Source organism: Chrysemys picta, chromosome 2 (assembly GCF_011386835.1).
Source record: "Chrysemys picta bellii isolate R12L10 chromosome 2, ASM1138683v2, whole genome shotgun sequence".
Classification (NCBI taxonomy): Eukaryota; Metazoa; Chordata; order Testudines; family Emydidae; genus Chrysemys; species Chrysemys picta.
In genome coordinates, this window is record NC_088792.1 from 54,912,751 (window position 1) to 55,056,929 (window position 144,179).

The following is a 144,179-nucleotide window of genomic DNA, read 5'->3' on the forward strand; positions in this document are numbered from 1 at the left end:
GGAGCAGGTGTCTTTGTTCAGCTGTTGTCCACAATGATGCCTATGTCATTTAATTGGCAGCAGGTTTAAAACAAATTAAAAGGAAGTTCTTCTTCACACAGCGCACAGTCAACTCGTGGAACTCCTTGCCTGAGGAGGTTGTGAAGGCTAGGAGTATAACAGTCTTTAAAAGAGAACTGGATAAATTCATGGAGGTTAAGTCCATTAATGGCTATTAGCCAGGATGGGTAAGGAATGGTGTCCCTAGCCTCTGTTTGTCAGAGGGTGGAGATGGATGGCAGGAGAGAGATCATTACCTGTTAGGTTCACACCCTCTGGGGCACCTGGCATTGGCCACTGGCAGTAGACAGGATACTGGGCTAGATGGACCTTTGGTCTGACCCAATACGGCCCTTCTTATGTTCTTATATTTTCCCAAAGGGGTCACAACTAATTCAGAAGCCATCTACATGTACAAGACTAAAGGCACACAACTTCTGCCTCTGCAGATTGGGGGCAAGTGGGTCAGAGGGATTCATGGGCATTACCTTATACTAACTCGGGAGGGTCCCAAGCCTCTCCCCGTTAAGAGGGCGTATTCTTCAAGAAGCAGGTTTCAATTAAATGTATCTAACGCTTACATCCACCACATCATGGATTAAACCAGATTCAGTGTCTTACTCAGTGAAACTCTAAACATTGCACGTCTCCTTGTCTCTTTCCCGCTAACTTCCTCCTTTCATTGCACTTCCTGCTAGATACATGCAGTGGCCACAAGATGGCACTATGCCATAACATGCTTAGCAGGAAAGTATAAGCAGAACCTTGCAGGGATTTTTTTCTACCCTTCTAGTCCATTCCTGCTCTATGGAAGGGAGCAATGTATCACAGGACTTTACATCTCAGAATTTTGTTAGCAAATTTCCAGATTAGTCTTTAGCAGGGGACTATATTGACAGCAAGTTGGAAGTCTAAATAAATTATATCCACATTTTCCTCTTTAAGTATTTTATTGGTTCTTAGAATTCTCTATAGACTCATAGCATATGATTTACATTTACAAGAGTCATGCCGGTTTATTCCCTATCTTACCTACTTTCATGATTTTGGCAGTTGTGCCTAATGGTCAGAGCAGGTCTAGTGATTACAACAGGAGTCAGTAACAAGGACTCAAAGCCAGTGTCAGAAGCCAGATCCAAGGGAGTAGGAAGTCTTGAATCTGAGCCAAGGGTCAGATCTAGGTTATCTGAAGTGGGACAAGGCAGGAGCAGAGCTGGGGCCAAGCAGGCCCAGGAGATATCACAGCCATGGGTAAATGCTTTGAGCAACTACTAAACTTCTTCTTTATGGTGAAGCAGACTCACCTACTGAGTCTATAACCACCACCTATTATGTTCCTCATACATTCATGCCACTACACTCTTACCCTGCTCTGTGTCATTTAAAAAAAATAGTAGAGCTTAGCCACTGAACAACTGCTGCTGCTGGGCTTAAGAGCCAATCTGATGGCTCTTCCAACCAATCAGGCAATATGACCAATCAGGCAGCCCACAACATGCATATGATAGGTTGCCTGGCCACTGGCTCTGCTGCAAGCCTGGATTCTTGACACCTACAGTAAATCTTTAATGGTTTTTCAACTAGTTTTCCCAGTACTAAAATACAATTTTCAGATTCACATTCATTATATTTTTTTAAAGTTGGGAACAATGTTTTGCTCATTCCAGTTCTCTGGTACAATGACTAATTTTAATGATAAATACAGATTTGAGAACATGATCTGTGATCATCAATTTGTATATTCCTTTAGCTTTTTCCTATGGGCCCCGTTCAGCAAAGCAATGTTGTGTTCTTAAGCATGTAGCTTATGCACATGCTTAAACGTAAGCATGTCTTCAGTTCTTTGCTAAACTGGGGCCTGAGTAAGAATTAATTGCTTAAAAAGTACTAATTTATACCTCCTGGGAAGGGAACCGGAGGATTGGTATCTTTAAAAAGTTGGTAACTTTTACCATTCTTTTTATAGTTCTAAATTACTTTGACACTTTTAAATTTCTTTGCATGAAATCAGAAATTATTTAAAAGATGTGGGTAATGATATGTAGTATCATATCTACAGTATTTTAGGAATTGCTTGTATAGACTGGATAATTATGATTATTCCAAGATAATTTCATTTAGAGGAATTAAATATTTTGAGTCTCATAATTTGTTCAAGGAAGTAGCTGTCTCATAATAAATAACCTCTCTGTTGTAATTTATTGCTTAACAAAGAACATTAAAATGCATAATAAGCACTGTCATCTGGGTTTGTAATTAAAATGGTCAGGACTATACAAGAAAAGTTTTTTGTCTACTTGGTGAGGAGATAATATTGGCTCAGCAGTGTCACTCTATATACATTACAGAATGTCATACAAATGTGAAATACTGTCTAGGTCATATATGGTGAAGTTAGCTTTTTGCAAGGACTAGCATCTCTTATGTTCATACCTCAACCTGCTGAGGCCTAATGTGGGACATGTTATATGTGACAAAGTGAGGAACACAAAAAATTACTCATGCAGAGGAGACTTTACATGCTATGGGCTTACTTTCTTAAGTGTAAATTACCCTATTACCTCAGTTCTATAATTCTTTATTACTGATGTAAATAATCTTCATAATAAAAGTGAGGGAGACACCACATTTGTGTGGGATGTAGGTAAGTTTGGTGCCTAAGGGGCTTGATGCTATACCATTCAAGTCAGTGAGAGGTTTTTCCATTGACTTGAATGGGAGCAGGATCGAGCATTAAATGATTGATGGTGCTCAAAATGAGAGGTACTTGAGTGGTATGCATAAAACACTTTCAAGCCCTCAAAATTATCATCATCATCACTATGGAAAATCCCAAAGCCACATGGCCTCCTTGCAAATCAAGTACCACCCAGATCAATAAGGCATTCTCGGGGGATATTCATTTTATGTCCATCACTAACAATCTTATCATGCCCCACTATGGAGTGGCATTCCTTGGTACACACACTTTTGAAGCCATCAAAATAGGGCACCTTAAGTGGCATGTAGGCCTTGTACTGGCTCCCTGCACAAGCTTTTTTTATTAAATAGCCAAAATTAGGTTCTAAAAGTATGTGACTGACAAATTGTGACCTGAGGTGCCTAGGGTAGCCCACAATGAATGCCAAGGTCAGGGCAGGCTGTAAAAAGGAGAGCAGATTCTCCCAAAATTGGTGGTTAACACTGTAATTAGATTCACCAACCAGTCATAAACTGTGCTCCTGACCCTCCACACTGGTGTGTGAGGGACATGATACAAAAGAAGTTAAATTATATTGTCCAATGGTAACATGGCATTTTGGGGGATAAACATAGGAATTGCCATCCTGTTCCTGCAAATGGCTAGCACCAGATTCTTTAGAGGAAGGTACAAGAAGTGGTGGACAGGACTAATCTGTTCAGAGAGATTCCTTCTTACCACCCTTCAGTTAGTAATTGGCTTATGTTCTGAAGTGTAAGAGCTTATATCCCATTTTTTTATCCTACCTAATGTAACTGTATCTCATCCAGATAAATTTTAAATCTAATATTTCTTTGAATCCTCTGAAGCTCTTGGCTTCAATGCTATATTGTTGCAGTGAGTTACACAGGTCACCTATATATTATTTTTAATGTATTTGTTTTTATAAATTTTGATTTAGTTGGCTTTCAGCTTCCTTCAATATCACTTTGTCCAATTCACTTTTGCTATGCCTGTTGTTTTGGAGTGGAGAAAATATCTGCCAATATTAGGCAGGACTGTACAGTAACAAAATTAAGTAGATACCTTTGGGCATTATTGCACTTGTATTTGAAACAGTAATGCCTTAAAAACAACAAGGAGTCCAGTGGCACCTTAAAGACTAACAGATTTATTTGGGCATAAGCTTTCATGGGTAAAAAAACCACTTCTTCAGATGCATAATGAGTAATCCCTTAATCAGCTTGAAAGCTACTTAGAATCATAGGACTGGAAGGGACCTCAGGTCATCTGGTCCAGTCCCCTGCATTCATGGCAGGACTAAGTATTATCTACTTCCAATGTATTAAGGAAAAGCAAATAAATATACAACCTTGTTCAAAAGATGTACTGTAAAGAGACCATACCTTACAAAGAAACCTCAGCTTGATAAAAATTTTAAGAGGTTTAGAATAAGTCTGGCATGCAATCAAGCTTCAACGTGGTAACATTCCAGAAAAAGTATTGGAAAAAAATATTTTTTCTCAAAAGGCTTTGGAGGCCAGATTAGTGATTTCAGCATGGTAAAGTTGAGGGGCATTACAGCAGTTCAGAACAAATATAAATGCTGCTGTGACAGGATCGACTACCCTGTCCTGGACTACCTGATACCCCCTGTTGGAGGCCTTGTGGCCCTGCCACGCCCCACCCCAGAAAAGGGCAGTAGAGAGGTCCCCCCAAGCTGCCTAGAGCAGCTGTGTGGGAAGCAACCACTCAGAGCCCAGCAGGCTAGTATAAGAAAAGCTGCAAGGCTAGACTGAGATCAGTTCCTTGCTAGAGTTGAAGGAGATTGGATGATTCTCTGGTCTGGCTGCTGGGACTCTATCAGGACAAAGCCCTGAGATAAGTATGAAGAATGTGCTGGAGCAAAGCACATCCACTATTTCCCACACATTGCTCAGAATCACAGCCCTTCTTGGCAGGATGCAATTATTGACCCTGCATTGCATGACCGCAACCCCAACAGTGGACTTCCCAACTCCAAACTGATTTGCAACTGACCACTAGCAGTCTGGAATTGCCAGCTTCCCCACAGCACTTGCCACACGCTTCTCCGCTGAGAGGGCAGCTCTCATTTTGGTGTCCTTGCACCAGAGGGCAGGGCTGAGCTCCGCGCACAGTTCTATGAAGGTGTTTTTTGCGCATCCAGAAGTTCTGCAGCCACTGCTCATCATCCCATACCTGCAAAATAATGTAATCTCACCACTCAGTGCTTGTTTCCCAAACCCAATAGCAACAGTCCACGATGTGCAGCTGCTCTGCGAATGCCAAAAGCAATCTGAAATTGTTTCTTTCCATGGCACACAGCAGGGCAGGCACTATAGATTCATTTTCAGATTCAAAGCACATGAAATTCTGCATGATGACTGCATTGTGTTCACAACGCTTATCAAAAAACTGGAGAGCGGTGCAGGATCCATGCTTTCAGACAGAGATGGTGGGCGCACAGTTTATAGGGGCTGCTGAAAAACGGCACGCAATGTAGTTGGAAGCCCATCGAACAACAGGACCGAGAACTGCATCATGGGACAGTGAGCCTGCACCCAACATGCACTGTGATCCATTCCCAGAACTCCTAGTGGCCGAAGGTGATGAGGTGCACGTAGGATAGCACAGGTGCAATTCTCTCTCTGTTTTTGCTATAACACCAACTGTAGACACACTCCCCTGACACCAGGAGCATTGTGTGAAGATGCACAAGCAATGTAATTATAGTTGTTTATGATAGCGTAACTTGAGTCGACTTAACTCTGTAGTGTAGATATGGCCTTGGGGCCCAATCCTGCTATCACTAGGCATGACTTACTATTGCCTTAAACACTGTGTAGTCATTTATACCTGTGCAAACTGAGTGTAAAATACTACAGAATCAGAATTTTCCACTCTCTTATATTGGGAAAGTATTTTACACCTATTTTGTAGAGCGGGAAGGCTCCTATCCTGTGATTGACTAAACACAAGCAGGTCACTCTGACCAGATGGAGTCAGTGGTAAGATCTGGACCTAAATAACTACATAACGTGCAAAACATTGCAGAATCAAACTCAGAGATGAGTGAATGGGAGTTTTGCCACTTTTAGTGGAAGCAAGATTAGGGCCTTAACACTTTAATAACATGAAGACTCAACTACAACACATGGTGGATTTCAATTTCTGCTGCTACTCCAATATATTTTTACTACACAATTACATTTTATTTTACACATATTTTGCTATTTCAATTTCTAAAATATAACGTGTAGGCTCTGAAAGGAAAAATGAATTATAATTGCCAGAAATTTGTCAAAAGCATATTTTCTTTTAAATTCCCTGGCGTGACTGCTGGGAAGTGCTCTGGGAACCAAACGATAAGTGTAATTTTGAGCATGACACCATTACTCTTTCATCGAAACATAGCAGGTCAGTGACCCAAGGCCCAGATTCTCTCCCTATACCTAAGTAAGGACCTAATTGAGTTAAGCTTATGCTCAATTTTGACTTCACTGGTTCTAAAGTATGTAATAAGTTAAGCATCTCAGTAGGGATGGTTTCCTGAATCAGGGCCTAATTGGGAGTTAATGAGCCTGATTCTCATTTACAATAAAGCCCTTTTTATACTGTTCCAAAATATGCCTTAATGTGGGCATAGACAGGCCACTTTACACTACAAGAGTTGTATAAAGGGGCCTTAGTGTAAATGAGAATCAAGCCTATTGGAGTTACATGGCTGTAAATATAGTGGAAGTAGAAAGGAATCAAGCCCTAGGTCTCAACTCCTATTATTGTTTGTAGTATCACAGTGCATAGGAGCCCCCCTCATAGACCAGGACCCCATTGTGCTAGGTGCTGTACAAACAGAACAAAAGGATATAGTCCAGTAACGTACATAGATTTATTAATATAGCATTTAATAAACCAAAGTCTTTCACTTAGCTTATTGCTCTCAGAATAAGTTTAAATGTTAATAAATCTTAAACAGAATGTAGCATATCCTTGCAGTGTGAAGAACAGCTCCTACTGGAGCAATGAGGATGTCAGGGAGCAGGCTATAAGCAACAGTTCCACAGTATTGTTTGAAACATGCATGTATAATCAGCTTTTCTAATCTCTCTTTTTCCAAAAGGCCACCTGGACTATTTGGCCTTATGACATGGAGGCCCATTGGTGCCAATTGGCAAAGGTTCACTGTTCTTTACAAGCAGCTTCTGTCTGAGACCTGACAAACTCACAACACCTAATACACCACTTCCTTGGTATTTATATAGGTTGTATGTGGGGTCTCTGCTGAAAGCTTGTAATATATTGATACTTGTAATTGTTGTGATGTGTGTATGGGTGATATATAAGGAATAATGTAACTATACTGGAAATTATGTCCATATAGTCTTGGAGTGAAAGTGAGCCACCAGGGAATAATATATGTCTTGGTGATGGCCTTTTCAAGGGGGAGGGAATTATCATCCCTCCCTGGCAAGCTGATTACATAATGTATTGGTAGTCATGCTGTCTGGAGTGGCTCACAACTATGAGTCCCTACCTCAAGAGAGAGACCCCAAATTGATGGTGTGTTCTATAATTAGATTTCACCAAGCCAGGGACAAATGTGAACTCCTGGATCACCATACCAGTCTCACCATGGACTCACACACAATCCCTTTAGACTCTCCAGTCTATCTTGCCACCCACACAAACTGGATTTTGTGATAAAAGGTCACAAACCAAAAATCATATCGCATTTAGGTTGCTCCCAGCCTCAAGAGACCACTTACCCCAAATCAATTGGTACTTTAGATCTTACACCAAAGACAACCGTGGTAGCCAATTCTATAGTAAACTAACTAAAGGTTTACTAGCTATGAAAAGAAAATGAGTTATTGAGATGTTAAAGTGGGTAAAATATATGCACAGATGAGTCACAGTTTATAATTCCAAATGGTGGCAGTGATGTAATAAACTGCTAGTTTCCCCAAAAATAAACTCTTTTCAAGGCTCCCAGATGGAGACCCCCAGAGTCAATCTTCTTGTTCAGTTATTCTACCCTGTTAGAATCCAAACAGTCCAGAGATGGAGACCTTTCCTAGAATCCATACTTATAGCTTCTTCTCACAGAAAACAATTTGACAGTGTCATTACCCACGTGGGCTTTTCCTTTGATGACAAAGTGAGGAATGCATTTTGAGTCTTTGACCTCCCGTCATACAAAATGACCACTTGCTTTGAAATTAGCTCTTTCCTGTTAGAGTTCTTCATCTGCATTCCACAAGGCTTCTTTCTCATTTGATGGATTATTTAGTTACAGAGTATACACAATGTAAATGTTTGCTACTACATTATAACAGGATACAGATAAGTGAATACAATGCAAGTAACATCCCATTAGTTTTCATGAAGTTTAAACACCAAATACACACTTATACATTTAACAAATCACTTTGAGCTATACTGTACTAATACAAATGTGAATTGGCCTGGGGCTTCAGTATGAGCTGGCACCTGGTTTGCCAGCATCACATTGGCCAACTGTTCACCTTTGCACCAACCAGGAAAAGTCAATGGAAAACTATCAAAGACATGATAACCAATGAAACCCACTTTGAAGTGAAAAGGAACAATATGTCAGCGAGGGGATTGCCCTGTCGGTGAATAAAGACAAAAAAACCTGATTCTGTATATCACAGGGTGGAGAAAGACATGCTGTATCCATTTACTGAAGAGGTACCTTGATGAGAGGGGTGCTTCATGAAAGATTGGGTCCTCGTTCCTTTGGGCTAGCGAACACTGCAAAAGCCTGAACTTTGGGGTGAGAATCCACTTTATTAACTAGGAAAGGTGACTATTGATAAGTGTACACCCTAGTTTGCATTTTATTATTTTGTAGTAACCATTTGTTTCCATTACTCACACTTGTTTTGATTTCCATCTCTATTCTTAAAATTTCCTTTGTTTCATTATAATTGAACTCAAGGGCTAGGTTTGGGGTGTGACACAGGTGCAGTGATCTAAGGTAAAACTGGTAAAGTGGAGTACACTGGTCCTTTGGGAATAGAGTATCTGGGATTTCTGTGGGTATCCAGAGATCACGGGCTGGACACTGCATGGGGACACTTTGAAGGGAATTGGGGTTTAGGGCAGGGGCGGCAAGTTATATACACTCGTTGTGCCTGGGCTCCACCAATATTCAGGGCCCAGCTCCACCAATGTTTGGGGCCGGGTCTCTCCCCCAACCACGCCTGCCACCCCCATGTGCCTCCCCCAAGTGTCCCCCGGCCCCTACTTGCTGTCCCCGCTCACCTCAACTCTGCTCTGCCAGCTCCTGGCGTCAATTGCTGCCGCAGGGTCCTAGTGCCCCCCATTCACTAATGGCAAGGCAGGCTGCCCTTATCCTGCCCTTCCGCCCTAGCCCTGAGCCTCTCCAACGCCCCAAACCCCTCAGCCCCAGCCAGAGCCCTCATCCCCCCGCACCCTAATCCTCTGCCCCAGCCCTGAGCCCCCTCCTGCATCATGAACCCCACACCCCCATAGCCCTCACCCCACACCCCAACCCTCTGCCCTAGCCCTGAGCCCCCCTCCACACCCCAAACCCCTCATCCTCAGACCCACAGCCCTCATCCCTGCCCCCACTCCTGCCCCCAAACTCCCTCCCAGAGCCTGCACCCGCTCCCCCTTCACACACACACCCTTCTGCCCACAAACTCCCAGAGCCTGCACCCCTCACCCCCTCCTACACTCCCACCCCTTGCCCCAGCCCAGAGCCTACACCCAAACTTCATCCCAGAGCCTGCACCCCAGACCCCCTCCCACACCCAAACTCCTTCCCAGAGCCTTAGGCAGGTGGGGGCGGAGTTTGGGGTACAGAGTTTTTGGGGGGAGGGTTCTGGGCACCACCAAAGTTTCTACAAACCTGCCACCCACGGTTTAGGGGGCATCTATCGCCAACCTGCAGGGAAAGGCAGGGCTGGTGTAGCCCAGAGGAGAAGGGTTGAGTGACTGACAGGCAGGTCATATCAGGAAGCTAACACCCAACTGGCACAGGCAGGAATCTTGTGCTGAAGATAGATGGCACCAAGGTGACTCTTGCCTTGGGTGCCCGGAGAAGTGTCATGCCCGGAGAAGTGTCATACCCTTCTCGGGGAGGGGCAGGGCCCTGTGCAGAGGTGACCCATAATTGCTGATAGTGAGGGGCACAATTGAAAGGTTCTGGTTATATGCAGCGAGATTCAGAGCAGGTACTCAAGAGACAAAGGTGTTTTGATTTCTAGACATATTTTTTGATGTCACGTTTTACGATACTATAATAGCAGATGGAGACAGTTCTAAAAAGAGAGCTACACATTAGAAAACTGTGGTCATATGATTCATACGTGCATTAAAAATCTTAACAAGAAAGTTGCCTTAATATACAGTTAAACGTTAAGGCCAATTTGTATGCGGGTGGCTTTAACACTGGAGTTTTTTTTTTTTAAAAAGCACTCCCAGAAATTCTTATACATTCTATCATTTGCTTCTTTGATGTGCTACCTTAGGATAAAATGTCAGAATTAATCTTGTGAATAAATATAATCCCAACACAATTACATGCAGCTTTATTATTACAACCAAACCAAGTGAGGTTTTGATTAAAAATCATCTATATTTTAATAAAAAACATTGTTTGGGGTGAAGTAATGGTGTTTGCAGAATAACATTTTTTCCCCATACTTAAAAAAACCCAATACATGTTTTGTGGAGAGGTTGGCACGAGTACGTGTTGGGTTTTAATTACCCAAATCTCTCTGGTAGAAATTATTAGATAAACAACTTTAGATAACATAACAACAATGCAGTTGTTACTGTGCATCGCTGGCAAGTGTAATTTAAACATTAAATTACACTTGCAATGTTTAAAACAAACATTAAACAACAACAAAAACCACAGCGCAACAACAGCACCACAGTATTATTGAGATGACTAGCTGGTGTTCTTAATCAGAAAGGAAACAGGGCAACTTTATGCCACCTTGTGGCTTCCAATATGGAATGTTTTAACAAAAATATGCCCTAAACCTATGATCTTTATTTTTGATAGTGGTGTATCCAAGAAATGACTGAAATTTAAACCATCAACAATTTTTTTTAAAATTATTATTGTTACCAAACAGGACCCAAATCTGGGTATTTTTCACAGCGGGTATTGTTCTCCTGACTGTCTATCCATGCATGACTATACCTTTTGTAACAACTAACTGTTAAGCAATAACAAATGTAAATGCTGCAAAAAATAATGACTTTACCTTGTCAAAAGAATTGTAGGTGTTGGTCCTTTCTGCTTGTGAACCTCGTAATAACATCCAATATGTTAACAGCTTGTCCTCCTTCAATCTGCAGTATTGCCAGGTTAGAATCACGAGCATCTGTCATTGTATTCCTCAGGTAAGTTTTAAGTTGCCACAAGAAAGAAAAGCTTCTCTCAGCCGATGCTGTAATCACTGGGATAGTTAAGTAAAGCATGTAGCGTTTTGACAGATGTGGAAGGACATCACGCAGTGCTATTTCACAAAAGAATTGCCATCTTTTTTCAAGCTGGGTGGGCTCCTCTTCTTCATTACACTCGTCAGTATTGCTAATTTTGAACATGTGGGAAAAAATTGTGATTTCAGTGTTCAGATCATCTTGATACTGTAAGTGGTGGGAATAGCACCTACACTTTCATCTGATGGGTTTTCAGGTGAGAGACTGTCTGCAAGGGACTTGAAAATGAACAGATAATTCTTGGAAAATCAGTCTTCTACCTCCTTAATAAGGGATCCAGAGTTCTGTACAATATTTCACTCCTATAATAGGCCTCAGGTTTCTCAAAGAGGACTTTTCCCCTCTTCCCAGTTTTGGAGAAATAACCCCTTTGTGAGGCACACCAGGGCCAGGATAACCATTTTCCTGCCACAGTTGATTAACATGATTAAAGGTTTGGGATGCAAAACCATCACCAAGTGGTTTGTTTCCATTAGCACTTTCCACATAAAAAACATCCAGTACAGAAAAGTGAAGTCTTGCACATTTCTGAGAAGTAGAGAAGCTTCAGCTGTCGAACTCCCACCTGCGATTTCATTCAGAGCTTCAATCTTTTCATCAAAAATTTCCCAAACAGCTGATAGTCTCAACATGACAGTTGCAATGAGTGTCACTGAGTGATTTAAGAGTAGATGCCCCCCTCCCCGAAAAAATATTTTCTGACATTTTTTCAAAGACAGCATGTTGCTTTGAGTTTACTTCAATGAAATTTTGTGGAGCGTGAATTCCGAAAGCATTTTGGACAACTGGAATGCAGGAAACCATGTCCGCTACATACAGATTTAATATATGAGTGGAGCAATGAACATAGTAAGCTAGAGGATTTTCATTAAGTATCTGTGTGGCCACACCTTCATAAGACACTCCCATCCTGGTGGCTCCATTATAGCATTGACCTCTTAGAGCTGAAACATCAAGTCCCAAGGCTGATGGTGTACTCTTGATCAGGGTGGCAAGTGAAGCACCATCCACTTGCAGTGTCTTGTAGAAGACAATAAACCGCTTTTGTATTTCAAATGACTGGTTTACGTAATGCACTAGGAGAGCAACTTGTTCATGTGTTGACAGATCCATTGTTTCATCTGCAATGATGGAAAACACTCCAGCTTCTTTGACTTCAGTTATGATTGAATCTAGCACTTGTGAAGCCATAATCTCAATTATTTCATTTGATACGAGCTTTGTAGGTAGGTGAAGTACTTCTGTTGGTTAGCCATAAATTATTGAATCAGTTACTACGCAGTTTAATCAATTCTTGCAAATTGCCTTGATCTGTGGAATCCAATTCCTCATCATGTTCCCTTAAAAGTATACCCTGGCGAGCGCAAAATAAAGTACTATTATAGTTTCTAAATATGCTTGGTTGTCCTCCACTGGTTGTTTTTTGTTTGTTTGTTTTTGGACTGTCAAGCTCGGATGCAACACTCCATGTTTTCCAGGTTTGCAGCCTATCCTTCCATTTAGCAACAGCTTCTAGAGGAGATTCACACTCTGAATGTTCACAAAATCTTTCATTTGCTTTCTTCCATGTTTTAAAACCAGTAATTTGAAATGCCAGTTCACTGTTTCGCCCATTGCCAAATGCTCAACAATAAAAACAGAAAGCTTTGTCATCACAGACACTGTATTCAAGCCATTTAGGCCTGGTCCCCACTAAGTCCCCACTTCGGACTAAGGTACGCAAATTCAGCTACGTTAATAATGTAGCTGAATTCGAAGTACTTTAATCCAAACTTACCGCGGGTCCAGACGCGGCAGGGAGGCTCCCCCGTCGATGCCGCGTACTCCTCTCGCCGAGCTGGAGTACCGGCGTCGACGGCGAGCACTTCCGGGATCGATCCCAGAACATCGATTGCCTGCCGCCGGACCCTCCGGTAAGTGAAGACGTACCCTTATACTCAGTATACCACTCTTGCCTGAATTTTCTGGTTTTATTCCCACTGGCACTGGCCGGAAAATCAATAATTGGCTGATATGGGCCTTCCTCAATATATTCTAAAGCTGAATCCGGTCCAAAGCAAGGGTCTCTTTTATTGAAAGCTGCACTAGCCTCTGTAAGAGCGTTTGAATTGGAATCCAAAGTATCAGTGTAACTCTCGTTGCTGCTGTTAACATAATTCTGAACTCCAGAAGAGTCAGGTTCAGTTCCTGATGTACTTGGTGTTGGCAATTTAGCTTTCTTCATGTAGAAAAAGTCCAAACTTAATTGTCTTTTCACCTTACAACAGGTACATTATTAAATTAACTCAGTTTAAATGTAGACTGTCCTCAAACCACTTTTCAGAAAAATAAATAAAAAGCATAATAAAATTCCAAGGTCTAATGAACACATTTGTGAATGCCATTGAGGAAGATGACCTCATCACTGAGATCTTCTGAGATTTCTTTGTTGTACCGTTGTTGAAATTGTTCAGCTGCAGAAAGTAGATCTTCATTACTCTGTCTGTTGAACTGCCAAAGAAACCCAAAAAGGTTTAGTTGTGGTGACTCAAATCAATGTGTAAGACCTGATTGAATAGAGTCAATGATGACAAGGAAGACATTGACCCTATAATGCTGCTCGGCCTCAGATTCAGCAGGTAAGTTGCAACTGGTGGAGAACTCAGATGAAATGCCAATATTCTGTACTACTAATTTGGCGTCAGTCAGGATCGCATCCCACTGTTCATGAAACTGTTGAATGTCATCGATAAGACTATCAATGTTATCCCTCTCAACATTAAGTGTAGCATTGTGTTCTTCAATTACCAGATTAGTTTGGTGGATCATTGTAAGTAACTTCATCCACAAAGATGACATCAGAATGCATTCAAATTTGGACATGTGCTTCTGAATAGACTGAAGTTCAGTTTTAGCCTGTGCAGTGAAATTGAGAGATTCAAGCTCATTTAAAGCCTTTCTCACTGAACTCAAATGCTGCGGAACTGGTTGAACACCATCAATCCCTGCAGACCATCTAGTTTTGGACATCCCATGCAGTGAAACAGAAAGATATTGCTTCAGAATTTCCTACCTTTATGTACTACTACTGAAAAGATTGTACATTTGCTGAACAGTTCTAAAGTAAGTGTCTCCTTGCATGATTCAGCACAGTCAACACCTACAAGGTTTAGTGTGTGGTTTCCACAGCTGGAGAAAATACAGTTTGAATTATACTCAAGCAGAACTGCTTGTACACTTTTGTACTTCCCAGACATATTAGATCCATAGGCTTGACCAATGCAGACTTGAAAAATCTGACCTTCTAGAATTGCTAGTACTCGAGCAGCAATTTATTTTCCAGTTTTTCTTGTGAAATTATCAAACAAAATAAACCTTTCTTCAAGTGAAAATTTTGAGCTCTCTACAACCTTAACATATCAAATAACCATAGTAGTATGTTCCCTGTGAGAACAATCTGTAGTGGCATCAACAATGATTGAAAAATACTTAGCATTTCAAATCTCATCAAGAATTGTTGTTTGTAGGAATGATACACATAGCTCAATAAACTCGTTTTGTATGTGTGCGGAGAGTAGATAATGGACTTGCATGTGCTTTTGATTCTCTTGCAATTCTTGAACACGTTTAACATGCTCTGATAAAAGTGGGTCATATTTGAACTATGCCTAGAAAGTTTCCATTTGCACAATCATCAATATGTTGATTGGAACCAAAGAAAGCCAATCCCTGCTCAGAAAAAAAAAAAAAAAAAAAAAGGATGACATTTAGGATGCGCTCAAGAAGTTTCTTCCAGTTATTAGTTTCTATAGAGAGTTCAGTCAAGAGTAAATACTCAACTGAACTTCCAGCTGATGCTGCCCTACTGGCTGATTTCCATGCAACATAGTTTTCTTTGTGTGACATTGAACTCTCATGTGATGGCATTCAGTCTTTCAACTTCCTCCAACCTCTGTTGATGCTCCATCCTGATTGATCAGAGAGAACTGATGCATTTGCAGCACTTTTGTTCAAAATGAAGCAGGGTGCACAGTACAGAGATTGTTTTTCTGTAATCCAACATAACCAGTCTCTTGTAAAGGTCTCACCATTTGGAAGAGCTTTTGTCAGCATATGAGTAGGGAAAGCATAATTATCAGCATCTTATGGAATGTTACTTGTAATTTCAAAACAACTACACCTCTACCCCGATATAACGCTGTCCTCAGGAGCCAAAAAATCTTACCACGTTATAGGTGAAACCGCATTATATCGAACTTGCTTTGATCCACCGGAGTGCGCAGCCCCGCCCCGCCGGAGCACTGCTTTACCGCATTATATCCGAATTCGTGTTATATCGGGACACGTTATATTGGAGTAGAGATGTACTTTGTTGCTTCATGTTACTGCGAGCCGCTTTCTTCACCAGGTCAATTATGGATTTTAACTGCAGTATTTGCAGTCTATCCACATCTTGGCTTTCTAGCCACTTAAGACCAATCTCTAACCCTACAACCGCATCAGCAGCTTTGGGCGGTGGCTCCAAGGGTTCTTTGTCACTATCCTCAGGGTTAGACACATTTTCTGAGGCACCAGGTGGTTTGAGGGGCATCATTATGAATTATATCTACATCTGTAAGTCATTCAATAGGTTGGACACATAGCATCCACCTCCATCCACTCTTGAACATCAGCTATCCCACTTTGAGCCATAAGTTCCCTGTAGACTTGTTCTGCCTCCATGGCCTCTTCTTCCGTAAAACCTTCAAAGTTGTTCTCATCTTCATCTTCTTCCTCATCTTGATTGTCGTCGCTTTCAGTGACAAAAGCACTTTTGAGACACAATGCCAACATTTCTCTATCATCGACGGAGTGATTCCTAGCCAGGCTGTCTCGCAAATTCATCCAGCAAATTCAATTTCTTGATTACATCCGTTATGCTACTGTTGTCCTCAACAATTTTATTTACTAAGGCTTTACGATAGTTCATTTTAAATGTGGCTATAATGCCTTGATCGAGGGGCTGTATTTTGGACGTCGTGTTCTTAGAAAGGTAGCTCACCTTTATCTTCCCATCTTTGCTGGTTAAGGTCTCAACTGGGGAGTGGGCGGGACAGTTGTCAAGTAGGAGCAATGCCTTTGGTTCCAGGTTTTGTCTGCGTAGGTGGCTCCGGACAGCTGGTACAAAATATTTCTTAAACCATTCCTCGAAAATATCCAATGTCATCGAGGCATTTTTTTGAATGGTGATAAATGAATGAAAGCGAATCCATGTTCTTATGGTGGAAAGCCCTAGGTGACCTGGATTTGCCTATGCACAGAGGTTTAAGTTTATGTGAACTGGTTTTATTCACGCAGAAAAGTATTGTCTGTCTCTCTCTTTTTGATTCATAGACTTTAAGGTCAGAAGGGACCATGATGATCATCTACTCTGACCTCCTGCACAATGCAAGCCACAGAATCTCACCCACCCACTCCTGTAACCAACCCCTAACCTATGTCTGAGTTACTGAAGTCCTCAAATTGTGGTTTAAAGACCACAAGGTGCAGGGAATCCTCCAGCAAGTGACCCGTGCCCCACGCTGCAGAGCTTTTATCACCTTAAAACCTTCGGCCTTTTGTTCTTCGGTGCTCGAAGCAAGTGTTGTATCTGGGAGCATACGGTAACATAAGCCGGTTTCATCAGCATTATAGATTTGCTCCGGAGCATTGCCAGCCTCGATGATGATCTCTTGTAACTTTAGCGGGTTTTCATTGCAAGCTTTTATGTCTGCGGAGCGCGTCTCTCATGAAATTGCGACTTGCCAAATACCAAATTCTACAGACCACTTTCCTCAGATCCCACTGAGGAATATACTAAGAAACTGCATCATCTACTCAGGACACTCCCTACACTAACACAGGAACAAATCAATATACCCTTAGAGCCCCGACCAGGGTTATTCTATCTACTACCCAAGATCCACAAACCTGGAAATCCTGGACGCCCCATCATCTCTGGAATTGGCACTCTCACTGAAGGACTGTCCGGATATCTACTCAGACCCTACACCACTAGCACTCCCAGCTATCTCCTTGACACCACTGACTTCCTGAGAAAACTACAACGCATTGGTGATCTTCCAGAAAACACCATCTTAGCCACCATAGATGTGGAGGCTCTCTACACAAACATCCCACACACAGATGGAATACAAGCTGTCAGGAACAGTATCCCTGATGATGCCACACCACAACTTGTTGCTGAGCTCTGTGACTTTATCCTCACGCACAATTATTTCAAATTTGATGACAATATATACCTCCAGACCAGTGGCACTGCTATGGGCACCCGCATGGCCCCACAATATGCCAACATTTTTATGGCTGACCTGGAACAACGCTTCCTCAGCTCTCGTCCACTCACGCCCCTTCTCTACCTATGCTACATTGATGACATCTTCATCATCTGGACCCATGGGAAGGAGACTCTGGAAGAATTCCACCATGATTTCAACAGCTTCCACTCCACCATCAACCTCAGCCTGGACCAATCTACATGGAAGGTCCACTTCCAAGACACCACGGTACAAATAAGTGACGGTCACGTTAACATCACCCTATACCGAAAACTCACCGACCGCTACGCCTACCTTTATGCCTCCAGCTTCCATCTCTGACACAACACACAATCCATCGTCTACAGCCAAGCGCTGAGGTACAACCACATTTGCTCCAACCCCTCAGACAGAGACCAACACCTACAAGATCTTCACCAAGCATTCTCAAAACTACGCTACCCGCACGAGGAAATAAGGAAACAAATTAACAGAGTCAGACATGTACCCAGAAGCCTCCTGCTGCAAGACAAGCCCAAGAAAGAAACCAACAGAACTCCACTGGCCATCATCTACAGTCCTCAGCTAAAACCTCTCCAACGCATCACCAGTGATCTACAAACCACCCTGCACAACGATCCCTTGCTTTCACAGGCCTTGGGAGGCAGGCCAGTCCTTGCCCACAGACAACCCACCAACCTTAAGCATATTCTCACCAGCAACCACACACCGCACCATAGTAACTGTAACTCAGGAACCAATCCATGCAACAAACCTTGATGCCAACTCAGCCCACATATTTACACCAGCGACATCATCACAGGACCTAACCCGATCAGCCACAACATCACCGTTTCATTCAACTGCACATCCACCACTCTAATATACGCCATCACGTGCCAGCAATGCCCCTCTGCTATGTACATCGGCCAAACTGGACAATCCCTACGTAAAAGGATAAATGGACACAAGTCAGATATTAGGAAAGGCAATATACAAAAACCTGTAGGAGAACACTTCGACCTCCCTGGACACACAATAGCAGATTTAAAGGTAGCCATCCTGCAGCAAAAAAAACTTCAGGACCAGACTTCAAAGAGAAACTGCTGAACTTCACTTCATTTGCAAATATGACGCCATCAGCTCAGGATTAAACAAAGACTGTGAATGGCTAGCCAACTACAAAAGCAGTTTCTCCTCCCTTGGTGTTCATACTCAACTGCTAGAATAGGGCCTCATCCTCCCTGATTGAACTAACCTCGTTATCTCTAGACTGATTCTTGCCTGCATATTTATACCTACCTCTGGAAATTTCCATTACAGGCATCTAACGAAGTGGGTATTCACCCACGAAAGTTTATGCTCCAATATGTCTGTTAGTCTATAAGGTGCCACAGGACTCTTTGTTGCTTTTTACAGATCCAGGTTAACACGGCTACCCCTCTGATACTTGCCAAATGCCATGACGTTTTTTAAAATGATTAAGCCAACCACTACTAGCTTTAAATTTGTTACCTTGATGGGCAGAAGCGTCCTCGCCCGAGCGTCTAAAATCGAGATCCTTCTTCAATTTCTCCGCTTGTTTCCTTATAATGTCACCAGAAATTAGTGTGCCGTCAGAGCGTTCTTGGGTAAACCACATAGAGCAGTATTTATCTAGTTGGTTATCCTGGGCAATTTTTAGGTGCTTCCTTTCCAGGCTTTCACTTTCATCCAGTTCAACTAGCATTGATTGTAATTTTGATCCACCCTCTTAATACTGATTCCCCCACACCTAGTTCTTTTGAGACCTTTGCTTGGCTCATTCCTGATTTCAGTCTGGCCAAAGCTTTCCATTTTTCTTTGACTGTCCATGCCTTTCGTTTCCATAGCTGTGAACTACTTGCCATCATGTCAATGATATTTTAATACCGTATTAATGGAAACAATTTTTTTGTTTTGTTTAGAAAGTATCAGCGCACAGTTACAATGTTTACAAAATACAACTAGCGAGACAACTTAAGTTTAGCCAATACTGCACACAATTTAGAAACGAGATTAAAATAGGCGGGAGAGATGAGAACGCCTAATGCATGGGTGGGCAAATTTTTTGGCCCGAGGGCCACATCAGGGTTCAAAATTGTATGGAGGGCCAGGTAGGGAAGGCTGTGCCTCCCTAAACAGCCTGGCTCTGCCCCCTATCTGCCCCCACCTACTTCCCACCCCCTGACTGACCCCTCAGAATCCCGGACCCATTCAACCCCCCTGCTTCTTGTCCCCTGACTACCCCTTCCAGAGACCCCCCCGCCCCAACCACCCCTACCAAGACCCCACCCCCTATCTAAGACCCCTGCTCCTTGTCCCCTGACTGCCCCAACCCCTATCCACACCCCAGCCCCGACAGGCCCCCGTTCCCCATCCCCTGACCGCCCTGCCTCCAGAACCTCCGAACCATCCAACCCCCCTTGCTCCCTGTCCCCTGACCACCCCCCAAGACCTTCTGTCCCTTATCCACCCCTCGGCTCTGGCCCGGCACTCTTAACATGCCGCTCAGAACAGGTGTCAGAACCAGACCCGCTGACAGGCTGATCTGCCAGAGCGTGCTGCCCCACCCCCCCAGAGCGCTGCTTTACCACATTATATGCGAACCCGTGTATATCAGGTCGCGTTATATCAGGGTAGAGGTGTAATTTGAAGAAAAGATTGCATTTGGGCAGCATTGCTCTTGTCAATAATTCCAATGTCAGTCACAGTCAAACCTGTAGTACTCATGAATTGCTCTTGCTGCATAAGATCTACACGTTCCTCTTGAGTTTCTTGATCGTACACAGGATCTTCTGCTGCATCTGTTACTGTTGTCACATTTCCTTCTTGACTACTGGCCTCATGTTCAGGTATTGGCATTGAAATATCACCCATTGCAGTTGCGGAGTTTTATCTAGAGCATTGTTTGTTGGGTAAAATGTGTTTTCCAAGGGTTTGAGAAATGAAGTTATTGGCTTTGAGCTCTTAGCTGCTGCTTCACTCCGGTGTTTTTGCTGTCTCTTGCTTGCACCTGTTTCAAATCTGCTCTTCATAGTGCTCTATCTGAAACATGGAATAAAAATAGAGAACCTCACTAAAAAGTTATCTAAATAAATGCATTCATTTCACTCCTTTTCAATTCTAAATATGTGAACCCACTCAGCTCATAAAAATAATCCGGTGGATTTCAAAATTACGGAACAATGCTTAGTGTTTTATTTTGTTTTGCCCATTATAATAAAATGGTTAAATTGTAAGGTCAAACAACCAGCAAAGGTAGAATCAAAAATGGAAAACAAGATGGTGACGATAATCTTCTTAAGAAAAAACTGAGATTTGGTATTAATGTTTTTTGTACTGTATACAGTTAAATGAATTAGGGAGCTCTGATGATATTCAAGTTATGAAAACGAGTCAGGCAAAACGGAGAAAAAGGTGGAAAGGAGGAACAAGGAGTCTAGAAAAAGTAAATCAGGTTTCCCCGCTCCTCCTCCGGCAGAACAGTGCCGCCAGCCCTGGGAGCGGTAGGTGCCGGTGCCTTTTCCACGCACGTCCCTCTCAGCCCCAACTCCTCCCATATCCACCCCGGCAGAAAGGGGGGGCCAGGAGACCCCATGTGCCACGCCCCACTCGTCACCTCTGGGGGCAGCAGCGGGAGCCCAGCACCCACACTGGTGGCAAGGCGCTACCAGCTGAGCCTAGGTTCTCACCCTGGACTCCGGATACACCTGCCTGGCGCTGCCCGCAGCTTCGCCGCAGAACCTGGCGTGAAGCACAAACAGCGCGCACCGCGTGCCCCCTACCTCGGGACCACGTGGCTGGGCTGGCGCTCGCTATGGGGGGGTCCGCGCTCGCGCAGAGGGCGTGACCCAAGCACAACAGGGTGGAGGAGTTGGCGCAAGGGGGAAAAGAACGCGCCAGAGCCGTTTGAAGCGGGTTGCTAGGAGACTGATGTGGGCCGGGCCAATGGGGGGGCCATTGGCGATGACGTTCCGGGTGTGCGAGCGCGCGGGAAGCCTCAAACCCCTCCCTGCCCCCCTCGGGAGTTGGTGGGTCAGAGGTGGATTTCCGCGCTTCTCCCTGAGGGCGAGGGAGGCGGGGACGGCGGGAGGGGGCAGGGTCCCAGGGAAGGAGGCTAACCGGCCCCCCTCCCTTCCCGTGTTGGGTGTAGCTGCTGGCGACAGAGCGCTGGGTCTCTACGGCTTAAAGGTGCCGTCCCCCGCCCTGGGTGAAGGGCGGTCGCTGCCGACTGGACGGAGATCCGGGGCTCTTGGGGTGCGGGCGGGGCTCCTCCTGCTGGGGCACGTGCCGGGCTATGCAGCAGGGAGGGGTGTTGCTCCATCCACCGCCCACGAGGAGGGCAGGTTGGGGGCGTGGCTACGTTGGAGTTCCGCGGTGACGGACTGGGGGACGTAGTGTGCACTGCGCGCTCTGCCTTGAGGGCATAACGTACAGACCTCTCCTCTGCCCCCGCCCCACACCCGCGTGTGTAAACCCGGGAGGACGGGAACGCGCCGCGGAGGCCCCTGGTGAGTGGCGGATGCCTGCGCCAATGGGAGGCGGCCCTCGCTTTACTCCCCACCCCGCAGCTCCCCGCAGCCAATGAGCGGCGCGCTGCGGGCAGGGGGCGGGGTTTGGTCTGTGCTGGGAGGAGCAGGCTCTGCCTCGGACTCCGGCAGACGCTGAGGAGGCGGCGTTGCGGCGAGTTGGTGGCTGTTGCGGTGCTGGGCGCTCGGGCAGACATGGGGCCGCCAGCGGCGTGAGGTGCGGGCTGCGCTAGCTTCGCCAGCCGGGGGAGGTGCGCGCGCGGGCTCGGGGCATGTGGTGGGGTTGAGCGCGGACCTAGGTCCCCGGCTCCCCTCAGCCTGGGGCGGGGCGGGGCGGCCGGTCAGTCACCGGGGCTAACGCCTCTCTTGTCGTTGGCAGGGTCTGAGCGCGGCGCGCCTGTGAGTGCGGCTCGGCGGCCGAGGGGAGCCCGGCTGTGCCTGTGTCGGCGGCGGCGGCTCGCTGTCCCCCCGCCGCCGGCGATGGGGAATGGGCTCTCGGACCAGACGCCGATCCTCTCCAGCCTGCCCTCCTTCCAGTGCTTCCACATCGTGATCCTGGGGCTCGACTCGGCGGGCAAGACCACTGTGCTCTACAGGCTGCAGTTCAACGAGTTCGTCAACACTGTGCCTACCAAGGGGTTTAACACGGAGAAAATCAAAGTGACGCTGGGCAGCTCGAAAACGGTCACCTTCCACTTCTGGGACGTGGGAGGCCAGGAGAAGCTCAGGCCCCTGTGGAAGTCCTACACCAGGTGCACGGATGGCATCGTGTTTGTGGTGGACTCTGTCGACATCGAAAGAATGGAGGAAGCCAAGACAGAACTTCATAAAATTACTAGGATATCTGAAAATCAAGGCGTGCCTGTCCTTATAGTGGCTAACAAACAGGACCTGAGGAATTCCCTCTCTCTCTCAGAAATCGAGAAGATGTTAGCAATGAGCGAGCTGAGCTCTTCTACCCCCTGGCATCTGCAGCCTACCTGTGCGATCATAGGGGATGGACTTAAAGAGGGACTTGAAAAACTACATGATATGATAATTAAGCGAAGAAAAATGTTGAGACAGCAGAAAAAGAAGAGATGAGTTCTGTTTCCACACTTCTATCTTAGAGTAGTTTCATGGTCAGAATTTGACATAACAGCTTCCAAAGCCTGACCTGCTTGCTTGGATGCTGTTAAAGCTTAGTTATGTTAAACAATCAGTTGCACATCCTTGCCTTGTGGAAGTTGTGCAGACACAGAACCTTTTGAAAAGCAAAAACAGAAAATAGTTTTTCCAAGGTTTCTGGCACTGTATTATTTTGGATGCCCTATAAAGTAATATAAAGCTATCAGGAAAGATATGGGTGGGTAAATGTGACTTGGATATCTAAATAGCCAAATAAAATGAGAGTTTTTTTGCTTGGTGTTTGTATTCATATATTTGAGGGTGCATTTTTACAAGAAATTTGCATTGAAGGCGTTCAGTGTTTTTAAACTTCTTATGCTCGTAAGTGGAGTGTTTTAGGTGAATATATACAGCTTTAAAAATATTGATTTCAACAACGTGTATGGAATTAGTAATCCATTATTTCAGGATGCTGTGAGCCTTGGGGTTTTTTATCTTCTTTGGTAATGATTTCCATGAGAGAGTTTGGCTATATGGTATGTTTTTAATTTGGCACTTTTGAAGTTGAATCACTTTTAGTTCTAATACTTGAAACTTCAGTGCTGTGGATTCTTCAACTGGTAGAGGAAATAAGACTTGTTAGACAAGTACACAACATGCAAGAGCATGGATTAGTTTTCCCAACATGTAGCATGATTTGGTGTGTAGTCTTCTTAGAAATAGCTATGCATTGTTATACAGTGCTAACTGGGTTTAGAATACACTCATGTCATTTGGAGACTTGTTCCAGAAATTTTGTTTGCTGTTCAAAAAATTAAGTTACTCTGACATCCCCAAGTTATCAACACAAAAGTAAATTTGTTGGTGCAGTAAAGGAGGTGCATACAGCGATTTAGGTCTCCCAAGACTTTTAGCAGTGCAGCATTCTGGGCTCTTTAGATGATGATGGCAATAAAACTTGATCATCATGAAATATAAAGAGAGCTAAAGTCAACAGAGCACACTTTTTGTATCTGCAAAAATGCCCAGGTTTGTTACTTATACTGCTAGGTCACTTTCTATATAGCCTTTTTTATTAAAGTTTTTGTAGTGCTTGTGGTTAGGAATGTAAAGAAGCTTTAAACACTTGACACTGGGAAAACAGTTTAAAGATGGCCTGTGTTCTGCTCTAATTATGTTTAAGCTGTTCTTGTTTACAAAGTACGCAAACAGTATTAACTGGGCAGGACAGTATGTCTAATGAGAAGGGAGATTAATTTTTCTTACTGGTACAGAACTTCAAACAGTTGTCTAGACATCTTGATTAGCAAATGAAAAGGGCTAAACTAGAGCCTGAATTTTAAGATTAACTTTAGTGGTGCTGTAAAACACAATGTTAGATCATCTTGAAACTTCCATTAGAAATATCAGTCTTAAAGGAGCAATGCAAGAATCATTTCCTCTTACTCAACCAGCAAAGTTACTGCATTCTTACCTACTGCCATGTATTAAGAGGATAACAGCTGAATGTCAATCAACGTAAAGTATTGATATCTGTATAAAATCAAACTTCATAGCCAGCAGCTGTTTGTCCAGAAGGCAACCAAAAATGCACTTTAGTGTTTTCAATAATTGAAAGTGACAGCTGTTTTTTTTGTTGTTGGTTTTTTTTTTTTTTTATGACACCCTGGTCCTTTTGAAAGAATTGAAGTAGCTTCCAGTGGAGCTTCTGTATGTTGGTTATATATATGTACCTGCACTAGTGACATTGAAAGTCACTTACTCAGTAATGTCTATATTTATAGAAATGTGGATAACTTCTTAAACCTCAATAAACATAACTCAAAACAAGTCTGCAGGGAGAAGGTGTTTGACTTCCTTGAGTTACAGTGAAGTGTTCTTGTTGGCCTCTATGTGCAAATCTCGCTCTCAATAGCAGTAGAACTATCTGCATGAAAATCAAACTCTTATAAATGTGGCGAGATTCGTAAATGTGACAATGTTATAAATCACAGGTATCTCATTAAAGACTTAATATCAATAGCATACTTGTATTATGTTCCATATGTTTGTAACAGAACACTGTTTGCTTCTAGCTATAGCCATTACTCTCCTTGTGCAGTGGTCATGTGTATTGTAAACCTTCCCTTCTCATGAACAGATTTACATGTTACATACAAATTTGCTGGGGCAGCTCTCAAATGCTCAAAGCTCTGAAATCATATACAGTATTAACAGACTACAATGGTAGTATTAAATCCTTTAATCAGCTGAGACTAACATTTTTACTTGGTTTAGCATTTCTTATGCTAGAAAGGTGGGTTTTTTTGACTATGTAGATGAAATATGTTGCATTTTTCATACCTAGACAAGGGTACTTTTTCATTGTAAACAGAAGTAGAATGAAATTTTCAAAGCAGTGCAGAGGATTCAGCCATACTGCTGCTTGATTTTTTTAATGGAGAATGAGTAAATCCCTTGCACTGACTTGGAAATCTCAATGAGAGTATCAATACAAAGTACCCCATAATTGCTGTCAAACACTTGTGTACGCTATACTGATTTCAAGATCATTCAGTTTTGACAGAGAAACACGTAGGGCTACTTTTTTTTTTTTTTTTTTTTTTCAAAATTAGGTGGGTACAGTTGTACAATTGGAAGCATAGAACAGCTCTAAAAAATAAAAAATCCCTCACCTTTGAAGTTTTTGGATGAAACTGTTCCAAATGTAGTGTATCTTTGCCCACCAAAACAGATTCAATATCTTTATGTTGTACCTTTTTATCCCCAAAGGGCTGAGGCCAGTTTGGCTTATACTGGCAAACCTCCAGTTCCCCTCCCCACTCCATGCCCTAATTAGCAGGTTGTACACTACTATTGTACAAAGAGGCATTGAAATGCCAGTCTGTCTTATGGCTCATGAATGAGGGTTGCATGCTGTGGAACATGCTCTGCTTCATCTGAGAGCTTAATAGTTTGTAAAGTAAATTTTGTGGGGAACTGATTGTGCATCTTGCCCCAAAGCCATGTGGACACTCTTCTTTGTTTCCTATCTACCTGACCTTTTCTGAATAAGGATACTATATGATGTTGTCAATGGCAGTTAAGTGTACATTAGCTTGAAAGATCAACCCTATTTCCCTTAACTGTATCAAGAAACACTAGTGTTAATGCACTCCCTGTTGGCTCCCTATTCCTTGGTAACTTTATGAAGAACAGTGGGATGTGGACATGGTTGCACACTATATCTTGAGCCTCATAATGAGTCCAGTAAGATACTTTCTGCAGGAGATCCTGGCTGTTCATAAAGTAGCCTTGTTCATGTACGAATCACTATTCCCCTTATTATAATGTAGTATTACATAATGTTGACTGGGAGCAATGTTATCACTTGACATAAGAAAGCTTCAACCCAGAGCTATGATTTCTACAGTAAGCTGAAGTTGGGATGTGTAAGGAAGTCTTTATTTGAAATAAACTAAAGTTAAAACAAACTTTTGTTTAAATTCTATGTTCAAGTTACTCCACTGTTATAGAAATTAAATGTTTGGTAAATGTCTTTTGTTAATGTAGGTTACTTTATAAACTGGTTTAATAAAGGTAATAGCTATTTCATATAAGGACATTTTAAACACACTAGGAAATACCTAGGAATGTGAAACTGCTTGGAGCAGCTGTGTCAAAGAGAATGAGTTACATCAGTAACTTTACCTACATTATTTGAATCTCCTAGGATAATTATACTTAAATCAACAGTTACTGTGGCGAGGAACAAAGAAAACAAACTCTTTGAGACCCACTCAAAGAAATTGTTAATTTCTTAGGTTTTATCTTCAAAAATGTGGGGTTGCTCAATTGATTAGACGGGCTTGCTCACTTTACATAAACTTTATTTTTCATAGAAGTATATGAATTAATATCTGTTTTAGCTAGCAAATAGTGTTGAGCTGTGATACATTGCAGGTCCTGGCCTTGCATTAAGCTGAGTGTTGCATTGAACATGTATTGGCTATTCAGTTTTTCAGTACTCTGAATTTTAGCCACTATACACGTCAGCAAACCAACACTTAAGAGAGGTTGCAGTTTGGTAACCTAAATCATTCCTCCCCCATCCCCCCAGTAAAATAAAAATCCTTGTATCAACTGAACAACAGCTATATGTATTTATTGCTATCTACACACAATGTCTAAAATGGGCTCTCAAACTGGGGCTCAGGACCCCTCAGGGGGTTGTGAGCTGTCAGCCTCTACCCCAAACCCTGCTTTGCCTCCAGCATTTATAATGGTGTTAAATATATAAAGTGTGTGTGTGTGTATGCCTAGAGAGAGCGAGAGAGAGACTTGCTATGTAAAAGGGGTCACCAGTAAAATAGTTTGAAAACCACTGGTCTAAAAGCCAACACACAGTTCTTATATCTGTCCCTGGTATTTGTATATAGTATTGTAATATAAGAAGTGTGTTTACAGGTTTTATCTGTGTACTGATGTAACAAATCAAGACTCACAATGGGATCCACAAATGTACTTAGGAGCCTAAACCCCAGATTTAAGCACCAGGTCTCCCTCTGTTTCCCCCTTCCCCCTCCACTATGATCCACAAAATTGCTGCTGACCCCTCTCAGTGCCTAAACTCGCTGGCTAAATTTCAGAGGTGCCTATGTTTCAGCCTCTGGGCACATGCACTGCCTCACACATGGTATCTCTTCCTTTTCCCCCCACCCCATCTTCCTGTTTAATCCCCAAAGCTATTCACAAATCAGCGGAAGCCACCTAAAATTGTGGCTGGAGCCCAATCCAGCAGGTGTGCTCAGTCTGCCTATGGGTTTGGCTCCCATTCAAAGTCTGGCCAGAGGAGGAAGAATTGTCACTGCCTACCTTGTAACTCACCTGGCATGTAGGAGACCCAGATTCAATTCACTCCCACCTCCGTGCGCCAGAGGGGGAGAGAATTTGAATAAGGGTCTCCCACCTCTCAAGAGAGAGCTTTAGCCACTGGGCTATGTGATATGCTGATGTCGGACTTCCTCAGTGTCTCCTGTTGAAGTTCTAGTAATTAAGGAGTGATTGGTGCAGAAGGGTTGCATATGGGGTCTCCCACCTCCTAGGTGCTTTCCCTAAACACTGAACTACAGAATCGTTCTCGCACACTCTCAGGCCCCTGGATAGTTCTATCATGGACAAATGCTTAAATTGTCATTGAGCTGGGAATTATTCTTTGGTCCAATGGTTAGGGTACCCACCTGGGAGGTGGAGACCCCGGGTCTAGTTCCCATAGCCCACTTACTCTTTCATTATTCATTAGAAGTGGCACAGCTTCACCAAGAGATATTGAGGGGGGCCCCATCAGAATATTCAACACTGCAGTGATTAAAGCATGTCCGTGGTTAAAGTTTGGTGGAGACTCCTGTTTAAATTCTTTTGCCTCTGCTGCTAGAGAGGGGGGAATTGAACCTCGGTCTCCCACATCCCCCATGAGTACTCTAACCACTGGGCTAAAAGTTAGAAGGTGGCAGTGGTGGCACTACCACACCTCCTCTGGACACTTTGTGTGCCTCAAGGCAAGGCAAGAAAGAGCTTAGGCACTTTAAACTGCCTGACTCCAGGAGAGGGGATCCTACTTGTGGATTGCTAAACAGAGCTCTGGCCCTCCCTGCAGCCCAGATTTAGGTGTCTATCTTTGAGAGGGGGGTGAGGCTTAGCACATGCCTGTCTGGCCAGCATCTCCATTGGCTAGTTTAAGTGGCTCCTGCCACTAGCTGGCTTGTGGGGATCACGTTGATTGTACAGGGAACCTAAACACTTAATTCAGCCTTGTGGATTGCAGTGTCATTCCTGTGATTTTTCTAGTCACCAAGAAATTAGATGCCAGACTGCTCAGCACGGCAATGTCAGTCCCTTGGTGGATCCCACCCTTAAGCTTCACCTCTGAGAGTGGGAGGAAGTAAAAGTATAGGGAAACAGGAGCCTCTCTATGCAATTAACAATTCAGTTGTAGACAGATTAGGTGGTGACAGAGAGGATGGATTAACCACAGTGATGGAAAAACCCTTTTTGTCACTGTAGCAAGCATCTACATGATGGCACTACAGTGGCACAAGTGCAGCACTGTAGCTGTGCTGCCATAATGTCTGTAGTGTAGATAAGCCCTCAGTCTTCTATCTAAAGCAGATGCAAGCTAAAAAGAGAAACACTTGGCCTTAATTAATTTGTAAGGACCTGACTGAAAAACAACCATAAAAAATAATACCTAGAAGTAAATTGGAGATTGGGTGAATTAAGGGGTAGGAAACCCAGCAATGTCATTGTATTTTACAGATCCTTACCTCAGGTAAAATTATATATGAACAATTATCACAGTAACAAAAGATTAGAAAATTGATAAAGGCTATAAACCCTCAACTTCAGGACATAAACCAAGCATTAACTCGCTGTGATCAGGAAGAAATTTCCCTTTCAGGGAGACTATTCTCTAGTTGCCAATCATAGAATATCAGGGTTGGAAGAGACCTCAGGAGGTCATCTAGTCCAACCCCCTGCTCAAAGCAGGACCAATCCCCAACTAAATCATCCCAGCCAGGGCTTTGTCAAACCTGACCTTAAAAACCTCTAAGGAAGGAGATTCCACCACCTCCCTAGGGAACCCATTCCAGTGCTTCACCACTCTCCTAGTGAAAAAGTTTTTCCTAATATCCAACCTAAACCTCCCGCACTGCAACTTGGAACCATTACTCCTTGTTCTGTCATCTGCCACCACTGAGAACAGCCTAGCTCCATCCTCTTTGGAACCCCCTTTCAAGTAGTTGAAAGCAGCTATCAAATCCCTCCTCATTCTTCTCTTCTGCAAACTAAACAATCACAGTTCCCTCAGCCTCTCCTCATAAGTCATGTGCTCCAGCCCTCTAATAATTTTTGTTGCCCTCTACTGGACTCTTTCCAATTTTTCCACAGCCTCTTGTAGTGTGGGGCCCAAAACTGGACACAGTACTCCAGGTGAGGCCTCACTAATGTCGAATAGAGGGGAATGATCACGTCCCTTGATCTGCTGGCAATGCCCCCTACTTATACAGCCCAAAATGCCGTTAGCTTTCTTGGCAACAAAGGCACACTGTTGACTCATATCCAGCTTCTCGTCCACAGTAACCCCTAGGGTGCTTTTCTGCAGAACTGCTGACTAGCCATTCAGTCCCTAGTCTGTAGCAGTGCATGGGATTCTTCCATCCTAAATGCAGGACTCTGCATTTGTCCTTGTTGAATCTCATCAGATTTCTTTTGGCCTAATTCTCTAATTTGTCTAGGTCCCTCTGTATCCTATTCCTACCCTCCAGTGTATCTACCACTCCTCCCAGTTTAGTGTCATCTGCAAACTTGCACCTTCTTTTGAAGCACATATAGAGGTGGCTGCTGGAAAAAGGATATTGGACTAAATGATCTGGTCTGGCAATTCCACTGTTTCTGTAAGTACATTGACTAGTATGTGTTTTATGTTGTATACTGAAGGCAGAGTCCTTAAAATCTTTGCATCAAGTATAAAAATACCCCATCATTCTGATCAAACAAAAATGTATATTTTAAACATGAAAGATAAAAGTGGCCCTTGGTAGCTAAAGGCAGGGTTAGTCAGGGAGAAATCAGATGCCAGAGATTAAAGAAAAAACTCAGTGAGTTAATTACTCTGCAACAGGTATAAATCTTTTATCTTACCTTTAAATATTGTATTGAGTGCGGATTGGCAGGACAGACTATTCTCTACCATGGAATACAGTGTATAGTGTGTTGATAAATGTTTTAGAATGGTGTTACTTTTTTTTTTTTTTTAATTCTAGGAGCAATAGGATTTGAACTTTTGTCCATTTAAATCCTGTGATGCTGTACCCAGAGTTTTAGTAAAGAGGGATAGAAACTATATATAGCTGGAACCATTGATGTGTTACTCTCCTGCAGCATACACTTTGCCATGGGAGGGGAGAAATCCATTCAACTCTGCCCCCTCAGTAGCTTTCCTTTTTATCCATTGTCAGAGAATAACCATTGGGAAAGGAGCAGTTTCTGTCTCTTCACCATTAGCTGATGAAGTAGATGACAGCACTACAACACCTTCTTTTGGGCTGGGCAGATGGTGGCTTAACAATCTGGTTAATGTGAATTTTCAACCAGGGGGGAAAAAGCATGTGCAGATGCCAGGCATTTGTCATCATTTCGCCAACCTGTGGAACCAGTGCTTTGATATGATCAGTCTTGCTGGCTTGATCTAAGAATGCCCCAACTTCTTGGGACCTCTAGAACCTGCAGAAGCTTCTGCCCATTTAAACGAATCCTTCCCGAGGCACTAATGAGGATGCTTTTTCTCATTTGTTGAGTTCAGTTTTTTAAACTTTTGAATCAGCTACTAAAATGTAGCTGCCACACAATTCTTGTAGTAAAATTAGAGCCCAATTATGATGTGTTTTGTCAATTTTTTGACATCAAATTCCTACATTTAGTTTTTAGTAACTATAACATTAATTTTGATCACTTGTTTTTTGACTCATAGTCATATAAATATCCAGGTACCTTTATTCTTGTGGTACCATATCATTTTCACCTCTTTCCCCCCATTCCCCTTTGGCTGCCAAACTTTAATAGGCTTTGACATTCTGGTGAATGGGGCTCAGGTGAAGAGAGTTCACAAGTTAATAGGATCAGGCAGAGGACAGTTTCCACCTTTGCTGCTGTTACTATTTAGCTGGAGACAGTCTTTTGCAAAGCAGGCTTAATGTGAGAGACGAGGGAATCCAAAGCACTTTGGCCTTGTCTACAATAGGGATGTCTTCTAAAAATATCTCACTGTTGCTAGCATCAGTTGAACTCTACCAGTGTTTTACAACATGGGAAGCCCTAGTCTACAGAGGCTGCTGGTATTTATAACATTGACTGGTGTTTAAAATACCTGTAGCAGCTGATAACACATTGACTTTGAGGTCTCCCAATGTGATAATAACATACTTAGCTTGCAGTTCTTAGAGTGGAGGAGTATCACAGACCTGGCAAAATTAAAAAGAAAAGAAAAAAAAGCCAGGTCACTGAGTGCTGCATTTAAAGCACTTGTCTTTGCAAAGCTTCTACTAACAGATTATGATAGATAGATAGACACCCCTCACACACACACACACTTTTTTTAGATCATTTTAAGCACTGTCAATTTGTATGAGCAATGATGGGAAATATTTCTAGTGCGGGACTCTGTTTTTCAATGAAATCTTTGATTTTGTAGAAAACATTAGCGAATATAATGAATGTCTCAGCTAATGCAATGTTCTTCTCAGTGTTTCCCCTCATAATTGTGAATAAAATGCAAATAGGCACTAATTTTAATCAGTTGTTTTGTTTTTAGTATTTTATATTGAATATTTTTTCCCAACCTGGAATGTTAAAAATAAACACTGAAACATTTCTGGAAAAGAGTTTTAAAACTTGAAATCAATTTACAGGTATAATTAATCAAGATAACTGGGGAGTATAAAACTGGCATAAGTTAATAGTCTTCTGCTGCTACATAAGTACTGAGATATTATAATTCCAAAGCAGGAGATTAACAAGGTTATTTTATAATAATTTCCTATCTAAACCCCTAAATATTAAATGTAGATGTTATAATATTACATGATAAATGATATTACTAAAAAGCTGCATTCTGATTGGCTTATAAAACGTATTTCTTCTCTGTTTTAGCCAGACAGAGATACATATCCCTCACTGTATTAAATATACTGTATCTTTATAAATGAGCTGGAGTTTACTCACAGCAGAATTATTGATCTACTAATTGTTATGGAAAGTAGACTTATTGGGCCAAAATCATATCCGATGTAGCCTCAATGAAATCAGCAGAGTTACTCTGGGCCTGCAGGCTGTGCCTACAGTGAATTGTGAAATTCTCCCTCGATTACCACAGCACCAATGCAGCTCCACATACAGTAACAATGGTGGGAGCACTAATGTAATCTAGTCACCAGCATTCATACCTTTGTATCACATGATCCTGCTAAGAGGAGGTCTAGCCAATACACCGATTCAGATGCCTGCAAACAGTTTACAATTCATAGATTCCAAGGCCAGAAGGGACCATTGTGATTGTCTAGTCTGATCTCTAGCCCTTAGAACTTCCCCAAAATAATTCCTACAGCATATCTCTGAGAAATGCATCCAATCTTGAATGAAAAATTGTCAATGATGGAGATTCCACGACTATCCATCCTAAATTGTTCCAATGGTTAATTACTCTCACTGTTAAAAATTTGCACCTTATTTCCAGTCTGAATTTGTCTAGCTTCAACTTCCAGCCATGGGATCATGTTATTCCTTTCTCTGTTAGATTGAAGAACCTGTTATTAAATATGTGTTTCCCATGTATGTACTTAAAGTCTATAATCAAGTCACCCCTTAACCTTTCTTTGTTAGGGTAAATAGACTGAGCTCCTTAAATCCATCACTATAAGTCATTTTCTCTAATCCTTTAGTCACTCTTGTGGTTCTTCTTTGAACTCACTCCAGTTTATTCACATCCTTCTTGAATTGTGGATACCAGAACTGGACACAGTATTCCAGCAGTGGTCATACCAATGCCAAATATACAGTAAAATAACCTCTATACTCCTACTCGAGATTCCCCTGTTTATGCATCCCAGGATCACATTAGGCCTTTTGGCCACAATATAGCTCCTATTGTTACTACAGCAATGATAGGAGATTTGAAGAAAAGGCTCAGTATAGACAAGGCTCCTAGTGTGCTGTAGTAATTAAAAAAACAAAAGCAATCTTCTCCTCCTTCCTTATAGAGCAGAGGACTAGAAGTCAAGACTTGAATTTTATTCTTGGTCCGCCACTGACCTGCTATATTACCCTGTACAAGCCAGATTCAACCTTTGTGCCACACTTGACCCACCTGTAAAATGAGTATCATTGAAATACTTTACTCCCAGCATGCTGTTAAGCTTAAATTCATGTTTGAAAAGTGCTTTGAGATCCCTACATGAAAGATGCTATAGAAATCCAAAGTGGTAGAAATTATTTAATAAAGTTCTGGTTACTAGCTGGTTTGAAGTTTTAGTTTATTTCTATATTGCCAACCACAAGCATTAAAAATCAAAACACATGAGTCAGGGTCCCCAAAATCATGTAATTGGCTTAAAAAGCATGAGATTTAAAAAATCATACATTTTCGATTCTTTTTATTTGCTTCTGTTTTTTGAATCTCGTATGTTCTCCACAACTATGAAGACTAGAAACTTACTCTCGCTTTTATTTTTTAAATGAAAGCTGAGCTTGTCATGTAATCACCTGACTCCAGGAACTAGGGCTACAAAAAGTACACCAAATATTGTGAGAGTTGGCAATGCTGATATACTTTAATTTTGTCAGTGAATAATAATCACCCATTCAGAATGATGACAGTCTGCTGCTAATTCCATCTAGAATTAGGCCACAGATGTTCATTGATAGCAGTTAAAATATGCTTGTCATTATGCATAGTTTTGGATTTAAAGCAAATTGGAATGAATATAAGATCTTCTAGCCCTAGAAAATGAATATTTCTGGGTACTGGTGATCAGCAAAGTTCTTGTGTTAGAACAGCATCTACCCAAAGTTTTTTTTGAAGCAGCTAGTGACAAAAATTGCTCAGTTTGTTTAAAACGAGTGGCTCATTTTGTACAGTACAGGAGAGTGGAGTGTTGTGCAGTACTTTCAAACCTGAGGATTCAGAGGTCCCCCGTTCTCTCTCTTTTGGCTATAATGAAGCAGGCTGCACAGGATGTGGCTGTTAACAGATGATAATGAAAAGTGAAGGGCTGGGCCATGGAAAGCCCCAGGGTGGCTCAGCATGGTGCTAAATTCTCAAGAAGAGCTGATTGCTTTCCAAAAATAAGAGCAGGAACTAGGGCAGATAATGCCCATAAAGGCACTTGCAACTGCTAAACATTCACAAGTAGTGTATTGTTTTCAGAAATATGCATCCTTACACGTTTGATTTTATATACATGTAAACATACCATACACATACATATACACCATAATAGGATTCATTCAAGAATTGCTCCTCTACTAAAATATTATTTGTATTATTATATTTTATTGTTACTAATGTATTTGAAAATATTAATGCATTCATATTTTAAACCATTTAATTCCAAATGTGAATTGCAAATGTCTGACTAACTGAAACAAAAAACATTTGAAATAATGTGCTGTGTTTCAGATTAGCTTTACTTTATTATCAATCGGACAAAGGTTATCCTGATTTTGTATTTACCTTGTTCACACTACACATGAACCAAGCAGTTCTAGTTTAGCTCTAAATTATGATGGCGATATTGCCATTGTTCAGAGTTAGGGTTATGTCAACACTTCTTTTATAAATATAAATGCTTGTTCCAGAAGCTTAATAACCTAATAAACCATGGAATTTCACACTTGCCTTGAAACTTGGCACAGAGGTTCTGTGCTTGTGGGCTAATTTTGAGCTTTTCCACAATTTCTTTTAATTAAATATATTTGTTAGGAATGTAAATACATGAAAAAAGAAGCAGACTGTTTTTTAATGCTTGTTGTACTCCTAAAAGCTTAACAATAGCTTTGTTTATTAAAATGAAAACATATGAGACATGGTTCCTAGTGGAAACCCTTGGGAAATGTTTTTTTAAGTTTGAAATAGCAGCTGCTAATGTTTGCAAATCACTCATTTTCAGGGTGGGTCAGCTTGTAGCCTTATTCCTGAAAGTACTTTCAGGGCAGGTCTACACTGAAAACGTACATCAGCATAGCTACATCTCTCAGGGATGTGGATTTTTCACACTCCTGAGAGATTTAGCCATGCTGGCCTAATCCCCAGTGAAGACAGTGTTAAGTTAATAAAATCACGTTTTACTTATTACTTAACTCAGAGTATGTGTTAATACCTGGGGGAGCAAACAACTGTTCATATCTCTCTATCAGTGTTATACAGGGCGAACAATTTATGAGTTTACCCTGTATAAGCTTTATACAGGGTAAAATGGATTCATTTGGGTTTAGACCCCATTGGCAGTTGGGCATCTGAGTGCTAAAGACAAGCACACTTCTGTGCTGTTTTCAGGTAAACTTGCAACTTTGGGGCAAGTAATTCAGACCCTGGGTCAGGGCCGGCTCCAGAGTTTTGGCCGCCCCAAGCAGCCAAAAAAAAAAAAAAAAAAAAAAAAGCGGTAGTGAGGGACCTTCCCCCGAATTGCCGCCGAATACCTGGATGTGCCGCCCCCCTTCGGAGCAGCCGCCCCAACCACCTGCTTGCCAGGCTGGTGCCTGGAGCTGGCCCTGCCCTGGGTCTGTGTTGGAGCAGATGGGAGTGTCTCGCTCAGCAAGACAGGGTGCTGGAGTCTTGAGCTGGCAGGGAAAACAGGAATAGAAGTAGTCTTGGCACATCAGGTGGCAGCTCCCAAGGGGGTTACTGTGATCCAACCTGTCACACTACCAACTTACTGCCTCTTGGGGAGGTGGATTAACTGCAGTGATGAGAGAACCCCTCCTGTCATTGCAGTCAGTGTCCACTAAAATGCTATCGTGGTGCAGGTACAGCTATGCTGCTGTAGCATTTTGAGTATAAATATACCCTCATTAATTTCAGCAGGACTACTGATGACTACCTTCCTATCGTTTTTTACTAGACATACTGATGCAAAATATAAAACAAATGTAAATGATTGTTTTACTGTGTGAGAAAGCTGACACTGTTGAGATTCCCAGTCTGATTTTTAAAGCAAAGAAATTTGAAGACGAATCTGAAACCAGTGGAAACATAGAACCTTTTGAGGTTTGCTCAGCACTAGTCAACAATAACCTTGAAGTTGTGTGAAAATTTGTATGGTTAGTGTGTGTTCCCCATGCACAAAAGATTTTTTTCCCTTTAAAGGTGCATGTGACATGGAAATCTGCATTAATGACTTACTATTATGGGCCTGTATTTTTTCTGCCTTGCTCCTTGTGCACTCATTTACACCCGTACACAAGGAATTGGAACCTTCCTGTTCTGATTCACTAGCAGTTCACCCCCACTTTCCACTCACTTTAACCCTCCATACAGGACTGCACAAGGAAGCCACTGTATTTCTTTGTGGGGTGAGACAGCATGACGGGTTCTCCCTGAGGTGCCACCTGGAACTGAGGTTCTACTGTACTGCTGTGACAAGCTGCAAAGCCCTCCAACCTGCACTTTCACCAGACTTCATACAAGTAGGGCCACACCCACCTGCAGTTACATGCAGGCTCTCTGACCAGCCCCTGCATAGGAAGGCTACACAGCCAAGGCAACTCCCAGCTCCCCATGCACTGGAGTATAAATCCAAAATTATACCATCTGGCGCTACACAGGGAACTGTACAGGGTAAGCTCATAGAGTTCACCCCCTCCCTCAATGTGGAGAGGAATATGCAACAGCCTTTGCCCCTTGAGCTAAGATTCCCACACACTTCACGCCAACTCACTGGTTTAGATAAAAACAAGTTTATTAACTACAGAAGATAGATTTTAAGTGATTATAAGGGCTAGCAAACACATCAAAGAAGATTACCTAGCAAATAAATAAAAAATGCAAACTAAGCCTAGTATACTAGACAGATTGGATATGAATTAGCAGATTCTCACCCTAAGAGATAATACAAGCAGGTGCAGATTCTTAAGGGACAAGCTGCATTTGCTTTACAGCTTGGAATCCTTAGGTGTTTCATTTACAGGCTAGAAATCCTTTTAGCCTGGGTTCAGTTCAGTCTTTGTTCCCCCAGTTCAGTCTTTGTTCTTCAGGTATTTCCAGGAGTCTTCTTGTGTGGGGAGTAAAGAACCACAGATGATGTCACTCACTGCCTTATATAGCTTTTACATATGGCGGGAATCATTTGTTCCCAAAGCTTGGTTCCCAGACCACTCTGTGAAAAAATACTGACATCCCAAGATGGAGTCCAGAGATATGTGGTCTGGTCACATGTCCTTGTAGAGTCATAGCACCCATTACTTGGAGGCTGTCTGTAGCATTCTCAGGAAGGCTCCCCAGGTGGGATTACCCCAGTGTAACTACATTTGAAATACAGACACTTAGTCAATATACATAACTGCAGATACAAAAATGATTCATGGATACAAACAGGATAATCATATTCAGCAAATCATAACTTTTCCAATGACACCTCACATGACTTATCTTACATGAAATGCATCATAACTATGCTCTAATCATATAATAATATCACTATGAAGAATATGGGGTGCAGTGTCACAGAGAGGCTATAAGAGAAGGGATGTGTTGTGTCGGGCTCCTCCTCCACACTCACCTAGCCCACCCCATTTTATACTCAGCATATGGACTGTACAGCAAACATTCCACATCATCTCTTTTCTCCTACTTTAAAACAGCCTACTCCTGTTCCCTGTGGGATTAGCAAAATTATATTTTCTATGTCACCACCTGCCAACAGACATGTCCATTGACTTCCTTGGGCTTTCAATCTGGCCCAGAGTACCCTTTGAATTCTGTCTGCTGTGTTGTTGTAGCCATGTTACTCTCAGGATATTAGAGAAACAAGATGGGTGAAGTAATATCCTTCACAGGACCATCTTCTGTTGGTGAAGGAGACAAACTTTTGAGCTGACACTACACTCTTCTTCAGATCTGGTCTGAAGAAGAACTGTTTGTAAGTTCCAAAGCTTGTCTCTCTCACCAACAGAAATTGGTCCAATAAAAGATATTACCTCCCCCACCTTGTCTCTTTGAATTCTGGTCTACCGAATCATTCTTCTTTTGTCATTGAACTCCCTAATCAAAACTCATCACCTCTGCGATGCCCACAAGAAATAAATCAATAGCCACAATTTAATATTATTTTAAAAAAGCAACTGAATCATGAAAATGCCTAACCTGAGTCACTGTTATTACACTGTCCTTCCTCACCTTATCCTCTCCTCACTGCTTAATACCTTCATTTGTCACATTGTGTCTACATTTAGAAATGTAAGAAATCTAGGGCAGCGACCATGGGCCAGGTTCTCAGCTGGTGTAAATGGGTGTGATTCTATTGAAATCAATAGGGTTTGTTCCATTTAAAAAAATGTAAATATCTAAATCCTGTTTACATACTGTTATTGAGTCTAGCTTGATAGTCCAGCTACACCTGTGCCTGGTTTTCTCCCAATCCATGGGGTTTAGAGTCCAAAGACCTTGTGAACAACAGGGAGTCAGGTGATTATGGGAGAGCTATACAAGAACATCCTGAGTGTAGCCAAAGAGAGACCTGTGAAAGGCAGATGGAAAACTTGCCAGTTAGCTGTGAAGTACTCAGTTCGGGAGAGTCTGTAGAAACGGTCTAAGACAGGGGTGGCCAACCTCAGTCCGAGAAGGAGCCAGAATTTACCAATGTACATTGCCAAAGAGCCACAGTAATACGTCAGCAGCCCCCCATCAGCTCCCCCCCTCCATTCTCAGCGTCTCCCGCCCACCGGCAGCCCCACCGATCAGTGCCTCCCCCTCCCTCCCCACACCTCCCGATCAGCTGTTTTGTGGCATGCAGGAGGCTCTGGGGGGGAAGGGCAAGGAGTGAGGGCATGGCAGGCTCAGGGGAGGGTGCGGGAAGGCATGGAGTGGGGGCAGGGCCAGGGGTTGAGCAGTGAGCACCCCCCCAGCACGTTGGAAAGTTGCTCCAGCCCCGGAGTCGGTGCCTATACAAGGAGCCACATATTAACCTCTGAAGAGCTGCATGTGGCTCCAGAGTCACAGGCTGGCCACCCCTGGTCTAAGAGAAGGCAGGACACAGACGATCTGGGGAGGGCTAACAAATGAAGGAGGAGGCTATCTACGCAGGATAGGACTGGAGTCCTGGTGTTGGTACCAGTTGTTTGTAGGGGCCCATGTCTGGGCTTTCAGTGGATGATCAAGAAAGCCTCTTTAGATCCTGCATTAGTAGGATAAGGACCATTTGAGTCTTGGAGAAGGGTTGTTTGCTTTTGCTTATCTCTAGAAAGGAAGAACAATTCTGCAGGTGTGGTTAGTGACTCTGTCCGCTAAACCCAACAAAGCTCGAGAAGACAGTCTCACTTACTAGCCTCAGAAAGATAGTCTGTCTAGGTTGGGTGGTGGAGAAACTGAGGCAGTGTTGTGCTGGGTGAAGATCCATTTCACTGTGCTATGGGATCCAGCGCTATTATTTAATGGCAGTTGGTTCTAGTAAGGAAATATTTTTATACACATCTTAGAACAGGTCCCTACAAAATGCATGTTTTCTGATTCTCTGAAAATAGCTGGTTTACTGTATCTATTGCATGGGCTAAACTCTGGGCCATGCTATAGTCCCTTTGCGACACTCTGATGGTGCAAAGGGGCACCTAAGCTGTCCTAAATGGGCAGTTGGGGACTTGCCTGGCATGACAAAATCCATGGCTGGTGCAGAACTGCCATGGCTGTCTACTTCACCTCTACCCGTTTGCCTCCCTCCCTTCCTAAACATAGTGGGCATGTTAAGAAGGGGTTGTCAACTGGTGATTCCCAGGTCTGATGGGAGGCATTACTAATGAAACATAAATTAGAGCAACCCTGAGGCTGCTGAAACATTCACTAGGGCTGAACTGCCTTTGGCAACCCTGCAGAATGGGGGAAAGCAATGTGGGTAGAGAGCCATGTCACTGGGCTGCTGGCCTCCTCAAGGGAAGTCAGCGCCCCATCTATCTATGATGGGTTTCTCTAAGGTGAGTGAGTCTATCTTGGGTCACCTGCATGTAATTAACTGCCTAGGTGGCTGGTTGGCAGCTAATTGACTAATGAACACCTGGACCTGATAAAAGACACCAGGTGGTGATGGAAGGGTGCTTTTAGGGAAAGGAGCCTTATGGTAAAAGGCATTTAGGAAGGTACCTCCTAGATAGCTGCAGGAAGCCTAACGGGTGAGGGGCTGTGTACTGCTGAGAGAAGAGCTTCAGCAGGTAGGAAGGCTCTGCAGGGGCCCTGGCTCTAGGAAAGGAATCCAGGTTGAGAGTGCATTGTGGGTAAAGGGCTTGGATGCGGGATTGAAACTCAGATGGTATCTGCTCCCTGCTAAGAACCCTGGGTGAAGATTCCTTGTGTTTGTGTGGAACTATCACTTAATAAGTGGGAGAGGATGTGTGGTTTTTTAAAAAAATACATAATAGCATTAACTGAGGAAATTAAAGCAGAGTGTATGTGCAGCACCACAACGGGCTAAAAGGGTGCATGTTGGGCTGGTACATGCCTCTGAAAAACCATCTTTGCTCTGGACCCAAGGATTGGCCCATCTGTTCAGCACCTTCTCACCCTAAGAGAGGCTACAGGAGTTGCTATTGTTCTAATAGGATTCTTGGAAGCACCAGTCCCATTTTTAAATATTGTTATAACTTTTTTTACTGTGCTGGAAATCTTATTTCTTTCTACCGTGGCATTATGCATGATGTGGTGGTTATAAATTAAAATGTAGACTAGTGTGACCACAGACTTTAAAAAAAAATAAAAAAAAGAGTACTCCAGAATCTGGTGTACTACAACCATAACAACAGAGGTTAGAAATAATTCTCATGAAAGCAAACTCTTGTTTTTTTTGAAATTGCTCTTGAACACAGATTTAAACATTAGTGGATAGTTGGCAAGTTAAACTAAACTAAAAACGTGAACCGGTTGCTTCTGGTCCTAAGAATTTACCTCATGAACAAAAACTGTTAAAATCAAAGGCCATCTGGTTATTAAGCAGGAAATAGTGCCACATTATTTTTCACAGTTGGGGAATAACTTCTAGTACCTGACGCTTGCTGCTGCACAAGCTGCTTACATCTAGTGCCCTCCAGCAATGCTTAGTAAAGGGCTGCAATAAAAGAGATGGAACTCTGTCCTAAGTACAGAGGGGATTCTTTATTTAACATGCTGGGCACATGCAAGCCTTGATTACACTTGAGGAAAATTCCTACTGTGGGTTCAACTGAATTGGTGGGAGCCTTACTGCAAGTAGGCTCTGGACACTACTTATCTTTTTACTGTTAAACTGATTTAGCTACTGTGCCTCTGGGAAGTCTGCGAAAGTGGCAGGGGCCCAAGCTGCAGTGAGAGGCACTGTGACCAGGTGCATGGATTAGCAACATTGCTCAAATTTGGCCCAGCCTTCCTTCTGTCACTGAGGGACAGCTGGGCCTGAGTCAGTGCGGTTGTGACCTTGTGTGAAGGGTCACAACAACACTACTCAATTTTGGTCTTTCTGCACCTCCATTATGAGGGAGGGATGGCCAGGTAAAGGGAAGGGACTCTGCCATTACACCACCGAACTCTGGTCAGGGCCAAGGAATTTGGGTTCTCAAAAGCATGCATGTGTGGAAAAGATCCCTTTGCACCTGCCTAGGCTCTCATGCTCATGTTTATCTAACAGTCTGGCAAAAATGCCAGAAGCCTAGAGAGTCTTTCCTACACTAGGGCTTCCACCATTTTGAATGCTGGTTAAATTGAATCCATGCTAGCACTGGTGCGGGTTTTGAAGAACCTCCCACAGACTGTCAGGTTCTCCCTCTCTAACTCTGTCTGTTATGCAGTTTCACTCTGTAGGATCGACCTGAATCTTGTCCAGATCAAACAGACTTGTATCTAAATGGATTGCTGACTATACTATATGCTTTTCCACATTTAAAATGTTAAGAGTTAAGTGATTTGACTATTCTATGTTGTCCTGGCTACTCTAAACTAGGAATATACACACACAGGGGGTTTAAAATATCTTAACAGTAGAACAAATAATACTCAAGTGATGGTGTCCAAAGAATCGCTTATTTTATCTCATTGGCCTGTCATCAGGAAGGTCTGTAGTTAAGTCCTTGGGGGTTCAGAAATCATCAGTGTTGCTGTCTGTGGGTCTTCTTGTGGAGAAATGTCATCCTCATCATCATCCTCCTTTTGACTGGCCGCAGGCTGTGTCTGACCTCTGAGGATTCAAATGTGAAGCATTTTGTGTTTGTAGAACTGCCACTCCTGGGGAAGTGATTAAAGTGCCTTGGACATAGGCCACTGCATGACAGTGGGGGTCAAATAGTGTAATCAATTTCCCTTCTTTCCACTGATGGACTAGTGCAGGGTCACTGCTGTTAATATTAAATTGTGATGCTTGACTTTCTTGCTCAGCGTGTTGCTTCTCTTTAAGCCTGTGTCAATGTTATGCAATGATTCTCTATAATTCCAGAGAAACTTGCATAGCATCTATTCTCAGGACCTCCCCTGTATTGTAAGCATAAATATGGCTTGAGGTAGCATTTTCAGGAACTGTTCAGCCTCCATATTTGCCCAGGTCCAATAGGGAGTGACTTCAGTCCCCCAACCCCCTAGGGTAGGAACCCAGAGACTAGGCAAAGCCTGAACTTCTGGCTGAACATCTATATGTACAGCACTGCAGCTATACCAATACAGCTGCACCACTGCGGTGCTTCTGGTGAAGATGTTCTATGCCAACAGGAGAGCTCTCTCCTGTTGGCATAATAAAACCATCTCTGCGAGTGGCAGAAGCTATGTCGGTGGGAGAAGCCCTAAGTGATGAATAACTCAAATGTCCTTTTCCCCCCCTTGTGTTACTCAAAGTCCATTGTCTCTGCCTCAAGACCCAGGAAAGCTTCCTAGGCTGTAGATTCTGTCCCCCAGCGTCATCACCCTTGCTTATTTAGCTAGATGGCTTTGTTTACTTTAGAGGTAAATGTATTTTTGTTGTCCTCTGCCTGTAGCCGAACCAGTCATACATGTTTCTTTGTCTAGGGCAGGCTGAGTTTATGCTCTGCCTCCAAAAATATTGACATATTTCCAGCACTTATTATGCACAACCAGTACCTACATCATCACTGTGTCACCAGTTTATACATGATACTTTAAATGACACCTTTGCTATATATCTATCTAATCTAATCTATCTATCTCTCTCTCTATATATATATATATAATGTGTGTATGTGTGTGTGCTGGGGCAATGAGTGTGTCAGACCTGATGTGAGTTACAGTATAGGGGGCCCTCTTCCAGTCAGCATTGAGGTGCTGCTGGGGTCACAGGGCATTACTCTAGGGAAACAAAAGCCAAAGCAGAGGACAAAATTTTAATAATGACTGTAAACTTGACATCTGCCACCTCACTGGCTGAAAGGTCCAGAATGAATCCTAATTCTTATAAAGGGATCTTTAATTCCTGAATTTGATATGTATATACTTCATCCCCCAAAACAAAGCTCCTATAAGCCCTGTGATAGACTGTATTGATTGCATTTTTCTGGCTAGAATGTAGGGGGTTTCACTTTTCCTGAAACCCTTCATTTTGCAAGCATGAGATCATTCGAGAATCTTCACTGCAGATTGCTCTGGAGGTAACCATGGCCAGTTTCCATAGAACCACTGGGGAAGTCTAAAGAAGTGTAGATTTAAGCATTACCATAGTCTGGACAGCAAGTACAATACAGCTGGAACTTCACTACCTTTAGTCCTGTGTGGATTACTAGGAAGCGGGGAAATGAGTGCAGGAGTTGGTAGCACAGCCAAGGAACTGGAAATTACTCTCCCTACTCCAATCTTGGAATCATAGAAATGTATGCCTGGAGGGGACCTTGATAGGTCATCTAGTCCAGTCCCTGGCAATGAGACAGGACTAAGTATTATCTAGAACATCCCTGACGAGGTGTTTGTCTGTCCTGTTCTTGAAAACCTCTAGTGACAGATTCCACAACTTCCCTAGATAACTCGTTCCAGTGCTTAACTACCCTTATGGTTAGGAAGTTTTTCCTAATGTCTAACCTAAATCTCCCTGGCTGCAATGTAAGTCCATTACTACTTGTCCCCTCCTCAGTGGATAAGGAGAACAATTTAGCCCCCTCATTTTTCTAACCGCTTTCATATACCAAGATTATCCTGTTTCCCACTCAATCTTTTTATCTCCTGATGACACAAACCCAATTTTTCAATCTTTCCTCATAGGTCATATTTTCTAGACACTTTATTGCTCTCCTCAGGACTTTCTCCAATTTGTCCACATCTTTCGCAGAACTAGATACAGTACTCCAGTTGAGGCCTTACCAGTGTTGAGTAGAGTGGAAGAATTACTTCTTGTCTTGCTTACAAACACTCCTGCTAATACATCCCAGAATGTTGTTTGTGGTTTTATTTTTTTTGAAACATTATTACATTGTTGACTCACAGTTTGTGATCCACTATAACCCCCACATGCTTTTCATCAGTACTCCTTCCAAGGCAGTCATTTCCCATTTGGTACTTGTGCAGTTGATTATTCCTTCCAAAATGTAGTACTTTGCATTTGTCTCTATTGAATTTCATCCTACTTATTTCAGACCATTTCTGCAGTTTGTCAAGATCATTTTGAATTCTAATCCTGTTCTCCAAAGTGCTTGCAACCCCTCCCAGCGTGGTATTTTGTACAGAAACCCAATGGAAAATCTCAGTGTTTTGTTTTTGAAGGCTGGCAATCAAATCCACTAGTGTTCACCAAAGATGACGTAACTGGAGGAATGTCTAAGTTCTGGGAAGCTTCATTCCACAGTGTATAAGGCCTGCAAGTATGCAGTATCTTTGTTTCCCTTTTTTCTCCTTTAAGGGAGGCAGAGTTTTCAGCTTGTTTACCTTAGACACATCAGGAATGTCAATGTTGATTTCCTCTGGGTTTGCTGGAGTGCTTGTGATGGCTCGGATGTCTATTTTTAGCTTTTCTACCTTAATTGTAGGGGTGGGGTTTTTCCTTTCTTCAAAATAATAATTAGTCATTATTTAAATATTAAGGCCCAGATTCCCTGAGTGTCACAACACCTAACTTCTAGGCACCTAGAAAATCACAGGAACAACACTGTGATCCACAGAGCCTGAGTTAGATGCCTAGGCTCCATATACAATGAATGGGGAGAGACAGGTGCCTTAGAAAGCAACCCACAAAGCCATCATGCTAGGTGGGGAGCGGCCTAAGCTAGTCCATGGGAGATGCTGATGAGAGGGTTGTGTTAAGCACTGCACTCTTTTCAGAATTTGGAGCCTAAATCTGGACTGCAGGGAGGCACCTATCTCAGCTTATGATTTGTGAACTGAGGGAAGATGGGTGTCTGGCTGCCTAAAATTGTGGATTGGAACTGATCTGGTGGACATGCTTGGAGACCACCTAACTCCATCACACAGTCAGTGGGGGTGAGCAGGAAGAAAAGCTCCCATATAACCTTTAGCCTGGTGCTTTTAAAGCACTCGCCCAGGATGTGGCAGACCCATGGTTCAAGTCCCTCCATCACCCGATAAGAAAGGGCTTGAACCACTAGCCCCAGAAATGGGAAGAGGGGGTCAGGACTATGCCCCCCAACTTTTTAACAAAAGAAACGTATGCGCTGTGGGGAAAAACCATGATCATACTACTAAAGGCCAAGATGCACTATGGGATCAGATTGGATGCATTCCTAGATATCCACTGCCATCCTAGATAATCACGTGATCAAAATAGCACTGTTTACATTTTTTACTCAATAGATATCATATTGCTTTTATCTGCTACAGCCTGTTGATGGTGTTAGGTGTGAAGGGTTGGATCACAGAACCCTCCCCCTTGGGAACTGCCAACTGATGTGCCAAGACTACTTCTGCCCCTGCTTTCCCTGCCAGCTTGAGACTCCAGCACCCTGTCTTGTTGAGCCAGACACGCCAGTCTGCTCTAACACAGACCCAGGGTCTGAACCATGTCCCCCAAAGCTGCAGACTTAACTGAAAGCAACTTAAGAAGTGTTCCTGTCTTTAACACTCAGCTGCCCAACTCCCAATGGGGTCCAAACCCCAAATAAAGCTGTTTTACCCTGTATAAAGCTTATACAGGGTAAACTCCTAAATTTTTCGCCCTCTATAACACTTATAGAGAGAGATGCACATCTGTTCTTCCCCCCGGTATTAATACATACTCTGGATTAATTAATAAGTAAAAAGTGATTTTATTAAATACAGAAAGTAGGATTTAATTGGTTCCAAGTAGTGACCGACAGAACAAAGTAAATTACCAAACATAAAACAAAACACGCAAGTGGAAGCCTAATACAGTAATAACACTGGATACAGATAAAATTTCACCCTCAGATGTTTCAATAAGTTTCTTTCACAGAATGGATGCCTTCTTAGTCTGGGCACAATCCTTTCCCCTAGTACAGCCCTTGTTCCAGCTCAGGTGGTAGCTCGGGGATTTCTCATGATGGCTGCCCCCTTTGTTCCATTCCACCCACTTGTATATCTTTGGCACAAGGCGGGAATCTTTTGTCTCTCTGGGTCCCCCCCCTTCTAAATGGAAAAGCACCAGGTTAAGATGGATTCCAGTTCAGGTGACATGATCACATGTCACTGTAAGGCTTCATTACCCACTTGCCAGCACACATGTATACAGGAAGACTTGCAAGTAAAATGGAGCCATCTACAGTCAATTGTCCTGGTTAATGGGAGCCATCAAGATTCCAAACCACCATTAATGGCCCACACTTTGCATAACTACAATAGGACCTCAGTTATATTTCATATTTCTAATTTCAGATACAAGTGATACAGTTATACAAATAGGATGACCACACTCAGTAGATTATAAGCTTTGTAATGATACCACACGAGACATTTTGCATGAAGCATATCACAGGTACATTATATTTACACTCATTAGCATATTTTCATGAAATCATAGAGTGCAACATGACATTAGGTTTTCTAGAAATATAATTTTTTAAATATTTTTTTAAATAAAACATTAGGAAAAAAATATTTTACATGGTAGCTTTATATGGGGACACGTTTACTTCCCTTCAATGTTGGTGGTTGTTGCCTTTTTCCAAGGAGATTTACAATTTAGGATTACAATTGTTAAAATATGCATTATATATAAACAAGGATGATTTGATTGTGATGTTCCAGAACTGCATGTTACAGTTTAATAATAACAGTGCACTATTAATAGTGGAGTATACACAGTAAAATGATAAATGAAAGTGCAGTGGAAAAATAAAATGCAGTCCCGATTGTTTAAAACTAAAATTGTCTTTTGTTTGTTCGTACTATAATTATGACATGTAATGTGGCTACATTTTGTATTCTGGTTGTTACATTTGTACTCTGCAGGATATTAAGTAGTAGGTTAATTTCCCTACCACTTTGGCTTTGACCCCTCCCCCTCTTCTACAAAGGTTCCGGTGACCTTGACTTGAACAGGGATCTGCCACCTCTTAAGTGAGTGCTCCGACTATAGCAGAGTGGTTCTCTCTCACTCCGGCCCAATTAATATTTAACCAGTTATTTAATTACAATGGAACAACTTCAGTGGAAGAGACTGAGGGCGACTGATATTGGAATATTCCATAGCCTAGCAGTCAAAGCACTCACCTGAGAGGGGGAAAGGCCCCTGTTCAACTCCCTTTTCATCAGGCAGAGGGGAGCCTTGAACTAGGTCTCTTCCTCATCCTGGATGAGTGCCCTAGGCATTGACCTAAAGGTTAGAAGGGAGGTCTGCTGCCTCTGTCAATTGTTGAGTGGAGTTAAGTGACCTCTGAGCATGCTTACTAGATTGGGCCCAGCACATTACATAGGCAGCCCAACACCTGTCTTGCCCATGGTTTGTAAATCACTCTGGGGCTTAGGTGGGAGGTAAGTAGGTTTGCCACCCTCCAAGATTGTCCTGGAGTCTGTAGAAATTAAAGATTAATTTTTAATTAAAGATAAATGTCCTGTGATGAAACCTCCAGGAATATGCCCAACCAAAATTGGCAACCCTAAAAGTAAGTGCTTGAATACTAGAGTGAGCTACCAGTGTGCATGCTTGGAGGCAGAAGCACAGGTGCCTACAGAACTTTTAAATGTAGGCGCTGAGTGGTTTTAGGTGCCTTCAAGGTTAGGCAGTGCCTGAGCAATTTTGTGGATCACAGGGGTGCCTCAAAATGTGACTTAGACACCTAAGTACATTTGTGGATCCCACTCTAAGTGACTTATCTAACAAACAAAATTAAGCTTTATATTCTGACTGAAAACTCCTTCCATTCAATTTTCACTCTTGGTTTTTGTGTTGATGTCATGACACTATTTATCCACCATTGTGGACTCTTAGGCTAGGCAGGACTTGCATTTCTAAAGTTTAAAACAAAACAAAACAAACAAACAAAAAACAGAAGCCAACTTAAACCCAAACCCTTTCGGGCCTCTACATGAATAAGGAAGGAAACCACACAAGACCAGCTGTCTTTATTTTGCAGGTCACCTTTAATGCTAATTACAATCTGTGCATTAGAATCTATTGACAGCATTGAAATCAGCTTTCAAAGTCTAGTGACAATACAAACTGGAGTGTTTACTGATAGGGCTCTCTATTGTAAACCAGCATTCCCCCCCCCCCCCCCCCCCCCGAAAGTTGGGCTTGTATATGAAGCACTAGCTGGGATTTCAATTTATTAAATAAGCTACCAAAGTTTGACTTTCTCCTGTAACTTTTTGTTCAATCTATTTTGTTTGCTGCATTATAATAAGTCAATAGGGCATGAAATTCAATTGCATTACTTAATTTGAAGTTAAAACTATCAGTTGAGGAATGTAATTTGCATTCAACTTTGGCCTGTTTTGTGTGTTTTTGTTTTTGTTTTTTAAATTTTTGGATAGTAGGGTGAACAGAAGACCTGGAACAAATGAAAACAAATCTCCTGGGAATTGGATGAAAACAAGAATGACCCAGATTGGTAGGATCTTCTTTATTATCCTAATGGGTCATGTTGTGCTGTGGCAGGCAGATATCTTGCAACTCACTTGAGAGTTCTGTTCTAACTTAGTCTATTGCATTATCTAACTGTCTTCTCAGGCACACTTTACAGATTAGAAGTACCCTTAATATAAATGATTAATAGATGCTGTATGCACAGTATAGACTTGAACATATGTCTTACAGATGTGCTTATATGAATGGTTCCTCTTGAACTTTGTAACTACTCAGAATGCTCTAACATACATAGTCGTAAATGGTTATTCATTTGGTAACCCTTTATAAATATACCTTTTAATATGTGACCACTTTCTCCATAATGCTCATAGATATTCTCATTTAAAATGTTTTAATACTACTCAAACTCTCTAGGACTGATCTAAAAGTTCTGTATTTCTAGGAGCACTTCAGTTGCCAGCAGTTTTACTGTCAAGTTTATCATGATTATTTTATAATGCCCAATGGTGTGCTGGTTCTTCACTGGAGGCAATGAAAGATGGCCTCTGCTCCAGAGAGGCAGATTACCTTTCAGACAGGACACAGTGAGAGGGAGGGCAATGAGGAGCAATAGGGATGGGCAGTGGTAAGAACAAAGATTGTGGCGGTCTGGTTGCATGGTTACATTGCTTTGCTGAGTACAAATGGGTGTTTCAGTGAAGCTTCCTTATGTATATTATTGAATGTACATATACATTGGTCTCCTATGCCAGTGCACAATTGTCCTGCTGAGAGTAAATGTTTGTACTCATTTGACTGTCAGTCAGAACTTCACTGTGACAAAGGTGTGACAGGTTGGATCACAGAAACCCCCTTGGGAGCTGCCACCCGATGTGCCAAGACTACTACTACCCCGCTTTCCCTGCCAGCTCAGGACTCCAGCACCCTGTCTTGCTGAGCCAGACACTCCCATCTGCTCCAACAAAGACCCAGGGTCTGAATTACTTGCCCCAAAGCTGCAGGTTTATCTGAAAGCAGCTCACAGAAGTGTTCCTGTTTTTAACACTCGGATGCCCAACTCCCAATGGGGTCTAAACCCAAATAAATCCTTTTTACCCTGTATAAAGCGTATACAGGGTAAACTCCTAAATTGTTCACCCTCTATAACACTGATAGAGAGAGATGCACAGTTGTTTGCTCCCCCAGGTATTAATACATACTCTGGGTCAATTAATAAGTAAAAAGTGATTTTATTAACTACAGAAAGTAGGAGTTAGGTGATTCCAAGTAGTAACAAAGTAAGTCAGCAAGCAAAATAAAATAAAATGAGCAAATCTATGTCTACTCAAACTGAATACAGATAATCTCACCCTCAGAGATGTTTCAGTAAGTTCCCCCTCCCCCCCAGACTGGACACCTTCCAGGTCTGGGCACAATTCTTTCCCCAGTACAGCTTTTGTTCCAGCTCAGGTGGTAGCTAGGAGATTCTTCATGATGGCTCCTCTCCTCACTTTGTTCTGTTCCACCCCTTTATATATCTTTTGCATAAGGTGGGAATCTTTTGTCCCTCTGGGTTTCCACCCCTCCTCATTGGAAAAGCACCAGCTTAAAGATGGATTCCAGTTCATGTAACATGTCACTGTAAGACCTCAAGCCTTCATTCCTCCCAGCCTGATTCACAGGAAGGCTTGCTTGCAAACAGAGCCATCCAGTCAATTGTCCTGGTTGATGGGAGCCATTAAGATTCCAAACCACCATTAAGGGCCCACACTTTGCATAATTACAGTAGGTCCTCTGTTATATTTCATATTTCTAGTTTCAGATACAAGAGTGGTACATTTATACAAATAGGATGATCACACTCAGTAGATTATAAGCTTTGTAATGATATCTTAAAAAGACCTTTTGCACGAAGCATATTCCAGTTACATTATACTCACTCATTATATGATTTTATAAAAATTTGATAGACTGCAACATCACAAAAGGAACAAGCAGATTATAATCTGGGAGCAAGCTCAGTTTTAAGGGATTACTTTGTTTACCATGGGGATATTTGTCCCTCCTTCCACTCCATTGCCAACCACTGGTCCTGCATTGCAACTGCTATCCTTTAGAAAGACCTAACATAGGGTTACCATATCCAGCAAATAAAAAAAGAGGACCCTCCCCGGGCTGTGGCCCCGCCCATTTCCCCACCCCCAGCCCCGCCCCAACTCCGCCCCTTCTCCACCCCCTCCTCCCTCCCACTCCCAGCCATGAGGAAAGGGCTGCCCAAGCACTACCGGCTTCACGGTTTGCCGGGCAGCCCCCAGACCCTGCGCCCCCGGCCGGCGCTTCCCCAGCGGCTGGAGGCTCTGCTCCTCTTCGGCTCTGTTTAAGAGCTGAGCTGCCCCAGCGCTACCGGCTTCGGGCAGCCCACATGCCTCCGGACCCTGTGCCGCCGGAGCCCAGGAGGGGAAGTGCCCGGCTGGGGGCGCAGGGTCCGGAGTCATGGGGGCTGCCCGAAGCCGGTAGCGCTCGGGCAGCTCTACTCTTAAACAGAGCCGAAGAGTCAGGGGAGGAGCAGAGCCGCTATTTTCCCGGACATGTTCGACTTTTTGGCAATTCCCCCCGGACGGGGGTTTGAGTGCCGAAAAGCCGGACATGTCCGGGAAAAAGAGGACGTATGGCAACCCTACCTAACACAAACCAATTAGACAATAGGTATAGATGCACCTAAGCCAGTTCTACACTAGCAAATCTTGCTGGCACAGCTATGATGTTGGGGATAGACTTTTTTTTTTAATTGCAACATTTCTGTACTGTTGAAAGCACTCTTGTGTTGATATAGCTTATAACACTCGCTGAACCAGTAGAAACTATACTGGCAAAAATGTATGGTTTGTGAGGGTTTTTTTTGCTGCTGTTGCTGGTATAAATTGTGTTTACTCTAGGAAGATTTTCCACTACAACTATACCATCGAGCATCTTCTAGTGGATTTATTAGTGTTTGTTTCCTTCTGGCCTTAATCTATGAACCATTGCTGGTCCTGATACTGCAGACTGGTGATGGTGATTGTAAAGTATTATATAAGAGCCATCAGTTGATCCTTAAAATGCTTTACAAAGTAGAGTAAGGCCCTCTCTATCCTACAAAGTTTGGTTGGCACAAGTTACAAACTCTGGCAGCTGCATGCCATTGTATATCACCCAAGTGTGCACACTTGGTTGCTTGAGCTTGTGCTATGTATATTCACCAGGAGTGTTTGTATTGGGTGTACCATCAATCTAAAGTGTGTGCAGCCTAGGTAGGTATCCCAGTATGCCCTGCACTGCCATCAGGTTCAATGCCTTGTGGGACACTATTGCAGTGCTTTGTGGGGTAGTAGTGAGTTGCCCAGAGATTTCTGGGAGCTAGAGATCAAGTTCCAGCCATACCACTTTCCACATCCGTAACTTTTCCACCATGCTTTTTCAAACTCCCACAAGCCTGTGCTGTGCTGCTTGGTGTTTGCCATCTCTGTGACAGAAGCAAGGAGCCTGCAGAGCTTAGCACAATTCTCACGTGCGTTACTAATACAGGACATACAAGTCTCCAGAATTGCACACATTATTACAGATTAGGTCTCACTGGTACCTTGTACAATGGTAGTAATACTTTCCTAGCTCTACTAGAAATACCTGGTCTGATGCATCCTAGGATTGCATTAGACTTTTTTCATGCTAAAATGGTGGGATTGGAATGGTGGGAGAAAGGCAGATGAGGTTTGAGGGGAAAGGAAAAGCAAGAAACAATGCATGTACATGCTTACCCAACCTCCCTTCCCCCTCCATCAGCAGGCTCATCTATGCTCACCTGGCAGGACTGACTAGACTCTTGCAAAGTTATAAGTAGTTCCTGACTTGTGGCCCAGCTGGAGTCCTCTGCTGCATCTCCTCCATCCAGGGGCGGCTCTGTTTTTTGCCGCCCCAAGCACGGCAGTCAGGCGCCCTTGGGCGGCATGCCTGCAGGTGATCTGCTGGTCCCGTGACTTCGGTGTACTCACCACAAGACCGGCAGACACACTGCCGAAGGGTGCCTGACTGCTGCCCTCACAGCGACTGGCAGGCTGCCCCCCGCAGCTTGCCGCCCCAGGCATGCGCTTGCTGCCCTGGTGCCTGGAGCTGCCCCTGCCTCGATCCTCCTTGCTGTTCACAGCAGAGGGTCTCTATCTTGGGCTTCTCTGAAGTATCCACAGTTGTCTGTGGGGTGCTGGTGGGGTCACTGCTAAGTATGGCATGCAGTTTGCTGTAAAAGTGGCAGGTCTGCAGGGCAGCACAGATTTCTTGTTGCCCTCCCTCAGTTTGAACTATCCTTGGTGTGCGTCCTTCACTTTCACGTGGCACTGCTGCTGATCCCTCTCATGCCCCTCTGCCACGAATTTCCCACCTCCCCACTCTACAATCTGCTTGTAGATGTTGCTGTATCTATGGCTGCTCCCTAGTTGTGCTTGCACAGCCTCTTCTCTGCACAGGCTGAAGCAATCCAATGCTACTTGCCTATTTGAGGCAGGAGTGTGTCTAATTGTTCTTTGTGGGCATGGAGCCAGCCTGGTTCATGGAGCAGTCAGTTGGATGCACACAACAAAGGTGAGTTGGGAGGTGGCCAATCAGGAAAAGGCATTTCAAAAACACGTGGGGACTACATTGTAAGGGGGATAGAGGTGGGGAAGGGCTTCCACTCTCTATGATGCCTGGGCAGTGAAGATCAAAACTGAATAGAGCAGTTACTGTGGTGGGGACGCGGGCACTGTGGAACAGCTGCTGGAGGACTGTTGGGGTCAATCCAACTGATGCAGTGTTGATACTCTCACTGCATTGACTTAAATAGGGTGATGGTGGCTCTGTGCCTCTTGGGGAGGGTGATGTCTCCTGCGACAGTGATGCAGTAACCAGTGTAAATGCAGATGTGCGCACAACTTGGTCCACACAAGTGGACTTACCTCAACCTAACTTGGGCCTGATTTACAGTACAAAGTATCACTTCTACTTTCAGGCACCTCTGTGCCTGCATGGATTCCTATTGGTTTCCATGAGGCTCCATGACTGTATAGGGGTCCAACATTTGTTTGCAGGGTCAGAGCCACTGACTGGCACCATGCATCAAACATTATTCAGTCAAGGCAATGGAAAGATGCTGTAAAAGCTCAGCAGGCAGTCTGATGTTTGGATTGCAAGACTCAACAGTCTTTTTCCCCTTAATGAAAACCATGGCAAATCTTTGATAGCCATATCGTCTGCTAATTCTCTACTCTCAGTTAATATGCCTATTGTTTTTGGATATGATCAGACACCAGTGCTTTCCCCCAACTGACAAGCAGCTTTTTCCTTAGCTATGATGATGTACAAATATTATATAATGCTTTTGTTGCCGTAACACAGTAATTAAATGTTCCAACTACCCTAGAAAAGATATTACTTTGTCCTGTAGTTCTTTTCCTGAGTGATCTCACCTTAATTAACTCCCTTGAAGAAATGGCCTAAAGCTTTTGCTTTTAATGTAGTCTTGCAGAGTACAACAGAGGATGCCCTCTTGCAATTAATTTAAAACAAGTCTCTTTCTACTCAGTGACTTTAAAAAAAAAAAAAAAAGATCTATTATCTGAAGTATAGAGACCTTTTCAAGCAGGAAAAGGGTGTGGGGGGGTTGAGTGAGTGTGTGAAAACTGTCTCCACGTTCTACAGACTGGCTTCTTTGTCAAAGTGCTGAAGAAACCTGCAGAAGCAAAATCTCTAAGTTAGACCTACTAGGGTATAAACCTGGGAAGTGCAGCAGAAAGTAAAACTATCTTTACCTGCACTGTATTCATTTGTATCAAACCCAGAGTTACTTAACCCTCTCCTCTCCTCAGACCTGTAGAAGTCAGTGGCAGGCTTCCCATTGACTTCTGTGGGCATTGTCACACATCATCCCACAGCAGAGAGCACAAGGAAGGAGAGGAGTACAAGCTCCTACTTCTCCATTTGACTGTCTGCCCTGGCAAAAATTGGCTGCTCAGGCTCTGATGTGTAACATGTAGTTAACTTGAGGCGGTGGCCTTGTGTGAGACTCCTCTTAACACTGGCAGCATATTACAGGAGTGCTGAGGGATTGACGGCTGTCAGTAGGCTTCCAGCAGGTATCCCAGGTGTCTGCTTTAAGATATCCAGCCCTATATAACTGAGAACCCCTCTGTCCTTGTCAATGTTATGGCTGATATTGGTGGAGATGCCAGCTGGAGGTCTCAAGTTAGAAAGGGGGCTGACTATAGGCAGGGTGTTTTCTGGAATTCACTCCCCCCTCACATTGTGCAATTCTTAAACCACATGCTATAAGCACATTACGACCCCTGCTCAATCCTGGCTGGGTGAGTTAGTCACAGCTCTAGCTTACTACCCCTCTGGGCACTGTCAATGTGCTAAAAACAGCTTCCTGAGGAGCAGCATGGGCATGTACTAAATAGATATTGGAAGTAGGCTAGAGAAATCGTTCTCGGCTCTGTTAGCTTTACGCTGGTGTAACTGGGCTCTGGAAAGGCATGTGTGGAGTCCTGAGAGGGGGAATGCAGCTGTCACCACTCCACAATATCCCCTGGGAGGTGATCCGAGCAGTGGTTATATAAGCAGCCACCTGCCTTATGCCAGGCCTGGAGGTAATGAAGTTACTGAATTATGACTGCTAGAAGGGAGGGTAGACTGGGAGACGTGGGCAGTCCCTTTCTGGCCTAAACAGGAAAGGACTATTCTGAGAACAGGTGGTCAAAGGGAGGACCACCCTGGAAAAATAGGGGATGGGTGGGAATAAAAACAAGTGGGTTTGTTTAAGTATTTGTTTGACTGACTTGTTTGCATTTAAATGGTCTCTGGAAGGCTTTGAAGTGACCCTACTGACAGCAATAGGGAAAGGGAGTTCACACCTTTCCTGCTGCCGTTGTTTGGGTAGGTGTGTAGATGCTTTTTGTAAAGCTCTATCAATAGGGTGACAATAGCTTCCCCTATAGACACTGACTGTATTGCTAATGTAAAAAGGCTAGAAAGTTCATTCAGTCATTTAAAGAAATGCTGAACAAAATCTACACATTTAATAATAATAAAAAAAAATCTACTACGCTCATCTGTTTACTGATCCTGTTTGAGTTGACAAGGGGTGGGATTTTCCCATTCAGGTCAATGGGAGTTGAGTGCTTCTGAAAATCCTAGACAAAAATTCTCCCTACCCCCTTGGGGCAAAGAAACGTTATCCATTGTTTGTTTTTTGAGGCTATCGTCTACTTTCTACCTGAGCTGATCTGCAAGACCTGATCCTCAGGATCTCATGCACCAGCATGTTCATGATTGTTCCCTAACATAGCTCGGAAGTCTGACTAACTGGGAAGTTTTGTTTAGGCAAAGTGTTGATTTTTGTGCAGGTCTGGAAAAATCCTGTAAATATAGGCCATGTTTATACGCTCTATGCCACTGGGAGAGCTCTCCCGCCCCCATAGCGCTGTGCACAGGAGCGCTTATGCCAGTGTAACTGTTGCTCAAGGGTGGACTATTCACCCTCCCGAGCAACATAAATTTTGCTGGCATAGATTGTAGTGTAGACATAGCTTTACACTATGCCACAGTTCAGGTGACTCTCAGAGCTGAAGACTGAAGTCTTCTGTCCAGATGAGGTATGGACAGATTGATATGGCAATAGCTCCCTTCTGCTGCCCTCCCGGCCATATCAGGGTCAGTTTTTGACAGACCTGAGAAGTGTTTAGCCAAGAGGCAAGTCCTCTTTTCAGTTTAGCTGCTTTTTCTTCTCCTAGCCTGTCCTATAGTGAATCATAAAGGGCCTGATTCTGCCCCTTCCGCTCTGAGTATTGCCTTACTTCCCAGACAGTCTCACTGAAGTCGAAGGAACTGCTTGTGCAAAAGATACTATTCACTGTGAATAAAGGTGGCAAAATCCAGCCCACAAGAGTATATAGCCTGTAACAAGGTACTTTTATGCCAAGAGGCACAGGCACAGCACAGAATCTCTGGCCTAGTTGACACTTAAAATTTAGGTCGTCATAATTATGGCACTCAGTAAAAATCCACATTGCTTAGCAGTGTAGCTATGCCTCAGAGTAGATACAGTTAGGTCAACAGACGAAGGCTTCCGTTGAGCTAACTATCATTGCTTAAGGACGTGGTGTTCCTACAGCAATGAAAAATCCCCTTCTGTCACTGTAGGCTGCATCTACATGACAAGGTAATGCTGGCATCACTATGGTACCATAGCTATGTTCCCCATAGCGTAGATATGGCCTCTCCTCATGATCTTGTACTGGTAACAAGTTAACTTATGTCAGTCCAGCAGGTCTACATTAGACCTCTGCACCAGTGCACTTACATCAATGTAGCTCTATTATAGACAAGGCCTCATGTGGCTCAGACATTCTCACCAGACTACAGTCCATAAAAATCTCCAAGCCCATGGTTTCTTGTCACTGGATCACCATGGGGGCATTTATTTTGGGCTCTTGGGGCATGAGTCCATCTGCACAGAGCTTGTTTTAAGGTTGGCAACTTGAATACTAAACTGTTGTGCTATCCACTACAATAGATTGCAGTAGGAATAAACAATTCCACAGTCAGCGCCAGTATCTTACTCCATGAGTAGCCCCATTGTAAGGTATGATTGAGAATAAGGATTGCTCAATCTATCCCTTAATGTCTGAGCTTTTGCTAAATTTAATTTTGGGGTGCAGACTACTTCATAACTGCAGAAATTGCACATAACTACAGTTCCGAATGCAGCTGTAGCATCTAAATTCAAGGCTGTTAAGAATCCACATGCCAAAGCCAGAAGGAAAATATTCTGTTGAGCTTCAATGCCACAGCAGCTTTGCAAACATCTGAAATGAGGAAAATATTCTTCTTGCAATGATTTGTTTTATGGTCTCTGAAATAACCTGCTGCAGTGAAACCACAATGAATTTTTTCACGAATGATGGCAATTGTATTAAGTAGCTACTCAGGGATGGCAGAATTTGCCTATTGTTGCAGAGTCAATGCCAAATATGGTTAAACCAGAATTGGCAGACAGTAACAAAAAGGTCACCCTTACTTTAGGGGTTGTTGGCTGTAGGTTGGGCTTGAACTAAACACAGTGAGTCAGAAACTCAGTGTAAACTGGCATAACTCCACTGACTTCAGCTGAGACTTTGTCTACACAGGATATATTGGGGGTATATTTGAGAGGGGCGTGTTTGATAAAGGTCTATTTCCTTAAAGTTATTTAGGTACTGAACTCTCATGGAAATCAATTTGAGGATCTGGACAAACTGCCTTGCATCCACACACACACACGTCTTTTTGCTTTATCCGATGTCTTATCCTACTATAATTAATCCACTTTCAAAATGGCAACTATTTTGGACTGAGGCTATGTCTTCACTACCCACCTGAATTGGCAGGTAGAAATCGATCTCTCGGGGATCGAATTATCGCGTCTCATCGGGACGCGACAATCGATCCCCGAATCGACGCTTGTACTCCACCAGCGCAGGTAGGAGTAAGCGCTGTTGACGGGGGAGCCGCAGAGGTCGATTTGCCGCCGTCCTCACAGTGGGGTAAGTCGGCTCGGATATGTTGAATTCAGCTACGCTATTCGCATAGCTGAATTTGCGTATCTTAAATTGACACCCCACCCTGCCCCTGTAGTGAGGACGTAGCCTTAGCTATATTGCCATACAGATCATGTGGACACCTCCTATTTCAGGTTGACTACACCTTTTGTACCCTCCTGCTGCTATCCTGCACTCCATGCTTAAAGTGGCCTGAAAAAAAGTGTGTGGGGAGTGAGGAGGGGTCTATCATAATCCCAGGTCATATTTTCGTACACTGGACACAAACTCACAATTTTTATACATATATTGCATAATCCCATCAATGTTGATAATGGGCTTAATGAGCTATTTTTTAAATGAGGCAACAGGCCTTATGCAAATTCTTAAAATACATCCTGTGAGTTTGAGGGAGGGGGTTTGGGGATTCAGTGGGACTGGGGCTCTCTGGGAATAGTGGGTTGGGGATGCAGTGAGATTCAGTGGAGTTGAGAGATGGCACTGGGACAAAGTGACAGTGGAGGCTTGTGGGGGTGAACTCTCTGGGGATGGGATGGGGTGAAGTGATAGTGGAGGTGAGGGATGTGTCTCTGGGGCTGGGTGGAGTGACAGCAGGGGATGTGTCTGGGGCAAGGGATGCAGTGATAGTCAGTGGGGTTAGAAGATCTCTCAAGGGGCACAGTCTGGAGTCTATGCTGGGGGTGCTGCCTCTGCTCCCTGCTGTGTCTCTTTCTGCTGGCCCAGCTCTGAGCCTGGTCTTACAAGGTGGTGGGTGACCTGTGTGGGAGGGTCTGGGTGTCTGTCTGCTTTCTGATGCCATCTTCACCTGAAATTCTCTCCTTCCCTCCCCCACCTGCCCTCCCAGTTTAAATGTCTCATACCCTTAGCAAATCTAGTTGCACCCAGCTCATGGCAAGTTCTCAGACTGAGAGTCCATTTCAGACACCACACCCTGTGTTTCTGCAGGGTGACATTGGGGGATCTGGACTCTGTTGCCCTCTGGGGAGCCATTCAGCATCCTCTTCCCACTAATTACAGGCAAGCCAAGATCTGCTAGTGGAACAAATGCAGGCAAAAGGGCATAGGTGGCTGGTATCAGAGGCTGGGGGAGGCTGAGCCTCCCAAACAGCCAGGTGTGGCCCTGCCCATGCTCCTCCCTCCTCCCTCCCTGCTTCCCACTCTGCAGATCTTCCCCAGGGCTGGAGCTGGGGCTGAGGCCGCGCCACCACCCATCGTTCTGGGACTGGGCTTGCTGGGGCTGCACTGCTCACCCACTTGGCACTCCAGGGATGGGGCTGCGCCACCTGCCCAGCGCTCTAGGGCTGGGAGCACTGGGGTGGTGAGGGGCAGGCCGCCACGGTGGGAGGGTCTGGGCTATAGCGGGGGTGTGTGTGGAAGGGACAGGGCTGGGGCTAGCCCCCCCCCCCCCCAAATAGTGGTTAACGTGCCACCCATGCAAAGGGGTATTCTGGAGACATGCTGGTGCTGCACCAAAGCCAAGGAGTTGTGGCAGAATTACAAAAACACCACCTCCGGTAATGCTCTTAATATAGGTGCAGACTGAGGAGCTGGACCATATTTGTATCTGAAGGGCCACCACACCGCACCAGCTGTCTTTGGACAGTAAGACCACAGCCTGCAATGAGGCAGAGTCCTCATAGAAACCACACAGGCAACCATGAATCCTCCTGGGAGGAGATTCCCCCACACAGCCAAAATCTGTCACGCTCTACAGCCAGCTGAAGATGCCAATGGAAACCCCTTTGGAGATGTGTTCTATGAGCCAGAGTAACAGTGCTGCAGATGGGACCTCATCCAGGAAATGTTAAGCGCTGTAATACAGCAATCTGCCCCATTAATGCCTTCAAAGGGGGAGGTGTGGGAATCTTTGTTCCAGGTGCTGGCTGCATGCTGCCGTCTCTAATGGATATTGCTGCAGCAGAGGGAAGATGTGTCCATCCCTGTGCAATGTCCTTAGTCTTCCACTTGCCTGTCTATTCTCCACTCCCCACACCCCAGTATACTCTAAGCACCCAACCCACAAAACTGTTAGTGAGGCTTTCTTCCCATCCCCACAATTAAATCCCATGGTGATAAACTAAAATGCATCACAATCTGTGTCTTTGCCCTACCCATCCCCTTCCCCACTCCACTTGAGGGAGAGATCCACTACTCCTTCCTCTCCCCCCCCCCCCCCAAAAGCAAGAACTATACCAGTAGAAAATTCACGTAACGCCTGAACTGATTGCCCTGAGCTTTTCTAGACTTCAAGATTTTAATATATGTAAAGCTTAAACAAAATAAATTGGCCACTTGAGCTCTGAGGTTCTTTCAGATATATGATATTGTGAAGACTCTACAAGGCATTTCTGGTTGCCATTTATAACCCTTGCATCTAGCTTTGCACCAGGAATTCACTTGTTGTAGTACACTCTGCATTGTTTAACCCATTACTGGACATGTATCACAGCTGCAGAATTCTATTTCAGTGTACTTTGCACTGATCAGCCAGTATTCTAAACAAGAACAGTAGACAAAGAAAGTGGTCTAGTTTAGTGCACACATTCAAAGCAAGATTGCTGTCCTGGGGCAGCCCATGAAGGTAGTGTCTTGGGGACTGGGAGATGCTATCTGGGCAAATGGCAACATTATGCCTTCCTGGTTGTCCCTTGGCCTTTCTGAATGGGACCTTTCTCTACCTCTTGGGGACATGGCTCTTGGCTCTGGATAATATTCTCCAGCCTTCAGGGAGGTAAATGCAATTCCTAGCCTGTCCCTTGACTCTCCACAGCCTGTCTCTGTATAAGAGTAATGTAAAGGGTACCATTGCCATATGAGGTGAGGATCCCATTAGAAGTGAAATCACAAGGGAATGGAATTCCCCAACTAAGACTTTGGAGAGCTGTAACTTCATATCATCCTTGGCATGGAGGCTATAATATTGAGATATAGTAACTACTTGTATGGGTTATTTCTGTTCACCTAGTGACTGGCATGGCACTGCTCACAGGGAGAAGGGTGTTATTAGCTGACAGCCTGGCAAAGACCTGCTGGAAAAGTCCCACCAAAGATTAAAAAAAAAAAAAAATACCTCACTGGAACAGAGGAAAGGATTCATGCTGCAGGACAAGAACGGGAGGAAAGAGCTCAGGAAATGTGCTGAAGTTGGCAAGAGAGCACACAGACCCATAGGACAGAGAAAATTGCAGGAGAGGACGTTTGTTTTTGCACCATGTCCAACAGGCTTTCCGGATAATAGTGGTGCCCAGTGCTCTCATGTAGCACCCTAACCTAACCCTGTCTGGGAGCCTTTTGAGAACCTAGGAAACTTGGAGCCCCCTCTCACTACCCTAACTGCAAGGGACAGACCGTTCCCATGCTATTCCACCCCCCCTCCCTGGCAGAAGAGAACAGCTACTCTCCACCTAAACACTTGAGCATCTGCACAACGTGTTTCTGTGCTCTGGCTAGTTATCCAGCATTTTAGTTGTTTTCTAGCTTTCGCTGGCTTATCTGTTGAATCAATAGTTACTTTATTTTTAGCTGCAATTGGTTTGAAAAAGATATAGCTCAGATATAGCTGTCCCACATATACATTCCTAATAGGAACCATTCACAAAGCATACACATTAGTGTGTTAATTTCATATGTTGCATTCATTTCCCTCCTCTACATCCTGCTTCCAAGGTATAAATGCAACGCTTCTCACGTCTGTATGTACATTTGTTAGTCACCCGCTCCATGATGTTCCAAAAGTCTCTTCACCTCTGCCTGACATCCGGGGTGAAAACAGGGTAGCCTGTAAAGAGCCTTGATCTAACATACGTTGGGCAAAACACAGCAAATATCTGTAACACAAGAAAGAGATGACGAGGCTGGAGGCTTCTGAGAGATGAGACTGGTCCACTTTCCTTTCAGTCTTCCAAATACACACCAGAGGCATTCAGTTATGCAGGCTACATAGCGAAATAGCTCCTTTGTCTCATCTAAGTGTCCAGTGAAAAGTTTCCTAAAACTAGGGAATCAGAGGCTAAGATGGATCTTCCAGCACAACAGCTGGAATTGCAACACTATTCACATCCACTGTGGTTTTGAGAATAAAAGTGCAATTTTTTCATTGCATAAAAGTTCCTATAGATCTGAACATTCAGGCTTTTTACAAACTACCCTGTGCTAATGTTAGTTAATATGCCATGACAATTAACTGGACCTTGCATGACAGTGGAGACTTACCCCTTTTGCTGATTAAACTTGGGTGTTACAGAGCAGTAGAGAGGAACAAATGGACGTGGATCCCACCAGTGGCCCCCTGTACAATTTGGGAACCTCAGGTGTTCAAAACTGTCAACCTCCTGCACGTTGCCAAGTTTTACAACCTGGGCCAGCAGCGTGCTCTCTGTATCCATGCACACCTCTTTGTGTTGGTGCTTTGGCACTGCAGCTCTGGGGGTGAGCTCTCTGTTGATTCCTAGGCAAATGGCTGCCTTAAGTTCTGCAGCCGCTGCTGGTCATCCCAGGCTTGTAGCACTATCCTGTTCTGCCAGACCCATAAGCAGTGCTCCAGACTGAAGCAGGTCCAGGCAAATGTCATGCAGAAGTAATGGTCTGGTTCATTATCCTCTTCTAGTAGCATCTGTGTGGTGGTTATTGATGGTGATCTTCCATCTCCTCCAAAGTCACCCACCTGCCTAGTTGCCAATACAACTGGAGCACCCTGCTTATACTACTGATGGTGCTCAGCAGTGCTTTCTCCATGCTGCCTGGCAGCAGTTTCAAAACTTGTTTGAAACTGAAAGAGTGAAATAGCACTGGCTAGAAAAAAACAGACAATTATGGGATAGCATGGAAGGAATCGGGAAAGTTTGACCATTAGTCCTAGAATTCTGGTACATATCCTGAAATCTACTATGATAAACAATCTATAATGCATCGACCTTAGTGGTGGAAGATTGCACCCTGGGATACCTGCCCAGAATGCTGTGTGCTTATTTTCAAAAAGCACCGTTCTGGGTGGATGGTATGATTCTCAAGAAAAATAACTAAAGCTCCTTCAGGCGAAGCAGTGTGGATGCTCTTTCTGTTTAGTTAAAACTGTTTCATTACCATGGGGGAGGGGGAATGAGAATTTTCCCATATAGATAAGGCCTGAGGATGATTGTCACTTAACTCAGCAGAAGTCAATGTTTAAGTGAGATCAGAACCGGCTCAAGTGGCAAGCAGAGGTCAAAAATAGAACCTGAAAACTCTTAACACTTGTACAGTATATTGTTTTTCCCATGGACTTATTTTCCCCTCTTTAATCTCTTCCTAACTTCCTACCCCTTCCCCCAACTGGTGGAGCCCCTTTCCTCTTGCACTATGACAACACTGACTAGGGAGTGTGTTGCTTTGGTGGGGTTTTGAAATGTAAGAACACGTTTCCTTTCCCACCGCTTTCCGCTGAGTCAGTGCAGTGCAGGAGCGTTCCTGACAGACGTGAATGGCCTTTGTATCTGGAGTTTTACAACACACACAGACCACACCCTGGCATAAGATAAACAGAACACTTTGTCTGCTTACGAATTCTGTACTTTGGCCAGGACAAGGCAATTTCAAAGCAGTGCTATTGTCATTTTTGTCCTTTGACATGCAAACTGTATATGAGTACAGTGGCATGGATTCTCGCAGCCAATTGCTCAGGAAATAACTATATTAGATTAGAAGCTATTAACTATTCTGACAGCACAGATCACTTTAAACAGATGCTGAAGGATTTCCAGTCAAGAAGGAATTGTTGCTCATAACAGATTGAAGAGATGGGGGAGCATTTTCTGTATCCACTAAGAATACAGAGAATGGACATTTCTACAGCCGAATGTTTCTGCCCCCTTTGTCAATTGATAACCTAAACAAAACATAGGTGACTTTCTTTTTGGTGGGATTTCTTCTACTGAGTCTGCCCACCCCATATCCTGCAGTGGTTCCTCTTTTCTCTACACAGTGAGTGGCAGCAAGTCTCACACTATGGCTCTAAAAAGAGCTATATACATGGGTGTCGGGTGGAGCCTCCTTTCGGGGAGGCTAGCCCCGGCTCCACCCCTTCTGCCCATACCCTCCCCCTTTGGCCGGAGCCCTGAGACCCCCACCTGCCTGGAAGAGCCCCCAGCCGACCGAAGCCCCGAGTTCCACTGCCCGGAGTCCCAGTCCTGGGCCAGCTGCAGCTGCACCATGCCTCCCCTCCCGCCCACCCTAAGCCACCTGTAGAAAAGCTTTTGCTATGCCCTATGCAGGTTCTGGGGTGGCACATACCATCTCCTCAGCTGCCCCGTAATCTGCATGGGGCATAATAAATCAAAAACTTCCCCCCAAACCCTGCAACTGGAGATCCAGTGGCCACGGCAACATCAGGGGAGGCTGAGCTTCCTCTGGCCTATGATACTCGCTGCCTATGGCTGTGCAGACATTTGGGCTCGGGCTCTGAAGACTGGGGTGGGGGGGGCTTCAGCTCCTGAGCCCCAATATCTACACAGCTATTTTTACCGCCGTGATGTGAGCCTGAGTCTGTAGACCTGGGCTCTGAGACTTGCTGCCACAGACAGCTGCTTGCTGTGTAGATGTACCCAGTGAGGCTACATCTAGGCTCAGTTAACACTACTCCTTGTTTGGCTGGATGCAGTAACTTGAGAGCAGGGGAAGGATAGCTCCCCCACAGAAGCTGACTAACCCCTACAGTGAAGATAGCTACATTGATTTATGTAATGTAGCTAAGTGACAACTCAGTTTAAGTCCTGGTTATGTATTAGAGGGACCATTAGCTACTTAACAGAAATAACCAATATATAAGTAGAAATTTATGATCATATGGTGGTGATTGGTGTCTGTGCAGCATTCACATTCCTTACTGGCCTAGAAAGCAAGGGAGTGGATGTGGGACCCAACTGATGACTTCCTGTGTGGGTCTGGAGTGCCTCAGTCAGTATATTAGACTGGGGACCTGCACAATAGCCTCCGTGTTTTGTTTTGTGAGTGTATATAGGAGAAAGAGCGTTAGGACTATGCACTGTGGTTGTAACAGCCATGATCATAAATAATTTATCGTGAAGAAAGTTTATGGCTCCAAGGCTGTCCTCCCAATGATTCATATCCTGCAAAACGTAAAGGTGACCCATGGTGACATGACCAACCATGACATCTCTGAACTGTTCTGAAATTATTTTCTGATTCATGCAGTGTTCAAACACAAAGCTATTCACCCTCTGAATCACAAATATGCTAACTGGCAAGGATCCAGGAGAGCAGTCGCATGTGTTGTCTTTGCATTTTATAAATATTACAATCTCTAGCTAGCTCACTGGATGAGAGATGCAGTAGGTGAGTCGCAGAATGCGTTCCAAGTGCTGCAGAGTGATTCCTGTCTTCATAGTAACAGACCCACTTTCCATTTGTGTCCTTCTAACACTGAAGATCTGGTTGAAAAATATTTGTTGAATTTGGGTATTTTGACTGTTTCTCTTTAAGGGACAAAAAAAAATAAATTTCATCACTGAACTTTGTGGCTAAGATTATTGCAATGGAAAGATTAGGGGAAAATATTTTCAGTTTGTTTGCTTTGGGCATTTGACAGTTCCATGTGCTTAACTTTCTGCTGTTTAATAAATTAGTCTCCCTTTTTGTTTTTGTGGGTCTTTTGCACAACATCAGGTAAGAAAATAATAAAATATGCTTGAATTATTATTTATTACCTTTGGACCATACGCGCTGACTCCGTGGGTGCTCCGGAGCTGGAGCACTCATGGGGGAAAAATTGGTGGGTGCTCTACACCCACCGGCAGCTCCCCAACCCGTCCCCCTGCCCCAGCTCACCTCCGCCTCCTCCCCTCAGCGCGCCGCTGAGTCCTGCTTCTCCTCCCTCCCTCCCTCCCAGCGCTTGTGCCGCGAAACAGTTGTTTTGCGAGGCAAGCGATGGGAGGGAGGAGGGGGAACGCGGCGTGCTTGGGGAAGAGGCAGGGCAGGGATTTGGGGAGGGGTCCAATAGGGGCCGGGAGGGGGCGGAGTCGGGGCGAGGGGCACACGAGCACCCACTGGGGCCAAGGAAAGTTGGCGCCTGTACTTAGGACCAGGACCTACTTGTGCTAGGCACTGAAAAAAAAGGCTTGTGCCCCAAAGCACTTACAATTGAAATCGCCAGATAACAGATGAAAACAGACAGCAAGACGGAGGAGTAGAAGGGAAAAATGAGACAGTTTTGCTTAGCATGGAAGGCTTCAGGTGATCGCTGCCTAAGTACCAATGTCAAGTTTTTGTGGGCATCACAGCAAAGGAGAGCTCTAAGGAGGGATTTGAAGGAGGATCATGAGTTAGCTTTGCAGATGTTTACAGGAAACTTCTCCTAAGTGAGAGGGGCAGCATGGGAGAAAGTGATGATAATATAGAAAAATGTGAAAGTAAAACTTGGGGAGGGACTAACGGGCAGGTGGTGTACTTCTAATGGATTTTTTTTTAATTGCCTAGACTTCAAATTGATACCCATTTACATTTTGTAAATCACTGTTCACATTTGACTATAAGCTTGCTGGACAGAAATCATTGAATTTCTTTGACTTTCTGGTGTTAATTGTCAAGCTATTAACTAATTTGACACATTGGTTGATTAGATCTGATTTTTATATAATAAAAATATATGGTCAGGAAGAGCAGTAAAAAAACCTCTACGGGACTTTTTAATCAAAGATTTAAGACAAATGTATGAAGAGGGTGGGGATGACAAAATAAATTCTCAATCATACTGGATAGAAATTTTACCAAAATAGAGAACAATTCATGTGAGTGCCTCTTTCTCTAGAAATAGGAAGTTCGGTGTCGTTGGGAAGTGGCATTCATGCCAGAGACCATGCCATTCCTCCCCATGAACTGATGATCTTCATCTTATTTTTAGAAAACCAGTATTTTTACAAAACACAATAGTTTTTCTTTTTGTAATGGGATGGGCTTCCTGCCTAGCAGCACTCACCACTCCTGATGATGATAATCTAATGGTTTGTCTTGAAAGCTGCTCCCTTGGAGTACAATATATTTAGTAAAATCCGCTTGTTCTGGACTCAGCATTCTGAGTGGGTTTACATTTTTGGCGTGAGTCAGTTAAACAATTTTAGAACTTTGTTGTCATATGAGGAGTGAGCAACTGAAGTGACTTTTGATACAGCTATGTGTATCTTTACAGACAAACACAGATTTTGAATGGTTAGTCAAGCGATCTAGGTTAAACCCAGGCTCCACTGAAGTCAATAGCAAAAATCCCCTTGATTTCAGTGGATCCAGTGTTTAATCCACTAGCGATCTTCGGGTAAAATCTGGGTTCTGCCCCAGAACCAGTGTGTGACCCTTAGGCAAGTTATTTGACTTCTTTATTCCTCGATTTCCCTATCTCTAAAATGAGGACAATGCTTGCTTACTTTGTAAAGTACCTTTGATATCTCTGGATGAAAAGTGCTATATTTGTATAAAGTCTTATAATGTAGGAGTTTGTCTCTTCGGCTGTTCACATTGGTTGGCGATCCCTTTTTTCTATCCGATTGTGTTTCAGTAGAGGGATATAGTCACTGAAGTGAGTCGTGAATAGTTTGCAAACAGTGATGACCCAGAATGAACTGGCAGAGCTTAGTCACAATCAATCCATTGGTGGTGGTTATGAATTATGCTTATATTTTCTCTCAATGCCAACAAGGGACATTACTGTCTTCTAGAACGGTGTGAAATATTTACTGAACGTGGAACAAATATTTACTGACCCGAACCTGGGGTTCAATTTTCAGTGTATTTGTAAACCACATCAATGTTTGGGAAAGATTCAGCATGAGGTGAGGTTGTCCTCACCTGCCATGCTTTCCCCTCCCTCTATCTATCTGGACACCTTCACTCAGCCTCAGGATCCATATCTCTGCCAGCAAGACCTGGAATCTCTTGTTACCTTACATATCTTCCGTGACCTCTCCCTACCTTCACCTGAGGTGGAGTGGCCTCTTCTATTCCCTTCTTAAACCAGATGGAAGCCCTCCAGATGGGCTGCCAGTTGAAAGATCTTCTGTGCATGAGGGACCCTGGGGGAGTTCTGTGAGCAGCACCTTATTAAGCATTTGGATTAGGGAACACACGCCAATTACAACCGCCAGCCAGCTGAGTCAGAGAGGCATTCCATAATCCTTAGCATGCTTAGCTCCAGGACCCTTGGCTTGCTGTCAATTCTCCTCTCCACAGAAGGCATAGACAGTATCTCAAGAGTCCTGGGGTTTGTAGGGAGGGAAGGATGTTTGTTTTCCCAAAACAATTCTTGTAAACAGCTAGGGAGGTGTCTGAGCTACTGCAATGATTGTGATTTTTCCCTTCTTCCCTTGGTCTGTGGGTACATCCTATTCTTGTGGGAGATCCTTTAGGGTTACAGGTCAGTAGCTCACACCTGATCTCTCACCTGGCTTTCAGGGGGCTAAGTATTATCTAGTGTTTGCTAGGGAGGTCAGGGAATGGGGCCACCTGACTCCAGGAGGAAAGAACAGGCATCTGGGCTTCCCTGAAGATATCTACAGTAAGGAGAGGGAAGGGTTGGGGGGAGGGGGGCTTGTTGCAAGGAACAGGACAGCTAGGGGTAGTTTGGAGAGGGTTAACAATGAGCTGCCTGCATAGGGGCTTCCCCATAGAGGTTTGAGGGAAAACCTTCCAGCCTGAGTAAATCAAGCTGCAAGACTGAGTTGTGAAACCCTTTGCAAACAAGCCTGCGGAGCTTTTGCAGCCTTACTTTCTTTTACTTTCGCTGGCCCAGCTCACATTTTTACCTGTGGTGCTAATGTCCCACAAGAGTAGGGAAGCCTAAACCACAGTAAATGTTGAGTCAGTTGGAGAGGACCGTGAGTAACTAGATTGGCACTATATTACAGAATTCATAGTCTGAGAGCTACAGCAGATACAAGTTTGTACAATGAGAAAGTTATGTGAGTAACTAACTTATCACAATACTTGGCACAGGATTTCTGCTATTCCTTCACAAATCTGACTCCAGGCTAGCTCTAGCAAGCAAAGGGAGTGAAATCAGGGCAGTGACTCAGGCTGTCAAAGCTGTATGTGCGCACAACATGACAGGCTAAGAATTCACCATTAGTGCTCCATTCTGCACCAGCTAGTTACTCTGTGCTTGTGTGCTTCCAATACATGCCAAAGCTTGAAATATAGTCTGGAAGCCATATAAGCCTCGTTACTACCTTGAAACAGAGCTACGGCAACTGTGAACCAATAGAGTTCATTTTAGGAGGTAATAGACGTGGCCCAGTTTTAGAGAGATCCATTATAAAATGTTGTGATAAGTAGTCTACGTGGTGCAGAATAAACTGCCCAGGACTGTTTCTGATCTAGGTTTTGTGTCCTGGAGGGTCTGTTTTTGCTAGAAGCACTTTATTAAGCAGTGGGATTGAGGAACAAATATTCTGTTCCAGTTGAATCTGAAGCCTGTGTTCCCCAACAGGTGAAACTCCATCAGTGGCAGTAGTAGTGATCTGTGGTATAGAAAAGGCTCAAATGGGATAAGTATATAAATAGTTCTGGGGGGAAACTATTTGGAACTAAGGGTTTGAAAAATCTTATTGTAAACAGAACTTTAGTCAGTTCTGCCTGACCTACTGCCTGAGATGTCTCTAGTAAGCTAAAACTTCTTAAACTTGTTTCCACAACAGTAGTCCTACCGCGGGGAAAAACTCTAAAATGGAAGTTGTTGAATTTTCTATTACATCAAATGCAAAGCTTTCTAAACATTCTTCTGCTTGACTAACCTAACATTTTTCTTTAGTAAAGTAAAATATTTCCAATTGCAAAAGCAGATTTTCCCTTTGTTCATTTTCAGCATTAGACCTGATCCTTTTAATTCTTTGCTTTGCTCATCAGCATCTTGAGTTCAAAGGCACTTCCCTGCATCCTCAACCCCAGTTCTTTATTAGGTAGGATTTGATATTTAAAATAATCATCATAACCTAGTCTGATCTCCTCATACTTTCCCTACTTTCTAATTGGTAATGAAAATAAAGCCAATGTTTGTTTCATTCCCATTTCCCCATGGAGATTTGTGTGTTTAATAAAAATCCAAGTCAGGTTGCAGCCTTGGCTTCATTCCAGGATTACATTATGCAAGACAATGGGCAGTAAGCAGCATGGAAAGCCTGGCTGTGAGTTTATTGTTGGAGCGCCGACGTTGTGATGTCTCCTCTGCTGCTGGGGTCAAAGGCAAGACTCTGACATCTTGAAGCTGGACAGCTGAGCAGCCCATTCTTTCACAGCTGGTTTGATCAGAAATGTCTGACAGCCAAAGTTGTGTTCAAAAGTCAGTTGAATTTAGATCACACATTTAAAATCAATTGTATACAGGTTAATCTCCTTAGTACCTTAAAAACAGACCTTTTCACTGACTTTAATGGGAGTTGGATCAGGCCCTAATCTTACTGCTATTCCAGTGAAACAAAAAAAGTTTGAACTTGACAGTGACAATAAGGAATCGGGATCAGATCCTCTGAACTACATCAATTTCCACCAGCTGAGGATCTGACCAGCATCTTCCTTTTATCTTGATATCAATCAGGATTGATAGATTTGATGTTTGGCAGGACTGGGGAACGGATGGAGGGAATACTTAAAAGCAAATGTTTCTGTTTTGGCATGTATTTATGCTACATTTGACCCCAGTCCTGCAAACTGTTAATGTGCATGGAAGTTCTGCCCATGGGGACCAAACCAACTCCTACAGAAAACAAAGGAAAGATTCTGTGTTCAGATCCTACAGGATTGGGCCCCCATCCCTTCTAAAATGTGAAAATGATCTCACCATCATTATCAAATTGGCAAGGGTGGAGAGACTGATGGGCTAATCAGGCAAATGGTGATTCAGGCATAACATGCACACAAGCCAACTGTTTAAAAAGTTGCATATTTGAGCAAAAATCAGAAAGTCCTTGATTTGTTTTTGTTTTTTTCATAACTGCTCTGTTGTTCCAGTCCTTGTGACTTTTAAACTTGAACTCCTTAGAAACTTGAAGCTAGAAGCCAGTGATATATTTTTGAATTCAAGATGTGTATATACCCTTGTTGTAGAGTTGCTTGAGATATCTGTGCTGCTGACAATGATGTGGTTTTTATTCTTTTGAAATGATTACTTCTAAAGAATGAAATAATACGTGTAAAAGAGAGGTCAAATTTGAAGCCTACCAATGTTGAAAAAGGACTACGCTCTGACAATGGGCTGCAGGCTCCGTCCTGGCAGTGGAGGATCTGCCCAGAGGTGTGTTCCAGCATTGTGACACAATGTCTTGTACGGCACCAAGCAGATGGCTATAAAACAAAACAAACCCCAAGCTCTGTTTCAGCTGGGTTGATGGGGTGGAGCTGGCCAGCACAGCCTAGAAAGTAGGTGGGCTGACCAGGGAAAGTGTACAACGGGGAGGGGCAGAGCGTATGCTGATTCAGTGCAGCCTCTGAGTAGCCTCTGTCTGAGAAGTATCTATGGACCCTTAGTTGTAAACTAAAGCTGTGTCCTCCATTGGTAGGGTAGCAAGCATGAAAAGTTGGAACAGGAGGAGCCCCGACTCTTGGGACAGTCCCTCTCAAATCAGAACATCTGGTCACCCTATTCACTAGTTGAAACCCTGGGAAAGAGGTACAACCATTTTCTTTCCTTGGTGGTGAGTCATCTCCTCCCCCCACCCCACCTGTGGTAGAGTTGCCCTTCTGTTCTAGTCAAGGAAGTACCATTTACATACACTGGGTCTTGTGCTCCTTACACACTGGGCATAACTCCCCCATTTAATTTACTGGAGTCTTATACTGGTGTAAAATCATTGACAGCAGAATTGAGCCCAATGTTTTAAAACTGAAAATTGCAAACGAGTGTTGCCAACTCTCCTGATTTTTATCACAAATTTCATATTAGGTGACTCTTTTCTTAAAGAATCTGCTCATGGAGTCATCTGAATAAATCAGAATCTACCTTTACTTCTTTTATTAATGAAAGCTTTTAGCCTTCATGAAAGCTTGAAATCCTGAACCCTGAAGGCAAATTAAAAAGAATCTAAAATGTATTTTTTAAACTAATTATTTTACAAATCATCTAATTTTGGGGAGGGAGCACAAAGGACTGACTCCATGACTTTTGAATTTTTAGGACTGCCAATACTGCCTTTCACGTAGTCAGACATAGGAAGCTGGGGATGTCTTCCACTAGGGTGTTTGCACACATGCTTTCAGTTAGATTGGGAGTGGGGGCGGTCTGTCTCTAGGTTGCAAACAACCTTCAAAGACTCTTCCTTCTCAACACCATTAGGAAAACTCAGAGTGGATCCCCACTAATAGAAATAAAGAGCCATAGGCTGCACTTTAAAGCATGAGCAAAGCTTCCTTTGGCAGCAAAGGGAGGTGCACATATGCATCCAGTCAGGGCTGTTCTTAGGATTATGGGGCCCTACATAGTAGTATTAAACTGGTGCCCCTATGCCCGACGGTAGCCTGGGCTCACAGCCCAGGGCAGGGGGGAGAGACAGCAAAGAATACTGAGCCGGCCAGCCCGCCTCATGGCGGCGGAGAGTCACAGACCCCCGTACCCTCTCCCTCATGCAGAATGCGCGGCACCAGCACATTCAGCTCTGTGAATACAGCCCCTGCCTAAGGAGACTGCAACGCGTGCTGGGTGTGCGGGAGCCATGGGCAGTGGGTGAAGCTGCCGCTTGGGGAGGCTAGCTCCCCAGCCCACCTCTTCTGCTTGTGGCCCCACCCATACTCCACTCCTGCTCCACCCCAGGCCACGCCCCCACTCTGCCCAGGCCCTGCCCTCTCCCCACTGTCTCCTTCCTCTCTTCCCTCCCCCACCCTGCTCACCCTTTTTTAGCTAAATCCCTGAACCCAAATGAAGCAAATGACATTTGAAATAAACACTCTTCTGCAATTTCTTTCTAAAGAAAATGGAGCATGTTTTCCACTGCATGCCAGATGGTGAAGACTGGACATGCAGAAGATACCTAATTAAAAGCACTAAATTTGGGAATAAAAAATATCAGTCACAGGTTTTTTTATATGCCCTGAAGTTTGTCAGAGATTTATTTGCAAACCCTTTGTAGGAAGGGTGAGTCAGCTGTCTTGCTGAATACAACATTAAATATTATGGAATACATGATGCAGCTCTTCTCTGTTTTACATTTTTTTAATTGGTATTTCTAAGATGTTTTTATATTTTAAATGTACTCTTAAGCCTTCATAAAGTAATCATTCCAGCTTACTACATATTTAACTCACTGAAACAAAGACATTATTTTAAATTAATCAGTCACAGAGGTTTAGTGTGTTCATAACAATGTTCATTGCTTTTAGAAAAAGGGAACACTAATTTTAATTTACTTTGTGTGGTCTCCATAACAATAGACATGTTTATGAAATTTCACCAACTTTAAAAAATGTTTCCAAAGATTTTAGGCATAACAAAGGATTTTATATCTTACTAGGTACTGATTTTTCTGGAGGGTTCTCTTAAAACTAGTTCATCCGATAGTCAGAAGTAAAGAAAGGGAAACTCTTTGTCCAGCTATCTGGCAGGAAAGGGGTGTTGTCCCTTTAAGGGATCTCTTCAATGGCGGGGGGGTGGGGGTGGGAAGGGGAGGTGAAGGGAGAAAGGGATGAACAGAAAGGACAGAGTTTGGAATCTTATTTTATTTTAAATTTTTCTTTTTACTATAGTAATTAAAATGTGTATTTTAGATAAGGGTGGTCTTTTGAAGGATTTATTTGAAAAAACTATGTCTGAAGATCCAAGCATTTAAGGCAAAAGATGATTGTGCATCTAAGAGATGTGATTTTATAATCTTCACCAACTCACTAATGAAATATTTTTAAAGCAAATTTTAAACTAAGGTCCTGTAGACTAACATGTTCCGAGTAAATATTACAGTAATGCACAACTGTTTTTGTCAGTAAATTCAGAAACTGGCAGTATACACCTGGGAGTTGGCAAATGCCTGTTAAAAAGCTTCATTACCACTTGAGTGGCTCTTTAACAGTTTCAATGTTGAGTTAATAGGTCTGGCAGGCTTTTTCACTTTTAAATTACTAGATCCCCTCAGGAGTAAAAGTCACCAGGCTGCAGCAGCTAGCTGTGGGAGTCTGCAGAAAGGGTCAGAACAGGAATAGGAAAAGCAGGGAGGTTGGACACTAAGACCTTGTGGTGCCCCAAATTTTCAGGTGCCCTACGCAGCAGCAGCAGCAGCAGTGTATGCTGCGTATGCCTAAGGATGGCCTGCATCCAGGGGCCTAATTAGGCCTAAAACAATCATTACACAATTAGCCACAGTGTTACATAATGTAGTGTTGCTGAATTCAATGTTGCCAGCTAAATGGAGAGTTTAATGATCAGTGTTACTTCGTGAATAATTTTTACTTACGTGAATTTGGACATGGAAACTTTCACTACCCTGTCTGCACTGAAGGGAAGAAGTTAACTTTTAAAAAATTGATATTTGAATTAAGGTGGTATTAAAATAGAATAGTGTGTGTAGATATGGGTTACAAATATTGACTGGGTTCAGGGGACACAGTAGTAAAATATTACCTGAGGTGTTAAAGTTTGCATGTGTCTGTAGAAAGTTCTTGGGAAAGGTTGAATATATAACCTCCAAAGGATCTGAGACAAGCTTGAGCTCTTCTGTGTAAGCTTGAAAGCTTGTCTCTCTCCCCAACAGAAGTTAATCCATTAAAAGATATTACCTCACCCACCATTGTCTTTCTAATATCCTGGGACTAACATGGCTACAACATCACTTGCACTTGTAATATAATTGCAATGCTCTAGGCCAAAATTTTCAAGTGACCAGTGATTTGGGATGCATCCTTTTTTGGGTGCCCAATTTTTGACAGCCTAAAGATCTTGACATTTCAGAGGGTGCATGCGCATCACTCTCTGGAAATCAGGCCCTTTAAGGAGTCTCATGTTGGGCACCCAAAATTCACTAGCCAATTATGAAATTGTTGGTCCTAATTTACATGTGGCTTTGTTTTCTCATTGTTCAGAAGGGGATAGAGAGAATTTTCAATAAAAGTACTTTTAAAAGGGGAGGAGGGGGAGAATTCCTTGTGCTATGTTGCCCGAAACTAATGGCACTATTGCATGATCAAAGGCAATATTTCAGCCCATTGTTGCCCTTAAACTCTGTTAATATTTGTTTTCTTAACTCCTTGCTAATGAGATGGGATTACATAGAGCAAGTCTCTAGCTGGCTATTGTCCTTCTCTCTATCTAGTTCTGGAATAGGCTCCAGGGTCTCTGTCATTTGGCCCCTTCTTAATCCTCTCTACTTAAATGTGATCACAGCTACAAAGAGGTAATAAGGAAAAGTGGAAGTAAATGTACTGTTAACAGTATTTGAGTGTAGGGTCCTTATCAATTTTTGTACATACCAATGTTTATAATGAAATATGAAAAAAATGAGACTCTATGGTGGTATATAAATGTTTTAAGGTATGAGTGGCAGAGTCAATCTTCTTAATGTCAGCTAAATAGAGCTTGTGATCTCAGATAACATTAATTTCTTCAAAATTGGAGGCTTCAGAACCAACATGAGTGGCGCTCAAAAGCAATTAATTTAATATTTATAAATGTTACATTTGTATATTTGTAAATGGAAAATGATGTTTTGGTTACTTCTGAAATTTCAGGGGTGTGTGTGTGTGTGTGTGTGTGTGTGTGTGTGTGTGTGTGTGTGTGTGTGTGTTCAGCAGCCCCTAGTGAAGAAGTATACCTAATTTCAAAATGACAGCTTATTTTCGTGTTCCCATTGAGCTATCAGTGAGTGATCTGTAAAAGGGGGTTGTAGAACTGCGGGGTTTCTTTTATGTCTTGCTTAATTTATCTTTGTGGCTACTTATTACAGAGCTTCAGGACAATGCATTATTGCATATATCTATACACGCTACAGTACCTATTAATTTCAGACAAAGATGAATACTTAGTGCTCTTTTGTGAATCTGGTATAGGCAGTCAAAATCTCTGAAGGGAGTTGTTAATGGAATTAGAAGTGGGAGCATCGCAGTATTATAAAAAGGCTAAGTTTTTATAAGAAGGGAAACACCAAAGTGTTTTGCATAGCTTCAGCAGTTTCTCAGCACCTGGAAAGTTCAAGAGAATGAATGATATTCTTAACCAGTTACAATTGATAGAAGCTGTGGATATTTTTAAAGAGTAGTAACTTATTCATCTTTTCCCTTTCTGTTGCTGCAAATGTGGGTTCACTTTATATCTACTTTTCTTTTTAATCCTGCAGTTGCTCTGGGTGTGTCTGCAAACTGTTTCCTATTGATAAAAAATTGAGTTTCTCAGAACAGCCCTTACCCCAGGAGCGCCATTTGAATCTGACTAACATACTGATATGTAGGCTTTAGGAAAAAACTGTCCAAAACTAGAGTCACAGGGCTAGATCATGTGGGTCTTACTCAGTCTTTGCTTAGCCAACTTCAGTGGGAGTTTGGCCTGAATAAGAACTTAATAAGGCCCTCAGGATTTGGCTGATAAATTTTAAAATTTAGAGATCAGAGAGCTATTTTCAAACATGCTCATTCACATAATGCCACCTCTTACCACTGTAGAACCTTTGGAGAAAGTAAGGTGAATTCAGTTTCAAGCTAACATCTTAGTCATGAATTTAGTACTGCTGAAAAGTGTTAGATTGCCAGTCCTGGAGTGAAGTGCTCTGTGTACAGCATAGGGAGTGGCCATGCAAGCTTCCTTACAGTGCCCTGCCAAAATACCTCAACCAATTCCAGATCCACTCTAAGAGTGAGGATATTTCAGTTTCCATTGCCTCTTGAGCCTGGTGTCTGATGGAACTGCCAGCTAGGATGCCACCTACTGACAGTTGTGGTGGTGGTTGTGCTGTGGAAAGAGAGTTCACACAGGTAATCTCTCTGTTTATGTTGCACTTTGAATGGAAGGGAGGGTTAGGAGGAATAGGTGGAGGAAAACACTTGCTGGGGAAGCTGAAAGAGCTTTATGACAATGAGACTGAAACAGGCACTTCTCCTGATGCCTCCTGCCCCCACTCAAGCTACATTTACCCTTGGTGCTGGAGGTATGATTCCCAGCTCACATAAACATACTCACACTAGTTCTCAACTTGCTAGCATGCTAAACCTACTAGCATAACCTTGGTAGCATGGGCAGCGGCAGTACATGCTAGCCACCCTGAGTACAAGCCAACCTGAACCCTGTGACTGTGTACTCAAAGCAACTAGTCCTTGATGCCACTTGCTTCTACCTGTGCTACCACAACTGCATTACTATTTTTAGCATGCTAGGTGGATGAATGTGTGTGTGTGTGTGTGTCTGAGAGCTGGAAATCACAGCTTTAGCTCCACTGTAGACATAGCCTCACTCCTGCTTCTCCAAGTGGCCATGTGGGTCTCCAGTCATAAGCTACAATAAACAGCTGGTCCAGTCTGGAACTATACCTCCACAAGTTAAGTGTTTTAAATCTGTTTCCAGTATATGAATATAATATGCAAAACACAAATTCTGTGAGTATAGCCTCATTCTTCCACAGCCCTGCATCAGCAAATTGTCTGCCAACAAATGCCATTTTTCTCAGAGGTATTTGTTCAGACTTACTCAATTTATGTGAAAAGTCTTGGCCTGCTCTTCACAAGGAAGGATCTGCAAGCATTTACTATTTGCAATTTGAGCAGTTGGGATGGAACAGTTCTATGTAAAGCTGGTCAAAATCTTTCCATTTTCCACTTTTTTTTTTAAATTTTTTCTTTTTTTACAGCTTTGTGAAGAATGTTTCCTTTTCTGACCAAGCAGCTCCAGTCACATGCTGTTTACTATTCCTTGATTAGATAAACAAAAGAAAGGGATGCTTAGGATTGCCCAATCAGAATTTGTTTTCCAGGGTTGGGCTGCAACACTTGTTTTGCTACCTTTGACCATTCCCAGTGGCACGCTGGCGGTGCATCCTATTTGGAGACTGTGAACATAGAAACAATTGAAACAAATCTGTTTAAAATTCTAAATGAAGAGGCTTTGACAGCATTCACCCCACTATGGTCTTGTCTATAGGAGGGAACTTTAGTGTGTTGGGGTGGGGAGACACAAATCCCTGCTGTTAGTAAAGCCACTGGGGATGGTAGGTAGCTCATGTTGCTGTTCAGGGCAACGGCACCTGTTTTACTCCTCACTGCTCCAGCAAGGACTCCCTAGGCTTCCAGCTCCCCAGCTGTTGCCTTTTTGGACATCTTATTCCCTTCTGACTGCAGTATTTCCAGGCTGTACAGTTGCCTCCCTTCATTGTGTTATCCCCAGCAGAGACAGGCTGCCCAAGCACATCTGCTTGCTTTCTCTCCAGAGACTGATAGATTGTCAACAGCTAGAAGTTAAGACATAACTCTTTCTAAGCAAGCCTAATTTATTCTTCAGGTAAAAAGCACTACAGAGTAAACCTATTAAAAAGAACCTACAGACCTGCTCACAAGTTTACCAAAGGTTACCCCAACTCTAATATAGTAAAAGCAGTCCTTCAACATCCCACCCTAGGGCTTTCCTGTGTGATCACAAGTTCATCACAAGTTCAGCTCAGAACAAGCACACATGTTTCCTCTACCCTTTATTCAGTTCTTTGATCTGGTTTTACCAGAAACAGGTAATTAATACACAATGGGTCTCTCTTCCTGGGGCATGGCTTCATAAAGTTGGCTTTGAAGGGGAGAATTTGCTTTCCCCTCATGCCCAGGTATTTCCTAGGAAATCCATTTTAGATGTTTTGTTCCCAAAAGCCCTTAGAAGTTCTTAATAACTCCCAGAGATTGTATTAAAAATGCAATTGTGAATGTGCTATTGTAGAATTGTATGTATGTAACTTCTCTAGGAGACCTAATGCAACCATCCCCAAAGGGTTTAAACCTAATTTTAAATGAAGCTCATTCTGGATATTGTCAGTATATCACAGCTCAGACCATCCTTTCTATCACCTGCTCCTCAACTCTGATATTGCCTATACTATAAGCAGTATTATTGCAGGGGTGGGGGGGAGAGACACAATTTCCTTCTCCTTGCATCTAAACAAACTGACTGTACAGTCTTTATGAAAATATAAGCTTGAGCTTCTCACTAACTTGTTTTGCTCTTCAAGTGCCAAATCCTGAGTCCTAGCTCAATTTTTACTGAATCTTACTCCAGCCAACCCGCTCCCACCTGACTTCAGCGAGAATTTTGCTTGAGTAAGAATTAATAGTTGCAAGAGACTTCAAGTATTTTTGAAAAAGAGAATGAGTCTAGGTGCATTGAGAGAGGTCCATTGCGAACACACAACCACACTCCTAACATACTAGAAGGATAAATAATTCAATTTCTATGAGTAAAAATAACTGTGAGCCTATAGGCCCTTGCAGTACATTCAAACAGATTCCACTTTGTAACTAATTTCCTGCTTGTTTCCTTGTTACTGGCTGATCAAAAGAACGACATTGTACAACACCCTTCAATGTTAAGGAGAGTAAAGAAAAAAATAACTATATAGCTTAAGGATGAAAAGCTATCAAATCTACAGAAATCAACAGCCCTGTGTTGAACATGTGAAGCTGAAGTATAATTCTACTTTCTCAGCAAATGGAAATATTAGTTCTAGTAATATATAACTGTATTCGGTAAAACTGCTCCCAGTCTCTTCAATAGAAACAGAACATTTCAAAGCTCAGTTTGAAGAGACAGGAACACTGCCAATGGGATCTGATATAATAACCCAGATCTCCCATGGACTTTAAGCCCCATAGTCACTACTGTAGCATCGCTGTAATGCATTGTTATGCTGGAAGTCTTAATGACTATCAATCAATGACCTGGATGAAGTTGATGGTTGTACTAAGCATGCTTCATTCAGGCTAAACAAAGGAGCAATTAAATGCTCCTTTGTGTAGTGATAACTGAAACAATAGAAGCCACTGCCCAAGACATTGACCAGCACCATGAGGCCTGGACAGAAGCAAGGTCATGATGGTTGAGGGGTTCCCCTGGGAACTGATTGCAAATGCAGAGGCTGGGGCATTGAATCACTACAGCTGTGTGGGTCTCAGAGGCAGAAAGCTGACAGAGTAAGAGAAACAGCCATGAGCGTGGATATTTATCTACATTATTGAGTGTGTACCCATGTCCTGGTTCACATGTATGTGTCAGTGCATTAGCTAAACCTGGCGTCCGAGCCAACACTGCAGAGCCGCATACATGCCATACACCATGTAGCAGTGTCCAGACTGATGCTGTAGGTACATGGTGTTTTATGCTTGGATTTAGGGGTGTAGATCCTATAGTCATTAGTGTCCTCACCACTGAGGAGCTACTCTAGTATTTAGCTTGTGGCATATTGTGGGAGAACTCTTCTGTCCTTCTTCGATGTCTGTGTGGAAACGTTTTCAACCCACACATTTAAAATTGTGCCCCTTCCCCATTTTTAAAGGTACTTCCAGCTATGAATGCTGCTCACTTCTGTCCATTACAACCTGGGGATGAGCCAGGGATCCATTTGATCAGCTGTTCTTGCTTGTGGGGTGAATGGTTGATTTAGCAGAGCACACTTTTGGTGAGACGGTGGATGGCATTATGGGTACAATTTCTGAGACTAAGAAGGGACTCATTGGTTGGGGTTCATTCGTGGCCGCCTGGACACAGCTAATGAATGCCACAGTTGGGTAGGATGACCAGATGTCCCGATTTTTATAGGGACAGTCCCGATTTTTGGGTCTTTTACTTATATAGGCTCCTATTACCCCCCCCAACCCCCACCCCCATCCCGATTTTTCACACTTGCTGTCTGGTCACCCTAAAGTTGGGGCTTATTTTCTATGTATAGACTGATGTTCCTGGTGTAGGACAACTCGCACAGTGTGATGAGACCACATCATCCTGCAGACCTGGAGCCACAGAACTTCCCAGAACTTCCACAGGAGGAAGCAGACCTTCCAGGGGATGTGTGAGGAGATTGCTCTGACCTCCAACCCCAGAACAGTCAATTGAGGAAGGCCATACCAGTACAGAAGCAGTTTGCAACTGCCCTCTAGAAGTTGGCTACCCCAGGCTGCTACAGGTCTGTGACTAACCAGTTTGGTATTGGCAAGTCAACTGTGGAGGTTGTGGTGATGGTGATTTGCCAGGTGATGATTACTGTGACTTACCCATATGTGGCTGATATTAGAAATATACCAAAAATAATATGTATGAAGTGCTCTATCCATGCCAGTCCTAGGATATTAGTGAGACAAGGTGGGTGAGGTAATACCTTTTATTGGACCAACTTCTGTTAGTGAGAGAGACAAGTTTTCAAGATACATACAGCTCTTCCTCTGGTCTGGGAAGGGTACTCAGAGCGTCACAGCTAAACACAGCATGGAACAGATTGTTTAGCATAAGTAGCTAACATATATTTCGAGGTACCATTCAAAGTGAAGTGGCCTGTTAACACCCCTCCAGTCCTAGGGGGAAAAGAAATGGGGGGGAGGGAGAGGCAGAAGCAGCTGCCAGAACACCACAATCAGCTTCAACAATCGACAGACAACTATATACAATATATAGACAACTATATACAAAAACTCACAGATCACCACACCTACCTTCTTAAATCCAGTAACCACTCCAAACACACAAAGACATATGTTCTCTGCAGCCAGCTGCTCAGATACTACAGAATATGCTCTGAGGAGAAAGTTCAGGATATACAACTTAACATACTCAACCACCTTCACCAGACAAGGACCCTACACCAGAGAAGTAGATTACATCATGGATGGGCCACCCAAATACCCTCAGAGAACCTGCTTCAATACAGAAATAAAACCCTTACTGACTGCGCACCTCTTGTTGTCACCTACCACCTCACATTGGAACCCATATGGGGTATCCTCAAACTACTCCGATGGGGACCCCATCTTGAAAGAAATCTTTTCTGAACCCCCTGGGGGTTTTCTGAGCGGGGGATTTGGGGGTCCATGAAAAATCTTAAATCAAAATGGGGGTCCTTGGGTTGCTAAAGTTTTGAGACCCACTGGGCTACATAATAATTTTCTCCAAGAGTCAAAGCTCTTCTATTTCCTGTAGAGGAAAGATAAACTGATTTATTTTAATGGCCTACTGGACCAACTATTTTTGATTTTCACAGGGCTTGTTTACACTTGGAATGCTACAGCGGCACGGCTATATACTGTAGTGCTTCAGTGTAGACATTACTTATGCCCACAGAAAGGATTCTCCCATAGGTAATCCCCTCTCCAAGAGATGGTAGCTAGGTCGACGAAAGAATTCTTCTGTTGACCTAGCACTGTCTATGTGGGGACTTGGGTTGGCTTAACTATGGTGCTTAGGGTTGTGGATTTTTCACAACTCTGACCAATGTATTTAAATTGACCTAATTTTCTAATGTAGAAAAGGTCACACATAAGTACATGTTTGTCTACTGTATTTAAAAGGCTCAGATACTATGCTCTGATGGGCATCTCCCACCTGTAATAGAAAGAATGGTATCTCTCCCTTTTAACTCCTTCAGTCTGTGTGAGAAATAGTTTGGTTTGTTTGTAGGGAGTGTGTATGAAGAGCTTAATGAGAGAAAGAAAAGATGAAGTGAATTTCACATTTTAGCTCTGATTGTGGTGTCATCTTTTTCTCATTGGAGAGTAAATTTCATAGTCTAGGAACAGCTGTCAAAGTTCTGTCTTTTGTGCTCACAAGCCATCATCCCTTGCTGGCTGACAGCTTCATTGTTCCAGTGCAACACAGCTGCTGTAGCAGATCATGGGGACAGAGGAAGAGGTGATCGGTCGGGTACACTGAGCTGATCCCACGGAAGGCTTTGAACACCAGGATATGAGCTGGACTCTGTATTCAGTGGAAAGCCAGTACAAAATGGGGAGTACGAGGGTAATGTGTTCATGGTGACCTGGCTGGGTATGTGGGGCTTTATTCCTAAATATGACTTGGAGATCACGGGACACCAATTGTCTGATAGGAAAGGGTACAATCCTCTGGCCAACCACAAATGGAAATAAGCATCTTTTTTTCTCTGTTAGCTATTTGTTAAATCAAGCCCCAGGCTTGGAATTCTCCTGGGACATACAATATGAGGTCAGGTTTTGTCAGGAGGACTTCCATTGTATCAAATTTGAACAGTTGCTGGCAATACATCTAATAGATTTTGGAGCATGTCTGCAGTGAATAAAGAACTGACAGAAACAATATTGTTTAAGTTGGTGTCTTCCTCAATTATATCCTCCTCTTCAGTACGCACCTCGCTGTAGCTTTGAATAGTAGGCTATATCTATAGCTGTGAATAATCTGACGTTGTCTCAGTTGCTTTGCTGGGACTCAGCACTTGAGCTGAACATATTCTATTTATGCTCTGTGACTGAAGCAGCAAGTCTCCCTCATCAAGAGAACAAACACAAAGCTGAACTGAAATTACTCATGGCTTGCTGCATTTGCATTCAGCAGGAGTGCCTATGCATGGAGACCGCTCATGCTGCTGAATCACCAATTGTGGTTTGCCTCGGCACAATAGTGAAAGGTGATGGATATGAATAATGCTAAAATCTATCCTGTGTGTAAATCTTATTCTCACGGATATGCAGACATGTGGGACCTTGCCATGTCAACAGTAATTCCACCCCCTACCTTTCTTCCCCTACAGTCAATTCTAAAGCAATTTGCATGTGAATCCCCATGGGTTCCCCTTGCAACACTGGGTCTGACCTGCTAAAAGCAGGTCTCCAAGCCTTTCAATCATCTTATTACACAAAACAGCTAAATAATCCTGCCTGCCTGAATATAAATGATTTGCAGACGGAAAGAAAGGGCAGATGGAGCGCCTTGTGCAGAGCTTCTGCTAGGCAGCCGTATTGGCTGCATTCTGAAATGGAGTGATGGATTTCACAGAAAGTGGAGAAGCCAGGGAAACACTCTCAACATCCTGAAATACGCAGAGGGCCCTAGAAATTACTCTAAATTCCCCAGTGAATGTAGTAGACAGCTAATGTGTCAAGACAGGGATTCCTGTATCTGTCTCAGGAGATTCCTCTACAGGACACTTTCCTAACACGTAGACACATCTTCGTTGGCACCCCTGATTGTTTGTTTGTTTTTAATTGAATCAATTTTTCACACTAATCATTAGACTTCTCATTATGTGTTGGACATTAGATAACACCGCTCAGCTTAATTACATTAAAATATGGATGCACAGACCTTGCCTGAAGGCTCAACTGGTAGCACAGCATGCTGTGGTGTGGGAGATTACATTTCAGACAGCAGACTTATCAGAAAGTTTCATGCTACAGGCTGTCGGGGGCTTGGGGCTTAATGCTTCTATTTTGCAGAGACTAGGATTCAGTCCACCATGTATCACTTGTATTCTACAGCAGATGGCTATAATAGGCCAATATCACAGCCTTTGTAACTGCTGTCTTGTTAGCTTTGGGGCTAGGCTATTCAAAGAAGAATATCTAGGCCCATCATTTAATCGTCTACTTACACTACAGCACTTGTAGTTACATAATGAGCAGGCTATTTTTTTTTAACATAGGGATTCTCATAATGAAGTATCAAACGCCACATCTGTAGCAAAAAAATTCAGTTAGATAATAAACCATAACAAAGAGCAAACTAGATAAGAATGAGCTGATGGTTTTTTATACAGCATCCTTCACAAGTATTGTAGGGCATTTAATAATACAATTCAGTTAATACTATCCAATAGTTATAGTTGCTGCTGGCAGCTGCTTATGGGGCTTGAAGGCTGCCTGGAAATTCTTCTAAGTAGGGTAAACTCAGAGTTTATTGCACCTGTGCTCTCCAGTGTCTGCTGTTGCATAGGAAAATGTAAGTTGCTGTTCATGATCTGGACTGTAGCTATCTCAGAAACTACCTTTCTGCTCACCGGTATTAAATTTGGAAGGAACTTTCTGGCTAGATAGCCATGTAGGTTGAGGGTGTTGGGACCACAGCATTTTTACAGCTTGCCTATATGGCTAATTGGAGCCTGCTAAGCTCAGGTATAAATCTACAGTTCTCCAGTGTGCCATGCCCTAACTGTCTGTGTAGACCCTGCTACTGCACACTAAACGTTCCATTGAAACAGTAGGTCAAAGCGCACGATGGAACTTTTAGTGCACAGAAACGGCTTATACAGACAGTGTGCAGCACACTGGAACACTAGCTTTATACCCCAGCTAGCTGTGCACTAACTTGTCTTATAGACCCTCCTCTAGTAGTAGGCTCTTGCCTCTGGACTTTAATCTACTGGAAATACATCTGAATCTCACCTGAGCATATTCAAAGTGAGAAACAAGATGCATGTTTGTCTGAGTTTTTCGCTAAAAGCAGGCACTAGAAAATCAGGAGATGGTTGAAGTGTCCCATCTCTCCCCTCTTGTATTCTAATTTGAGTACTAGTGCAATGTCTGTTTTAAACTGCACCAATTAAAAGGAAGGATGCTTTCTTTTGCAATAAGCACTGGACTGTGTTCAGTTACTGACTCTGCCACAGACCTCCTGTGGGACTTTGGAAATATCACTTTATCTCTCTGGAGCTCAGTTTCCCCTCTGTAAAGTAGAGGTGATAATACTTCCTTTGTCTGCCTTGTGTATTTTAGCTTGTAAACTGCTTGGGACAGGTATTGTCTTTCGTTATGTGTTTGTACAGTACCTCACACAATGGGACCCCAGTGTTTGTTGAGATATCTAGAAACCACAAAAACAAAATAAATCAGTTAAAGGAAACCCAGTGGTTTTTATATGCCTTTTATGAGACTAAAATTTAGTGTTCAAAGCAGGCTTTGAACGGTAAACATTAAACAAATGGAAAGTCCTTCTCATTTATCTTCTCCCTGCCTCTAGTAACTAATCACTCCATTGTTTCAAAGGGATGGTGTTTCTCCCAGTTCTTTCTCATTTGAAGCCAACAGGGTTTAGTTGATTCAGACAAGTATAGTCTCAATATTAGTTATTCTTTTTCCTGGTAACCTAATATGACACACACCAGAATGTTCTAAGACCTCTTCATTTGGCCACAAATAATCAAAGTAATGTACGACCAAGAAAGAAGGGTGTTATTTCCCCCCCCTCTTATTCTTCTTGGAGGCTTTCCCTCTTGGTAGACCCATGACTGTTTTTATAGCCTGTGCTAGTGTAGGTCTAGACAAGGACCCACACTCTTAGGGGTGGGAACTCTGCACGCGCGCGCTCTCTCGCTCACACTCACACCAGCTACAACTTTCCCTGCCTGCTGCCCCTAGCGAGGTAGTGTGCAGCACTCCCACTCTTGCAATGGGAATTATAAGCACAAGGCACTTTAAGTTTGGAATATTAGTCTCTACCATCTTGGTGGCAGCAATTGAACACTTAGAACCAAGGGTTATGAAGGAATATTCTAAGTTCTTTTCTTTCCAAGGTTCCCTTGATTGAGCTCCATCTCTGGCTAGTTTATCGGTCTTTCCATTTTCGATCAAACAGGGTTTTGATTTGGAATGGGCTTTGACCTTCTTTACCATGACTGGCCATCCTGAGGTAATGATTTTTAATGCCAGGTCACGGATGTATTTTAACAGTGCTGCATATGTAATTGGGGACCCATCAGAGGATGTGAACCCATTTGTTTCCCAACAGGGCAGGAACTCAATGAGAGAATTGCACACCCAAGCGGAGTCTGAAAACAGACCAATACTCTGGTATGATGTTTTAAGGGAGGCCTGTACACAGCACTCCAATACACAAGCCACCGCTGCTAGCTCAGCATATAGGGCTGAATGAGGGGTACAGGAGTATTCTTTTTCCCAAAGCTCTCCTTTGGGAGGAATGACATAAATCCCAAAGCCGGTGCACGAATTCCCTTGAGGATCATGATAGCTTTATTCATCCACAAAGAAGTGGTGCCCTTTAAAGGAACCTTTTTCTTGGATTAGAGGCAGGAAGAAGACTTTCTACCATTCCCTTTGGACTCTGTTCGTTTGTGTTTGGACAGTCATGGGGCTCTCCTTGATATAGTAAAGCTGTGGGCAGCAAAGATGGCATCCTAACAGGTTTTACTGCAATATCCTTCCCCTGTTACAATAAAGCCCAATGGGCTATGCGGGCGTTGGAAACTTGCCCATCTTTAATCCGATTAGATAGCAGAAACTGAAGGGGTGTGTGAAATGAGTGTAATATGATTGGGCTGAGAGCAATTAGGAAAGCAAAATGCTGTATGGCCCAACTAGTGGCCAGTAAGTACTTCTCACAATAAAATTTAAGTGGCAACCCCCTACCACTAAAGATACTGTGGGTCTTCCACTTGGGTCTCTTCCCAAAGGACCAGGTTGTTCCTCTGTGTTCTCAGCTTCAGAACCATCTCTGCACTAGCTAGCTCTCTCTCTCTCCTTCTTGTCACTGGCCCCATGGGCTGATCAATTTCTGTTGGTTCCACTAACCCAATAGGGATAGGAACTGCTGCTGACTCATCTCCTGTCTCTCCTAGCTCCTTGGCCATAATCTGTGGGGGCTCCTCCTTATTTACAATCTCTGTCTGGACTCAGGTGCTTACGGTTGCAGGCACTCCTGTGGTCTTTCCCATACACCTTGCCTTACCCTTTCTGAGTGAATCACAACTGTCTTCTAACTTTATGATCAGACCCAATAACCAACCGCACTCTAGTTTATAATATTCCAAGAGTGTTTTTCTGTCCACTGTCAGCTTACTAAGGTCATACAACCTCTCACCCCCACCCCCAGGTCTTCTTGTGGTGCTTCATTTGTTCAAACCTTTCTTTGATAGGCGCTCGAGCAGTGTTAATGAGTGAGCAACAAAACTCCCTCTTGAATTTTTCTTCCATGCTTCCTATCCCCTCATCTCTGCCCTCATAACCAAACTGTCTCTTCTTCCGATGAATACACGTTTTCTTGATGACAGGCTCAATTCCTAAATTTTGTGCCATTTCTTTGGCAGCAGTGATGGCATCTTCAAATCTGCTGTCTCTCTAGGCCACAATGAAATCAAGGTATCTTCTCATCAAAGTAGAAGTGGTCATGATGTCCATCGACTGAGTTTCTAATGCCTTAGTTGCAATGTTTACTTGGAACAAGATACCATGCCAAACTACAACTGAGACCATAAATTTGAAGTCAGTGATCTGGTTTGCCAGGCTTTGTGTCTTGTGTCAGATTACGGCTTTAGCTTTATTTGACTGTGCCAGTTCCATCAGGGTGTTGTAAACTTCAATCACTTGGTACCTCACTGGCCTTACACTGTCAACGCGGCTCTCCCAGCGAATGTCAATTAGAGGCTTCATGGTCAGATTTGTAATATTGTCCTTGAGATTTTTCCACCTGATAGTTGATGCTGAAAACAGGACATATATCCTTTTCATTACTCCGAACACAGATACTGAATCTAAAGAAGATGACGCTGCATCTGACACAACCAGGTTGAGGGAATGGCAGCCACAAGGCACAAAGAAAACTCTTGGATTTAGTGCAAGGCTCCTTGCCTGGATGTCACTGTTTCTTCCCTTCATGTTCATGTCATTGTCGTAGCCTTGGCTGTGGCAGTCCTGAAGCTTTATTTTATTCTCATTCAAAACATTCATAAACAGTTCTGTTAGGCCTTTTCCAGTAGAGTCCTCCACAGACCAGAAACAGATAGTGTTCCTTTACTTGGATACAGCCATCCTTGTCATCAACAAATCTTACTGTAAATGACATCTTTTCACTGTTAATAATGTTGGGAGTGCAGTCCATTATTACGGTGTAGTACTTCTTCACTTTACTAAGCTGCATCAATATGTTTTCAAGCATTTTCCTTGTCATACGGTCAATCAGTTCATTTTGAATTGTTTGCTTCCATGGTCCATAGCTTCTTTATGAACTACATGACGTAGGTGCTCACGCATGATATCGTCGTATTTCCCAACGAGCTCTACCAAACTAAGGAAATTACCATTACATTCAGTGAACAACTTATCTGATGAGCCCTGGAAAGCCAAATTATCCTTTGTAAGGAAGAGTGTAACTGAGATCAGACGATTGAGCACATTCCTCCAATGCTGGGTTTTCTACATTAATAATGCGCTGGTTTTCTACATCTATGCATTTATTCAGCTTGAGCTCCATTCGTTTGGAGTAGGCCATAAATGGCTGGGTGACTTCATTTTGCTTTAGAGCATCAGCTAAATTATGCTAGTAATTGTACCTGGAAAGTGCAAGCAATAATTTGGCACACTTGTCAAATATTTTGCAACAAAAACAGAACACTTTGTCAGTTGATTTTGAGTAAACTACCCAGCATGTCACTTCTACTCTTTTACTGGAAATGCCATATCCTTGATTTTGCCAGGCCTGTTCAAAATTGTACGATCAATAGCGACAGAGTTTAGGATTGTCGTCCATAAAGCAGCATCTGATGTATCGATTTGTGGTGTGCAATTTTTCTCATTGCTGTTTGTTATCATGCAAGCCTAATTCTTCTTTATAATTTCTCTTTTCATGTAAACCAGATTTTTCTTTGTCATTGCTCTTCTTTTCATGGTGAGCCACATTCTTCTTCTTCTTCATCACTCTCCTTTATGCTGGCAGGAAAACTGAATGTTTCTCTATCACTTTCCTCACATTTCTATTCCTTATCTTCAGGTAAATCTGTTAATTCCTTCGTAATAGGACTTCCATCATTTACACTTCGCTCTTCAATTTCTTCTGCACTGGGACAATTGCTACTGCTTAAGACTGGTCTATGTTGTTCTTTTTCGGATATTTTCCTATCAAATTTTCTCCTTGCTGCAAACAAGATTGCAATTGAGCTTTTCGCTTCTTCAGGGGGCATCTTTTATTTTCTATGGGGGAAAACAGACAGTATTAGAGAGAGCACAAGTCTATGTTCCACAGTCTTAGAAAGTCATCAAACATTACATGTTAAGCATGGCAAAAGAAGTAACAGTATATCTTTTATATTGTTGCATAGATAGGGGTTTGATAGATATCTCTGGTGTCTCATTAAGTATGTCCTTTATTAATCGCTACTTATACTCTCCAAGTCTTAAAACACAAGTACACTTTCACAATTACACAATAAAACAAGATAATTCCAATATCGCAGCTGGGCTCTCACTTCATTCTTATATCTCACTGAATGACTGATGCTCCACTCCTTATATACCTGTGAGGGCATGGCTGACAACTTTCTAGGAGGTCCAAGGAAAATGTCTTTCTCAGAAAGTCTGGAAGGTTCCATGAGATTCTACAAAGGTTGAGAACATTCTAGGAGGTTAGTGAAAAATGAATCCACATACAAAATACCGGAGACATTTTACTTCAAACATTCTATTTTCCCTTTTGTCACTAACAAAAACAGCACTCCTAGCCTGGCCACCCCAAATCCAGCACCCCAGGCAGTTGCCTGGGTGGCCTTCCCCTAAATCCAGCCTTGTATCCCACACCACTCTACCTACTGGGCAAAGATTATAAGGGAGGCCCTCTCTCCTCCTCCTTGGCTGGTTTGTGTGGAGTTAGGTGACCTTTGAGCAGGCTTACTGGATCAAGTCCTGCATGTGTCTTAAGTGGAGGAGTGCCTATTCTCCCCTAGTTTGTGGATCGTTCTGGGGCTTAGGTGGGAGTGGGGGTTGACAGAATCATCATAAAAGTTGGGAGAGGCACAAGGCCCTCCCCCATCTGTAGCTCCAGCACCCCCAGCTAAGCCGGAGCTGGGCCAGAGATCCTGGGCCCCGTTACCTGCCGGGGGGGTGGGGTGGGGAAGGAGCAGCTCTCGGCCTGTGTTCCCACCTCCTGGGCCCCCCACCCAGGGCAGGTGGAGCGTCTGCTGCTCCCCACAGCTGTTCGCACAGCTTTTACCACAATTCAGCTTTGGCTTCCAGCCTGGGCTGGGGGCGGGGCCTCAGAACCCCAGATGGGCCCTGGTAAAAACTGCCCAGGCAGCTGTGAGGAGCTGCGGACCCTCCATCTGCCCTTGGTAGGGGACCTGGGGAGTGGGGATAGAGGCTGGGGGCTGCTTTTGAGGCGCCCCCCCCACCCCAGGCAGGGTCTACAGCTCCCCACAGCTGCCTGGGCTCCCCGGGCTGGACTCCAGCTTTCAGCCTAGCCAGAGGGACAGGCCCGTGGTGAAAAATAGGTGGGCCAGGCCTGCCCACTTTCAAAAGCCATGGCTCCTTGGTCTCCCCTGTTCTGCCACCCCTGGGTGGGAAGTAAGTGTACAGATGCCTAAAGGGAGGCAGGAGCATGAGTGCTTACAGGTAGGAACATTGGTGCAGGAACTTTTACTGCAAAAACTGCCAAGTGAATTTAGGCACCAACAGGGTTGGACGGCAGACAAGTCAGGGGTTTTGTGGTTTGCAGCAGTGCCTAAAAATGGGATTTAGGCACCTAAATCTGTGGCTTAGGTGCCTAAATAGCTTTGCAGAGCCGAGACAGCGTAACTATAGGATTAGACCCTCTCATCTTGAAAGATGCATTTAGAGACCTCCCTACCTTTTCTGAGGTAAGCACCCAAATCTAATCCCCTCCCCAGGTTCCAAAACATAGGACTGCAGTAGTAAGTACACAAGTTGTTTTGTGGCTGTTTTTAATGTCCCCTTCCAGAGATGACCAACCCCTCTGCTGAAATGCCAGCGTTCTGCAATATTCGATTTTTCAGATCCTATTCCTTCATACAAGATGATTGGACCCAATGCATTGCATGTTTTTTTTGTCCTTTAGAGCATGGAAAGACCATACTGAAACCAAAGGAGTCTTGGTGTCTTTCACTTTTGACATGGTCTTTTCTGTCAGAATTCTCAGTGCTAAAGGAAACACTTTTTTTCTTGACACTATTTTTGTCCTTGTGAACTTCTGGGGGCTTATCAATTTATTTCTCCTGATTTCCAAATTCTACTGGTAATCTTAAAGTATTTCACTGGAGGTTTCTAACTCTGTTAAATAATTAATCTCTGCTTCTAAAGAGTCCCCAGAATACATATGCAGAGATCTAGCCTCCATAAGAAAATGTAATCTGATTAATTGGTTGATAAATTGTTCACTCATTTCTGTCTAGCCTCTGGAAGTCATTTTTGAGAATTTAACTGATATTTTTTTGGTGACTTCTTCAGCAACAAAAGAGCTATCATTTCTTGTGCATGGATGGCTAAAATTATCCTCTGTCCAACTACATTACTGTTAGGGTGACCAGACAGCAAGTGTGAAAAATCGGGAGGGGGGTGGGAGGTAATAGGGGCCTATGTAAGAGAGAGACCCAAAAATCGGGACTGTCCTTATAAAATCAGGACATCTGGTCACCCTAATTACTGTGGTATTCCTGAAGGGCTTGTCTTGTATGTTTTTTATGCTGTCCTGACTGAGGACACGTTTTTATTAGCCATAAAATAATTTGTCAGGGGGCATAGTCCAGCTGTTCCACCCTTCTCAATTTAGCATTTGTAGAAAACAAGGAAAATTTTTTGAACTGATTTAATTAAAAACTTAATAGTGGAGTTGCAACCTGTCTAGTTTGGTCCTTACACCAACACAAATCTAAAATGTTCAGTAAACAGAGCACCGTAATATTTTCACGTTCTCACTCATGCTTCTGAGCTTGTAACTTTTTGCTATGTTCCGTTTTATATTTGCATCCAGGTAGCCTCATAATATCCTTTGGGAGCTAAACGGATATTGGCCCCACTCATGCAAAGACATAAGTACATGCATACTTTTATCCACGCAAGCACTCCCATTAACTTCAATGGGACTAATGTGCAAAAGCTATGCTCACGCTTACGTCTTTATGGGATTGGAGCCATTGTTTGGCACCAACAGGCTTGTATGTAATTGAAGATGTGATCTTACACTTAAGTCTGAAAATAGAATTGTATTTATTGGTTTAGCTGAGATATGAATAAAAGCAAACATGAATTTCTGGGCCTGACCTGTAGTCTCATGATCAGTTGTGTCATGCTAGGTAACTTTAAGATACCAATTCTTCCAGTCTCCCAAAACTGCAAGAAAGAAAATTAATATTCTCCTGTCCAGGCCCTGAAATTATGAGATAAATGTTCTTTAATGATTGACTCATGGTAAAAAAATTACTTGCTCTCTGATTCTGCATCAACATAGGCTGATGAGAGAGATGTGTCTTTATGGTTGGGGGCTATTCATCCACTAGAAGCCCAAAAGCTCTGATTAATTGTACGAGTTTAGTAACTGTCTCCAGGAACACATCTGGCAAAAAATCAAAATGAAATAGTAGCTTAATTATAAAATCAAAAGGCCAAATTCACCCCTGCTGTAACTCCACTGAAACTGGATTCAGATTTCCTCTTTTCATGCTTTAACTGTACCTCAGCACATGGTGTGTGTGTGTGGGAAATAGTTAATAATATGGGTGATTCTTGATTGTGCAAAAAATTGCTGTAACAGAAGTACAAGATATCTTAAGCTAATACCTTTTATAGAACAACACAAAAACACTTTTTGATTTACCCCCCTCAGATTGGCAAGCAGCGCTGGCATGGGTCCTGCTTCCCTTCCATTCCTCACAGCTCCCTTATGTATAGGCTAACACCTACAGTAGTGCTCATCCTATGGAATCCTTATGTTCCCTAAGTGCATGGTGTCTGGCCTTTTCACAGTGGGCACTGTGGGGAGAAAAGTGGGGCTCCCTCTGCCTTCTTGTTTCCCTTGTGGAATTGTGCAGGGGCTGGGCATAATCTGGTTTTAATGTTGGACCTGAAAAAACTCCACCAGTTCTGATCACAGCTGAACTTCAGGAAAGTTCAGACCCAGCCCTGGAAATGAATGTTGTGGCTCAAGCCTCGTGGGTAAAATATATCTGAAGGAAAAAGAGCATGCTGATAGACTTTAAATAGAAATCAATAATTCTAATTACTAGCAAACTGGATAAGGAGTTACGTTATTGGCTATCCAGGGAGAGGGGTTATCCAAGAAAGGAGCATCTTGTAATAGCCAGTGTGCTTCCTAACTTCATTGTAAAAGGGGAAGGAATAAGGACCGAAGAAATCAATGCAATCTCAAGCTTATGGACAGATGTGGTCTTGAACTCTTCCCCTCCTCCCCCGTTTCTAGACTTGTTTGCTAGCTCCATTTGTTCTGTAAATAATCATTAATACTTCAATTATTCCTTTAGCATCTTGGTCTGCAGTGGTCTGCAGCAAGATCCAAAGTCGCCTCCTTCCACCTGAACCTTTATAGATAATATCCACAGAAAAGAAAACCCTGGAGGAATGTCACCTTTCAATCTAGGGCTTGATTCTTCTCGCAGTTTTATGCTGGTGTAGCTCCTTTGACTTACTCCCAGGTTATGCCAGCATGGGTGAGAGGAGAAAAAGGACCCTAGTCTTCAAAGAGATGGCCGGACTGCTAACAGGAGCTACTTGAAACATCATAACCTCTCTCTAGGTGTACTGAAAATCATTCTGGGAGCCAGAAAAAGAATTGGCAAATTTTAGTCCTTGTGGTAAATGAAAAATGGTCTGCTGTATTCAAGGAGATAAAGAATATGCTCTAAGGTTTTACCCTCTGGAATCATTCATTAATAGCTAACAAATCTCTTTCATTCTGATCTTCAATACAAACCTATTACAGTTCATTTAGCATCCATTAACCTTGGTGAAAAAAATGGAAATTCACTCTATTTGTGTCTGTCCTATCCTGCTTTCTTTTATGAGGATATTGAAGAAATTGAAAGGAATAAGCATTTTTCTATTTCATTGACATCTTGCTAATTACAATATAATAGCAACCTGTAACATAATACCGATATGTGGGGGCAAAGGGAGAAGAAAAAGATAAGGTCCTGTATGTCTTCTGATTTTTTTTCTTCTCTGTTCTAAGATTTTTTTTCTTCATGACATTAATGAAGTCAGTTAAAAACCTGCTATCTTGTCCTTCCTCCTCTGGAGAAAAATGCTAATAGTTGCCATGTGACTGATGTTTATTTGGCCTAAGGAACTAAATGGAGAGCTTGATCCTGTATGAAATGAGTGTGGCACTTCCATTGCCTTCCATAGAAGTTGTCTGAGCAGAATGCGTGTAGGGTATGGCTATGGAAGCTGAATTACCCTCTCATCCCTCGGGATGGATGACATGGAAACGGGGGGAAAGTTTTTATGGTATATAAACTTCATTTGTGGTCCATGGACAAGTATATTGTCATGTTTTCTGAAATGATGTGTGAAATAGAAAACCATAGTTACGTTCCATACCATGTGGAGGTGTGGAAACCTGCAGAGGACAGAAAAAAGTGAGTTCCACTCATGAAGTTTTCCACTGCATCATTCTCTTTAGTGGCTATCTTCCCAGTTTTGCCAATAAGCCTCTTTCTCTTTCTCTCTATCTGAGGCCTAGTTCATGCAAAGACCACCTGGAGGCAATGCCAGGCTTTCCTACTGAGAATGACAGCACTAATACCTGACTGCTCACAGAAATGGAGGGGACAATCTGACACCATGTTATAATTTTGAATGGTCAGCCTTGGGCTGCAGAATGAACTCCCCATTCATGTTAATGGAGGACATTCACCTCTCCCTCTCAGAATTATTGTGCCTATCTGTGGGCTTGATAAGTGAGCAAGGTATGGGTATACATTTAGGAGGTAACATTCACAATCATGAGGTGGGTGGTTGATGGCTTGTTTGTCTTGTAATGAAAGCCTGATTGCTGCAGAAATGAATGGTTTCTGGTGCAGAAGAAGAGTGCTGCTACAGGGAACTATCCAGTAATGACTTGTCCTTTTGCCTCTACCTAATGGGGTAGAACTGGGCTGTAGCTGGAGAGTAATATGGGGAAGCTCACATTCACAGATTACAACCAGAAAGGACCATGGTGATCATCCAATTTGAACTCTTTATAACTATATAGGATTTCCCTGAATTAATTCTTGTTGTGAATTAGAGCAGATCTTTCTTAGAAATGAAATCCAATCTTGATTTAAAAATTTCCACTGATGAGAATCCACCACAACCCTTGTTGTTTCAATGGTTGCCACCGCCCATAGTGCCCGTACTTGTCCTGTGGTTGTTCTGCATGGTTCTCAATCCAGCGCCTTTCACCAGTCCTACATTATACAAAAAAGCAGTTTTAATCCTCAAATATATTAACCCATCACACCTATTGTTTTCTAAAGGTCTCTAGTCCATTCAATGCCTATGCAGCTTATCTCCCTTACTGACAGGAAATTACAATGAACCTTTTGCAAGGCAACAATATATTTGATGTGCAATAAATAAAATGTAAAAAAATGATTAAATTAAGCAAAGTAATTTGAAAGAAAATGCTAACCAGTAATTCTACTCAGCATTGGAAGTAACACCCATAGCTTTTTGGATACAGATCCTGTTATATATAAAAAGACATACCCAAAGATTCCTGTTTAAACTTGCTCTGAGTCTTTCACTTGTCAAAAGATTTTATTGTTAGACTGATTAATTCAGCTTCATTTAGAGCAAAGAGATATACCACTCTTAATGTCAAGAACTTGCTCTCTGGAAGTCATAAATGCCACTCCTAAAACCCCTAGAAAAGGCTTTTTACTTCTTCAGGAAGATATCTGAGTGTGGTGTGTTTTGTTTTGTTTTTCCTTCTGGAAAATCTACACTGAGATTTTTCACAATTTACAGTGTCTTCTACCAGAGGTAACATATACAACCTTTTAGTCTATCTTTGGAGGCACACGGCCTGGGACCTCACTGAGCCAGCCCATATCTAGTTTTGGATGGGATAGGCTTGTGAGATGTTACCTTTGGCACTGGCAGAGGACACTGTAAATTGAGAAAAATCTCAGTGTAGATTTCCCAGAAGGAAAAAAAAAAACACACCCTCAAATGTCTTCCTGGAAAATAAATAAATAAATCCAGCTATGACAGTGATCTAGATAGGAATTCAGATCCAGCATCCTCTTTCTCTAAAATGATGGAGATCTTGTGAGAATGACGTGTTTTTTTTGCGCCTTCTCTTCCCCAAAGAACCCATTTGCTATTGCTGCCTTCTGGGACATGGGCTACAAATCCTCTCCTGTGTTGGCTTGATCTCCCTACACCAAAGGAGCAGTAGGTAATAGAGGAGTCTGAAGTATTACCAACCCCAATCATTCAATAATCATGAACAAACGCCTCCAAAATCAGGAGTGGCTTAAAAGTAATGAGATTCTAAAATTAATAAATGTTGGATTCTTTGCTTTTGAGCCTTTAGATGCATGTTTTCAAGCTTTTCTCAACAATGGTGAGAGCTAGAAACTTTTTTTAAACAAAAGCTGAGATTTTCACACAATCATGTGACCCCTGGAGCTGGGGCGTTAAGAAAAACACCAATATCATGGCACTTGAAATAAAATCATGAGTTGACAACACTTTGGCTCGGTCTAGTTTTGAACGTTCTGTCACCATAGGTGTGTCTTTCAGGAGTGTAAAAATCCATACCCCTGACTGATATAGCTATTCCAGTGTAGACACCACTATGTTGATTTAAAATAAAAAACCTTTTCTATCTGCCTCAGGGTTTTATACTGCCATTCATTCTTGTAGTATCCAAGCACTTTCACCTACTAACAAAAAAAACAAAACAAAAAAAAAACCATGGGGAAAGTCTTTTAGAGCAAATATCTATGCCTTTTGGGTCTGTGGTAGTAGAGCTGAAAGACGGGGCCTGACTAATGACAGTCTGTAAGTCTTCCCAGAATGAATTTGTACAAAGATCTAATGAAGACAAACAGTCTATTTAAGTGTAGCTGGAAAATTCCCATTCAGCTAGCAGCTGGCATGAATGTTGTCAGTCAGAAGATATAAGCAAATGACAAATAACTGGAATACATGAAAAACTGAGATGACAATGAGCTAAATTCTCATTAGCACTTCTTTTCTTCTCCTTTCTCTATTATAAATACATTGTTCAGTGTTGGTATTAACTGCTCTGTGCTGGTAAATGCCAAAAGTCAACATTAAAATACCGTACAGATGGGGAGGCCATTCTCTGGCAGGCCAATCTTGTCTCAAGATTGTTGTGGGGAGTTTATCTTAAAGTATTCAGGCACATTACTTTATGTTCCAATGAAGCAACTTTCAGGGAAACAGGAAAAACAAGTTGTATACAAAATAGAGCAGTTGCTGTAAACTCTGAACCGATTGGTATTACTGTACTTGGTTTCAAGGAAAGCCTCTCCTTCCTAGTAAAACTCCAGGAAGGATAACTTTCAGCAGTAGCAATGACAAAATGCCCTTTCAAATTGGAACAGGCTGTTTTTTCCTCCATCTTTACAGACAGAACAGATTTATTTTGTGTTCATTAACAACTAATGAAAATTACAAATAACCATAAATTACACAGACTTTTAATAGTGCAAGCAGTAAAACAAATCTTTAAATTACAAGCAAAGACTTCTGTGATCTAATTACTGCAAAGTTTGGATTCAGCTTTGAGTCCAACAACCAAATTTAAGCATTTTTTGGATCCCAGGATTTGCTTCTCATTCTAGAAATCAAGATACAATGTAAAGTTTGCATCGGGTTTGGGGTTCTGAACTTCCTCAAAACCTGCATGTTGGGATCCAGAGTTTTGGTTCTGGTTTATTTCTAATATTTAATTTGCAAGTAAACCACTTTGTCATATCTATTGTCTGCTTCCCCCACCCCCCTCTGTTTTCAGCACCAAGCCTGCTTAGAAAAGCACCTGCCACCCTCTCTCATTTCCTTTTTTCATGTTTTTACATGTGATGGATTCAGATGGTCAAAGAAGGACAATTCCCAGGTTTAAAATGTTTTCACCCGTTTGAAGGTTTCCTAGCTTTTTCACTCAAAGAAAGAGTCAGAACCACGCTAACCTAACTGCAGGTTGTTCTGTCCTTTTAATGAAGAGAAACATTGTCGCAGCATCAGTATTTATTGTCCTGTTTTAATTAGAATCTAAATCCCAAACCAAGTTTTGATTTCTAAATCCAGAGCATCATTCAGGTGGAAGAAAATAAACCTCATCCCCTCTGTTCATGCTTTTGTGGTGTCTGCTTTTAGTGTCACCTGGTCTCAAAGTATTTCTCATGGGGTTTTTCTTGTGTATCATCAGCAGCTTGTCCTACTTAAGCATGTAGGAAAGCATCACATATATATATTGTAAAAGGCAACAGAGGGTCCTGTGGCACCTTTGAGACTAACAGAAGTATTGGGAGCATAAGCTTTCGTGGGTAAGAACCTCACTTCTTCAGATGCAAGACTATGCTCCCAATACTTCTGTTAGTCTCAAAGGTGTCACAGGACCCTCTGTTGCTTTTTACAGATTCAGACTAACACGGCTACCCCTCTGATATTGTAAAAGGTTGCTTCTGCTGGGGGAAAATTTAAATTTAATTTAAATGACAAACTGTTTGATGTGTTTCTTTTGTGATTCTGAGTATTAGTTACTGAGGCTCCATGCAGCAAAGAGATTACCTTTGTTATCTCATGCGTCTGACGAAGTGGGCATTCACCCATGAAAGCTTATGCTCCAATACATCTGTTAGTCTGAAAGGTGCCACAGGACTCTCTGTTGCTTTGTTACTGCTGTTTTCCTTTTTTTAAAATTGTCCCAGTAAATCATTCAGTATCTTACAACTTCTCTAGAGTACTTTTGCACTGCCAAGCACCACTGCAGCCCTCTACCTGCATTTAATGCCTCACCTGTCCAAATGTGAAGCTGCTCACAAAGATACACAAGCATACACAGACAGGCTAGTTTGGTGGTTAGGATGCAAGTTTAGGACTTAAGAGACCCTGATTCAGTTCTCTGCTCCACCATAGACTTCCTATGTGACTGTGGGCAAGTCACCAAACTGCCAGACTTCCAAGGTATTTTGGACTTTGAAACTGCAAATAAACACTTTGGGTTTGTCTACCTGCCACCAGCAAAATGCGCCCCGGAGATGTGATTTGTAAAAAGTTCTAATATGGGTTCATATAGACCAGGCAAGTTACTGTGAACTAGGGACCTTTTTAGAGTGTGCCTGCAGGGTCTACACAGGACAGTTAATGCGCAAAACCTTAGTGCACTTTACAAATCACACCCCAGTGGTGTGCTTTGCAGTGCCTTATAGCCAAGCCCTTAGTGGGACAGCTGCACCTTCAGGTGTCTAAATGCTTTGGAAATATGCCCCTTAGCCTTTCTGTGCCTCAATTTCTGACCTGTAAGTGGGGATAATGGCCCTTCCATACCTCCTAGGGTTGTCTTGCAGAGAAATAGATACGAGTATGAGGTGCTTGGCTAGCCACCATCCCCATTTATGGGGGGCCATATCAATAAAAAAGGCACCATTGTGCTTACATTTGCTTAATAGTACCAGGCCTTTCAACACGCTGCCACTCTGCAACACTGAGGGAGGCTTTCTCAAAAGGCTGCTTTTCCCATGGCCCCTTTGAACCTCATTGCTCCTCTACAAAATAGAAGGGTGTCCTGGGTTAACATGTCAGAGGATAACGCAACAGTGAATTTATCAGCATAGCTCCCCACTTAATCTAACAGTATTCCTTTCCCTCCCAGAAACCCTTAGCAAAGAGATATTATCCACAAACCTTTATTAAGTACTTTTCTGCATCTTGCAGTCAAGCTTAAGTTAGACTATTTGGACTGACATGAAGCAGAGCTCCATGTAAGCATCTCTCTCACCGATAGAAGTTGGTCCAATAAACGATATTACCACACCCGCCTTGTCTCTCTGATATCCTGGGACCGACACAGCTACAACCACACCGCATGCAACTCTACATCAGACCTTGAACCTAACAGGGTGAGGGAGACAGTGCGGCCTACTGGGTGCAGGTATGAATTGGGACCCAGAAGACTTTGCTCTATTCCTGGATCTTGCCCCTGGCCTGCTGGGTGACTTTGTGCAAGTCACTTCAGAGCTCTGTGCCTTAGTTTCCCCATCTATAAAATGGGATAATGGATCCTCACCTTCTTTGTAAAGTGCTTTGAGAGCTACTCATGCCAATTACTCTATAAGAGCTAGGTTGTATTAAGTATTTATTAGATTATTTTTAAGGGCCAATGTTTTGGTGTCATTTTGAAACTAGGACCATGCTGAGCATCCTCCATCTGAGGAATGTGCAAGTTAAGGCTCCTTTGAAGGACAGTAATGTTTCATAGTAAGAAGTATGCTAGCTGAAAGCTATGTAATATGTATTAATATTCCTGTTAACCCTTTGCTTACATTTCCCCTCCCAGATCTCACCAAGAGAGAAGACAGAAATGGTGGTCTATTATGGGTCAAAATTGTTGATGCCTGCTCATAATAGAGGGGCCAAACTATTTGCCAATGAGGTCTCTCAAAGTCAAAGAACAGAAGACCAGGGATGCTATTGGTTTGAAGTTGCAAACAGAACTGAGAAAGGAGAGTGACCAAGCAGATGAGAGGAATCCAAGGAGACAGAAGTTTGAGGAGGAAAAAGATGAAGATACTAATGGAATGTTGGCACCAAGACAGGTGAAGATCTTGAAGGCATGAGGGACTACATTTGCTGTGTCACTGAGTTCCCGGGCGATGGTCTGGAACTGCTCCCCACAAAGCCTGTCAGGATTTTGGGGAGCCTCCTCTCCCTTGGAGCAGACTGTCTTTAGGGCAAGAAGCTCACACAGCTTCACCTTCCTGGGTCTGACCTTGGAGCATTCAGCATATGCCCCTCCAGGCGCTTCCCACAGCAAGTCCGCCCAGGTGGGGTCCTGGGGAAGCCACAGGGTCCTGCACGCATCCCCACTTCGCAGTCAGACATGACTCTTAGCCAGCCAGAAAACAGAGGTTTATTAGATGACAGGAACATGGTCTAAAGCAGAGCTTGTAGGTATAGAGAACAGGACCTCTCAGCCGGGTCCATTCTGGAGCCCAGCAAGCCAGACAACCCAGTCTGCACTCACTCCCTGTTCCCAGCCAGCTCCCAACTGACACTCCCTCCAGCCCCTCCTTTCTGGCCTTTGTCTCTTTCCCGGGCCAGGAGGTCACCAGATCTTTGTTCACCTTTAGCTATTCCCTTGCAGGGGGGAAGGGCCCCAGCCATTTGTTGCCAGGATACAGGGTGTCGGCCATTTATGCACACTGGAGACTTAAGAAATGCATAGGGGAAACTGAGGCACCCACACAGTATTCAGAGGAAACTTTAAGAACAGTCCCACTTTGTCACACTATGACAGGGATGTGAGGCCTCAGGAGTTCCCTGGGAAGATCATGAGCGACTGTGTGTAAATACGGTCTTGGTGTTGAGTGTCTTTGTGTGGCTTCCATAGGTGCAGTGGTCACTGGCACCTCAGTACAGGAGCACAGCACAGGATGTTACACAGAATCATAGAAATGTATGACTGGAAGGGATCTCAAGAGATCACTTAGCCCATCCCATGGCATTTAGGCAGGATTAAGTATAGCTAGACCATTCCTGATGGGTGTTTTTCAAGCCTGTTCTTAATAGATTGCCTTGTCTTCTCTTGTTCCCTCCTGATTACAGCCGGAACTGGGAGAACATAAAGAAAAATGTATCATTTCCACTCCTTTATAGTAATTGCCAATAGATTCTGTTAAACTTTCCTTTACAGTGATTTTGGTTTCTGCCGTATCTGATTAGTACTGTTGTGCTGTCTGTCTGTTAAATTGATTTTTCAGCATGTGACTTTGTCAAGACACTGGAAGCAGTTGTACTGCCAGTGATACATAAACAAACCAATTTAATTACCTTGTAACAGAGCACCAAATGAAAGCTTAACACTTCTCACAGCACATTTCACTATTCTAAAACCAGCAGCAAGTTCTCCATTTCACTGCATATTACACTGGAATCTAATGTTCTGTTCATTTCAGTGATGCCTGTGTTCATAAATTCAGGTGGAAGCAGACTGTTTTTAAATGCTGTGCAGGGGAATGCTAAGGATGGAACGAGGCCCCATCTTCTCTTTCCACTTCAGTTTTGGTTCCTCCATGGTCTGGCATATGTGGTGGTAGTGGTGGGTGTTATATTCCATGAATTGTCAACATGTATTTTGACTTAGATGAGGAACAATCTCATGTTCCTTCATTTGCAAAGTACATATGTAATGTAACTCCAAGTCTGTCTACACTGCGAGCTAGGGCTGTGATTTCCACTGCTTGTGTACATGTACTCATGCCAGTATAAATAGTGTATAAATAGCATGGATAGCGGCAACAGAGTCATGGCTGAGCCATGCCCAATGGCTACAGTGGGTTTGTACATAGCATACCTCTGCCATGCCGCCGCTGCTGCTCCTAGTGCTACCATGGCTACACTGAGAGCTAGCACGAGTATGTATACATGACCAGAAGTATCACATCCTTGCCTCATAGTGTAGACATACCCTAAGTAAATTACCACTGCTGATACTGGCAGCAGTTGTACTATCCTGCACCAAGAGTTCCTAGGCTGGTTGTGTATAATCAGCAGCAAGGCATGTTGTTTGTTAATACTAATCATGTTTATTACAGTAGTGCCTAAGGGCCAATCAAGATTTAGGGCCCCCCTGTGTTAGGGATTGTACAAACACAGAATAAGATGGTGCCTGTCCGGGGACGTTTACAATCTACATAGACAAGACAGACACAGGGTGGGGGAAGGGGTGAAAGACACAAGCAGAGTGAACAATGTGCTGGCAGCACATGTCATGTTAGCTGGGTGAGTTTAGTTAGGAGAGGATCAGCTAAATGGAAAGAAAAATGAAGGGAAGGGGGATGAGAGGGACGAGGCAGGGAGAAGACGGTAAGAGAGGCAGGTGTGGAACGAAGCTGAGGTGAATGGAGTGGGAAGGTTGGAGCAAGTAGCCAGTCAGCACAAGGCACAGAAAGTCCAGTCAGAACTGAGAAAATTCTCTGAACATTCCTGCTTTGGCTGCTTCCGCTCCTAGCTGCTGGAGTCTCTGTCTGGCTTCTCTCTAAAAATTTCCCCTGGGCAACATGGTGGGAGGGAGGGGTGGCATCATCTGGGTCCATCAAGTGGGGAGCAGATCCAATTGGGGCCCCATTTTAACCCCCCACCCTAATCCAGTAGAGCAGTCCCTGTTTTGGCTGCTTCTGGTGCTACCACCATAAAGTTGCTTCTATCCAAAGCTAGTAAAACACCGCACCCTTGCTTTCACAAATCTGGTATGGAAAGCAATAGACATCCTATTATTGATTTATATTGCAACAGCGTGAGCAGGCTCCAATCAGATCAGCATCGTACAAATACATTATAGGTGGGAATCCATGCCTCTGAGAGTTTACCAGATAAATCAGGACAAGACTCAGCAAGTGGGAGTAACAAACAGACGCCAGGAATAAGGAAAAGAAGACAAGGAAGAAAGGGCTTAGGGTTAAGGCACTAGACCCTGATAGCTGGATTCAATTCCGAGCTCTGTCACTGATCCCCTCTGAGGACTTCATCTCTGTGGCCCATGGGGGGGCATGAATCAGCGTTTGCATCATGCTCCCCGGCCTGGGCTGAGGAAGCTAATGATCTAACCAGCAAACCAAATTTGGTGATGAATCCCAGTCACGTGCCACCTGAGGCACGTTGCGCATACACTAAGAAGAGGAAGGTGGCCCATCTGTAAAATGGGGATAACATGTCTTCTCCCATCCTTGGTCTTATTTGTTTAGAGTGTAAACTCTTGGGGAACTGTTTCTTCCTGTGTGTACGTACAACAGCTAACACGATGGTTCTGATTTGATAGGAGCTCTAGGTGCTACTGGAATGGCACTTTTGAATAACCGTTACTGACTGTACAATTTGTAGGTTTGAGGGCATTTCCTGTGTCAAGATTTTAACAAACAAGAGGCATTAATGATGCCAGCAGTCCCTGCTGGCCACCTGCATAGCCATTACCAGATAACATGAAACACACATAACTGATCCCACCATTATTGCATTTCAGCCAGCACCCTCTGGCTTGCCTCTAGCCTCCAAATGCATGTACCATCATCAGCCTGCACCTGCGGAATGGATGACTCAAGCAATGTCCATTACAGTTTGTGTAATCAGGGTATCATTTCGTATGCAAAAGAAGTGGGTGTGCAGGGTCTCCAAGCATTGCAGCAGGGCAGTATGTTTATAGGAATGTGGGCTCTTTCTCAAAAGTCCTGAGTTCTTGCAAACTCTGACAATACAAGGGGAAAATATGACTTAAAAGTCAACTGGAATTGAGGTTTGGCAGGAACGTGCAGACCCACAATTTGCAAACAGCCAAACGAAAAGAGGGTGCACAATCCGGAACACTTTCCTGTCATACCAGAGGGGATGTGATCAGCATAACTATACATATAAAGTTTTTGTTTACCTATTCTTAGGAATAATGACACACTGATCACTTTTCTTTTTAATTTCCTACTATTATGGGAACTCTAAATCTCTCTATAGCGTATGAGGCATTATGAAGTGGTTTTTTTCCTCTGTGTGGTCTCATTTGATTACAATGCCAGGAGTGCCTGGCCACATTCCATACATAATTAATTGCAGCTTTGGTTTCAAATTGCAATGGGGCCAGTCTGCCTCTAAACATTGCACTTGTTCACATCTTTAGATAGCAGTCTGCCAGGCCAGCTGGTAAGCGAATGGAACTTTCACAGTGAGCCTAATGGACATGAATGGTTGAGTCATTGTCCTTGTCAGCTCCGTAGTTAATCTAGTGACAAACAAGTTCAGGCTGCTGCAGTTGACATTCTCTTTAGTGCCTGTGTTGTCCGGGTAAACACTGTGTGTAAGGAGATTTCATTTTGCCAGCGTTTTAGTTTCTTGCTGCTTCTGATGTGAAATGTTCTTTGCGGTAATGCACAAGTGTAATCTACAATTCACTGCGCTCATTTGCCTACTTTCATTGAAGAGGGAAGCTAGAGCTCTGACCATGTTAAGCTTTGTATGTGAAACTTCAGAATCCAGACTCAAGCCAAGATCCAATTTCCATAGTTAAATTCAGGCTTGAACTTAGTTCTTTAAAGTCATTGAGTATGAAATGTTACGTGTTGGTCAGGATTCCTGAAAGATAGGCATGTCTACACTTAAAACACTATAGCAGTACAGTTGCCCTGCTGTAGTACTCCAGCGTAGACACTACCGGCGGTGGTGGGGGGTTCTCCCATTGGTGTAGGTAATCCACTCCCTGAGAGATGGTTGTGATGGGTTACATCCCCTTTCTGGGGTGCCACTTGATGTACTGGGATTTCACTGAGCATCTCTTGCTCAACCAGTCAGGGTTCCCTCTCCAGCCTCTTGCAGCACACACAGAGGTAAGGCCACACCCCGCTGCAGTCACAGACTGAAGTCAGCTGTGTGTGAGAGGGCTCCCCCAGCACTCACATGCACACCCCTTTTGGGAGACAAACCCAAAATAATACTGTCTTGCACTGTATAAACAAATCTACACAGTGCAAGCTCCTAAAAATCCATCCTCTTCCTCATTGTGAAGAGAGATGTACATGACTTTTTGCCCCTCCCCCCCCCAGTTAGAAATTACAGAAACTGGGTTTTACTATATACAAGAAATACCTTTATTAACTACAAAAGGTGAATTTTAAGTAGTTAAAGAGATAGCAAACAGAACAAAGCAGATTACCTTAGTAAATAAATCAAAGCCGCAGACTGAGCTTCACACACTAGATAGGTAAGATACAAATTAACAAATTCTCACCCTGAGTAATAAACAGGCTGGCAGATTCTTAAGGCACAAGTTGCCTTGGCTTTCCCAGGTTTTCATACACAGGTTAAAGATCTTAGCCTGGGACCATCACTTCTCACAGTTCAGTCTTTGTTCTTTGGGTGTTTTCAGGTGTGTTGTAGGGAGAGTGAGGACCCCTCATGTTGTCATTGTCCCTCTTTTATATCTCCCCCCTCCCCCTTGCCGGAAAGCTATTTTGCTGTGACCTGGGTCAAACAGTTCCCAGTGTATAGAGCTATCTGACCTGGGTCAAACAGTTCCCATTGTGCAGAGCTATCTCTGAGAGGTTTCTATTGTGTGCAGTTCCTGGGGTAATCCTTATGCTTGTGTGCATTTCTTCAATAGGCCACTAACATTGTTTGGCCTCATCCAATGTAGCACATTTGAAATACAGAGATATGGTCAATATTCTTAGGTTCAGATACAAAAATGATACATGCATACAAATTGGATAAACACATTCAGTAAATTATAACCTTTCCAATGATATCTTACAAGACCCATCTTGCATAAGGTATATCTTAGTTATACCATATTCATATCATAACCATATTTCCATAAAGAACATGGAGTGTACTGTCACAGTGGTAATTAGGTCGACACAAGAATTCTTCCATTGACCTACCGCTGTCTACATGGGGATTTAGGTCATCTTAACAATGCTGCTTAGGGGGGTGGATTTCACATCCCTGAGCGATGTATTTATCCCAACCTAATTTTCTAGTGTAGACGAGGCTGCATGCAACAAGATATGCTCGGACAAGCTGTCATTTCATTCTTGTCAGCATGCATCAGAGATATTTTGTTCCGCAACCAGAATTTGTGTATGTGTGTACATCCTTTCTGATTTTCAACTACTTTTAAAAGATGTTTTTCCCTAAAAAATCTAATCCCTTGTGGGAAAATCCCATAGAAACAAAGGATACAAACCTATACAATTGAATAGTAAGCTATATTCTAGCTATAGAATTCTCATCAATGGCTTTTTAAAAAAAAATTATAGAAAGACTATCATTCTGTATTAAATTCTACACTTTTTTTTAGAATAAATTGCTACAGCACTCAATAAAATTCCTGTAGTACCCTGTTGGTTTTAATGTTACTAAGTTCTCTGGGAAGTCATCATATAGGATAGAACAACACTTTGGAGCTCTTGTGGTAAATAAGTAATAAATGAGTAGATAAGTGGAGATAGACCCAATAAATCACAAAGTAGTTGGAAACTGTCTCAGGAAGAAGCAGCTCTCAAAGATATAGCACCATTTTCAGAATTGCTGTGGTTAAACCAAGTATTAAAAAGTCACTTACTGCTTGTATTCTTTTGTGAGTTGAAAAAGGACCTGCCAACTCTTAATTGGCACTCTTTTTATTGTGTTAAACTCACCTTTCCTCTATTTGATTTTATTAGGCAAAAACAACATCCAGCTATCTATACACTGATGTAGTTGTAGTTGTGGTATTTGTAAAATAAAACTGCATTTCTGATAGTGGATTTTCTTCTATAATGTGCATAGTAACAAGGGTACAAGCCAATGCTCCCTAGCTATGGCCCAAAACAACTCAACAAGAAACATGGGTGTCAAAGTAACTTGCTTTCATGCTGTGCCTGGTCCTTATACAAGAGCACAGTAGAGGCAGGGGAGAGCGTAAGGAAACTCCCTTCTCTCTTGCACTGCCTGTGTAAGGGCTAGTTAGAATTGCAGAAGTCCCTGAGCTTTGGTAGTTTTGGGACTTCAGACTGTTGATAGCACATGGTGCCCCAAAAGGAGCAGAGAAGAGCTGGGACATGGTCTTTCCCTCCTTCTTCAGCAGTCTGCAGAGTGGGAGCTGGGGCGGAGGGGGCATAGCCTGTGCTCCATAGAGGAGTGCTGGGTGATCTCTTTTCACACCTGGGAGGTCAGGGTGGCAATCTAAGCCCCCTCAAGCAGAATGGACTCTATATTGCCCTTTACTCTGGGCTGTCCCACTCATGTAATCATAGTCAAGAATCACTGAAAGAGCTGGTTTCTTCTAGCACTGGACAAGGGATGTTGATAGAATAAGGAAAGCAGCATTATCCCTAAAGCTATTGCCAAGGCTGGCTCCAGACTAGTGCTTGAGGTGGCAGATTCTAAGGGGCGGCATTCCGAACAATCCTAGGGTGGCACGGCTGCCCTCCCCCCCCCCTTTTTTTTTTTTGGTTCGCTGCTCCGGCCACCCTGTAGGGGGCGGTGGCGCGGAGGAGGGGAGCGTCCTGTTGGGAGCGGGCTGCGCGCTCCGTCTGCCCCAGTCGGTGCCAGGTCTGCAGCAAGCCCGGCAGCCCGCGTCCTTCCTTCCCTGCCGACCTTCAATTCACCTGCAGGCGGGAGCGGCGTGGAGCCCTCCCGGCAGGCGGTGCAGCGGGAGGGGCCGAGTGGCGAGCGCCCTGGCTGAGGGAAGCCCTGGCTGCCCCCCTTCTCTCTCTCCCTCCTCCCCCCCCACCCCGTTAGCTGGGGCACGCACTCCGCTGCCTGGGGCACTGCTGCGGGAGGCAGCTGCGAGACACCAAGTAAGTGGCACCGAAAATTTGCACTCTGGCTCCAGCTGCCCTCCACAGTTTTGTTTTTGTTTTTTTGCTTTGTCTCTCCGGCCGCGCTGCACGTTTTGTTTTGTTTTTTGCTTGGGGCGGCCAAAAAGCCAGAGCCGGCCCCGGCTATTGCATTGTGCTTTCTCTCATTGCGTAACTTCGGCCTCACATCTTCCTGAGTCCCTGTCTCCCACAGTGGGGTGCTAAAGATTGAAAGAATCAGCATCCCCACGGAACCTAGTGGGCATATTTTAAGCCCCTAGAAGGTAGGATTAGAATTTGAAGATGCTGGCATAGGGGTACATTTTTACTTTGCAGCAGAGGACTAAGAAGCAGAACTCTCGGTAATGGTAATAGAGAGGTGTGCTTCACTTCCTGCTCACCCTGCTGAAAATTTCCCCCGAGAGACACGCTTTTGTAGTCATAATTTATTTGATGTGTATTAGACCCTACATTATTTTACTTGCCTGATTAAAAATCTATGGAGAAAACAGAACTAGAGAGAGAGAGAGATTGAGTAACAGTTATATCCAGGGTGCCTGGTGATATGCCATCGGTATAGCAAAAGTGGAAAAAGCCCATCCCATCCTGTTGCAGTTACACTGTGTGATGTGCCATTAGTCTAGATGCATGGTGATCAAAGACTGTCAAAGTTAAATTTCCTGTCTATTAGTCTTTGAGTTATGTTACCTGTCTGCAAGGATAATGAGAAAACAAATCTAACCTTCAGCAGAGGCATGTGCTTGCCTTTAATTAGCCAGCCTACCAGCAATTTCCTTTCTGATTCAGCGCTGGTATATGCAATGTTTGTATTTGCCATTTAACTCCAGACATTCTCTTACAGTGCTAACCTCTAAGAAAGCACCTGTGCTATTTTGCTAGTATAGGGCCCTAGACTGCCATCTTAGTCATCTGAGTAGTCCCACAGAAGTCAGGCCCAGATTTGGCGGTATTCAGTCATTCCCCCCCACTCCCCATCGCTTTCCCTGAGTGCAGAGCATTTCCAAAATGGTCTTTCTGCTGATACTTTTTTATAGTGCTCCTGGAAGTGTGTGTTCGGAGCTCACCAATTCAACGTTCCACAGTAAGACCATGGAGGAAAGAACAGCTTTTGATTTACTCAGGCTCAGTGTAGGCAACAGCTACACCAAGTTCCACACAGAGCATGTCGAGGCCTGTCAATCCTGCCCTATGACACCTACAGTGTCATTGCTATTCCAAGGATTCTCGAGAGCAGAGGCTGTCAGTTAAACTGAATTGTTTGAACTCCTACTGGTAATTTACAGTTTGGAAGCCAATGTAAAATCTAACACTAATACCTGGAGGATGTTCATAATGACTGCATGAGCACTTTGGGCTGAGCAGCTCACGCTATTAAGGAAAGTGATCTGCTATTTTCAGAAACATTGTAATTATCTTTTCTACACTAAATAGCTATTTGAGTAGGTGTTGGATTCTGCATGATAGTTTCCTGCACATAGTTCACAGCATTAGGGATCACCTTGGAAAGATTAGGATAAGACTCTGAGCTGACAGTATCTCCCATCTCGTCTGATTTGTAATGGCCAGAGGACATTCTTACTAGCACGTGACATGGCTTCTGGCTTTTGATCCTTCACTTTATAGTACTGACTTTAGAATGGCTGGTCATGAGGCACAACAGAAAATGAAATGCATAAGTGCTGGCCACTGAGTGTCAGAAGGAGATATTGAGTAAAGGAAACATGAACATGTAGAAGGGTTAGATTAGTCTATTGTTGTTGGTTGCTTTTTGTATAGAGTTAGAAGTGGTTATAAAAGCTCTGAACAAAATTTTGAACTCCAGTAAGCCTGGCTGCCCTAACAGCCCCTTAGCACTGTTGTTAGCTGGCAGAGAGCAGCTTTAGGATTTGGTAGCATTTTTCATCCACTTTGCAGAGATGTAAATGATGATGCAAGGCACTGGAGAAGCAGTCCCTCTATTTGTTTGACCATGACAGAACCCCAGATATTACATCAGACTCCAAGGCCATCAACCTGGCCTTCCTTTTTGCCCATGTAACCTTATGCAAGCAATTTTTGTGTAATATGAGTTGGGCACACAAATGTCAGAGGTTTTACACACCCTAAACCCATTTTCAGTCAGTTTGCACCCTCTGTGTCCATATGTGCACGCACCTTGTCAGCAATGGTACAGAAACAGTGGGAGGCTTTGCTCTTTCGTTAGCTGCCAGCACTTTAACTAGCATGTTGTGTGTAGACCTGAGCTGAGAATGTTTACATGACACTCCGGGTTAAAGGCTGTCAGCCACCTGCCGCTCCTCCTCATTACTCCCACTGTTGGAACTGTCCCCCTATTAACAGCGATGGGGAATTTTCAGGAAAAAGAGGCTAGTGTAGGCACAGCCCTACTATCAATGCTTTACCGACGCAGACAGATTTACTCATGCTATAGCTACCCTTATAACTAGTGAGTTCTGGGCCTGGATGTGAGTGTGAATGAAAAACAATTTTACGTCTCGTATCCCCACTGATATTTACAAAAGGGCTGGTAGCTTTTACTCTGACTTTGATCTTTTTATTTTTTCAGAGAAAAATCCTATTTGTTCTGCTTAAATAGGAGACTTTGGCTAGGTCTCCTTACCAATGATCCAGGATTTCCGGTTGCATTTAATAATATTTCCTCCTTTGCAACGATGTCACTTCCAGGGAGAAGGAAAACACTACAGCATCAGGCTGCTTCCCAGATGTCTTAAAGAAGCCTGCCAAATTTCATGGGTTTATTGTACATGACACACACATTCTCCTCTGGGTTTGTCACATGGTCACACAATGATACTAGCATCAACCCAGGATTTCACTCCTTTATATTCTGCCACCTTGTAGAGCCCCATTTATCTTCCTTTAAGTCACTCTATTGTATTTGTTCCTGAGATGATGCAATAGAAATGCTTTCCTAAATTACACTGAGGCCTGGACTACACTACAGCGCTCGGTCAATGGAAGGCAGCTTACGTTGACCTAACTATGGAAGAGTCCATGCTAAAATTTCGCTCCTGCCGATGTAACTGCCCCGCTATGCTGACTCATGAATTCCACTTCTATGAGAGGCATAGAGTCAATGTCAATGTGGTTAGGTCGATGCAGTGACAGTGTAGACACTGAGTTGCTTACGTCGACTGTTACTGACTTTCAGAAGCTATCCCACAATGCCTTACACTGACAGTGCAATCGATACAAGCGCTCCTGGTGAGGAGGCGCACCGCTGACACAAGGAGCAAAATATAGACATGCACAAGCAATGCAATTACTGCAGTGACTGAATGCCTACTGTAAGGTTAAGTTGATTTAATTTTGTAGTGTAGACATGCTCTCAATCTGCTTCTGAAGAGAAAGATCTCATCTCATCTACTCTGTGTAGGACTCTGTTCTATAGTGGTCTCCTCCTGACTAGCTTCAAATAGGGCTTGGTTTGATGGGCTGTGTTGTAACTTTGCTCCTGATCTGTGCTACACCATTAAGAATTCAGAAGGGGTGTAGTGCAGTTCGGGAAAATAGTTAAACAGCAACTCAGTCCCATCTAAACTGCAAGACTGAACCATGTTCAATGATGGAGTCATGTAATTCAGGAATGTTTTATTACCATTTGGAAAACACTTTTACACCTTTTATACAGACTCATTTAAGATTAGTTTGCCAAACCGTTGTGTTAGGTCTAGTTTTTTAATCATTCTTTCAGATCACTAGTGAGAGATGCTAAGGTTCTTACAATAGGTTCATGGGATTCCTCTCTTACTGACCTTTGCAGATCCATCAGTTACACAATAAGTCTACCTGCTTCCTAAAAAGCCAGAAGGACAGATATACAAAGAAAACTTAAACTGTCCCAAGTATTCAGAGAGGAAAAGATTCACAGGGCTACAGAGAAAGTAAATTAGGGACACCTATTTACCCTTTATTACAGTTTGTCGTTTCTCAACTCCATCCTCCCCTGGTCCCCTAGCAAAGGGGGCTTGTCAGTGGTGTGCCAGAGTAGGCCCCTTTACAGGCCAGCATGCTGGAGGTTGTAGTCTTTAAAGCCAGGCATTGCTAGCGTCATGTTTGTGATCAGGTGACTATAGGCTATAGCAAAGCCGCCTGGGGAAAGAGCCCAGGCTTTATAAAAAGCTGCAGCTAGTTAACAACAGAGCAGAGACTTAAGAGAAATCTGGAAGTTGGTTCGGTGTTGTGGGTTAGGAAAGGTGCTAGTAACAAGGTGGTAGCCAGAAGCGGCAAAAGGCCTAGGGAGAGGCCTGGAGAAAGCTAGGAAAGGAGACCGTGTAAGGACTGGGGAGAAACCCTGGGAGGAGACAGGTGGCGTAAGGAATGGTGTACTGTAAAGAAAAGTGAAGCAGGGTTCTGAATGGCTGCTCAATGGATAGGGGCCCTGGGCTGAGCTCCCATGTTGCTCTGCTAGTGGTTACAAGACATTGCCTCCCCCACACCTGCACACACGCACTTCCCCCCAACAAATGGGGAAACTTTCCACAGAAGTTGAGGTCTGTGGACCACAAAGCATTGTTTGCCTCTGGAGAAGAGAGTTGGCAGAGAGGTTTTCAAGGCAGGGTTGTGACTCAGCAAGAATGGGGGTGGAAGGGCATTAACTTTCAGTTTGAATTTCCTTTGATTTGAAGGGAAAGACACTTTTTGGTTTGCCTGAGGGCTAAACTTCAAATCAACTGTTTAGCCAGAGGGATCCTGCTAAATTATGAGAGGAAACTGTGATCAGAGAGCAACTGAGGTTATGGATGATCTAATGCTGGACTATATAACTGACACTGTCTCAGGGCCATCCCTAAGGGGGAACAGGGCCCAGGGCAAATCAGCCTGTATAGGGTCCCCCTTAACATTTTTTATACAGATGAAATCGGGTTACAGTGAACTTAAATGGCAGCTGCTGGCTGCAGCCTAAATATTGATAGCGCCCAGCAATTATAATGTTATATTATACTGTAATTCTTTTTTATAATTATAATGAAGTTCATATAATTTAAAAAAAAAATCACCCATCATGATCAGTGTCACACCGCTTACATTCTGAAATCCACCTTCCTGGACTGCCTTGCAGCAAACTCACTTCTCAGGTGCCCAGGGTCTCGCTACCCTCAATGGATTTAAAAAAAAAATGTAATTACACATTCACAACACTGAGAGCCCATGTCTCGGGAACTGGGTGGCTCTTGGAGGATCTATATGTGCCCTGGTGCTGGGGGACCCCAGGACCCTCCAGCATGGAGGAAGGGCTCTAAGAGCTGTTTTCTCTGGGGGCTGAGAGGAGGAGAGGAGGCAGAAAATCAGATGGGATGGAGGACCCCAGTCGTGTTGGGTGGTGGAGGGATCAGTGTTGTGGAACTCCAGGTCCTGGTACTGTGGAGAGGGGGCCCCCAAGACTGGAGAGCTGAAAGGCAAGGAGGACCCTGAGGCAGGAGGGTGATAAGAGCTGGCCCTGGCCTGGAGGTGGCATTGGAGGACCCCACCCAGTGCTGGGAGAGGGGAGAAAGGGCAGTGGAAGGGGGAGGGGTGGGGTGGGGCACCAGTGCTGGGCGACAGGCAAGGGACGATAGAGACTACTGGCTGGCACTCACCTGTGCTAGGAGGGTCCCGCCGGAAAAGGGAAGGGTCCATCCGAGGCGGAAGGACAGGGTCAGGGTCAGCCTGCCCTGGCACTAGTGTTGGGGGGGTGCTAGAACCCTGCAGTGGCAGGGGATGCCGGGAGCCGTCAGAGCGGAGTGGGTTGGGGCTGGGTTGGTCGCTGCTGCTGCCGCAGAGACTGAGCCCGAGGCTGGGGGGCTGTGGGCAAGAAAAAGGAAAAAACACCCGGGCCGGAGTGCGGGGCACGGACCCGACCCCTGCTCCTCAGAGGGGATCAGTGACATTTTACCAGGCTGTTAGACCAGCTCCAAGATGGTGACTGTGGGCAGAGTCTATTTATCTAATATAATCTATTTTAGGTCTTTCTGAGATGCCCATCACCATGGTATCTATGTACACTACAACAACCGTCTTCTCCAGTTGGAGTTCAAAAAGGATTTTTAGTACTTAGAATTCTGTGTAAAAACAAGCAAACACATTCTAAACATCTATTACTGACCTAATTGGTTGGGGCCTGGCTTCCATTTTGGAATAGTTATGTGATGGTCCCAACGCTTCAATGGACTTTGGATAAGTCCTTCACAATGGAAAGTGCTCTCGCTATCAAACATAGACTAAAATTCAGTGGTGGTAAAGAATGAGCCACTTGGCAGCAAATTCTGAGACAAGAATTCTGTTAAATTGGAAAAGGTCCAATGTTGTCAGTTATACTTCTGTAAGTCAGTGGGGTTGCACAAGTTGAAAATCAATCTTGAGGTTTTAATTAAAATCACATACTTAAGATTTCTGCTGGCAGCCAGAATACTACACAACAGTGACATCATTGATGTTTACAACTCCATGGGGCAACAACCAAGATCAGGGCTCATAGCTAGCTTTCATGATGGTTTGTCAGTCAGAAATACTCTGCAAGTAAGATTAAATGTGTACTCGTGATTAGTACCCAGCTGCTATGTTTCTATATTTGCATAAAGTAGGATTAGAAATATTCTTTAAAAGATAACCTAGGATTTGTACAAAGGCAGACTATGCTTTATTGTAACTTGAGAAAAAGATTAAAAGCAGCAAACACATTGGGGCAAAATTCTTCTCTTGGTTCTACCCATGCAATTCTACCCAAATCAACGGGTTTTGATAGGTACAAATGAGAGCAAATCTGGTCCACTGTATATACTGCATATTACATTACCCGTACACATAGGAAACCAAAATAATGTTTCCACTGTCTAGTTACAGTAAATTTCTGGAACGTGACATAGATTTCTGCCAAGGGAAATCCGTATGTCTAACAATTACATTGTAAGAAACCAGTCATTCTAAAAGTATTCAGGAACTAGAAGAGCTTTGAATTTTGTTGTTTCAGGAACAAGGAAAAAAGAATTTAGTAACATAACTGAGAGTAGATTTTGTTGTGCTCTTGATGCACAAATGCATAATTCTCCAGTTCATCACACCTGCTATACCCCAGAAGCCCTTAATGCTTCTTCCTCTGTTCAAAGTAACTTAAAAATAACCTGGAAAAGGGCTTGTACCCACAGTTGCTGCTCTATAATGCATGAAGAAGGCTAGATGGGTGTCTTGGTTTGGGGAGGGCATTACATTTTATCCTGCTTGCCTTTTACTTTAAGAATCTGGGTCCTGTCTAGCCTGGAAGAGGCTTTTTGGTCTCTGGAGAACTATAGAAATAAGTGCCAGGAGGTGAAAGTTGAGCAAGGGAAAGGGATGTTGTGCAGGCTGTGAAAGACTTCAGTGTTGACTTAATTACTCATTTATGTGGAGGGAAGGGGTTGGGTAATGGGAGTGACAAAAGGAACATAAGAACAGCCATACTGGGTCAGACCAAAGGTTCATCTAGCCCGGTATCCTGGCTTCCAACAATGGCCAATGCCAGGTGTCCGAGAGGGAATGAACAGAACAGGTAATCATTGAGTGATCCATCCCCTGACAATGAAATTGAAACTGATGGGGTTAGGGTGGCAGGGGAGAGGGCAAGATGAATAGTGGTGGGAGGAAGGAGAACTAAGTAGGCCTGATTCTCCTGGTATTAGGACTGCTATGCGGCACTTGGTTTAGCTGACCACCAAAAGGTCTCCCCTGCATAGGGGAAGCTTTATGTAGTATGGACTGATCATTATAAATCAATGAAGCCCTCAAGATCTCATTTATGCTGGGGATTGGCCCAATGGTAATATAATCCAGAACTGGAGAAATACAAATGTGCCCTTTGCTCCACTGCACCAAACTCTCCTTGGCTACAGCTGAGGCTCTGACCCAGTGCATTTAAGCCTATATTCGCATAATTTTTGTGTTGATAAGTAGACAAACACTCACTTATTGTCATTCCCCCAAAGCATCTGTCTCAGCCCCTGGCAAGGACTTTTAAGAATTAATTGCACTTTGCATCTTTCACTGGGATTGCATATGGCAGCCAACATACTGTCACTGTTTTAATCAAAAGACTTCCCAAGGTCTCTTCCTTGGCTTCGGAACATTTGATGATGGGGCCAATGTTGCCCTAGCAGGGCATAATGACAAACTTGATGTGACAAGTTCACATACTGTTTGAAACTGCTGTAGGTAACTAATATTAGGGTTACCAGATTTCGAGTTCCCAAAAAGAGGACACTGGGGGGAGGGAAAACTGGAAGGGGGGTACAGTTTGGGGTGTTGGCAGCGGTACTCCCTGGAGGAGTCGCTCTCTGTCATGGCAGCAGGTTGGCTGGTGCAAGCCCCAGCATGCAGTGACACCTGACAGTCAGCCCTTCCCTGCAGGACCCCCTCTCCAGGGCTGGGAGCCAAGGCCTGAGTGGGTGGGATCTGGCAGCCATAGGTGCTGGAACTAGGGGTGCTGGAAGTGCTGCCGCACCCCTGGTTTGAAGTGGTTTCCATTATATACAGGGTTTACAGTTTCAATGGCTCTCAGCACCCCCATTATAAAAATTATTCCAGCGCCCCTGCCAGCCGCTGTTGCTGCAGGGGAATGGACCAGTCAGCTGTGGATGCAGGGGAGGGACCAATTGGGAAGTGGACCAATCAGGGCTCTTTCTGAGCTGCAACGTCCGTTCTGCAATAATCCTGGACACTTCCTGTTATTTGAAAAATCCGCCCGGAAAGAGAATGGAGCCTCAAAAAAGAGGCAATGTCTGGGAAAACCCAGATGTATGGTAACCCTACCTAATATTATTGTATTTATACTTGTTTTGATAAGAATGACAGCAGGGCCTAGACAGATCTTCTGGTAGAGAGTTGCAAAATATTTACTCTCGTTTTAACACCTCCACCAATTGCCCTATGTAATTGCCCTTCCAGCTGAATGAATGCCTAGGGAGCATGTACATGTGTGTATCTTCATGCTCCATAGGGTTAAACACCAAGCCAACAGCCAGATGGTGCAAGATGAGAACAAACTTCCTATACAACATTGGAAAAAGTGCTGAATGGAACCGCCAGTTTGCATTTGTTTCCCCAAACTCCAGAAAGCAGCAGGTGGACTTCCCATTCATGGGGACAGCAAGCAAAATTGTTTTGTCTCAACCAATTGCCATGGTCCCTAAGGGATTGGGCAACAGACAGTTCAATTCAAAACCACTTTATTGGCATGACTATTGCGTAAACAGTGCCAAAAGGGAACAGCACCACTGGGGCTTTTTCAAGAGATGCAACACATCAGAACATGTTTTTGATGTTGAAAAATCAGCAACAGTCTTTTTGTTTGTTTTAAATTATTCTGGAAAGATTAGAACCAGGGTTGTCTTTAATCTGGGTGTTCCAAATCCTAGAATTTGAGGTTCAGATAAATGGTTCTGTTTTGGCCATACAACACTGTGACAAATTATGCAGACATGGCATCAAGGCAAACTCACTAATATGTTAATTGAAAAACAGTTAAATATGAAAAGAAACAATAAGATACTTTATAGTGTCTACAAAAGGTCTAGAAAATGGGGATTAGCTTCAGGGCATGCAGGCACAAAGCCCTAAAGAGCCCCTTCTAAAATTGAAAAGAAGGCAAAATCCTTGTAAGCAATTTGTTAATTTGCAAATAATTGGCTTAGTGGAAGAATATTCAGCTAGCCATTATCAGTGGGCACCTTTTAGAATGAAAAGACAAAGGGTGAAGTCCTGTTTCCTATCAGTCTAGTAAGAATATGAGATTAAACCAGTGTACCAGAAATAGTACATAATCTATAAATAACAGACTGTTCTGTATTTCGCCAAAGATTTTAATGTTAGATGTGTGCTGGAAAATTTTAAGCTGATAAAGAATAAAGGCCAGACTATTTTAAGCTCTCTTATCCAGTTAGCTGGCTATTTTATAGATGGGTCAGAGCAGCTGGGCTGGTATGCAATACATTCATCAGCTACTGTAGAGCTGTGTAATAAAGCATGGAAACAGCAGTCTTGGAAAAAAGACAGTCAAATCAACGTCTTACACATTTGTAGTATGAGAGCCCCACTGGGACCACAGGAAGTAGAAATATCTGCCCCACCTTCCAGACACTTCTGTTCATGCTGATTTTAGAGGTGCCAATCCCTGTTCTAAAAAAGTGTAAAATGATACAGATTAGACTGAACAGTGAAGTGCTGAGGAAAAAGAAGGCAAACTGTGCAGTGCTATGCAGAACCCTTCTGCCAGATCCTAACCTGCTCTGTTAGCACATAAAAAAGAACATAAGTCACAGGCTTCCCCCTCCCCCTGAAGTGTTAATGGCAATGCTGGTTGGCTGATTCCACCAAAGCTCAAACAAGCTCATTGGTTTTTGCACCGTGAGTTTGTAAAAGGAGCGTCTTCTGTTGGTTGGAACATTTGCCAGGAGATCTGGGTTTTATCCTCTGCACTGTTCTTGAGACACTCTTTTACTGTGAACAAGTCCCTTTGTGCCTCAGTTTCCAGATCCTAAAAAGGCACTAATTAGTGCTGTGGTAAACCAACAAGTTTTGTATGAAATGTGTAGAGAAAATATTTACAATTTCAGTATTGCTTTCCATTGAAAAATGGTGCTTTTTTGGAAACAGATACCTTTGAAACTTCACTGTGGTTTTTAATGAGAATGGACCTTTATCTAAGTAAAATGTGGAATTTTGGAAATGGAGGTTTGTGCCCCCAAACAGGACCATTCTCAAATTAAAAATAGACCTAATCTTACCTAGAAATGCACCAATTTCCATCCCACAAACACTGCAAAATTAGCTGTTTTGTAAAATCAAAATGAAATTTGAACTACACATACTCTATTCACTACAAAACTGGCAAACAACTCTAACCAAAGTACTAACCCACCTCATAGGGATGATGTGAGGTTTTGGGGTCCTTGGCTGGAAGGCTTGGTTTAAGTGCAAAGTATTCTTGCAATCAACAATGAACAGACCACAGCATTGATGAACCAGTTAATTCTTAATACTCTACAAAAACGACCCAGTGAATATGGTAAAATGCAAGAGTGCTGTGAACAACACTGCTGCACTCTGAGATCACTGCAAAATGTAATTCTTCCTCTTGTTGAGCCAAGCCTTGAACATTACAGGGACAGAAGAAAGTGAAATGTGGTGCTGGGGAAGGAGCATGGATTGAACCCTTTTTGTGAATCCTTTAACCTGCTGCATTCAAAGCCCCTGCATTGGAGACATGAAGCCAGATTCTGGCCCCTTTGTGAACTTTATTGGCATACAGAGGTTATGAAGGAGGTAAAGTATTGTGTGGGAGAATTCCTGCTGTCCCAGGAGAGCATGCCTGACCTTGCATGCCCCCTCCTAGCAGAGAGCTAGGGGTAAAAAGGGGAGTAGCTGGAATGCTGTGAACTCCTGTAACTCTGGGCTGGTGAGCAGCCCTTAGACATCTGGGTGAGGCTGCCGGAAACAAGAGGTGTGTCAGATGCTTTTAACTTATGTAGGGGTCCAAACTGGCTTCTGGAGCAGTTTGGAATTTGGGAGATGCAGCACAGAATTTGACCCATCCTCTCCAGGGAAAACAGCTGCATGCCGCTCCTTTGGAAGCTTGCCAACTCTGCTGCTTCAGTCAGCCACAGAGTATAGTTGTACTATCGGAGAACTTCCTCATGTATGTAAATAAAGATATATTGAATTACTTCCCTCTCCTCCATGCTGCACATGTAGCTTATATTAGAGTAGATTGCTACAGCCAGGCTTGAACATATGCTGATGGTAACAGCACTGCAGTGGCAGGTGGTTGGATTAGCTCTAATTCAGTAAGGGCCAGATTGTAGTTGACTTTTGCAAAAGTGAGCAATTGGGGCCGGAGAGCACAAAGAGCCTTCCTCTCTCTCTGCTTCTCTCCGTTCTCCCCCACTTCCCAGTCCTAGGCAGGAGATGGCCACAACTGCAGTTCTTGTGCTGTTTGAATGCAGGCACTGTTTCTATGCTAGTACCCCTGTGGCACAAGCCATCCCTTAAGGAGCTGTGAAGAGGCACCCCATGGCTCTGCCTCACCCTGTTAAGATGGCTGGCCACATTGGGAGTGCACACTGTGCAGTGAGGGGGTCACTCTTCCTGGGTATACTTCTCCCTGAGGCACAGTGTCTGCGAGGGCACTGCAGCTCTGAATCACACCTTACCCAGGGCCATAGGTGCCAACTCCATCGGTGCTCCAGCCCGGGAGAACCCACAGAAAAAAAATTAGCGGGTGCTTAGCACCCACTGGTAGCCAACTTCCTCCCAGCACCTCCTGTCTGCCGGTGGCCCTGCCAATCAACTCCTCCCCATCCCTCCCAGTGCCTCCCGCCCTCCACGATCAGCTGTTCCACAATGTACAGGAGGTGATGGAGGGAGGAGTGGGGATGGGGAGTGCTCAGAGGAGGGAGTGGAACTGGGCAGGAAGAGGTGGGGCGGGGCCTGGGACACAGTGGGGGTGGGAAGAGGCGGGGCAAAGCTGGGGGTTGAGCACCACCAGGGCCCGGAGGAAGCTGGCACCTGTGCCCAGGGCAGTAACTAACAGACACAAGCTGGCCTCACTTCTCCAGTTCTCATTTTGAACTCTTTCTGTGCTATAGATAATTCCTTCTCATCCAGCTGCTTCCAGCCTCTGTGAGTCTAAGCCAAGTTATAAGGACCTGAACTTGGATCCCATGTGACACAGCTCGGGATCAACCCCCAAATCACCTTTTTCTAGAGTGTCAGACAACCTGAGGGAGAAGCCTGGGTTGAGCTGTTAAAAATGTGTGGGTTTTCTTTAACTTGAGCATCAGACTGAGTGAAGAAAAACCCAGGGATGTTAATTAAACTTTTCCCCAGGCCTGTAAACTTAGCTCTAATGTAAGCCTTCAATGCCTTTTCCCTGTCATGGAGTTCATGAAAGTAAGGCTGATTGAAGAGACAAGTTGCCATTATTTGGCAATCTCCTTTCATCTAAATATTATGATACATCGTTACAGGCAATCTCCTTTGCAAGGTATAACTGTGATAATGTACCATTAAGCAGTGTGAGATTGCTCTAGTCTGAACTTGGAACACAGCCATGAACTTTATGATGCCTTCAGCATTAAGCCAGTTGCAGAGCAGGGGATGTAGCCATGGCAGCAAAGGTAAACAGAGAAGGGCAGAATTAACAGTCTGATGTCAGAAGAGCAAAATCAAAGATTAAACAAAATAGTAAGAGGCTCATTATCTGCTTATTTACCCCCAAAACGTTCACCTGTAAAGTCAGCATGCTATTGACTTTTCACTCCATAGCAGCTGCTGCTGCTGCCAACCTCATTAAATATATACTGGCCTGCTGTGGAGTGACAGAGCTGACTTCTGCTCTAATCCTGATCGGTATTCCCATTTCTCACCTGTTCCCTGTCCATTCTACAAATGCTAGGTGCCTTCTCTCTTTCTCCTCTAAACTGCTTTTTAGTACTGGTGCTAGGGAGGATTAAATAGCATATGTGACCAAGCATGATTTTATCTTATATACAGGCATTAGATAGACTCAGGACAGAACTCTTTTTAGATCATAAGAAAATTAACTATTTAGGAAATAGAACTCTCTCCAACCATTCTGGCCCTAGGTAAGAGCCCTGGTAGTAACTGCTAGAGATTCTGCTCTTTCAGGACCTGGTCCTGTGAGCATAGAAGCCCTGCTATCCGAAAACAAGGTCAGACTACACCTCTTGCCTTTTCATGAGCTTCTTAGTTCTCTCTTCCTTCTCAGTATCTGAAGACCTCCTACCCTAGTTGGGAGCCTAAGTTTGACCTCAAGTAGCTAAATCAAGGTAAAAGATGTTATCCTGTGTCTGTGTAGTAGGAAAAGGGGTGGTACTGAGGGAATATTATATTTAACTCTATTATGCTTCCCCCCTCCCCCCCACTTTTTTTTTCTCCTGAACTTCAGGTCAACTCTTTGCTGAAGCACAGGCCAGAGTTCTGACTTTTAGAAAGCATTACACAGTTAGACTTCAGGGCTATTGTATGTAAAACCCTGAATGCCTCAGTTATTAAAGGTTCCTAGTCAATTTCTAAGAGAGACTACCATAGTTTGTATGTGTAAACAGTTAATACACACCAAAACATTGTAAATAGTATTTGGAATACTTTATGACTCATCTTTAAACAAAAGTTATTAGTTAGTAAATCTGTTGGTTCTTCTACAAACACTCCCACGTTGTTGTTACATATATTTAAATGCAAGGTTCCAACCTAAAATTTATATTATTTTTATTTTAGTACGTACTAAAGTACATAATCTTCTTTCAGAGAGGACTTCTCAGTCTGAGTATGGACATAATATGTAGTGATCTGGCACCTGGACTCTTCAGAGCTTGCAAAAAAGGCAGCATCTCTGTCCTTTTCCAAATGCTTCGGAGCCAGAAGCGTAAGAATCCTTCCTTACAGCTAGCAGCCTTTGGGTTAATAGTTGACTACTGCCCTCAGTTGCTGATGAAACAGAAATCTGTGACCTGCATCCAAAGTGGTACAGATAGTGGAATGCAGCTATTACAACAAATGTGTCTCTTGGTCCTGCATCTATCAGTCACTGAGCTTGTGAGGCTGTCTATGTGTTCCTATAGGTATAATCTTCCCCTAGAGTGGCTCTGCTCTCAGATGGTGAACATGTATTAGGCAAAATTGCTTCAGCTATAGCTACTGGGTATCAGGGGCACAATATGCAGGGAAGGCCCAGGAGACACAGGTCTCCTCCTGGCTCCCTTACTGGAGCTGGAAATACTGCTTGGCCACACCTCTGTCAAGCTTCCAGAACTGCCTGGCCCTGATGGCGCTCTTCGGCTTGACCACCTCTCTGGGTAGCTTGGGGATAGGTGTAGGACTACATGGAGGGAAAGAATGGGGGGCTGCAAGAGGAGAGTGTGTATAGGCCTGGGTGCAGAATCAAATGGGGGAGTGTGTGGGAGGGAGAGCTTGAAGCTGGGTGCAAGGGAGTGCTCTGGGCCCATTCCTTAGGACAATTCTGTTTGTGCCCCCCACTGGGCACGTGAACTGCCACCTCCTACTTCTGGATGTTTCTGGGCCCCTCTAGCTGAGCTGCCCTGCCCTGCATTCTCAACAGGTGCAGAGAGACAAGGGATCCAACTAAAGTTCATGTCTCCTTCCCATGGCTGCTCTCCCTTTCTTTAAGCCAAAAAAAAAAAAAAAAAACAACAAAAAACCCAGTGCTGCAGCATAAAGCACGTGGGTTACATCTACACTAGGAAAAAGATCCGTATTAGCTGTTGTGTTAGTTCAATTAACCTTGACTTAATCTCAACTACTTCTCCTGGAGTAACTTGGGTTCACTTTTAATTATCACATGACCTCAGGTGTGGCTATCAGGGAGCCATAGCACAGACTAACAAAGGAAGAGGTTAAGGGCAGACAGGAAATAGCTGGGGGGTGTCTCTCTTTGAGCCTTGCATGTTACTTCATTTAAGCCCCACAAAACTGGGGTAGACCAGGTCTGCTCCACTATTAGAAACTTGGTGTGTTCTTAACTGAGTTAGTACCCCCCTGTTGTCTTTAACTCAATCTGCTAAATCATATAAAAACTACAAATTGTCACTAGGATTTCACCTTGAGTTAAGAACATGCCTTTTTTCCTAGTGAAGACAAGGCCTTAGAAATAGATGCCATGAGGCCTCTGCTTATATGTGCCAAGCAGATTGAATTCCTTTTCTTCCTAGGGTGGTGCACATACTTCAGGCCTAAAACAAAGGAGACTTCATTAATTGGAGTGCAGTAGCTTCATAGTCCACTTTTCACCCTCTTATGAGGCTTAGGAAATTATAGGCAGGCATTAGAACTACAGCTGATCCAGAAATTGTTATGGCTCTGGGAGAGAGTGCTAACAACAGCACCCTGATCACCGACATTGCTGTGGTGTGATGAGGGTTGGAGGCTCAGCTGTCAGCAATTAAACACTTTGTGTTGTGGGATTATGACCAGCTGGGTGATTATTACTGGGCTAATGAAGTAATTGGGAGGATATAAGTAAAAGGATCAGGAAGCAGCATGGCAGCTCAGAAAGGAAGCTGCACAGTACTGTTGAGTGGAAAGTACCTACTACAGAACATCTCTGTTATGTTTGGTATGTATAAGAAGGGAGGAATAAAAGGTATGTGTGGTGGAACATAAATAGCCTAGGCATGTTTATGACCGTAAGGTGACAAACCAGCAAGGCAGCAGAACACACCAAGTAGAAGATAGAGCTCTTGTGATAGACTTCTTTCTCTAATCTTCTTTACTATCTCTTGTTCCCTCCTATGCCTTTTATTAATCAGTAAGCTACAGTAATCCCCACTTTATTCTACTAGAACCTTTGACTATACTGCCCCTTCATTTGCAATAGTATGTATGTTCCTGGCATTGTATTTGAACCATGGCTGACTTCCCCCTGCCCCTTCTTTGATGTGGCATGCTATTTATTACTAACTACTCCATATAGTAGCACAAAAAGAGCAATGGGTCTTTGCTGACCAAACAAAGTGCCTGACTAGTAGCGCTTTCAGCCCAAGTTAAGATGAGAACTACAGGAGGCAGGAATACATTTATACCCTGCATAGAAATGGACTGAACAGTCATCTTGGTGTTGTGTTTAGGGAAACTGCTTCAGTTTAGAGAATGAACAGGGCAAGCCGGTTAGATCAGTAGCTGACTAATGATGGGCTAAAGCTAGGTGAACTATAAATGAGATCAAAGAAAATTTATGCTGACTATGGGGGAAACTTTGCCTGGGCCTGAAGTCTATCAAACCAGGATAGTCTTCCAAGGGATGCAGTGGAATGGGCTCTAGCTTCACTTGAGTTATGTAGATGAATAGCGTAGCCCATAAGGGATAGTCCTGAATTAGTACTGGGGTGCACTAAGTAATCTGGGTTGTTTTTCATTCTAGTTGAAGGGCCATTCTCTGTGCAACTCGTCCATGTGCACACATTTCATTCCTGTTTAGTAGGTAGAACTTGGGCTTGTTCTACCCTCCCCTGGTTCTATATATAGCTTCCTCTGAATGAAACTTGACGAGTTGGGGAGATGTTCACAGTGTCCCTTGCTGATCCAGGAAAGGCTTCTGTGGGGGATATAGCACCTTTATCCCAAATGCAAGGTAGAAAATTAATGTATGTTTGTCTTTATTTCTTTAGTTTTATGTGTGTTGTTTTTTCAATGGGTTATTACAAGCAACAAAAGGCTCAGCTATCTAGAGGGCTTGTGTATGTTTGTTCACAAGTTCTTTGTTGCTCTTCCCTGCAGCTCAACGTAGAGCATAATGCTGTGGTCCAAAATGCAAAACTAAGCGAGAGAATTAACAAATCTCCTCAGTTTGGAAATTAAGCCTGGTCTATGCTTAAAAGTAGATCAACCTAGCTGCATCATTTGGCTGTAAAAAAAATTCACGCCCTGCATGGTGTAGTTAGGCTGATCTAACCCTTGGTGTATATGCAGCTTGGTCAAGGGAAGAATTCTTCCCTCAGAGAGGTGGATTAACTAAGCAGATAGAAAAGCCCCTTTGTCAATATAGGATGTGTCTACTGTCATGGCAGACATACCCTTAGCCCTGGTCTACACTAAGAAGTTAGGTTGAATTTAGCCATGTTAGGTTGATTTTTATAAGCAATGCATCTACACAACCAACCCCATTCTGTCAGCCTAAAGGGCTCTTAAAATCAACTGCTGTACTCCTCCCCAGCAAGGGGAGGAGTGCTAAAATCAAGCTTGCTGGGTTGAATTTGGGGTAGGGCAGACCCAATTCATGGTATTGGTCTCCAGGAGCTATCCCAGAGTGCTCCAATGTGACCACTCTGGACAGCACTTTCAACTCCGATGCACTAGCCAGGTACACAGGAAAAGCCCTGGGAAATTTTGAATTTCATTTCCTGTTTGGTCAGCATGGCGAGCTCAGCAGCACAGGTGACCGTGAGTCCCAGAATTGCAAACGAGTCCAGCATGGACCAAATGGGAGACTCTGGATTTGATTGTTGTGTGGGGAGAAGAATCTGTGCAGGCCGAACTCCAATCAAAAAGAAAAAATGCTAATTATATATGCGAAAATCACACAGGGCATGGTGGAGAGAAGCCACAACAGGGACACACAGCAGTGCCGCGTGAAAGTAGGCTTGCCTGAGCTCCTTGACCAAAAGGACAAAGGAGGCAAACGGTCGCTCTGGGTCAGAGCCCCATACATGCCACTTCTATAATCAGCTGCATGGCATTCTAGGTGGGGACCCTACCACTACCCCACCGCTGTGGACACCTGCAAGGGGGAATCTCATGCAACAGGGAGGAGGATTTTGTGATGAGGAAGAGGAGGGGAATGCACAGCAGGCAAGCAGAGAATCCGTTCTCCCTGGCAGCCAGGACCTTTTCATTGCCTTGGAGCCAATACCTGCCCAACGTGGGTTCCCGGACCCTGAAGCCAGAGAAGTCACCTCTGGTGAGTGCATATTTGTAACTACACTACAGGGTTTAAAAGCAATTGTGTTTAATGTTTGATTTGCCCTGAAGACTTGGGATGCATTCGCGCCCAGTACAGCTACTGGAAAAGTCTGTTAACGTGTCTAGGGATGGAGCCGAAATCCTCCAGGGACATCTCCATTAAGGTCTCCTGGAGATACTCTGAAAGACTTTGTAGAAGGTTTCTGAGGAGGGCTGCTTTATTTTGTCCTCCATGGTAGAACACTTTACCACGCCAAGCCAGTAGCAAGTAGTCTGGAATCATTGCAGCATAAAGCATGGTAGTGAATGGTCCTGGGTTTTGGTCGCATTCAAGCAACATTCAGTCTATATCTTTCTGTGTTGCTCTCAGAAGAGTGATATCATTCATGGTCACCTGGTTGAAATAGGGGAATTTATGTAAGAGAACAGTAAACGGACCCCGTTCATGCTGGGCTGTTTGCACTTGGCTAAAAGGGATCATCCCAGAGAATAGCCACATGGTGGGGTGGGGGGAGGGGTGTGCTGCACATCCACCCAAAAACTGCAGCCCCTCCTTTTAAATGGCAAACCCAACTGGCATCCCTTGCTATGGGAAAGGAGGGTGCTGCAGTTTGAAACCATTCCCACATGTTATGAAGGCAGAAGAAGCCAACCCCGCATACCCTTTGGCTTACCATGGCTGCCTGGAAACTGAATTCTGTTGCCCAGCTATGTGTGATGTGTTTACCATACCAGCAGGCGCTCAATATAAAAGGCAAAATGCGACCTTGTACCTAAAGCATGTGTGCTGTCTGCTATGAATTGCTTGATTCACTGTGAAAGAGTCTCATATTTCTGAGAACAAAAGGATCTTCTTAAATTCTACTCTCCCTTTTTATCCCCCTGCAGATGCAAATGTTTCTATGCTCCCCCATCATCTCCATCCCAGAGGTTATCGCAGATTAGAAGGCAAAAAGAACGCACTGGCGATGACCGGTTTTCTGAGCTCATGTAGTCCTCCTGCCCTGATAGGGCACAACTGAATACATGGAGGCATACAGTGACAGGAAAGCATACAGTGAGGGCAATGAGAAGAAGCAGGAGGCAATGCTGAGGCTAATGGGGGAGCAAATGGACATGATTGGGTGTCTGGTGGAGCTGCAGGAAAGGCAACAAGAGCACAGACCCCTGTTGCATCCATTGTATAACTGCCTGCCCTCTTCCCCAAGTTCCATATCCTCCTCACCCAGATTCCCAAGAATGCGGGGTGGGGTAGGCTCTGGGAATCGAGGCTCTGGGCATCCAGCCACTGCACTCCAGAGGATGGCCTAAGCAACAGAAGGTTGTCATTCAAACAGTTTTGATTTGTAGTGTGGCTACAATGTGGCCTTGTTCTTCCCTCCTCCCCCACCCACCTGGGCTACCTTGTCAGTTATCTCACTTTTTTTTTAATTAATAAAGAAAGAATGTTGTTTCAAAACAATAGTGACTTTATTTCCTTTGCCAGCTGTGATCAAAAGGGGGAGAGTGGTTGGCTTACAGGGAATTAAAATCAACAAAAGGGGTGGGTTTGCATCAAGGAGAGAAACACACATCTGTCACGCTGTAGCCTGGCCAGTCATGAAACTGTTTTTCAAAGCCTCTCTGATGCGCAGCGCACCAAGTTGTGCTCTTTTAATCACCCTGGTGTCTGGCTGCTCAAAATCAGCTGCTATATGATTTGCCTCAACCTCTCACTCCGCCATAAACGTCTCCCCCTTATTCTCTCAGATATTATGGAGCACACAGCAAGCGGCAATAACAATGGGAATAGTGGTTGCGCTGGGGTCTAACCTAGTCAGCAAACAGCGCCAGTGAACTTTTAAACATCCAAAGTCACATTTTACCACCATTCCGCACTTGCTCAGCCTATAGTTGAACTGCTCCTTACTACTGTCCAGGCTGCTTGTGTATGGCTTCATGAGCCATAGGAGCAAGGGGTAGGCTGGGTCTCCAAGGATAACTATTGGCATTTCAACATCCCTGGTCTGGGAAGTAAGTCCCTTCTGGCAGCTGTTCAAACAGCCTGGAGTTCCTAAAGATGTGAGCGTCATGCACATTTCCCGGCCGTTCCATGTTGATGTTGGTGAAACGTCCCTTGTGATCCATCAGTGCTTGCAACATGATTGAGAAGTACCCCTTGCAGTTTACCTACTGGTTGGCAAGGTAGTCCAGTGCCAAGATAGGGATATGCATTCCAGCTATTGCCCCACCACAGTTAGGGAACCCCATTGTAGCAAAGCCATCCACTATGATCTGCACATTTCCCAGAATCATGATGCTTGCTAGCAGAAGGTTAGTGATTGCCTTGGCTACTTGGATCACAGCAGCCCCCACAGTAGATTTGTTCACTCCAAATTGATTCCCGACTGACTGGTAGCAGTCAGGCATTGCAAGCTTCCACAGGGCTATCGCCACTCGCTTCTCAACTGGCAGGGCAGCTCTCATCTTGGTATTCCTGTGATTCAGGGCAGCGGAAAGCAACTCACAAAGTTCTAGGAAAGTGGCCTTACCCCTGGGAATCATCCCATACCCGCAACACTATGCGGCCCCACCAGTCTGTGCTTGTTTGCCGGGCCCAGAATCAGTGTTCCACTGTATCAACATGCTCCCATGATGTCTCAATTGCCACATCCCATGCTTTCAGGAACGTCTGTGTCCATGTCCTCCTCACAATTGTCTTTGGGCTGGCAGTTTCTAGCCAGGTTCTGCACATACTGCAGGATAATGTGCGAGGTGTTTACTATGCTCACAACAGCAACAGTGAGCTGAGAGGGCTCCACGCTTGCCGTGCTATGGCGTCTGCATGGGGAACCTAGGAAAAAAGGTGTGAAATGATTGTACGACATTGCTTTGAGGGAGAGAGGGGAGACTGACAACATGTACCCAAAACCACCCGCGACAATGTTTTTGCCCCATCAGGCATTGGGAGCTCAACCCAGAATTCTAATGGACAGCGGAGACTGTGGGGACTGTGGGATAGCTACCCACAGTGCATGCTCTGTGAGTCCATGCTAGCCATGGTATTGAGGATGCACTCTGCCGATTTAATGTGCTAAGTGGGGAGGTACGCAATTGACCATATAAAATTGCTTTCTAAAGATTGACGTCTATAAAATCAACCTAATTTCATAGTGTAGACATACCTTTAGAAAGAGCCTGTCTACTATGCCCTAAAGAAAGGGAAATGAAACTCTGCAACTGCATAGTTATTAAATTTACTTTTTTTTTAAACGTGTGCCCTTTTTGTTATGTATTAATTGTGCTTGGAGTCAACACACCAGGAAAGATTGTGAAAAGCAGCAATATTCTAATGTGAAGCATCCAACATTATTTCAACAAGTGAGTCTTCCCAGCCTGGCTCCAGGTGAGCATGACTTTGTTTGGTTTTACGACTAAATAACAGAGGCCTTAGAAATAATTTAATTGTGCTCCTTGTAAATGGGGCTAGATTAAATGACTAACCCAATTTATCTGCACAGATTCAAGAGGGGGGAGAACGACAATATCAGATTGATAACTGCTACCTCTCCAGCATTTCTTTTAGAACACACACAGACAGATTCATTAGTATTACACCACTTAATCAGTCTTTATCCTGCCTTTTCAAGTCATCATTCAACCAGAGCGATGACTTTGTGTGTGTGTGTGTGCGCGCAACAATCTGTCTTTTCCTGAGGGATTAGGCTAGTGTTGTAAAGACAGAAAAGGCATAACTACTAATTGTAGGCAAACCTATGGGGATCACCATGCTATTATAAGAGGTGTCATGGGATTCTGTACATCTGTGCCCTAGTCTCTTTATACCTGTGACTTTCCATGCTGTGTTGTTTTTTGTTTGGGGGCTACCAACCTGCTCATTTGGAAAAGCCTTGCAACAGAAAGGGAGAGAGTAATCTTAGTGCATCTGCAACCTGTGGTGAGGAATAGGAAGATTTCTCAGATATCTAGTTTAAAATCACTACTGCTAACTAATGCGTCCATATACGTGCTGAGGATTCGTTGGTGGAAGTACATATGGATTATTTTTGAAGACCCCCATCTTCAAATAGTTGATCTGGGCCAGTGTACAAAAATTATGTAAAATACAATTTCAACCAAGACTACTCCAGGGCAGAAACAACCAGCAACAGAACTGGATTAGTTTTTTACTCCATCTGAAAGGAAAAACCGATAACCATTGGTGTCTCGCTTTGGTCATAAGAGAACCAACCTGACAAGAAAGGCCTTGCTCTGTCTTACACTATGTGCTGACATCAGTAGATATTGCTAAAAAAAAGAGATTCAGGGACACCATTTATGACCCCAAGAGCTTAATTCATATCAGACCTGATTCTCATCTCCATTATACAAGTTCTATTCCTATGGAACTCCACTAAAATAAACATCCCCACAATCTTGGAGTCTCATTCAGATTTGGATTTGAACTTTGTAGTTAGATCCTCTTTCAAGTATGTTCATCAGTAGGGCCATTTGCCAACCAAAAAAGATATTAATAACAAATAGAAATTTCAGTTTTCTCCAGAAAGAGAGAACTGTCGCTTCACTATAAACTATATACATTACCCCATTGGAAAGTTGTTTCACAATAAACTGAGATTGCCACATAACAGCAGATTTAGTAAGTGTATGACAGGCACCAAAACCTATTTTCATCATACTCAAAAATAAAGGCATTAGAACTCCTTGCACCTTGATCTGGAGATAGGGTGACCAGATGACAGAAGTGAAAAATCGGGATGCGGGGGGTGGAGCAAAAAAACCAACAAGCCCCTCCCCCATGCGCGCCTGGACCCCCCCCCCCCCAGCGCCAGAGGGTGTGTTCAGGCCACGTCCCCCAGCCCCCTCCCTCAGACCGCTCTCGGCCAACTGCCACTCATCCCCTCCCGCTCCGCTCGGAACGTACCAACGCTGCAGATGGGGCTGGGGAGCCGATGGCCAAACACACACCTCCCCTCACGCCCTGCACTGGGGCTGAACCAGCACGTGTGGGAGAACCCGCCCGACGTTTAAAGGGCCTTTAAAGGGATGGAGAAGCATCTGGTTCACGGCCGGATCGCAGTTCCCACAAGTGCGGCCCCATGGCCCTGCCCAAGGGCCGGCCCTGAGAGCACTGCCTCCACCCCGGCCTCCCCATGGGTCTCCCGTCCCTGCAGCATCATCACCCCATCCCGCACGGGCTTCCCAGAGCGGCATCGGACCCTCCCCTCGCATCCTCCCTCCCAGAGCCTGCCTGGCACAGTCCACTCTCCCCCCCCCCCCCGCCCCGCAGTGCTAGCCTCAGGATCCAGCAGGCAGGTCCCGTCCAGGGACCCCAGTGCCCCGCACCCACTTACTGCTGCACTCTGGGTCGGTGCAGCGCTTGCATTCGGCGAAGCACCAGTCCAGGTGCTTGGTGGCCAAGCAGAGGGGCCACTGTGCGGGCAGGAGCAGGGCAACTAGGGCGAGGAGGAGGAGGGAGAAGCGCAGCTGTGCTGCAGCCATGTTTGCAGGGCTGGCAGCGGGGGGGAGGAGGGAGCGTCCCTCTGGCTCCTCCGCGTAGCTTGCGCGTGGGTCGGGTTGAAGGGGGCAGGGGCAGGGGGGCTCGCTGCTGGTGCCTACAAGCCCCGCCCCTGCCTCTGTGTATGCCTGGGAGTGGGGCTGCAGCACTGTGCAGGCGCCTGCCAGCTGGCAGGAACTCAGCTGCACTGCCCCAGGGCCCGGAAGAAGAGATGAGCAGTGCCGGCTTGCCGCGGTCCCCCCGATATCGGGACAAAGTGTGTCCTGACCGATGTAAGGTCGGGACGCGGGACAAGTCCCCTAAAATCGGGACGTCTGGTCACCCTATCTGGAGATCAAATACAGACTTTGCAGGCTAGATTTTGGTGGAAACCAAAGGAAGGTTGCCTGTAAACAGGCTTCTTTCCATGGCATTTGATTTTGTGGGAACCATATTCGAAGCCATAAAAGCCTGGAATTCAAAGCGGCAAGTGCAAATGAACTTTAGAGTTTTGATGTTGAATTCAAGTCTCTGTGACTGGAGTTTCAAATCTAGTCTGAAAAGATTAACACCGAAGTGTTCACAGGTTATTTTTTTTGTACCTTGCTAACATTTCCCTTGTCATTAAATCCATTATCTGAAGACACAATCTTGTTTATGATGATGACAGACCAACACTTGTAAGAAAATTTATCAGCCAGGAGCTGATAATTTTTCATCTTGAAATCACTTAAGTTAATTTAGCTAGACTTTGAATGTACCCAGCTAACACCATGGTTTAACGGACTCAATACCTGACTGGAAGCTTTAGTTCTCTTCCCATTTCTGTCACTTGTTCTTGGTGTAGCTATGGACAAGTCACTACAGTGATGTTTGTTTCCCTACCTGTAAAATGAAGGCAGAGGGGAAATAATATTTGTCTACCTTTTTATAGAGCTGTTGTGCAGATCAAAGCTTTGCATGAAGCAAGTTACTTAAAGATATGAAGTGTATGTGTTTCTAAGTATGATTTACACTGAATTCTCTATGGTTTCTTCATATCCTTGTTTGAATGATTGCTGCAGTCTGATGCAACACAAGACATGCCCACTGAGCTGTGATGTGGGGGTTGAACCCCCTTTATTTTACCCAGCCCTTGTTCACTAAATGTCCTAGATATCCTGGCACATGAAACCAGACACCCAAACGTTCTGGGGGTTTGGATAGTGCTCTCGCTTTGGTCTCCCTGGCCTCAGGTTTTCTCAAGCAAGTGTTTTCTCCCTGAGTAATTCAATCTGCCATGCATGAATGATGTGGTCACACGCTTATTTAATATGACAGTGACATCCAAAGAATCCAGTCAGGACCAGGACTCCAAGGTGCTAGGTGCTGTACAAATGCATAGGAAAATATGGCCTCTGCCCTGAAGAATTCACATGGTAATAAAATCTCTAGCACCACATTTTGCATATGCACATACACTATAATATACACACATGTGTGTGTGTACACAGTTGGATATGTGGCATACTAACTCTTGATAGCCAATAACCCCCCCCCCCCAACTTTAGTTGCATCTGTGAGTGAAAGAACCAAGCACTTTCTGTAGTCAAGATTAAGGAAACCGGTGTAAGTGCTTCTGTATATGTATTTCCACTTTGATTAGTATTTAATTTCACATCTGAACCAGGCTCAACTGATTTCATGGAGAAGGGGAGCAATCAAAATCTTACATTAAAAGAAGAGAGAGATTCTTTGAACTGAAGGAGAGTTGAGAGAGGGAGTGGGGTGAATTCTAAGCATATTGGTCTTTTATCCGTGAGTGTAGAGAATACACTAACTAGAGCGGCTTTTGTAATAAAAAGAAAATATTCTAAGTCACACTTTTGAGCAAGCTTTGTTCTAAAGTAATCCCATTTTGACAAACTTCTATCCCCCGCCCCAATGTGCATAAATATTTAAAGTTTCTCACATGAAATGTTAATGGGGGGTGAGAAGGAGACCATCTCAGTTTTATTCTTCTGTCAATGAGAAGAGAAAAAGGAGAGTTTTAAATCTATTCAATGAAACCAGTTACAACTGAGGCACAATGTCTCATAAATATATCATGTATTTTTCCTTAAAAATGCCATTTGAATTTGTTGTTCATGGTGGCTCACCACAATAGCACTACGCTGAGCTAGGTTTCACCCAAACTTAATAATGCCATTTGTCCCAAAGTATTGCTCAAATACCGTCCATAGTCAATCAATGACTGGGGCAGACAATCCTTGACATACTTCTTCATAAGCCCTGACCAGCAACTTCTTCTCCGCAGACCTGTGCATGGTTTATATTCTCGTCCTTGTAATATAATTGGATACTTGGTTACTTTCTCAACTTCTTTATAAGCTATACATAACTCCAGAGCAGAGTGCAGTGCTGACTGAGACCAGGAAGAGGAGGAGGGATTGATAAAATCCAATTTTTGCATGTTTCCCTTGAGCCTTAACTGTAATGGATTTAAAAGGCACTTGCCTGAGGGTTGGCCCATCCTGGTACAATGCAGTTGAGCTTTAGTTCAAGAAAAGGTGCATAACTGGGCTGCTGTCTCTCTACCTCAGGGGTAGGCAACCTATGGCACTCATGCTGAAGGCGGCACGTGAGCTGATTTTCAGCGGCACTGACACTGCCCGGGTCCTGGCCACCGGGCAGGGGGGCTCTGCATTTTAATTTAATTTTAAATGAAGCTTCTTAAACATTTTAAAAACCTTATTTACTTTACATACAACAATAGTTTAGTTATATATTATAGACTTGGAGAACTTCTAAAAAAAACGTTAAAATGTATTACTGGCACGTGAAACCTTAAATTCGAGTGAATAAATGAAGACTCGGCACACCACTTCTGAAAGGTTGCCGACCCCTGCTCTACCTTATCATATCAGTACCTAGAAACATGTCAGTTTTACCCCTCCCAATCCATTGTTCATCCTAAAGATTTTAAATTCTCTTTCCTTTCTTTTTTTTTTTTTTTTAAATGGTCACAGTAGATGACCATCAGCATTTTATATTGTGGATGAAATCCTGGCCCCAGTGATATTACTGAAACCAGCATTTCACCCCTGGTCTCTAAATGGAATCTTTCTGTTTTACTTCTGAGGAATCATTACATTCAATTTAAAAAATCTTGAAGTAAACTCTAACACAGTCAGGAAAGAACTGCGACAATGTAGCCTAAAACAAGCTTGTCTAAGCACCAAATTTAGCACCCAAGTATTTGAAAGTAGGGCTGGTCAGGAATTTTTTTAAAGAACTGAAACATTTTGTGGAAATGCATTGGTGTCAATTGGAAAGTTTTTCAGGTCCAGGATGGAATTGCTGGTCAAAACCAGAGACACTTGCTCTCTGGTTTGGTGGTTAGGGCAGGGATTCCCAAAGGTCGGCTGCAACACAGTCCTGGGTGGTCTGCCATCATGAATGGAGTTTCAGGGGGGCAAGCAGCGATGACAGGAGCTTTGTGCATCCAGATCAGTTTCCCCACGTGGGCTGAGGGCGGGGGGTGAAGGGGCGCTGCTGTACCCTCCAGGCTCAGGTATGTGTAGTCCTCGGTGTCTGCGAACATATGGGTACCAGTGGCCACAGTGACTGTATAGGATGGCATGGCCCAGTTCATTGTTGTGTTGCTTATTGTTCAGTTTTATACAAAATTGTGTTTCCCCTGTTTGAACACCGCATTTTGCTCTCAACAGTTTTTTTTAAAGTGTAGTTTTAGTAAACTCTTTGGTTTCAAAGATCTTGAAGCATTTCTTTGAATATATATTGCTAGGGATTTCTATCATTACAATTGTTTACATTAAAATAAAAAGGAAATGTGCATTGTTTGTTTAGTGTTAGTTTATATGTATGTAATTACAATTATTAATTTCCCTCAAGAAGTGTTAATAGTGGGCCACAGTGCCTATTGCAGCTGCACAAATGGGCCTCAGGGAAAAAAGTTTGGGAACCCCTAGGTTAGAGCACTCAGTTGGGCTGTGGGAGACCCAGGTTCAAATTTGTGCTTCAAATTGTGTAGATAATTGAACTTGGGTCTCTTGCATCCCAGTTGAGTAGTCTAACCCCTAGGCAATTGGCTATTTTGTGGGGAAGGGAAGTCTTGTAGTTTTTTTCCTCTCCTCACCCCCCCAATATTTTTTTGGAACGGTTTCATTTTTCACGAAACAACATTCTTATTTTTCATCTCTCTTTGGAACTAACAGCTTTACTTTCTCTCTCATTACAAGCTTATTTCCCTCAGCACAGACAGGCAGTAACTCCCGAACAAGCTGCTGTCGGATACTGTGAGGTGGTCTACATTACGCTCTTTTTATGGGGGGGACGGGGAGAAATCTCCCTCAGTTGCTACCTGTGCAGCAGCACCCGGGGTATAGGAAGCATTGGGAGTGCTAATGTAGTCAAGCCCCCATGCCTCCAGCTTGTTAACATCAAGCTGCTCTATATCGTTCAGAGCTCAAAAGCAGAACGTAGACCGAGTAAAACTTTCCAAAAGCACCTATGTCCCAATTTCAAAATTGATGTAGAAGCACCTATGTCCCAATTTCAAAATTGATGCAAAATTGATGCAATTAGGGCCAACTTTTAAAAGGTGTTTGGTGCCTATCTGTATTTTTAGGCACCTTAACTCCCAATACCTTTAAATATCTTTCTCTTAGGAACTAAAAGTCAATGAGACTTGGGCTCCAAAGTTATGGAGGTGCCTTTCAAAACTTTACCCAAAGTTTAAATGTTACCTGTCCCCTCAGCCACTGAGATGCCAGTTTGCTTAAAACTTCCTATACAGAACAAATAGAATTGAACTTTCTCAGCTTTCCCATAGAAGTACTTCACCTCCACAGACTGACTGACTGGCATTTTAAAGACTTTTCAAGATAAGTTTGACTATTGAACTACATTTATTTTCTACCTCGGTTGCTTTCATATAGCTAGTCCTTACTGCTGTAGATTTCAGCTAACTAAAGGGAAATCAGATATAGTTTTAAATCCCTTCATGAATTCCCATGATAACACTTTGTCACAGAAATAACTTGATCTGAAGTGACAGGCAAATGGAATCCTAAATGATATTTTTCAAACCCACGCAATGAACAACTAAAGACTGAACAATTAACCATAAAATGTCTATTTCCCTTCCTCTGAACCATATACATTCAACTATGTCCCTTCCCACCAAAAGAGATGCTCAGGGTGTTGGACATTAATCAAAGAACAGATTCTAAAAATGAACACAACACAACTAATTAGAGCCTGGTCTCCTTAAAACGCTAAACAAGACAAACGGGCTTTCGATACAAGAAGGAAAGGTTTGGAGTTGCGTGGACCATCAGTTATAATTAAAAAATACTTCAGAAGAAGTCTTTTTAAGTGGTCTTTGTTAAGGAAATTAAAGTATTATGAACTTAATTTTTGTTTTACACTGAAAGAATGCCACTTGCTTCCGTGTTGCTGGAATCAGAATTTGGTGCTTTTGAGCCCAGGCACTGAACGCATTGCCTCAGAGTAGAGCTGTGTGATTTTTTTCTTTCTTTCTGACAAATAATTTATTCACTGAAAAATGCAGCTTCAGCTGACCCAAAACTATGTAAATTTGACACACTTCCCCCACCCCCCTTGCCTCCCAGTCAGGATTAAGACATGGTAGTGGTGCTGTCCCCCTTTATAACCTTTAGCTAAGTGATTACCTGGGTTGTGAGAGACCTGGGTTCACTTCCACTCTTTGCCTGATGTGGGGCAGGGATTTGAGCTTGGGTCTCCTACCTCTCAGGAGGGTGCCCAATGTACTCGGCTGTAGAATTTTCTGAGGTGTGGGGAAGGTCTATCACACTCTCCTGTTGAAGCTGTTCTACTGTGCATAAATAATAAATAGTTACTGGAGCAGGGACTTTGTTCTCCCACATACCAGGTGTGTGCCTAACCACCAGGCTATAGAGTCCTTCTCTTGCCTCTCCCAATGACTAGTGGAGTATTTTATAGAGAGTGGCACAGCTTCAACAGGAGGGATTGAAAGCAAAACCCACACGAGAATATCCCACAACCCAGTGATATTGCACACTGAGTCCTGGAAGGGGACAGACACAGGTTCAAATCCTTTTTCCACATCAGGGATAGTGTGGATTGAACCTGGGTCTCTTGCATCCTGGTGAGTGCCCTAATCACTAAACCAAAGACTTTAAGGGAGGTCTGCACTGCTGCCTCTTCCGGTCATTTTGAGAGTCCTGCTCTTTAAAAATGCCTGGAAGCAAAACAATTTGGGTTGAACATGTTTCATCCAACTTGAAACAGAAGTTTTTTGGGAATTTTCTGATTTGAGTCAGGTCAAACCAATTTTTTTTTTTTTAATTTTTGGACCTGCCATTGAACTGAAAAATCAGTTATTCGCTCAGAGGCATTCTCGGCCTGTCTTGATGCTAGGGAGACACCATCACCAGACTTCCCAGACACTGGTGGAGCACACTATCATAACTGGGCTAACACAAAGTTCCTTATAGGAAAGACCAGAATCTCTTTGGGCACAGATCTGTCAGAAATATAGCTGCTAGTCAGTAGAAACTGCACATGATGTAAAAGAGAGTCAGTGGGATTATTCTGAAAGGCATTTCTAAAACATGTAGGAGCTGATTCTCCTATTGTGGACACGTGTGCGGAGCGGATAGAAAGTGTTATATCCGAATGGTAGCTAGAGCTGACTGGAACACTTTTGACTAAATGGCCAGACAAGATGCAGAGCAGAGGAAAATCATGCCCTAAATTAAGCAAGATTTTCAGGACCAGATTCTCAGCTGGTGTGAATGGCATAGTTCTAATGAAATTGGTGGCGCTACAGACTTACACCAGCTGAGGATTTGGATCCGTGATTCTTATGACTCTGCTCAGTCGATTCTTTCCTCTTCAATTCTTGAGTCTTTGGGCTCAGATTGGTGACTGGCTCACACTTTCTAACCATTTTAGTGCTTTTTAAAGTTGGGTTTTACAAATAATCTGCAGTTTTGCCTAACATTCCATGCATCTCTGTATCCCATCTACTTTCAGTTTGTTGCCCCAGGATAACTTAAACAATGAGAACTGTTTATTTCAAAAGGCTTTTCAGGTGCAAGAAGCTGATTTTAAGTCAATGTGACTTTTTGTATGAAGACAGCCTATTTCTGCTATCTTTGAAAACAAGCTAAAATGGCACTGTGACAAATATATTTCAGGAGATGGGGAAAATAATTCCCATCTCCTGAAAAATGCTGCTCAAAGCAATACTTGCATTGTACTACTTGGTGCATTATACAAGAGATTTTGCACATGCTCCTACATCACTTTAAGACTAGAAACATCAGAGCATAATTAATTTTAACAGAAAGATGGCCTTATTTTCTGTGCAACTTCCACTCTAACAGATTACCCTTCTACCTATGTGTGGTAGACAGGGTCTATGCACAAAAGGCTTTTGTTGGTTTGGTATTAGTAACTCTCTAAATATTTTGAAGCTCACTTCTAGGAAATTTTTAGCAAGGAAGCATCTATTTAATATTTTTCAGCGATCCACAGTCAGAGGTTATAGGCAGAAGTGACCAACCAATCATCTAGGGTGACCTTCTGCATGTCACAGGCCACCAATGCCACCCAGTCACCCACATACTAAACCAAATAACCAAAATTAGACCGAAGTATTACAGTCCAGAGGAGACTGGATGATTGTCTCAGAGGCTGAGAATAGGAGGGACTGAGATGCACCAGTCCTTGAGGCCCCTGTGATAACAGGAAAATGATTGTGAGATAAACCCTGGCAAATGATCCATACCCACATGCCACAGAAGAAAGTGAAAAATGCCCAAGGTCACTGTCAATCTGACCTGAGGGAAAATTCCAGCCCAACACAACATATGGTGATCTGTTTTACTCTGAGCAGGTGAGCAAGAACCAGCCAGCCAAGCACCTGAGAGAAAGAATGCATGGTGCCAGCTCAGACCCCTCACACATCTCGCCCAATGACCCATAAAATCATACAAATGTAGGGCTGGAAGGGACCTCGAGGAGTCATTAAATCCAGCCCCTTATGCTGTGGCAGGACCAAGTAACCCTATGCTATCCCTGACAGGCATTTGTCCAACCTTTTCTTAAAAACCTCCAATGATAGGGATTTCACAATCTCCTTTGGAAGCTTATAATTAGAAATAAAATCCTATTTAACCTAAATCTTCCTTGCTACAACTTAAGCCCACTAATTCTTGTCGTAACTTCAGTGGACATAAGAATGGCCATAGTGGGTCAGACCGTCTAGCTCAGTAACCTGTCTTCTGACAGTAGCCAATGCCAGGTGCTTCAGAAGGCATGAACAGAACAGGGAAAATATCAAGTGATCCATCTCCCATTTTCCAGCCCCAGCATTTGGTAGTCAGAGGTTTAGGAACACCCAGAGCATGGGGTTGCATCCCTGACTACCTTGGCTAATAGCCATTGATGGACCTACCCTCCATGAACTTACCTAATTCTTTTTTGAACCCAGTTAGAATCATAAAATCATAGACTTTAAGGTCAGAAGGGATCATTATTATTGTCTAGTCTGACCTCATGCACAACGCAGGCCACAGAATCTCACCCACCCACTCCTGTATCAAACCCCTAACCTATGTCTGAGCTAATGAAGTCCTCAAATTGTGGTTTAAAGACTTCAAGGTGCAGAGAATCCTCCAGCAAGTGACCCGTGCCCCACGCTGCAGAGGAAGGTGAAAACCCCCCAGGGCCTCTTCCAATCTACCCAAAATTCCTTCCCAACCCCAAATATGGTAATCATCTAAACCCTGAGCATGTGGACAAGACTCACCAGCCAGACACCCAGGAAGGAACTCTCTGTGGTAACTCAGATCCAACCTCATCTAACATCCCATCACAGGCCATTGGGCATATTTACCACTAATAGTCAAAGATCAATTAATTGCCAAAATTAGGCTATCCCATCACACCATCCCCTCCATAAACTTATCAAGCTTAGTCTTGAAGCCAGATATGTCTTTTGCCCCCACTGCTCCCCTTGGAAGACTGTTCCAGAACTTCACTCTTCTGATGATCAGAAACCTTCATCTAATTTCAAGTCTAAACTTCCTGATGGCCAGTTTATATCCATTTGTTCTTGTGTCCACATTGGTATTGATCTTAAATAATTCCTCTCCCTCCCTGGTATTTATTCCTCTGATATATTTATAGAGATCAATTATATCTCCCCTCAGCCTTCTTTTGGTTAGGCTAAACAAGCCGAGCTCTTTGACTTTCCTTTCATAAGACAAGTTTTCCATTTCTTGGATCATCCTAGCAGCCCTTCTCTGTACCTGTTCCAGTTTGAATTCATCCTTCTTAAACATGGGAGACCAGAACTGCACACAGTATTCCAGATGAGGTCTCACCAGTGCCTTGTATAACAGTACTAACACCTCCTTATCTCTACTGGAAATACCTCGCCTGATGAATCCCAAGGCCGCATTAGCTTTTTTTCACGGCCATATCACATTGGCGGCTCATAGTCATCCTGTGATCAACCAATACTCCGAGGTCTTTCTCCTCCTGTGTTACTT

General features: G+C 43.5%; 1 protein-coding gene and 1 long non-coding RNA gene across 4 annotated transcripts; both read left to right on the forward strand.

Annotated features, from left to right (window-relative positions):
• Positions 1 to 21,655: 21,655 nt before the first annotated feature.
• On the forward strand, positions 21,656 to 25,202 carry ARL4A (ADP ribosylation factor like GTPase 4A). 3 transcript variants are annotated; one of them, XM_065583176.1, is made up of 2 exons: positions 21,656 to 22,052; positions 22,450 to 25,202. In XM_065583176.1, the coding sequence occupies exon 2, from the start codon at positions 22,551 to 22,553 to the stop codon at positions 23,151 to 23,153; it is 603 nt and encodes a 200-aa protein (XP_065439248.1). In that variant the 5' UTR covers positions 21,656 to 22,052; positions 22,450 to 22,550; the 3' UTR covers positions 23,154 to 25,202. The 3 variants fall into 3 exon arrangements, with proteins under 3 accessions (XP_065439248.1, XP_005300637.1, XP_042712601.1); XM_005300580.4 differs by lacking the exon at positions 21,656 to 22,052 and adding an exon at positions 22,133 to 22,287; XM_042856667.2 differs by lacking the exon at positions 21,656 to 22,052 and adding an exon at positions 22,189 to 22,321.
• Positions 25,203 to 41,020: 15,818 nt separating this feature from the next.
• Positions 41,021 to 61,611, forward strand: LOC135981094 (uncharacterized). Its single transcript, XR_010598059.1, has 3 exons — positions 41,021 to 41,123; positions 49,813 to 49,889; positions 60,981 to 61,611. It is a non-coding gene; the product is annotated as an uncharacterized LOC135981094 (long non-coding RNA).
• The last annotated feature ends 82,568 nt before the right edge of the window (positions 61,612 to 144,179 follow it).

Excerpts from the sequence above, each read along its gene's own strand:
- ARL4A (XM_065583176.1), top strand. The coding sequence starts at position 22,551 with ATGGGGAATGGGCTCTCGGACCAGACGCCGATCCTCTCCAGCCTGCCC.